The sequence below is a fragment of the Hyla sarda genome, chromosome 11 (genome assembly GCF_029499605.1).
Source record: "Hyla sarda isolate aHylSar1 chromosome 11, aHylSar1.hap1, whole genome shotgun sequence".
NCBI classification, from domain to species: Eukaryota; Metazoa; Chordata; class Amphibia; order Anura; family Hylidae; genus Hyla; species Hyla sarda.
The window spans coordinates 12,543,736-12,687,914 of NC_079199.1; the positions used below are offsets into that span (position 1 = coordinate 12,543,736).

At 43.9% G+C, this 144,179-nt stretch overlaps 5 protein-coding genes, 1 long non-coding RNA gene and 2 other non-coding genes across 20 annotated transcripts in view; 4 read left to right on the forward strand and 4 right to left on the reverse strand.

Annotated features, from left to right (window-relative positions):
* ANKRD9 (ankyrin repeat domain 9) overlaps window positions 1-26,375 on the forward strand; it is a 111,781-nt gene extending 85,406 nt beyond the window's left edge. The window contains exons 1-2 of one of the 6 annotated variants that reach the window (XM_056545389.1): window positions 15,204-15,227; window positions 23,787-26,375. In XM_056545389.1, the coding sequence (XP_056401364.1) occupies window positions 23,833-24,720 (888 nt within the window). In that variant the 5' untranslated portion in view covers window positions 15,204-15,227; window positions 23,787-23,832 and the 3' untranslated portion in view covers window positions 24,721-26,375. Of the gene's footprint in view, window positions 1-15,203; window positions 15,228-17,363; window positions 18,202-18,238; window positions 18,516-20,538; window positions 20,665-23,253; window positions 23,334-23,786 lie in introns of those variants that run through there. The other 5 variants (XM_056545386.1, XM_056545384.1, XM_056545385.1 and 2 more) reach the window with 5 other exon arrangements.
* Window positions 1-36,217, reverse strand: part of LOC130295092 (uncharacterized) — a 68,452-nt gene extending 32,235 nt beyond the window's left edge. Inside the window, exons 1-2 of the long non-coding RNA XR_008848696.1 lie at window positions 36,096-36,217; window positions 26,654-26,712 (exon numbers count right to left, since the gene is read on the reverse strand). This is a non-coding gene — a long non-coding RNA (uncharacterized LOC130295092). The remainder of the gene's footprint in view (window positions 1-26,653; window positions 26,713-36,095) is intronic.
* Window positions 36,218-39,612: 3,395 nt separating this feature from the next.
* TECPR2 (tectonin beta-propeller repeat containing 2) lies at window positions 39,613-97,194 on the reverse strand. Of its 3 annotated transcripts, none has more exons than XM_056545477.1 (20): window positions 97,058-97,194; window positions 86,795-87,077; window positions 83,027-83,155; window positions 80,811-80,942; window positions 80,566-80,723; window positions 78,343-78,655; window positions 75,325-75,454; window positions 73,383-73,790; window positions 71,419-72,239; window positions 69,214-69,397; window positions 68,815-68,988; window positions 67,711-67,891; window positions 65,827-65,968; window positions 65,349-65,589; window positions 62,966-63,055; window positions 60,216-60,449; window positions 52,409-52,557; window positions 47,584-47,725; window positions 43,252-43,401; window positions 39,613-41,361 (listed from the first exon to the last, which is right to left on the reverse strand). In XM_056545477.1, the coding sequence occupies exons 2-20, from the start codon at window positions 87,026-87,028 to the stop codon at window positions 41,213-41,215; spliced, it is 4,161 nt and encodes a 1,386-aa protein (XP_056401452.1). In that variant the 5' UTR covers window positions 87,029-87,077; window positions 97,058-97,194; the 3' UTR covers window positions 39,613-41,212. The 3 variants fall into 3 exon arrangements, with proteins under 3 accessions (XP_056401452.1, XP_056401453.1, XP_056401454.1); XM_056545478.1 differs by lacking the exon at window positions 97,058-97,194 and adding an exon at window positions 90,829-91,169; XM_056545479.1 differs by lacking the exon at window positions 97,058-97,194 and adding an exon at window positions 88,766-88,972.
* A 4-nt stretch (window positions 97,195-97,198) lies between these two features.
* On the forward strand, window positions 97,199-104,589 carry CINP (cyclin dependent kinase 2 interacting protein). Of its 2 annotated transcripts, none has more exons than XM_056545481.1 (5): window positions 97,199-97,279; window positions 99,173-99,335; window positions 101,136-101,250; window positions 101,351-101,480; window positions 104,252-104,589. In XM_056545481.1, the coding sequence occupies exons 1-5, from the start codon at window positions 97,273-97,275 to the stop codon at window positions 104,452-104,454; spliced, it is 618 nt and encodes a 205-aa protein (XP_056401456.1). In that variant the 5' UTR covers window positions 97,199-97,272; the 3' UTR covers window positions 104,455-104,589. The 2 variants fall into 2 exon arrangements, with proteins under 2 accessions (XP_056401456.1, XP_056401457.1); XM_056545482.1 differs by lacking the exon at window positions 104,252-104,589 and adding an exon at window positions 103,185-103,296.
* Window positions 104,590-109,342: 4,753 nt separating this feature from the next.
* Window positions 109,343-123,778, reverse strand: ZNF839 (zinc finger protein 839). The gene is made up of 8 exons (XM_056545391.1): window positions 121,993-123,778; window positions 119,686-120,402; window positions 116,796-117,002; window positions 114,553-114,645; window positions 114,154-114,297; window positions 112,589-112,684; window positions 112,382-112,508; window positions 109,343-110,408 (listed from the first exon to the last, which is right to left on the reverse strand). The coding sequence occupies exons 1-8, from the start codon at window positions 123,385-123,387 to the stop codon at window positions 109,780-109,782; spliced, it is 3,408 nt and encodes a 1,135-aa protein (XP_056401366.1). The 5' UTR covers window positions 123,388-123,778; the 3' UTR covers window positions 109,343-109,779.
* Window positions 123,768-123,841, reverse strand: TRNAI-AAU (transfer RNA isoleucine (anticodon AAU)). The gene has a single exon. It is a non-coding gene; the product is annotated as a tRNA-Ile (tRNA).
* Window positions 123,842-128,154: 4,313 nt separating this feature from the next.
* On the forward strand, window positions 128,155-128,227 carry TRNAK-CUU (transfer RNA lysine (anticodon CUU)). The gene has a single exon. It is a non-coding gene; the product is annotated as a tRNA-Lys (tRNA).
* Window positions 128,228-135,939: 7,712 nt separating this feature from the next.
* The window catches only part of MOK (MOK protein kinase), a 38,704-nt gene continuing 30,464 nt past the window's right edge, over window positions 135,940-144,179 (forward strand). For all 5 annotated transcript variants that reach the window (XM_056545394.1, XM_056545392.1, XM_056545393.1 and 2 more), the window contains exons 1-2: window positions 135,940-136,188; window positions 137,196-137,310. In XM_056545394.1, the coding sequence (XP_056401369.1) occupies window positions 136,182-136,188; window positions 137,196-137,310 (122 nt within the window). In that variant the 5' untranslated portion in view covers window positions 135,940-136,181. The remainder of the gene's footprint in view (window positions 136,189-137,195; window positions 137,311-144,179) is intronic.

The window sequence follows — 144,179 nt, forward strand, 5'->3', positions numbered from 1 at the left end:
GCTCAGCCTACAGTACAACACATGATAGGATTAGATACATTAAAAGACATTATCACACATGATAAGTGAAGATACATTGGCTCGGAAAACAGTACCACGTATGACAATCTTAGATACATTGCTTAGTATCTATATGACATAGGCTTAGATACACCAGCTCAGCGGTCAATGTCACTCGTCATAGTATTACAACCAAAGGATAAGTTGGCCAGCACTATTGATCCAAACTATTGTAAAAACCTGGCTTGCAGGTGCAGGCTGCTGGGCTAAATATACAGCAACAGGAGAATACAGCAGCACACTGCTAGCACAAAGATATAGATGAACATGAGTATATAGATAAAACATGAGTATATAGATAGAACATGAAAAGCTATACAGCTGTAATGCAATAAATGAAGATATGAAACTATGAAAATATGAGGTACTTAGCTTGCAAATTTGGCGCCAAATAGCGTGGACCGTCCCACCACGGTAAAGTGACCTCATTCTGGGACGGACCCTACACTGTGTATATGCCTTTGTGTGAACAGTACAACATGCATTGCAAGGTCTGAAACATCCAAGGCACCTTATATACACCTAATAGAGGTGGGTGGGGTGCAGGAACCAACATGGAGGTAGCCACTCCCCCGTATGTGTAATACAACCAAAGGATAAATTGGCCAGCACTATTGATCCAAACTATTGTAAAAGCCTGGCTTGCAGGTGCAGGCTGCTGGGCTAAATTTACATCAACAGGAGAATACAGCAGCACACTGCTAGCACAAAGATATAGATGAAACATGAGTATATAGATACAACATGAGTATATAGATAGAACATGAACGTGAACTATGAACGTCATAGTATTAGATACAGTCGATCACATTGGCAGAGGGTATCACTCGTGTTGTGTATAGATAAATGTCTGTATCAGACATATAGGGAGAGATTTATCAAAACCTGTGCAGTTGCCCATAGCAACCAATCAGATTGCTTCTTTCATTTTAAAAATGAAAGCAGAAATCTGATTGGTTGCTCTGGGCAACTGCCCCACTCTTCCTCTATACAGGTTTTGATAAATCTCCCCCATAGGCAGAAAGTAAAACTACAACTCCCAGCATGCCCGGACAGCCAAAGGCTACTACCCAGCTCTCCTAGGCTCCTGAATGGCCTATCAGACCAGACCCTGATTTTGTAGTGCAGTGTTTACCAGCCAGCATGCCTCCAGCTGTTGCAAAACTACAACTCCCAGCATGCCCGGACAGCCAAAGGCTACTACCCAGCTCTCCTAGGCTCCTGAATGGCCTATCAGACCAGACCCTGATTTTGTAGTGCAGTGTTTACCAGCCAGCATGCCTCCAGCTGTTGCAAAACTACAACTCCCAGCATGCCCGGACAGCCAAAGGCTACTACCCAGCTCTCCTAGGCTCCTGAATGGCCTAGCAGACCAGACCCTGATTTTGAAGTGCAGTGTTTACCAGCCAGCATGCCTCCAGCTGTTGCAAAACTACAACTCCCAGCATGCCCGGACAGCCTTCGGCTGTCCGGGCATGCTGGAAGTTGTAGTTTTTCAACAGCCGGAGGCACACTGGTTGGGAAACGCTGTCCTAGACCCTCAGATGTTCATGGCTGATCCAATGTACCAGTCCGATACCAGTACTCCCAGTTAGCTTAGCCTTTGATACTGTATAAAATGAGTTATTAGCTTTTCTATGGTTTTATTCTCCCATAATATACACATATCCCATCCACTGAATGAGGAGCCGGCGTCTTGTCTTCATCTCCTTCTCCCGCACAATGTAGGACACTGGGTCTCCCTTAAGGCACAGCTGCCAAATGTGATAAGGCTTCCTGCGGTGGTGTCTGCGGCGGAGACATGGGGCCGAGGTGTCAGGTCCCATTAATTCCTGAGCTCCTCATGTGTAAGATGTCTCCGGTCCCACTGCACGTACCCTGGGCCCCGGCCAGCCTGGCATCATTACCGGGCATCTGCAGACGCCGCCACATAAATAATCCGTACAGGGCGTAATGATGTGCGCAGTCTACACCTCAGACATGGCACATAACAACATCCAGAAAACCGCTCTATGATATCTCACATAAAGGTACAGGCCCAAAGCCTGAGGCTGCACTACTGACAGATTCTACACGTTGCTGCTCTCTAGGAAAAGTATGGTTGTATACGAACTATATGGCATTGTGGGGACACTGGGATGGTTTATATAACGCTGTATGGCACCATATGTGGGAGCTGTTATGGGTGTATATTTAGCGTTACAGGTTTAGGAATAAAATAAGGGGGGACCCCCTTGCGGGGACAAACCCTTACTAGAACCCTCCCTATAAAATTTGTAACTTTATTAAACTTAATTAAGATATATGACCCCAAACTTGTTAAAATTTGCAGTGGTATGGGGATAATTTTTTGTACTAAAGTGTAAGTGAGCTCACACACTAGGAGGGGGTGTTAGACAGGACTGCAGTGTCTTATTCAATTGCGTACTGTAGCCTCGCAACCCTTGACAAAGCTGATTTGTCAGCGAAACGTCGGGGAGGCCTACGGTCTAAAGTTTTAGTTGGCGTGGTTATAGGGGATTAATACAAATAGAGGTGTGAGGGACAGCGGTGTTTTAGCGGACACTGGAATTACCAGTGGTCCGCAGTACGCAATTGAATAAGACACTGCAGTCCTGTCTAACACCCCCTCCTAGTGTGTGAGCTCACTTACACTTTAGTACTAAAAATTATCCCCATACCACTGCAAATTTTAACAAGTTTGGGGTCATATATTTTAATTAAGTTTAATAAAGTTACAAATTTTATAGGGAGGGTTCTAGTAAGGGTTTGTCCCCGCAAGGGGGTCCCCCCTTAAAGGTTGTTTATTGACAATTTTGCCCTGAATATTCTCAGGGACACATTTTTCATTGGCTAGGAATAAAATAACACTCAGTAAAAACCATTTATGTTACCCCAGATCCGACCCCCCTAAATCCTAAAGCCCCAGACCAGAACCCTAGAAATTAAAAACCCCCAGACCAAAACCGTATTTATCAGACCAGATTAAAACACTCCCTGACCAAACCCCCTAGTGGTTCTTAACCTTGTTGGAGGTGCTGAACCCCACCAGTTTCATATGCGGATTCACCGAACCCCTCTTAATTGGACAAATAAAATTATGTTTTTTTCAAATTCAAAACATAGGAGGTATATATTTAAGTATATATTTATACATAGGAACATATTACACAAAATGAACAAAACCATTAAGATCAAAGAACAAAACCATGAAAACAGGATTTTCACACAAAAACATAATGAATATTTACTGCAAATCAGTGACTTCTGCTGTTGTCTTTCAGAGACCAGTTCAGAAATGCGCGGCTTTACCTTGGCGAGTGCCGCTCTCATGTCATTTTCGCAACAAAGTCTGTTCCTTTTCTTTGTTTTTATGTCCAGCTTCCTGGAAAAGGATTCCTCGCAAAGATTTGTTGTAACAAACGGTATGAAAATCTCCAGAGCTTTCTTAGCAATAATAGGGGACGTTACCATTTGTTGACACCAAAACGTTAGGCGCAGGCAGTGTTCACCCACACGTTAGGCCCTAATGCAGGGGTCCTCAAACTTTTTAAACAGGGGGCCAGTTCACAGTCCCTCAGACCATTGGAGGGTCGGACGCCAGTTTAAAAAAAAAAAAAAAAAAAATGTGAACAAATTCCTATGCACACTTTAAGAACCCCTTTAAGAACGCAGAACAGCTCCCCCCACATTAGGTAGGCAGCACAGTTCCCCCCACATTAGGTAGGCAACACAGTTCCCCCCATATTAGGTTGGCAGCACAGTCCCCCCCACATTAGGTTGGCAGTATAGATCCCACACATTAGGTTGTAGTTCCCCCACATTAGGTTGACAGTATAGTTCCCCCACATTAGGTGCAGTATAGTTCCCCCACATTAGGTTGGCAGTATAGTTCCCCCACATTAGGTTGGCAGTATAGTTCCCCCACATTAAGCTGGCAGTATAGTTCCCCCACATTAAGCTGGCAGTATAGTTCCCCCACATTAGGTGCAATATAGTCCCCCCACATTAGGTGCAATATAGTCCCCCACATTAGGTGCAATATAGTCCCCCACATTAAGCTGGCAGTATGTTCCCCCACATTAGGTTGGCAGTATGTTCCCCCACATTAGGTGCAGTATAGTTCCCCCACATTAGGTTGGCAGTATAGTTCCCCCACATTAGGTTGGCAGTATAGTTCCCCCACATTAAGCTGGCAGTATAGTTCCCCCACATTAAGCTGGCAGTATAGTTCCCCCACATTAGGTGCAATATAGTCCCCCCACATTAGGTGCAATATAGTCCCCCACATTAGGTGCAATATAGTCCCCCACATTAAGCTGGCAGTATGTTCCCCCACATTAGGTTGGCAGTATAGTTCCCCCACATTAGGCCGGCAGTATGTTACCCCACACTAGGTGCAATATAGTCCCCCCACATTAGGTGCAATATAGTCCCCCACATTAAGCTGGCAGTATGTTCCCCCACATTAGGTTGGCAGTATGTTCCCCCACATTAGGTGCAGTATAGTTCCCCCACATTAGGTTGGCAGTATAGTTCCCCCACATTAGGTTGGCAGTATAGTTCCCCCACATTAAGCTGGCAGTATAGTTCCCCCACATTAAGCTGGCAGTATAGTTCCCCCACATTAGGTGCAATATAGTCCCCCCACATTAGGTGCAATATAGTGCCCCACATTAGGTGCAATATAGTCCCCCACATTAAGCTGGCAGTATGTTCCCCCACATTAGATCGACAGTATGTTCCCCCACATTAGGTGCAATATAGTCCCCCACATTAGGCTGGCAGTATGTTCCCCCACATTAGGTTGGCAGTATAGTCCCCCACATTAGGCCGGCAGTATGTTCCCCCACATTAGGTGCAATATAGTCCCCCACATTAAGTTGGCAGTATAGTCCCCCACATTACGTTGGCAGTATAGTCCCCCACATTACGTTGGCAGTATAGTTCCCCCCACATTTGGTGCAGTATGTTCCCCCACAGACATACAGCCTCCAGCCATTCAGTGTTCCGATCACCGCTCCTCGGGTCCGGCCATAGCAGGACGCGCCCCTGGTAAACACTTACCAACTGCCAGCGCGCGTCCTTCTTGCTTCTTCTCCGCGCTCCGTTGCCATGGGCGCACGCATGGGACGTGACGTCCCTGTGTGCGCTAGTTCCCAGCGATCCCCGCATTTTTTAAGTAAACGCGGGGCCGCAGGGACTTAACAGAGGCATCCCTGTGTTCCGAAAGCATCTTTCAGAACACAGGCATGTCCCGAGGCAAAAACACCAGGCGGGCCTCCCCGCCGAACCCCGGAGACTGCCTCACCGAACCCCGGTTCAGAACCACTGCCCTAGATAATAGAATCCCCAGATCAGGCTCCTTAGATTACCCCCAAACCAGACTCCCTACATTATAAGACCCCCAGACCCCCTAGATTATAAACCCCTTCATAACTAGACCCCCTAGATTGTAACACCCCCAGACCAGACCCCCTACATTTTAACAAAGACTAGACCCCCTAGATAAAATACCCAGATCAGACTCCCTAGATTATAACAACCCCAGACCAAACCCCCTAGACAGGTGAAGACTGACACCCACTGACAAGCAGGGCTCTGTACACTGAGGACAAGTGGGGTTCTGTACACTGAGGACAAGTGGGGTTCTGTACACTGAGGACAAGTGGGGTTCTGTACACTGAGGACAAGCCGGGCTCTGTACACTGAGGACAAGTGGGGTTCTGTACACTGAGGACAAGTGGGGTTCTGTACACTGAGGACAAGCGGGGTTCTGTACACTGAGGACAAGCGGGGCTCTGTACACTGAGGACAAGCGGGGCTCTGTACACTGAGGACAAGCGGGGCTCTGTACACTGAGGACAAGCGGGGCTCTGTACGCTGAGGACAAGCGGGGCTCTGTACACTGAGGACAAGCGGGGCTCTGTACACTGAGGACAAGCGGGAGTCTGGACACCATGGACAAGCGGGGCTCTGTACACTGAGGACAAGCGGGGCTCTGTACACTGAAGACAAGCGGGGATCTGTACACCGAGGACAAGCGGGACTCTGGACACTGAGGACAAGCGGGGCTCTGTACACTGAGGACAAGCGGGGCTCTGTACACCGAGGACAAGCGGGGCTCTGTACACCGAGGACAAGCGGGGCTCTGTACACCGAGGACAAGCGGGGCTCTGTACACTGAGGACAAGCGGGGCTCTGTACACTGAGGACAAGCGGGGCTCTGTACACTGAGGACAAGCAGGGCAGGAGGACTGGTCTTCGGCGGCAGCAGTGAACTCGGGCACTGCCGTGCTTAGAAGTGAAGTTCATGTGACCTAAGCACCTCTCTCTGACAGCGGAATAACTGTAACAGCTCCAGTCCCGTGGCGGGCCTGGCTATTTAAAAAAAAAATTCCATTTTTTAGATTTTATATGAGATTTTATATACAATGTCCCAATGGACCGGCTGGTCAGTCCACCCCTGCCCCCAGATTTTATTACTCCTAAATCAGGCTCCTTAGATTATGCCCCCCCCCCCCCCAAACCAGACCTCCTATATTACAAAACCCCTAAAAATATAAAACCCCTTGACCAGATTATAAAATCTCCAGAGAAGACTCCCTAGAATATAACACTCCCAGACCCCCTATATTATTAGCCCCCCCCCCCCCAGACCTCCTATATTATAAGACCCCCAGAACAGGTCCCCTAGACTATAATACCTCCAGACCAGACCCCCTCCCTAGATTATAAAAACTCCTAAAACCCTATATTAAAAATCCCAAAGACCAGACCTCTAAATTATCAGATCAGACCCCTATATAATCACACCCCTCAGATCAGACCCCTATATGACAACACCCCTCACATACATTCATCCAACCCCTAGATTATCAAACACCAAAATAAATTCATACTCCATTATATACCCCATATCAGACCCTTGGATTATTCGACTCCTCAGACTAAATTCCTAAAATATCAGACCCAAGACCAGATCCTTAAATTCATTCTGACCTTAGACCAGAACCTCAAGTTATCAGACCCCTCTATCTGTGTATGGTATTTATGTGGGCACAGTGGTCCAATGGGCAATGCCACAATTCTGGGTATATCCTTAGAGGATACAGTTACACACAATATAGTAAACAGTGAAGCTTGTTCACCCCCCGGTTACTACTGCTGGGCGGACACATTCACCAGTATAAATGGGGAGAGGAGTAGAAGGTAATGTTCACCCTATGGCCAGAGGCGAGCACTAGGAGGGGGGGGGGCAAACATGCATTTGCTATGGGGCCCTAATTTTTTTAAATCTCGCTTGCAAATTTTGGAACAAGAAAAATGATCTTGATCATAAAATATTTTGTAGAACCAAGAGCCAATAACGCCTTTTTGGCAAGAAGTAATTCGTACATGCCAAAAGTAAGGCGCATGCCATTTTTTTCTTGTTGGGAAATGAAAGATGAAACCTGACTAAGGGTTCTGGACTTCACCGCTGTCGTCTGGGCAACTGTGATGTATTCTGTATAATTCTAAAGGTAAAAAACAAAAAAATCGGAGACAAAAAAGTAATTTCTAATAAAGGTGTCATATGTGATTTCTCCATGGGGTGGCAGTAGAGCGCTGTGCAGGACACCGGGGACTGTAAACTATGAAGGTTCTGGTAAGTTGGTGACCAACTTAGCAAAATCATTTACATGGGACTGCAGAACAAGTTCCAAATCATAATGGATGTGCTCCTTAAAGTGATTTCAGTAGTCCGGGTGTCTTGTAACGTTGATGCATTACAGCAGCGGTCTTCAAACTGTGGCCCTCCAGATGTTGCAAAACTACAACTCCCAGCATGCCCGGACAGCCAATGGCTGTCTGGGCATGCTGGGAATTGTAGTTTTGCAACATCTGGAGGGCCACAGTTTGAAGACCCCCCCCAAGCGCCTTAAAACACTGAACTATCCTCCTTTTTGTGCCAACTTGGGATCTCTGTCTGTGATACCCAGTCCAACTTGGCTCCAGCCTCCACTCACCTTTAAAGGGGTACTCCGGTGGAAAACTTTTATTTTTTTAAATCAACTGGTGCCAGAAAGTTAAACAGATTAGTAAATTACTTCTATTAAAAATTCTTAGTCCTTCCAGTACCTATTGGCTGCTGTATACTACAGAGGAAATTCTGCTGACACCTCTGTCCATTTTGGGAACTGTCCAGAGCAGCATATGTTTGCTATGGGGATTTTCTTCTGCTCTGGACAGTTCCTAAAATGGACAGAGGTGTCAGTAGAGAGCACTGTGGTCGTGACAGAAAAGAAATCCCAAATAGAAAATAAATTGTTCTGTAGTATACAGCTGCTAACAAGTACTGAAAGGATTATAAAATTTTATAATTTTGAAATAATTTTAATATCTGTTTAACTTTCTGGTACCAGTTGATTTAAAATAAATAAAGTTTTTCACAGGAGTACCTACCTGCCTTTCACCGCTCACTACATGATGGCTCAGTCAGATATATAACTCATCTCTGACATCATATAGTGAGCGGTTAAAGGCAGGTAGAAAATAGCAACTAGTCCATTTATAAGTCACACACTTTACCTTTTTTGCCTCTTGATTGGCTGAGGCCTCTTAGATTTATTACAGAAATAGCGCAGCAGCACAGAGTATTTCTGGAGGGAACTGTAGTGAGGCAGACTGTCTGAAATACTCTGTGCTGCTGGGAAGCCTACTCCATCTTCTATCTGCCTTTTACCGCCCCCTACATGATGGTACAGTCAGAGATATAAGTTATATTTCACATATAACTAAGTCAGACTGTTCCATCATGTAGGGGGCGGTGAAAGGCAGGTAGAAGATACATACAACTATACAATTCATAAGCCACCCACCTGGCCAGGCCAGTCTGTTTATGTGTCCATGCAGATGCCAACTGAGAAAGCTGGCAGAGAGATCAGGGCACTTCTTCAGCAGGGCTCTGTACACCGAGGACAAGCGGGGCTCTGTACACCGAGGACAGGCAGGGCTCTGTACACCGAGGACAGGCAGGGATCTGTACACCGAGGACAGGCGGGGCTCTGTACACCGAGGAAAGGCGGGGATCTGTACACCGAGGACAAGCGGGGCTCTGTACACCAACGACAAGCGGGGCTCTGTACACGGAGGACAAGCGGGGCTCTGTACACCGAGGACAGGCAGGGATCTGTACACCGAGGACAGGCAGGGATCTGTACACCGAGGACAAGCGGGGCTCTGTACACCGACAACAAGCGGGGCTCTGTACACCGACGACAAGCGGGGCTCTGTACACCGAGGACAGGCGGGGATCTGTACACCGAGGACAGGCGGGGCTCTGTACACCGACGACAAGCGGGGCTCTGTACACCGACGACAGGCGGGGCTCTGTACTCGGAGGACAGGCGGGGCTCTGTACACGGAGGACAGGCGGGGCTCTGTACATCGAGGACAGGCAGGGCTCTGTACACCGAGGACAAGCAGGGCTCTGTACACCGAGGACAGGCAGGGCTCTGTACACCGAGGACAAGCAGGGCTCTGTACACAGTGTACAGAGTTCCGCTTATCCTCAGTGTACAGAGCCCTGCTTGTCCTCAGTGTACAGAGCCCCGCTTGTCCACGGAGGACAAGCGGGGCTCCGTACACTGAGGACAAGCGGGGCCCTGTACACTGAGGACAAGCAGGGCTCTGTACACTGAGGACAAGCGGGGCTCTGTACACTGAGGACAAGCGGGGCCCTGTACACTGAGGACAAGCGGGACCCTGTACACTGAGGACAAGCGGGACCCTGTACACTGAGGACAAGCAGGGCTCCATACACTGAGGACAAGCAGGGCTCTGTACACTGAGGAAAAGCGGGGTTCCGTCCGCCCCTGTCCCCAGCATGCCCTGACATCCTGTGGATCTCCAGCTGCTGCAAAACTACAACTCCTGACATGACCTTAAAAGCCTGCGGATCGTCAGCTATTGCAAAACTACAATGCCCAGTGTATCCTGACAACTTTTGGGATTCCTGGCTGTTGCAGAACTACAATTCCCAGCATGCCCTGACATCCTGTGGATCTACAGCTGCTGCAAAACTACAACTCCTAGCATGCCCTGACAGCCTGGGGATCTTTGGCTAATGCAAAACTACAATGCCTAGTGTGCCCTAAAACCTTGCGTTTGTCAGCTGTTGCAGAACTACTACTCCCAGCATGCCCTGACAGCCTGGACTGCTTCGCCTGCAATGTCTTCTTACCCTCCTTTTCCTCCCTTGCAGATTTGTATTTTTACACAGTACTTAATGTTTACAAACCAATGTGCCTCCAGCTGTTGCAAAAACTACAACTCCAAGCATGCCCGGACAGCCAAAGGCTGTACGGGCATGCTGGAAGTTGTAGTTTTGCAACAGCTGGAGGCACCAGGTTAGGAAACACTTCACTTACCAGTGTCCAAGCTTGCAACAGTTTAAAACGTTTATGATTTACTACTTGCTAACAATCCCAATTTTCCTTGGGCATTTCTTGAATTCTGGGGGAACCTTAGGGGTGGGTTTATGCAAAGTGGGCATTTTTTGGATTTGTTCCTTGGGGGTGTTCCCAGGCAGTTCTGGGGTGGGACTTAAATATCCAGATTTTTGCCTTTAAATACCGTAGTTGTGTTTTTTAATGTATTACAAACTTGCTAGATTTTACAGTCATGGCTGTAAATGTTGACACCCCTGAAATTTTTCAAGAAAATTTTATATTTCTAACAGAAAAGGATTGCAGTAACACATGATTTGCTATTCACATGTTTATTCCCTTTGTGTGAATTGGAACTAAACCAAAAAACAGAGGGAAAAAAGCAAATTGGACATAATGTCACCAAACTCCAAAAATGGGCTGGACAAAATTATTGGCACCCTTTCAAAATTGTGGAAAAATAAGATTGTTTCAAGCATGTGATGCTCCTTTATACTCACCTGGGGCAAGTAACAGGTGTGGGTAATATAAAAATCACACCTGAAAGCAAATAAAAAGGAGAGAAGTTCACTTAGTCTTTGCATCGTGTTTCTGTGTGTGCCACACTAAGCATGGACAACAGAAAGAGGAGAAGAGAACTGTCTGAGGACTTGAGAACCAAAATTGTGGAAAAATATCGACAATCTCGAGATCTTGGTCTTCCAGCAGGACAATGACCCCAAACATTACATCAAAAAGCCCCCAGAAATGGATGGCAACAAAGCGCTGGAGAGTTCTGAAGTGTCAGCAATGAGTCCCGATCTAAATCCCATTGATCACCTGTGGAGAGATCTTAAAATTACTGTTGGGAAAAGGCGCCTTCCAATAAGAGAGACCTGGAGCAGTTTGTAAAGGAAGAGTGGTCCAACATTCCGGCTGAGAGGTGTAAGAAGCTTATTGATGGTTATAGGAAGACACTGATTTCAGTTATTTTTTCCAAAGGGTGTGCGACCAAATATGAAGTTAAGGGGCCAATAATTTTGTCCAGACCATTTTTGGAGTTTGGTGACATTATGTCCAATTTGTTTGTTTTTTTCCCTCCCTTTTTTGGTTTAGTTCCAATCAGGGCTCAAGTCCTGCAGGAACTCATGGGAACGGAGTTCCTGCACTTTTCCCCCAGCAGGAATGCAGTTCCTATTAGGAGGAGTCCTGCAGGACCAGCCCTTAAAGGGTACTCTGCCCCTATACATCTTATCCCCGATCCAAAGGATAGGGGATAAGATGTCTGATTGCAGGGGTCCCGCCACTGGGGACCCCTGTGATCTTGGCTGCGGCACCCCAGACATCCGGTGCACAGAGCAAACTTCGCTCAGTGCCGAATGACTGGCGAAAGGGGGCAGAGGCTCCTGACGTCACAGCCATGCCCCCTCAATGCAAGTCTATGGGAGGGCGGCATGACGGCCATCACGCCCCCTACCATAGACTTGCATTGAGGGGCCATGGCCGTGGCGTCGCGAGCCTTCGGCGCGTCACCCAACACTCTAAGCAAACGCCGGGTGCAGCAGGGAGAACGCGGGGGTCCCCAGCGGCGGGACCCCCATGATCAGACATCTTATCTCCTATCCTTTGAATAGGGGATAAGATGTCTAGGGGCGGAGTACCCCTTTAAGTGAAAATCTTGGGTGAGTTCCCACACTTTTTTTTCCCAGGACTTGACCCCTGGTTCCAATCCACACAAAGGGAATAAACATGTGTATAGCAAAACATGTGTTACTGCAATCCTTTTCTGTGAGAAATACTTCATTTTGTAGAAAAATTTCAGGGGGGACAACATTTACGACCATGACTGTATATGATTAGACATAGGTTTGTGACTGCTCCCACTGGATGTAGTAAATTACCTATTAGAATGGTGAAATCATCAGTAAGGCGACCAATCAGGAATTGGACTGGACTAATAGTAGACATATATATGATTAGTAATTCTACCTTCCCTTTAACCCGGCTTAGGACATGAGATGAAAACGGTCAGGAAATGAATAGGACTTCGAATTATAGACTTATATAATTAGACATAGACCTATGACTGCTCCTACTGGATACAGTAATTGACCAATCAGAGATGGAAACAATCAGCAAGTCGACCAATCAGGAATTGGACTGGACTAATAGTAGACATATATATGATTAGTAATTCTACCTTCCCTTTAACCCGGCTTTGGACATGAGATGGAAACAGTCAGGAAATGAATAGGACATCGAATTATAGACTTATATAATTAGACATAGACCTATGACTGCTCCTACTGGATACAGTAACTGACCAATCAGAGATGGAAACAATCAACAAGTCGACCAATCAGGAATTGGACTGGGCTAGTTATAGACAAATATGATTAGACACAGGCCTTTGACTGCTTCATCTGGATGCAATAAATGACCAACTAAAGATGGAAACCATCAGCAAGTCGACCAATCAGGAATCGGACTGGTCATAGACATATATGATTAGACATAGGAATGTGGATGGAATAAATAACCAACTACCGGAAAAGAAAATCCAACATGGCCGAGAACCAGAAGATCCAGTCGCCATCGTACGTTTCAGTTGACCCCGTCTACCGGTGACTGTTTAGGGAGAGTTCACACCCAGACACTGATAATAAATACACCTGTCAGCAAGCAAACTCCAATGACCTTTGTGCCAAGTCACGAGGCTGAGAAGCCGGCCAAGACTCCTGCAGCGCCGCTTATCTCCGTATAATGTTATCTTACTGCAGGTGAGACATTGACCCAGATCTCGGGACTGTATTAGGTTTCCTGGGTCTGACGCAATCACATGACTTAAAGGGGTATTCCGGTGGAAAATATATATTTTTTAAATCAACTGGTGCCAAAAAGTTAAACAGATTTGTAAATTACTCCAATTAAAAAATCTTAATCCTTCCAGTATTTATTAGCTGCTGAATACTAAATTCTTTTTTTTTTTTTGAACACAGAGCTCTCTGCTGACATCACGAGCACAGTGCTCTCTGCTGACATCTCTGTCCATTTTAGGAACTGTCCAAAACAGCATATGTTTGCTATGGGGATTTCCTTACAGAGATGTCAGCAGAGAGCACTGTGCTCGTGATGTCAGCAGAGAGCTCTGTGTTTCAAACGGAAAAGAATTTCCACTGTAGTATTCAGCAGCTAATAAGTACAGGAAGGATTACGATTTTTCAATAGAAGTGATTTACAAATCTGTTTAACTTTCTGGCACCAGTTGATAATAATAATTTAAAAAAAGTTTTTCACCGGAGTACCCCACCCCTATATAAACTGACACAATATGCTCACCAAATGCTCAAGATCTGTGCTTGCTGTCAATGAATGTGAGCAATTGTCCGGACTGCAGAACATAGGACGGAATCTACAGCATCTTTAGGATGTCTGCCTCTTGACAGTGAATAGAAACAGTGACCTACGTCCAGAAGATGAAGAACTAAAGCAGCGGACTTCAAACTGTGGCCCTCCAGATGTTGCGAAACTGCAACTCCCAGCATGCCCGGACAGCCAACGGCTGTCCGGGCATGCTGGGAAGTGTAGTTTTGCAACATCTGGAGGGCCACAGTTTGAAGACCACTGAAGTAAAGTATATTCATTCTACTGACAGATTTTCTAGTTTGATGTAAGAAAAGAATAATTGTTCCATAATAAAGGTTCTGCAACTTTCTATTATACTTTCTGTTACAATCCCTTATTTTCAATACCTCTGCTTGCTCTCAGAGAATAGAATCCTGGAATCAGGAATCCTTCTTTACATTAAAGGGGTACTCATGTGGAAAATGTTTTTGTTTTGTTTTTTAAATCAAATGGTGCCAGAAAGTTAAACAGATTTGTAAATTACTTCTATGTAAAAATCTTAACCTTTCCAGTACTTATCAACTGCTGTATGCTCCACAGGAAGTTCTTTTCTTTTTTCAATTTCCTTTCTGTCTGACCACAGTGCTCTCTGCTGACACCTCTGTCCATCTTAGGAACTGTCCAGAGTAGGAGCAAATCCATAGCAAACCTCTCCTGCTCTGGACAGTTCCTGACATGGACAGAGGTGTCAGCAGAGAGCACTGTGGTCAGGCAGAAAGGAAATTCAAAAACAAAAGAACTTCCTGTGGAGCATACAGCAGCTGATAAGTACTGGAAGGGTTAAGATTTTTACATAGAAGTAATTTACAAATCTGTTTAACTTTCTGGCACCAGTTGATTAAAAAAGAAAATGTTTTCCATGGGAGTACCCCTTTAAACAATGGTTAAGGCTGGGCTTCCCCTTGAAGTTCTACTTTTGCCCAGTGGAGGGAGCAATAAGGACCGTTTTATATATTCGTCCAGATAATCTCTACAATGAATAGTATCCCAAAAAGTGCAAATGTAGCCATTAGATGGCGATCAGAGGTCAAGTTAGGTTGGGGTCAGAAAATGAAGAGTCATTGAAGGGACATAAATGCCTCCGGGGCAGTACCCAGCCGAGGAATGTCAGGGAGTTGTCAGGGTAATAGCTTGGCTTGTGGCATATAACCTGTCATTACATAGAGGATGGCATTACACAACACACAGCAATCTGTTTGTCCTTCTAGAACAATAGCAGGGATGGTGTGTACACCGCCACCACCTGTGTGTCAGTCACAAAACATCTCCGCACATGTCTCCAGGCGACAACATCCAGAGGTGACACGTGGGACACATGACGCGTCCGGAGAGAAGGAGTCAAGTTTGTTGACGGTGATAATTGTTATTATATTCTTGTATATAGAAGCAGTATTATAGTAGTTATATTCTTGTATATAGGAGCAGTATTATAGTAGTTATATTCTTGTATATAGGAGCAGTATTATAGTAGTTATATTCTTGTCTATAGGAGCAGTATTATAGTAGTTATATTCTTGTATATAGGAGCAGTATTATAGTAGTAATATTCTTGTATATAGGGGCAGTATTATAGTAGTTATATTCTTGTATATAGCAGTATTATAGTAGTTATATTCTTGTATATAGGAGGCAGTATTATAGTAGTTATATTCTTGTATATAGGGGACAGTATTATAGTAGTTATATTCTTGTATATAGGAGCAGTATTATAGTAGTTATATTCTTGTATATATGAGCAGTATTATAGTAGTTATATTCTTGTATATAGGAGACAGTATTATAGTAGTTATATTCTTGTATATAGGGGACAGTATTATAGTAGTTATATTCTTGTATATAGGAGCAGTATTATAGTAGTTATATTCTTGTATATATGAGCAGTATTATAGTAGTTATATTCTTGTATATAGGAACAGTATTATAGTAGTTATATTCTTGTATATAGGAGCAGTATTATAGTAGTTATATTCTTGTATATAGGAGCAGTATTATAGTAGTTATATTCTTGTATATAGGAGCAGTATTATAGTAGTTATATTCTTGTATATAGGAGCAGTATTATAGTAGTTATATTCTTGTATATAGGAGTAGTATTATAGTAGTTATATTCTTGTATATAGGAGCAGTATTATAGTAGTTATATTCTTGTATATAGGGGCAGTATTTTAGTAGTTATATTCTTGTACATAGGAGCAGTATTATAGTAGCTATATTCTTGTATATAGGAGCAGTATTATAGTAGTTATATTCTTGTATATAAGAGCAGTATTATAGTAGTTATATTCTTGTATATAGGAGCAGTATTATAGTAGTTATATTCTTGTATATAGGAGGCAGTATTATAGTAGTTATATTCTTGTATATAGGAGCAGTATTATAGTAGTTATATTCTTGTATATAGGAGCAGTATTATAGTAGTTATATTCTTGTACATAGGAGCAGTATTATAGTAGTTATATTCTTGTACATAGGAGCAGTATTATAGTAGTTATATTCTTGTATATAGGAGCAGTATTATAGTAGTTATATTCTTGTATATAGGAGGCAGTATTATAGTAGTTATATTCTTGTATATAGGAGCAGTATTATAGTAGTTATATTCTTGCACATAGGAGGCAGTATTATACTAGTTATATTCTTGTATATAGGGGGCAGTATTATAGTATTATATTCTTGTATATAGGAGCAGTATTATAGTAGTTATATTCTTGTATATAGGAGCAGTATTATAGTAGTTATATTCTTGTACATAGGAGGCAGTATTATAGTAGTTATATTCTTGTATATAGGGGGCAGTATTATAGTAGTTATATTATTGTATATAGGGGCAGTATTATAGTAGTTATATTCTTGTATATAGGAGCAGTATTATAGTAGTTATATTCTTGTATATAGGAGCAGTATTATAGTAGTTATATTCTTGTATATAGGAGCAGTATTATAGTAGTTATATTCTTGTATATAGGAGCAGTATTATAGTAGTTATATTCTTGTATATAGGAGCAGTATTATAGTAGTTATATTCTTGTATATAGGAGCAGTATTATTGTAGTTATATTCTTGTATATAGGAGGGCATGGTCTGTGTGTATACATATATTGTGTAGTGCAAACTATGTAAGTAAATGATAGATCCCTTTGATTGTCCTTTGTGGACATTACTGACACCATCATGATCAGGGATGTCCTATATATTCACCATCCAGTTGTATTGTATCCTCCCCTCTGGCAGGTGATGAATAATGATGAGTAATAATAATAATAATAATAACAAGGAGGATCCGCAGACACTTCTTATTATCTTCACCCTCCTCGGACAGTTGTATGTGACGTCATCCGGCAGGGCCCCTCCTCCCTCACGTCACTAGGATACACAACATTATCTATCGCTCAAGCACAGAAAACTTTCTTGGAGACTTTTCAAACTCTGACGTCACATTTCCGGGGGGAGGGGCTGAGCGCGGCCAATGGAAACGGAGCCGCCTGACCCTGCAGCCAATCAGCGCGGAGCGGACAGTTCCCCGGTGCTGACGACCTTCAGGACTGTGGAATAAAAATGCCCGGAGGAGACAACAAGTGTTTGCTGGAGAGGGGCCCCGAGAGGCGGACGGGAGAGCCCGGGAGCGGCCCTGCAGAGCCATAGAGCAGAACTGCAGAGCAATAGATATAGTGCAGAGATAGAGATCAGAACTGCAGAGCAATAGATATAGTGCAGAGATAGAGATCAGAACTGCAGAGCAATAGATATAGTGCAGAGATAGAGAGCAGAACTGCAGAGCAATAGATAGAGCAGAGCTATACAGTAACACAAAGCAGAGCAAAACATATAGAGCAGAACTGCAGAGCAATACATACACACAGTGCAGAGCCATACAGTCCATTCAGTGACACAGTGCAGAGCCATTCAGTGACACAGTGCAGAGCCACAGTCCATTCAGTGACACAGTGCAGAGCCATACAGTCCATTCAGTGACACAGTGCAGAGCCATACAGTCCATTCAGTGACACAGTGCAGAGCCATTCAGTGACACAGTGCAGAGCCACAGTCCATTCAGTGACACAGTGCAGAGCCATTCAGTGACACAGTGCAGAGCCATTCAGTGACACAGTGCAGAGCCATACAGTCCATTCAGTGACACAGTGCAGAGCCATTCAGTGACACAGTGCAGAGCCATACAGTCCATTCAGTGACACAGTGCAGAGCCATTCAGTGACACAGTGCAGAGCTCTAGCTCCCAGGTGCTGGCGCAGCCATAGACCAGCTGCAGAACCACAAGTCAGAGATCTGCAATGACGGCGCAAGGATCCTGAGGTGAGAGCAAGGAGAGGTGAGTACAGAGCCGCCCGGTGTGTACAGCGCCCCGCTCACCTACCTCCCCTCCATTATTGATGGTCAGTAAGTGATATCCTGGCAGCAGTGTGTGTGTGTCTGGCATCTCCCAGTGAGTTATGACTGCAGGGGTGGCGGTGTCTGTGCAGCTTCTTCCCTCCAGCATAAATCTGCTGCTAAATATAATGTGTGTAAAGTGCTGCAGCCGCCCCCTCCCCCCATGTGATGAGGTTAGAGGCGCCCACTCCTTACACTGCACTGTGCATGCTGAGCTGGAGGACCTACAGATGGCCATACATGAATGCTCACTCTGTGTGTGCATGCACTGACCTGTAGAGATTATCGCAGGTGTCCAGTGTATAGTATGGAGGTCCCTTGTATTCTCTATATATATGATGGATGATATATAAGTGATGGGATGCTTCCTCCCTCTGTAGTGTCCTGGTCTCTAATGTATATATTGGTGCAGTGATCCTCATATATTACAATAAGGACTAATCCTATAGGGTATATGCTTGTGTAGTGTAAGTGTATTCACTCCCCCTATACTGTATATACTAATGTACGGACCCCCAAAGTGTATAAACTAATGTCCTGGTCTCTAATGTATAGATTGGTGCAGTGATCCTCATATATTACAATAAGGACTAATCCTATAGGGTATATGCTTGTGTAGTGTTAGTGTATTCACTCCCCCTATACTGTATATACTAATGTACGGACCCCCAATGTGTATAGACTAGTGTCCTGGTCTCTAATGTATAGATTGGTGCAGTGATCCTCATATATTACAATAAGGACTAATCCTATAGGGTATATGCTTGTGTAGTGTTAGTGTATTCACTCCCCCTATACTGTATATACTAATGTACGGACCCCCAATGTGTATAAACTAATGTCCTGGTCTCTAATGTATAGATTGGTGCAGTGATCCTCATATATTACAATAAGGACTAATCCTATAGGGTATATGCTTGTGTAGTGTTAGTGTATTCACTCCCCCTATACTGTATATACTAATGTACGGACCCCCAATGTGTATAGACTAGTGTCCTGGTCTCTAATGTATAGATTGGTGCAGTGATCCTCATATATTACAATAAGGACTAATCCTATAGGGTATATGCTTGTGTAGTGTTAGTGTATTCACTCCCCCTCTACTGTATATACTAATGTACGGACCCCCAAAGTGTATAGACTAGTGTCCTGGTCTCTAATGTATAGATTGGTGCAGTGATCCTCATATATTACAATAAGGACTAATCCTATAGGGTATATGCTTGTGTAGTGTTAGTGTATTCACTCCCCCTATACTGTATATACTAATGTACGGACCCCCAATGTGTATAGACTAGTGTCCTGGTCTCTAATGTATAGATTGGTGCAGTGATCCTCATATATTACAATAAGGACTAATCCTATAGGGTATATGCTTGTGTAGTGTTAGTGTATTCACTCCCCCTATACTGTATATACTAATGTACGGACCCCCAAAGTGTATAGACTAGTGTCCTGGTCTCTAATGTATAGATTGGTGCAGTGATCCTCATATATTACAATAAGGACTAATCCTATAGGGTATATGCTTGTGTAGTGTAAGTGTATTCACTCCCCCTATACTGTATATACTAATGTACGGACCCCCAAAGTGTATAGACTAGTGTCCTGGTCTCTAATGTATAGATTGGTGCAGTGATCCTCATATATTACAATAAGGACTAATCCTATAGGGTATATGCTTGTGTAGTGTTAGTGTATTCACTCCCCCTATACTGTATATACTAATGTACGGACCCCCAAAGTGTATAAACTAGTGTCCTGGTCTCTAATGTATAGATTGGTGCAGTGATCCTCATATATTACAATAAGGACTAATCCTATAGGGTATATGCTTGTGTAGTGTTAGTGTATTCACTCCCCCTCTACTGTATATACTAATGTACGGACCCCCAAAGTGTATAGACTAGTGTCCTGGTCTCTAATGTATAGATTGGTGCAGTGATCCTCATATATTACAATAAGGACTAATCCTATAGGGTATATGCTTGTGTAGTGTAAGTGTATTCACTCCCCCTATACTGTATATACTAATGTACGGACCCCCAAAGTGTATAAACTAATGTCCTGGTCTCTAATGTATAGATTGGTGCAGTGATCCCCAATCAGGGTGCCTCCAGCTGTTACAAAACTACAACTTCCAGACACTGGGGGAGATTTATCAAAACCTGTCCAGAGGAAAAGCTGCTGAGTTGCCCATAGCAACCAATCAGATCACTGCTTTCATTTCTGAAAAGGCCTCAAAAATGAAAGCAGCGATCTGATTGGTTGCCATGGGCAACTGGTCAACTTTTCCTCTGGATGATTTTGATAAATCTCCTCCATTGTCTTTAGTTTGTGACTAATTTCAGTGTATTGTTACCCCTATGGTGTTTATACTGGTGTAATGTACTATAATGCATAGGTTGGTGCAGTATAATATATAGCCCATACTGTATATATACTAAGGGGATCATTCTATCAATATATACAGTATGGGGGGGATCATTCTATCAATATATACAGTATGGGGGGGATCATTCTATCTGTATATACAGTATGGGGGGGATCATTCTATCTGTATATACAGTATGGGGGGATCATTCTATCTGTATATACAGTATGGGAGGATCATTCTATCTGTATATACAGTATGGGAGGATCATTCTATCTGTATATACAGTATGGGAGGATCATTCTATCTGAATATACAGTATAGGGGGATCATTCTATCAGTATATACAGTATGGGGGGATCATTCTATCTGTATATACAGTAGGGGGATCATTCTATCTGTATATACAGTATGGGGGGATCATTCTATCAGTATATACAGTATGGGGATCATTCTATCAGTATATACAGTATGGGGATCAATCAGTATATACAGTAGGGGGATCATTCTATCTGTATATACAGTATGGGGATCAATCAGTATACAGTATACAGTATGGGGATCATTCTATCTGTATATACAGTATGGGGATCATTCATTCAGTATATACAGTATGGGGATCATTCTATCAGTATATACAGTATGGGGATCAATCAGTATATACAGTAGGGGGATCATTCTATCTGTATATACAGTATGGGGGGATCATTCTATCAGTATATACAGTATGGGGATCATTCTATCAGTATATACAGTATGGGGATCAATCAGTATATACAGTAGGGGGATCATTCTATCTGTATATACAGTATGGGGATCAATCAGTATACAGTATACAGTATGGGGATCATTCTATCTGTATATACAGTATGGGGATCATTCATTCAGTATATACACTATAGGATCATTCAGTCAGTATATACACCATAGGATCATTCTATTAGTATATACACTATGGGGATCATTCAGTCAATATATACACTATAGGATCATTCTATTAGTATATACACTATGGGGATCATTCTATCAGTATATACAGTATGGGGATCATTCATTCAGTATATACACTATAGGATCATTCTATTAGTATATACACTATGGGGATCATTCAGTCAGTATATACACTATAGGATCATTCTATTAGTATATATACTATGGGGATCATTCATTCAGTATATACACTATAGGATCATTCAGTCAGTATATACACCATAGGATCATTCTATTAGTATATACACTATGGGGATCATTCAGTCAATATATACACTATAGGATCATTCTATTAGTATATACACTATGGGGATCATTCTATCAGTATATACAGTATGGGGATCATTCATTCAGTATATACACTATAGGATCATTCTATTAGTATATATACTATGGGGATCATTCAGTCAGTATATACACTATAGGATCATTCTATTAGTATATATACTATGGGGATCATTCATTCAGTATATACACTATAGGATCATTCTATTAGTATATATACTATGGGGATCATTCATTCAGTATATACACTATAGGATCATTCTATTAGTATATATACTATGGGGATCATTCATTCAGTATATACACTATAGGATCATTCTATTAGTATATATACTATGGGGATCATTCATTCAGTATATACACTATAGGATCATTCTATTAGTATATATACTATGGGGATCATTCATTCAGTATATACACTATAGGATCATTCTATTAGTATATATACTATGGGGATCATTCATTCAGTATATACACTATAGGATCATTCTATTAGTATATACACTATGGGGATCATTCTATTAGTATATACACTATGGGGATCATTCTATTAGTATATACACTATGGGGATCAGTCAGTCAGTATATACACTATAGGATCATTCTATTAGTATATACACTATGGGGATCATTCACTCAGTATATACACTATAGGATCATTCTATTAGTATATACACTATAGGATCATTCACTCAGTATATACACTATAGGATCATTCTATTAGTATATACACTATGGGGATCATTCAGTCAGTATATACACTATAGGATCATTCTATTAGTATATACACTATGGGGATCATTCTAATAGAATGGTCCCCACAGTGTATATATTGATAGAATGTTCCCCATAGTATATATAACAGTGTTTCCCAACCAGGGTGCCTCCAGATGTTGCAAAACTACAACTCCCAGCATTCTTCTACAACCCCCATCGTGCCCTAGGATCATGGGAGTTGTAGCCCCAGGTTGGAGAACACTACTAGAGTAATAAACCCCTTTATTACAAGGAATGATGGGAGTTGTAGGTTTACCACAGCCGGAGAGCCACAGTTTTGAGGAACATTGCTAAGAAACCCACTAGTATTATTGATGTATTGACCCCCCCCCCCCCCCCTATACTGTATATACTAATGTATGACCCCCCATAGTATATATACTTGTGTAATAATCTCCTCCCGTGCAAATATCGGTGCAATAATCCCATAGGGGGAGATTTATCAAAACCTGTCCAAAGGAAAAGTTGTCCAGTTGCCCATAGCAACCAATCAGATCGCTTCTTTCATTTTTCACAGGCCTCTTTAAAAATGAAAGTAACGATCTGATTGGTTGCTATGGGCAACTGCACCACTCTGTGCGCAGGTTTTGATAAATCTCCCCCATAGTGTATACTCCAGGGTAACGATCCTCGCAGTGATTTTTATGGTTGGTATAATGGTGTAATTACATCCATAGTGTTAATGCTAGTGCAGTGTTTCCCAGCCTGTTGTCCGGGCATGCTGGGAGCTGTAGTTTTGCAACAGCTGGAGACACCCTAGTTAGGAAACACTGTGCTAGTGTAACGATTCCTTGTAATGTGTGTGTGTATATATATATATATATATATTGATGCACTAGTTTCCCACTAGTGTGTTTCTCAACCAGGGCACCTCCAGGTGTTGCAAAACTACAACTCTCAGCATGCCCGGACAGCCAAAGGCTGTCCGGGCATGCTGGGAGTTGTAGTTTTGCAACAGCTGGAGGCGCCCTGGTTGGTCCTGTATGATTTGAACAGGTACCACAGTAGTACATGATCACAGTGTGTATGGGGTGAGGTTATAGCGCCCCCTCACTGTCCTGGATAAACGTTTACCTGCCTACTTTTTTTTCCCATTTTAGAGGTACAGCTGGTACAAAGGGAGACTCTGGACCTGCTAATGCCAAGATGCCTGGCACGACTCAATGGGAACCCCGCTCGCCGGAGTACCAGTCTCAGAAGCAATGCAACAAGACCTCATTTGCCTTCTACCAGGCGGTGCGGGACCTGTACCCAGTGTGGGTCCTGGAGGACATGCGGCTCATGGACGTGTTGCACTGGGAGGAAGGGGGCATAGTCAGCTCGTACACACCCTCCGAGGCCCTGCTTTACGCCCTGGTACACGATCACCTGCCTTACGCCCGCTACCTGCTCACACACTTCCCCAACGACGCCCTGGCCGTGCCAAGCAAGAGCTTCGGCTGCTGCCAGTCGGGAGCTCCTCACCTCAGCATGGCGGTGCGCTACAACCGGCTGCAGATCCTGCAGGAGATCCTGCGCACCCTCCGGACATTGCCTTCCAAAAGCCGGACTGCCTACGTCAACCAGCGGGGGTGCCAGCGGGTGGAGGGCGGCAAGACCCCTCTGCACCTCGCTTGTGAACTGCAGCGGGTCGAATGTCTCACTTTGTTGCTGGGGCACGGAGCCTGCCCGTACGTTAAGGACTGCGAAGGCAAAACCCCTCTAGACCTCCTGCTGCAACTAATCCGGGACAGTCCGCAGGATATGCGCCTTAAGAGGCAGTGCCTGGACACTGTGCTCCTGTACATGCCGGGAGGGGTGCCCTTCTGCACCAGGCAGCGGCTCCGGGAGGAGGAGGGCACACCCTGGCAGGAGTTGCTGGGGCAGGACTTATACAGATGGCTAGCTGGCACCACTCCCTGTACCCTGTTTACTATGTCTATGCAGACGCTGCTCAGAGCCCTCCCTGCTGACAGGTTCCCGGAGGCCCTAGAGGAGATTTCCCTCCCGGACTTCTTAAGACCCCTCGCCTTACAGAAGCAATTCCTGAAATAGAACCATGTATACTTAGGAGGGGGGTGGGTATCCCAGCTCCCCCTGCGTGTAGCTTGCATGTCCCATGCCTATAGAGCAGTGTTTCCCAACCAGGGTGCCTCCAGCTGTTGCAAAAGCACAACTCCCAGCATGCTGGGACTTGTAGTTTTGCAACAGCTGCAGGCACCCTGGTTGGGAAACACTGCTCTATAGGGAGACATACACTTTACAAACAACTTCTCCCATGTTCATTGCCGTCAGCTCACAGTGACTTATGACTTAACAGATGCCCGGCTTAGCACTGGGGCGGTATTATATCTTAAAGAGGATATCTAGGAATAGAAAAAAAAAACTAAGCTACTTTCTTACAAAAACAGCACCACACCTCTCCTCAGGTTGGGTGTGGTATTGCAACTTGGCGCCATTCATTTCAATGGAACAGAGCTGCAATACCACATGCAACCTGAGAACAGGGGTGGCGCTGTTTTTGAAGGAGAGAAGCTCTGACCACATTTCCACATCTGTAGGTGCCTCCTGCTCTAAGCCTAACATTGATTAAACTACGGGGCAGCAATGGGATCAATTGTCTATGACAGTGTTTCCCAACCTGGGTGCCTCCAGCTGTTGCAAAACTACAACTCCCAGCAAGCACTGACAGGCTTAAGGCATGCTGGGAGTTGTAGTTTTGCAACAACTGGAGGCAGTCTGGTGTGGAAACACTGGTCTGATATCCATGTCCTGTGTCTCAGAGTTTCACCCCCATGCTTTATACTGCAGCTCTGCTTGTTCTGTCAGGCTGCTGTATATTCATTTAAAGGGATATTTCAGTCTTATGGCATAGCACTAGTGATGCAAATTTGGTTGTGCATAAAACAGAAGGGTCGGTTTCACAGTAGCGGAATATGTATGTATTTTCATGGCTGCGTTACGGGCGCAAGGTCATCCATCCTGCGGTCAGGACGAGATTGCGGCTGTAAAATGGCGCAAAAAAAAAAAATGCATCTATATTACGGTTAATGTGAGTCCATATATATCCAGGATTACAAAAAAATAAATAAAAATAGCTGATTCTTCCCAAAAAACAGCGCCACCCCTGTCCTCAGGTTGTGTATGGTATTACAACTCGGTTCCATTCACTTCAATAGGAACTAAGCTGCAATACCACACACGACCTGAGGACAGGGGGTGGTGCTTTTTCTGGAAGAAATCAGCTCTGTTTTAACCTCTTTAAAAGGGTGTTCTTTTAGTTAGCATTTTATGTTGCTCCCAACCCTCACGGATTTTTATATAGCTTTTTTCGACAGTCCAAAAATTCTGAATATTTCGTAGAATAAAAGATATTTTATTGCACAATTTTACCTTTGAGGAGACGCATAACCCCCATACATCAGAATGTAGTCCTCACGAGGACTTGTAGCTTTTTTTTTCAATATATGATTGTTGCATCATTTGCACTTCAGTGTTTTTTTTTTGTTTTTTTTTAAACCCTTTTATTATTATAGTTTTATGTTCATTTTATACAATATCAAGGACTAAGCTAACTGGGAGTACTGGTATTGGACTGGTACATTGGATTTGGTGGACAGGGATGGCGCCCCTATAACCTTGACGGACCCCTCCCAGCCATGCACATCTCAGGGTCTAGGACAGTGTTTCCCAACCAGTGTGCCTCCAGCTGTTGCAAAACTACAACTCCCAGCATGCCCGGACAGCCTTCGGCTGTCCGGGCATGCTGGGAGTTGTAGTTTTGCAACAGCTGGAGGCACACTAGTTGGGAAACACTGGCCTAGGACATATAAGCTTGCACTCTTTCCTGGTGGTGCATTTTCTGTAGGACGTGGAGATGCATCGTACTGAAAAGCACTTTACAAAACTATATATATATATATATATATATATATATATATATATATATATATATATATATATATATATATAGTGTCTGGAGACTGACCTGTTTACCTCAGAAGTATTTGGGTACTGTACTTTAATTTATTGGTTGTCTTCATTTTGCTGAAAAATAAAAATAAGAGACCTTCATGTGGCGTTATTACTTGGGGGTAACATACTCAGCATTGCACTGGGGTTTATCTAGTTGCTTAAAGGGGTCTTCTGGTAAATAGTATTTAAATAAAACTATCACCCCAAGATATGTAACTAAATAATATGGTGATATTTTACTGGCTTTAGCATGTTTTTATGTGCTTCATCCTGACAGCAAGTTGTGTAGTCCCCTCATTGTCAGTTTGGTGTTGTCTCAGCAGCTCCCAGTTTCCTCCCTCTCTCCTGACAGACAACACTACAGTAACAATGAGAGGACTACACAACTTCCTGTCAGGAGAGAGGGAGGAGCTGGGGAGATACTGAGACAACACCACACTGACAATGAGTGGACTACACAGCTTCCTGTCAGGAGAGAGGGAGGAGTCGGGGAGCTGCTGAGACAACGCCACACTGATCATGAGAAGCCTACATGACTTTGTAAGGAGAGAGGGAGAAGCTGCTGAGACAACACCACACTAACAATGATCAGATTATACAACTTCCTTTCGGAAAAAGAGGGAGAAGCTGGGGTGTTGCTTAGACAACACCACAGTAACAATGAGAAGACTACACAACTTCCTAAGCAACACCCCAGCTTCTCCCTCTTTTTCCGACAGGAAGTTGTATAATCTGATCATTGTTAGTGTGGTGTTGTCTAAGCAGCTTCTCCCTGTCTACTGACAAAGTTGTGTAGTCTTCTCATGGTCAGTGTGGTGTTGTCTCAGCAGCTCCCGACTCCTCCCCCTCTCCTGACAGAAAGCTGTGTAGTTCACTCATTGTCAATGTGGTGTTGTCTCAGTATCTCCTCAGCTCCTTCCTCTCTCCTGACAGGAAGTTATGTAGTCCTCTCATTGTCAGTGTGGTGTTGTCTGCAGCTCCCTAGCTCCTCCTCCTCTCCTAACAGGATGTTGTGTAGTCCTCTCTTTTCAGTGTGGTATTGTCTGCAGCTCCTCAGCTCTTCCCCCTCTCATGTCAGGAAGTTGTATAGTCCTAACATTGTCAGTGTGGCGTTGTCTCTGAATTCCCCCCCCCCCCCCCTCTCCTGAGACAACGCATCATCCTCAGAAGGCATGGCTTGTCTCTAAGCTGGAGCTCTGGCCCTTGAGTGATGTCATCCCCCCTGACCAGCCCCTACAGCTACATCACCATCTTTCTGTCATACGGACATTTACAAATATATCTGTATTGGGACATTTAAGAAAAATGAGGGGTGGTTACAGCATACTGCTTTGTGCTGAGCAATGCCACAGGCAGAGGAGCAGACGGAGTGACAAGCAGGTGCTGCAACCTCACTGTGCAATAGTCTAGAAGGGTGAAGGACTGGCAGGAGTTCTGTGGGAGAGGAGTAGACAAGGTGAGCGCTGTAATAAAGATCTGAGGGAAAGCAATGCATTATGGGAAATGTAGTACTTAGCAACCACAGACACACAACACAGATTTTGGTGGTTTTAGACCTGGGGCAGACAGGTAAACAATGCTATATGGTTCTGCAGCGTTTTAATGTTTTTTACCTGACGTCTGAGAATCCCATTATATAGCAATCCATGAGAGAGTGATATGAGCAAATAAACACAAGAATATGGGGGCTCAACCCCTATATCAGAGAACATATCAGGGTGCAGAGCAGTCTATCCCAATAACAAAAAAAAAGGATATACTAAAGTGTAATGCAAACCTATCAGTGACAACAACATTCTGTATGAAATATTAGACTTTATTAGCAAATAATATACAAATATACATAGATACAAAACAGACACAATACAATGAAAACAATTAAAACTGCTCTAACCAGAACAGCCTCCTACGGAAACATGAGGGGGGGGGGGGGGTGTTACCAACCTCAAGAGGGCCCGTGTACGTAAATGATGGCGGGCGCATGTACAGAAATGATGGCGGGCGCATGTACATAAATTATGGCGGGCGCGTGTACGTAAATGATGGCGGGCGCGTGTACATAAATGATGGCGGGCGCGTGTACATAAATGATGGCGGGCGCATGTACATAAATGATGGTGGGCGCATGTACATAAATGATGGCGGGCCCATGTACATAAATGATGGCGGGCGCATATACATAAATGATGGCGGGCGCATGTACATAAATGATGGCGGGCGCATATACATAAATGATGGCGGGCCCGTGTACATAAATGATGGCAGGCGCATATACATAAAATGATGGCAGGCGCATTTACGTAAATGATGGCGGGCGCATGTATGTAAATGATGGCGGCCGCATATACATAAATGATGGCGGGCGCATATACATAAAATGATGGCAGGCGCATTTACGTAAATGATGGCGGGCGCATGTATGTAAATGATGGCGGCCGCATATACATAAATGATGGCGGGCGCATGTACATAAATGATGGCGGGTGCATGTACATAAATGATGGCGGGCCCATGTACATAAATGATGGCGGGCCCATGTACATAAATGATGGGTGGTGCATGTACATAAATGAATGCGGGCGCATGTATATAAATGATGGCGGGCCCATGTACATAAATGATGGCGGGCGCGTGTACATAAATGATGGCGGGCGCATATACATAAATGATGGCGGGCACATGTACATAAATGATGGCGGGCCCATGTACATAAATGATGGTGGGCGCATGTACATAAATGATGGCGGGCGCGTGTACATAAATGATGGCGGGCGCGTGTACATAAATGATGGCGGGCGCATGTACATAAATGATGGCGGGCGCATGTACATAAATGATGGTGGGCGCATGTACATAAATGATGGCGGGCCCATGTACATAAATGATGGCGGGCGCATATACATAAATGATGGCGGGCGCATGTACATAAATGATGGCGGGCGCATATACATAAATGATGGCGGGCCCGTGTACATAAATGATGGCAAGCGCATATACATAAAATGATGGCAGGCGCATTTACGTAAATGATGGCGGCCGCATATACGTAAATGATGGCGGGCGCATGTACATAAATGATGGCGGGTGCATGTACATAAATGATGGCGGGCCCATGTACATAAATGATGGCGGGCCCATGTACATAAATGATGGCGGGCCCATGTACATAAATGATGGGTGGTGCATGTACATAAATGAATGCGGGCGCATGTATATAAATGATGGCGGGCCCATGTACATAAATGATGGCGGGCGCGTGTACATAAATGATGGCGGGCGCATATACATAAATGATGGCGGGCTCATGTACATAAATGATGGCGGGCCCATGTACATAAATGATGGTGGGCGCATGTACATAAATGATGGCGGGCGCATGTACATAAATGATGGCGGGCGCATGTACATAAATGATGGCGGGCCAATGTACATAAATGATGGCGGGCCCATGTACATAAATGATGGTGGGCGCATGTACATAAATGATGGCGGGCGCATGTACATAAATGATGGCGGGCGCATGTACATAAATGATGGCGGGCCAATGTACATAAATGATGGCGGGCCCATGTACATAAATGATGGTGGGCGCATGTACATAAATGATGGCGGGCGCATGTACATAAATGATGGCGGGCGCATGTACATAAATGATGGCGGGCGCATGTACATAAATGATGGCGGGCCAATGTACATAAATGATGGCGGGCGCATGTACATAAATGATGGCGGGCGCATGTACATAAATGATGGCGGGCCAATGTACATAAATGATGGCGGGCCAATGTACATAAATGATGGCGGGCCCATGTACATAAATGATGGCGGGCGCATGTACATAAATGATGGCGGGCGCATATACATAAATGATGGTGGGCGCATGTACATAAATGATGGCGGGCCCATGTACATAAATGATGGCGGGCGCATGTACATAAATGATGGCGGGCGCATGTACATAAATGATGGCGGGCGCATGTACATAAATGATGGTGGGCGCATGTACATAAATGATGGCGGGCGCATGTACATAAATGATGGCGGGCCAATGTACATAAATGATGGCGGGCCCATGTACATAAATGATGGCGGGCGCATGTACATAAATGATGGCGGGCGCATATACATAAATGATGGTGGGCGCATGTACATAAATGATGGCGGGCCCATGTACATAAATGATGGCGGGCGCATGTACATAAATGATGGCGGGCGCATGTACATAAATGATGGCGGGCGCATGTACATAAATGATGGCGGGCGCATGTACATAAATGATGGTGGGCGCATGTATATGAATAATAGAGGACACTGCTCAGTCAGTCCAAAATCTCCAAATTTACAGTATAGCATCAAACAGTAATGTTGCCTACACAGGCCGCCCTACAGAGCATAAGTATAATAATAAATATAAAAGTAGAACATGCAACCCAACAATACCAGACGGTGGGGGGGGGGGGGATTAGACAGGTGCAGGTATGAACAGGTGACAACATGCAGACCCCCCCCCCCCCCTCCCGCAGGGCACCACATGTTCAGTCGCTGTTTTGCAACTTCCTCAGGGATTTTTACATAACATGTGTCTAAATGTAGGGGGATTAGTGTATGCTCATGGTTGGAGGGGGGGGATCCAACTACCCCCCCCATCTCCAGAACGGGGTCCCAGCTGGGCTTTGGCCCCCACCTTCTGAGACGTGGGAGTTGTAGTTTAGCAATAGCTGGAGGCACCTTGATGGGGAAACCCCGCTCCAATGAGTATTTCACGTCTTCTGCTTATCTCCAGAACACACTGAGACGACACCTCTCCTGCGTCACAAAACACAACAAGGCATAACTTTTACTACTATCTGCCATTGATTATCACTTTCCCGCTAAAACCTCATTCTGGATGATTTTGTTTTTCTTCTTCACATAGAACAACAACATAATAACAGTCCAGAACACTAATACTTAGATACAATGTATCACCTCAGAATGTATCCTCTTTATTTTGTTTGCTGAACCTTTATTTTTGTAATACTCCACTTTTCTCATTGAAATCACAGCAGTCAGTCTGACTGATCAGCGGCATCAAGGGGAAATCATTTTTTTAATGAACCTGGAGACAAGCAGAAGGTGGCACAGAGGTTGTGGAATGGTTGACAGAGAACTACGGAGCATGCTAATCTTTTTTTTTTTTTTTTTTTGGGAGGGAGGGGGAGAGATAGTGACCCATCTATTCATGTGATGTGGGAAATGGAGAAAAGTGAAAGATTATAGATAGTTACATAGGAAGATTTTTATCCCAACAGCAAAGAGTATTTCAGGTCATGCGTATCCCTCTCTTGTGGGGGCAGCGACCTGTTTATTCCTGATATTTGTGAGGACAGGGATAGAGTCATGTGAAGAGGAGAATGGAGACAAATGGTTGCTGGGCCAGGTCCAATGAATTCAAGGAAAAGTCAGGTTTACAGCTTCCATAAAAACAGTAAATTTATTTCATTCCATTAAAAAAAGTGCAAAAAACATAGTAGTGTCCCCATAAAAGCCGAATGAAACGCCGACGCGTTCCGGTTTATTGATAAAGCTTAATCATCGCTATGATACAAGGTTTATTAATAAACCGAAACGCGTCAGTAGTGTCCCCATAAAAGCCGAATGAAACGCCGACACGTTCCGGTTTATTGGTTAACCTTAATCATCGCTATGATTAAGGTTTATTAATAAACCGAAACGCGTCTGGGTTTCTTTTGGCTTTTATGGGGACACTACTATATTTTTGCACTTTTTGTGGAATGAAATAAATTTACTGTTTTTATGGAAGCTGGAAACCTGACTTTTTTCTTTAATTCAGGAAAGGACCTTGATTGGAACCGATTCGCTCACATGATCGTTTTATTGAGGACAAGAGGTTTGTCATGTCAGGAGAGGAAGAGAGACAAGTGAGAGAACGCAGACTGTGTGGTGTCCCCAGCAGCACAGAGTATTTCAGTGTTTTCCAACCCGGGTGCCTCCAGCTGTTGCAAAACTACAACTCCCAGCATGCCCGGACAGCCGTGCATGCTGGGAGTTGTAGTTTTGCAACAGCTGGAAGCACCATGGTTAGGAAACACTGGGTTATGTGCATGCTGATCTAGTGGGAGCGGTGACCTGTCCATTCCAGATGTTAGTAAGGACAGGGATAGCGTCTTGGGGACAAGTAAGAGGTCACCCACAGTTAGATAACGGAACTGGTGTTCCCGGCAGCACAGAGTATTTCAGGAGTGGAGCATGTTAGTCTTGTGGGGGTACTGACCTGTCCACTGGTAAGATGATGTCAGTAAGGACAAGGATGCTGCCATGTAAAGAGGGGAATGGAGTCTAGTCACAATATGAGTGGTGTCCCCAGCAGAACAGCGTATGTTAGCTCATGCGCAGGCTATCCTTGGGGTGGGCAGTGACTTGTTCATGCGCAGGCTATCCTTGTGGTGGGCTGTGACTTGTTCATGCGCAGGCTATCCTTGTGGTGGACAGTGAATTGTTCATGCGCAGGCTATCCTTGTGGTGGGCAGTGACTTGTTCATGCGCAGGCTATCCTTGTGGTGGGCAGTGACTTGTTCATGCGCAGGCTATCCTTGTGGTGGGCAGTGACTTGTTCATGCGCAGGCTATCCTTGTGGTGGGCAGTGACTTGTTCATGCGCAGGCTATCCTTGTGGTGGGCAGTGACTTGTTCATGCGCAGGCTATCCTTGTGGTGGGCAGTGACTTGTTCATGCGCAGGCTATCCTTGTGGTGGGCAGTGACTTGTTCATGCGCAGGCTATCCTTGTGGCGGGCAGTGACTTGTTCATGCGCAGGCTATCCTTGTGGTGGGCAGTGACTTGTTCATGCGCAGGCTATCCTTGTGGTGAGCAGTGACTTGTTCATGTGCAGGCTATCCTTGTGGTTAGCAGTGACTTGTTCATGCGCAGGCTATCCTTGTGGTGGGCAGTGACTTGTTCATGCGCAGGCTAACCTTGTGGTGGGCAGTGACTTGTTCATGCGCAGGCTATCCTTGTGGTGAGCAGTGACTTGTTCATGCGCAGGCTATCCTTGTGGTGGACAGTGAATTGTTCATGCGCAGGCTATCCTTGTGGTGGGCAGTGACTTGTTCATGTGCAGGCTATCCTTGTGGTGGGCAGTGACTTGTTCATGCGCAGGCTAACCTTGTGGTGGGCAGTGACTTGTTCATGCGCAGGCTATCCTTGTGGTGGACAGTGACTTGTTCATGCGCAGGCTTTCCTTGTGGTGGGCAGTGACTTGTTCATGCGCAGGCTATCCTTGTGGTGGGCAGTGACTTGTTCATGCGCAGGCTATCCTTGTGGTGGGCAGTGACTTGCTCATGCGCAGGCTATCCTTGTGGTGGGCAGTGACTTGTTCACGTGCAGGCTATCCTTGTGGTGGGCAGTGACTTGTTCATGCGCAGGCTTTCCTTGTGGTGAGCAGTGACTTGTTCATGCTCAGGCTATCCTTGTGGTGGGCAGTGACTTGTTCATGCGCAGGTTACCCTTGTGGTGGGCAGTGACTTGTTCATGCGCAGGCTATCCTTGTGGTGGGCAGTGACTTGTTCATGCGCAGGCTATCCTTGTGGTGGGCAGTGACTTGTTCATGCGCAGGCTATCCTTGTGGTGGGCAGTGACTTGTTCATGCGCAGGCTATCCTTGTGGTGGGCAGTTACTTCTTCATGTGCAGGCTATCCTTGTGGTGGGCAGTGACTTGTTCACTCACGTGATAACGTCAGTAAGGACAAGGATAGCGTCATGTATAGAGTGAAAGGTCGCGCAGAGGTTGTGGAAGGGTTTCCAGCAGCACAGAGTACTTCAGGGGCGGAGCATGCTAGTCTTGTGGGGTACTGACCTGTCCATTGATTGGATAATGTCAGTAAGGACAAGGATAGTGTCACGTAGAGAGAGAACTGGAGGCAAGTGGAAGGTCGCACAGAGGTTGTGGAAGGGTTTACCAGCAGGATGTGCACACAGACTCAAAATGGGGCTTGAGCCCCTGCCCTTTTAATGCACCTGCCCTATGATGCCTTCACTGATTAGGACCTCAGTGAAGTAATGGGGTCTCATTCAGCTGACATGACTGCTGGAGGTCTCTTATCTCAGGAATTGTGTTGAATTAACATATGTAAGGTTTTTACAAACTTTATTTTTTATTTTTTTTATACTGAGAAGAGCACCCCCCCCCCCCCCCCCCAAAAAATGTCTGTGCACTTCCCTGGCACAAAGTATTTTGGGAGCAGATCTTGTTTTTTTTTTTGAAGAGTGACCCAACCACTCACATTATAATGTTAGTGAGGAAAAGAGTTTGTGTCACGTTAAGGGAAGACTGAGATGCAGCGAGAGGTCACAGACAGAATGACATAGTAGAAGTGTGACCTCTGCAGCACAGATTATTTCAGGAATGGACCATTCCAATCTTTTTGGGAGGCAGTGACCTGCGCATTCATGTGATAATAGTCAGGACAATGACAGTGTGAGGTCAAGAGCATAATGGAGAGGTCACAGACGGGCTAGCATAGCAGGAGGAACTGTGTCCAGCAGCACAGAGGACTTCAGGAGTATACCAATCCTCTGGAAAAGTAGGGGGTGGGCTGTGACCCATCCACTCATGATGATATTAGAGAGATGTCCTGATGACAACATAGCACGGAAGGGGAATGGAGACTTCATGAAGAATGAAAGGATCATATACGTAGTGTGTTATAATGGCTACGCACGAGACACACCCTGCTTCACTACCGGGCTAAAAGAAACATATTTATATGAATAGCGGTGTGGACGCGTCACGCTGGGGAAGCTGCTGCAGACAGATAAGGTTTGGGGTGAAATGTGGAAGGAGATGGAGAAGAAGTAAACAAGAGAGTCAAGAAACATTCACCGATAAAACCATATGGCCTATATTGCACAGTCCAGAAGGGGGCGCTCTACAGGGAACAATCTACAGGGGAGCAGTCTCCAAACTGCGGACCGCCAACTGTTGCAAAACTACAACTCCCAGCATGCCCGGACAGCCAACGGCTGTCCGGGCGTGCTGGGAGTTGTAGTTTTGCAACAACTGGAGGTCCACAGTTTGAAGATCAGTGCTGCAACCATGAAAAATAAACAAATAAATGTATATTACGGTATATTCATTATTGATTTATAAATAAATAAATCATAAAACATATATAACATTATAAATATATATATATTTTTTTTTTTATATATATGTCATATATTTCTAATTATAAAAAAATAAATAATATATATATACATATACATCTACTTATAAAAAATTATATATATATATTTTTTATTTGTTTTTTTTTGTTTATTTATTTATATTTATTTATATTGTGCAAAGTTTTTTTTTTTTTCTTTTTTTTAAAGGGGCAGTGATAAAATCTAATCTATTGCATCACGCCTACAGCGTTCAGCACATTCCACTAAAGGTAACATCTTAGCCGGATCTCACCTGGTCCGGTTTCTTCCATCTACATTCAGATTGTTGCACTTAAAGTTTACAGCCAAAACCTGGACAGGAAACCCCAAAGGAGCGACAGATCCAGACATCACACATGGACAGGATGAAGCAGGACGCAGCCGTCCGGAGACGCTTTATGTTGTAGAGTCAGGTGACCTGCAGGAAGACCTCCACAGCCCGAACACTACTGCACTTCCATGTACATGAAGAATATACAGAGCTAATTTTAAAAGGAACGATCTAAGATTATATAAAAAAAAATCATATCTGCTTTCTTCCAGAAAGATCGCCTCTCTCGTCTTCTGGTTGGGTGCGGTATTGCAGCTCAGTTCCATTGAAGTGAATGGGAAATAAAAAGAAGAGCGCTCCATAGCGTAAAACCACTTTTGGGTAAGCTATTATAATAGCTAGAAACTCTTACCCCCGGTGGTTGTGACCTCTCACACACACAAAAACGGTAAGCGTGGAGAGGTAATGGCGCCCGGTCAGTAGCCTTCCCAGTCACAGAGACAGTGGGAAAAAGTCGACTTACAAACAGCAGGGAATTCAAAATGGCGCCGACCAGGATCAAAAACATGGAGTAAAAAAGCAGCAAGTTTATTCAGGATTTCCAATAATGCAACGCGTTTCACCGCGCAAGCGCGGTGAAACGCGTTGCATTATTGGAAATCCTGAATAAACTTGCTGCTTTTTACTCCATGTTTTTGATCCTGGTCGGCGCCGTTTTGAATTCCCTGCTGTTCGGAAGTCGACTTTTTACCATTGAAGTGAATGGAGCCATGTTGTAATACCCTATGCAACCTGAGGACAGGTGAGGCGCCATTTTTGGAAGAAAGCAGACATGTTTTTCTAATCCTGGATAACCCTATTAAAGCGGTTACAAACAGGATTAGGAAAACGGAGCTTATTTCTTCCAAAAACAGCGCCATCCCGGTTCTCAGGTTGTGTGTGCTATTGCAGCTTAGAACCATTTAATTGAATGGAGAGAGGTTGTAATACCGCACACAACCTGGGGAAGGGGTGGTGCTGTTTCTGGAAGAAAACAGCTCTTTTTTTCTAATCCTGAATAACCCCTTTAAAAGGGGTATTCCAGGAAAAAAACTTTAAATTTATTTATCAACTGGCTCCAGAAAGTTAAACAGATTTGTAAATGACTTCTATTACAAAATCTTAATCCTTTCAGTACTTATGAGCTTCTGAAGTTAAGGTTGTTCTTTTCTGTCTGAGTGCTCTCTGATGACACGTGTCTCGGGAACCGCCCAGTTTAGAAGAGGTTTGCTATGGGGATTTGCTTCTAAACTGGGCGTTTCCCGAGACAGGTGTCATCAGAGAGGATTTAGACAGAAAAGAACAACCTTAACTTCAGAAGCTCATAAGTACTGAAAGGATTAAGATTTTTTAATAGAAGTAATTTACAAATCTGTTTAACTTTCTGGAGCCAGTTGATTTATTTATATTATATATATATATATATAAAAGTTTTTTCCTGGATAACCCCTTTAGGTGCACATACACGTTAAAAAAAAAAAAAAAAAAAATGACGATTTCATTAGTTCTGGCAACTACAGTATGTGTGTTTAGTGGTGTCCTGGGGTCTGTTTATTTTACTGTTGTCTCTGACCTCTCCCATCATTCTATGCGGCAAGAGAAAATATGTCACAAGTCACATGGTCTCCAGGGGGCGTGGCTATGCTGCAGGATGGAAGGTTTGTACTGAAGTAATTCTATCTGCCCACTCACTGCAGCATAGCCGCGCCCCCTGTAGACCATGTGACTTATGACATATTATGGTCTCTGGCCACGTGGAATACTGCGAAAGGTCAGAGACCACAGTAATATAAATAGACTGCCACTCCTGCACTTCCGGGTGCGGGTACGGTGCATAAAATGTGACAAAGTTGTGCAGAGGTAAAAGAAGCAAAATACAAAGTATGGACTTAAAGGGGTACTCTGCCCCTAGACATCTTACCATCTATCCCAAGGATAGGGGGAATAAGATGTCTGATCAAGGGGGTCCCGCCGCTGGGGACCTCTGCGATCTCTCTGCTGCACTCGGCGTTCGTTTAGAGCGTCGGGTGCAGCGCCGGAGGCTCATGACGTCACGGCCACACCCACTAATGACGTCACGGCCACGCCCTTTCAATGCAAGTCTATGGGAGGAGGCATGACATCACAAGTGGGGCGTAACTGTGATGTCACGAGCCTCCGCCCCGCATAGACAGTCATCCGGCACGGAGCGATGTTCGCTCCGTGCACCGGATGTCTGGGGTGCCACAGCTGAGATCGCGGGGGTCCCCAGCAGTGGGACCCCCCGCAATCAGACATCTTATCCCCTTATCCTTTGGATAGGGGATAAGATGTTAAGGGGAGGAGTACCCCTTTAAATGCTGGAGAAAAGAAAATCCAGGAATACCCCTTTAATAAGGGCGAGGGGCTTTGTGAGACAACCCCTGCAAGCTCCGCAGTAAAATCTGCATTTGTTACTGCAATGAATGTGACCTGCAACATACAGGGCCTAAAGAAAATCTGCATCATGTGGTGTAATCGATCTGAAGGAGGCGCGACCCGCTCTGCGCGCCGGAGCAGAAATAAGACCGACACACAGAATATTTTTACTGTTTTATTTAACCAACAATAATAAAGGACTTGTTAAAGGGAGTCATATAAATGAGTAAAGCCGGACACCTAGTGAATAATAAATTAGCACAATCTCTTTCCACTAGAACCCCACAGTTATATAGAAGTAACAAGATACACTGCAGAATAAAAAAAACAAAAAAGAAACAAAAAACTAAACAAAAAAAAATAAAAATTCTATTTGAGGTCACAGTAACAAAATGCATACTGCTCATAAAGCCCGGTGAGTTACGTGCAGATACATTCATTCATACAGGGGAGGCATTAACCCTTCCTACACCCATGGATGTGCAAAAAAAAATTAAGCATTCAATTCCTGTGGTTGTACGTAACCTGTTAAAAGGTCTAACAACATAAACGTCACTGCCTTAAAGGGGTACTCCTCCCCTAGACATCTTATCCCCTATCCAAAGGATAGGGGATGAGATGTCTGATCGTGGGAGTCCAGCAGCTGAATTTTGGGGCGGATGCTCATGACGTCACGGCCACGCCCACTCAATGCAAGTCTATGTGAGGGGGCGTGAACACCGGGTGCAGCAGGGAGATCGCAGGGGTCCCCAGCAGTGAGACCCAGACGATCAGACATCTTATCCCCTATCCTTTGGATAGGGGATAAGATATCTAGGGGCGGAGTACCCCTTTAAGGGATACTCCTCCCCCCCCCCATATTACGGATTGGGACACCAGGACTTCCACGGTTAACCATTGTGGCAAAGTTCACAGGTTTATGTTCACACAGCATCGGGATTTCTGCCGTGTGAACAGAGCAGCAGAATCCTATTGAAATCAACGAGACTCTGCTGCTGTGGAATGTCCGTGCGGAATTCCGCACGGACATTCCACAGCAGCAGAGTCTCATTGATTTCAATAGGATTCTGCTGCTCTGTTCACACGGCAGAAATCCTGATTCTGGCGTCCGCTAAAACATTAAACTTGTTTCCTCAAGGAAATGCATTGCCATCTATGAGACAGCACATTTTCGAGTGGTCCTCAAGTGGCAGAACATGGCAGCGTTTCGCTATCTGTGGAAAACCGTATGCGAACCGTATGCGGTTCTTTAAACATTGTTGTCTATGAGAATCGTACACAGAATTTCAGAATACGGTTGCACACGGTTTTTCTAATCCGTTTTTGGAGTTGACGCATGCGCAGATTGGAATTTCAATAGAAAAATAATAACTTTATTAAATTGCTGGAAAACTAATTCCAACAAAATAGCAAAACCGTTGGCAAAAACTGATGCAAACGGATAGAACCGTACAGGGAAAAAACGTATATGTTTTAATTTGGAGTCATACGGTTGTATACGGTTTTTGCCATACGTTTTTTAGCGGAAAACCGTATACGGTAACCGTATTTGAAAAACGTGGTGTGAACCCAGCCTAACAGGGGGGCAAGATGTTGGACGACCACAAATATGATATCCCATAACATCAAAATGGTGGGAAATACTCCCTTAGGATGTATTCACACATACACCATCTAGGGCATGATTTGAAGCTGCAGATTTTGCGCCGCAGATTCCAATGACCACAGCATCAAATCTACAGCTTCAAATCCTGCACATATTTTATACTGTACATGTGAATACACCCTTTAAAGGCTACTCCTGTTGAATTTATATAAAAAAATAAAAATATTCAAATCAACTGGTGCCAGAAAATTAAACAGATTTGGAAACTTCCATTGTGTCAGGAACTGTCCAGAGCAGGAGAGGTTTGCTATGGGGACAGTTCCTGACATGGACAGAGGTGTCAGCAGAGAGCACTGTTGTCAGACTGGAAAGAACTGCACAACTTCCTCTGGAGGATACAGCAGCTGATAAGTACTGGAAGGATTAAGATTTTTAAATAGAAGTATTTTACAAAACTGTATAACTTTCTGGCAACAGTTGATTTGAAAACATTTTTTTTCTCACCAGAGTACCCCTTTCAGATGCAGACAAAATGTCGCAACAAATTTCAAGTGTAGTCTCTATAAGACTCAAGATCAGCTACACAAGACCCCAAGCATCTGATTGCAGGGAACCTATGTCCTTATGGCAGCGTTTCCCAACCAGGGTGCCTCCAGCTGTTGCAAAACAACAACTCACAGAATGCCCAGACAGCCAAAGTCGGTAGTTCTGCAACAGCTGGAGGCACACTAGCTGCGAAACACTGTCTTATGGATACCAAACTCTCTCCCAGCACAAATAATATGTAAAAATACAGCAGTAGGAAGTGGTTAATATCACAGCTGATATGCGGAGCGGTTCAGTGTATACATATATATATATATCCTACAACTCGTCATTCTGTAACACAGTAAAATGTGGAAATGCTCCGGACCAGGCAAAGTGCTTTGTGTATCACGCTGAGTGTTAATAAGGACAACACGGGTTTTTTGTTTTTTTGTTTTTTCATTTTTAGCAGCAATAAGAACTATTATGACGAAAGATTAGCAGCCGTTTCTAGAGCAGCAGCAGCCCCCGCTCAGATTACCTCCCATTCGTCTTCGAAGTCCGACTGCGCCAGGATGTGGTCGGACTTTGGAATGTTGGGGTGGTGGCTGTAGGTCTTGGTGAGACGCTGGAGGAGGCACCCATCGCTGCTCACGCCCCACAGCTCGTCCTGGGGCGTCACTGAAAAAAAAAGAAATGAGGTATTAGCCAGTGTTTCACAATCAGGGTGCCTCCAGCTGTTTCAAAAACCACAACTTCCAACATGCCCGGACTTGCTGGGAGTTGTAGTTTTGAAACAGCTGGAGACACCTTGGTCGGGAAACATTGCATTAGAATGAGTAGGAAGACAGGATGCAATTAGCTCCCCCTAGTGGTGGCAGCAGGCAGGTTAATTTGTATCTCGTGACTCTATTCATACGCAGGGGATTTGGGGCTCTGTTTCAGAAAAAATGGTGCAGAATTTGGATCCAAAAATGGCCGTGGTTGTTTAAAAGTTTAAGGTATACTTAAAAGGGGTGTTCCCAAATTATTTAGGGGTTGCATATTGCACAGATATGGAACCCCCGTTGATCCTGAGATTGAAGGGGATACAGTGCTACACCAATGCAGTGTCCTCTTAACTATTTGTCACATTAGAACAGATTTTCCCAGTCAAGGTGCCTCCAGCTGTTGCAAAAGTACAACTCCCAGCATGCAGGGAGTTGTAGTTTTGCCATAGCTGGAGGCACCCTGGTTGGGAAACACTGGTGTAGTAGGATGGATGCAGTGAATGAGAACATTATTTGCATTCAGAAGATCTAACAATAGTGTAGTACAGTGTTTCCCAACTGGGGAACCTCCAGCTGTTTCAAAACTATAACTCCCAGCATGGGGGGAGTTGTAGTTTTTGCAATCACTCAAAGGCACACAGTTGGGGATACACTGGTGTAGTAGGATGCATGAATTGTGATTGGTGCAAATTTAACTAAATCCCTAACTAGTTAGATTTCCCATTAAAAATTTAAAGGGGTATTCCAGGATTTATTTATTTTTTAATCAACTGGCTCCAGAAAGTTGAACAGATTTGTAAATTACTTCTATTAAAAAAATCTTAATCCTTTCAATAATTATCAGCTGCTGAAGTTGAGTTGTTCTTTTCTGTCTGGCAACAGTGCTCTCTGCTGACATCTCTGCTTGTCTCGGGAACTGCACAGAGTAGAAGAGGTTTGCTATGGGGATTTGCTTCTACTCTGGACAGTTCCCGAGACAGGTGTCATCAGAGAGTACTTAGACAGAAAAGAACAACTCAACTTCAGCAGCTCATAAGTACTTAAAGGACTTATATTTTTAAATAGAAGTAATTTTCAAATCTGTTTAACTTTCTGGAGCCAGTTGATGTTAAAACATTTTTTTTTTCCTGGATAACCCCTTTAAGACAGCGAGTCCCAACCAGAGTGCCTCCAGCTTTTGCAAAACTACAACTCCCAGCATGCCCGGACAGCCAACGGCTGTCCGGGCATGCTGGGAGTTGTAGTTTTGCAACAGCTGGAGGCACACTGATTGGAAAACCCTGTTCTAATGTATAAACTGTATGCAGTAAGGTCCAAGGCTTGGCTGTCAGCAGCTACCTTATGTTTCACGTCTGTCTCTATGCAGGAGATTTGAAGAATTGTATCAGAAAAAAAAAAACAATGTTTTATCTGCTTTACAGCTATATTGAAAGGAGGTGTCCAGTCCTTTTACATCAGGCATTGTCAAAACCCTACATTTGTGTGTTCGTCAGCTGATGGTCGGCCCTACTGCACAGGTAATAGGGCCCTTATTCCATGACATCACATATCAGCAGTACTAACGCCCACCTTGTTTCTCCACCCCTCCCCCTGGTGTTCTCCTTTTGTCCTGCGGGTCACCTTTGTTTTCTCCCTTGGATACACAATATCTCAGGTAGAATATTGAGAAACCAGTTTTGTCTGAATGATAAGATAAACTTGGCGAGATACAGGATTGTATGCAGTAGAAAGCTGCATAGTGACATGCACGCTCCTCCTACCCTTCAGTGCATGCACCATACTGACTTTGTCGTGATTTTACCTGTTAGCCAAGACATATTTCCCGGGATTTTCTTCCAGTAGTCACCGGCCGCGTTCTTTTCTGTGATTCCGTACCGTCTAGCTATATCCCCATTCGGGCACAGGGCCCAGACGGTTCTGGCACTCACTGCCAGCTGACATGCCTGCAAACCTGGGGAGACAGAGGATGATGATGATGATGATAGCTTAAAGGGGTTATCCAGGAAAAAACATAGATATTTATATATCTCAACTGGCTCCAGAAAGTTAAACAGATTTGTAAATTACTTCTATTAAAAAAAAAAATCTTAATCCTTTCAGTATTTATGAGCTGCTGAAGTTGAGTTGTTCTTTTCTGTCTAAGTGCTCTCTGATGACACGTGTCTCTGGAACTGTCCAGGGTAGAAGCAAATCCCCATAGCAAACCTCTTCTTCTCTGTGCAGTTCCCGAGACAAGCAGAGATGTCAGCAGAGAGCACTGTGGCCAGACAGAAAAGAACAACTCAACTTCAGCAGCTGATAATTATTGGAAGGATTAAGATTTTTCAATAGAAGTAATTAAAAAATCTGTTTAACTTTCTGGAGCCAGTTGAATAACCCTTTAAAGAGCAATTGTCCCATCGGAATATATACCTGTCTGCACTTATTAAATTATACCAGTCATTTCACAGAAAAACATTAATGCTTCTATATATGTTACTCACTAGGTCATGCAGAATATTTACATGTCTTTTTTAGGTATCATGCTTTTGTATTTGGCTCACAAATCCTTCCATTTTGCTGCTCACTCATTCTGCCATCCACTGCTTAGGAAGGGGCATGTCCGTGGCAACCACAGGGCCCGCCCTCACTCACCATGCATTTGCTTCCTCCCTGAGTCTGCTGTGCTGGGTCTTATTATCCAATCACTGCAGGCTGCTCTGTAACCCCCTCCTCTCTGTTTTCATGCTGCAGTCTGATAGGACAGGAGTGAGCACAGAGGAGTGCTAGTCCCGCCCTCACTTCCTGGACTTTGTCCCAACAGAAGCACAGGCATGGACAAAGATAATCCTGTCCAGCTGCAGCATTATGTTCTGGATGGTATGGTGACCCCTAGTGGTCTTTTTTTTTTTATAAGCCATGATTTATATATAAAGGAGATAAAATATTTTTATGAAGTATATTAGAATGATATGTTAGAATGTTTTGCCAAGATGTACAACATTGACAAGTTTTTGACAGTGCCCATTTTAAAGTTTCCATGTGTAATGCAGCCATTATAATACTTTTCATTATAGCGACGCTATAAGAATTCAGCTCCAAAGAAACCCTTCATTTTTGTTGCCTTCCATCTGTCAGCTCTTAGGTTCTCAAAGAGAACGGAGCAGCACAAGACTGTTTTTAGTCTGTAACCTTAGGGGCACATAGCTTTGCAGAAGAGCTGTATACACCAAACACCACAAGATATTATTTATCCAGGATTATTTGCACTGACAACAGACCTGGTTAGTCAGCTCATAGTCAGTCTGTCTCACCCAGGAACATTAGGACTTCTCGCATATGCAGAGGGTTACATAGGCAAATCAAGAAAGATCGTGGAGCGTTCCAGGATATCCCATGAACATCTCTTTTATTTCATATCCAAGTAAAAGCACAGTAGTTCAAAAAAATAAATAAAAAATTTAGATAAATTAGATAAAAAGTAAAATGGCTTGAAGAGTTTCAGGAGGGGTTACCCTTTACTCATAAGCACTAATAAATTCTATTCAAATCACCTAAAATAGAGTTCAGCGCCGGAGGCTCACGACATCATGAAAAGTGAGTGACCGTGACTTCACGAGCCTCCACCCCACATTGACAGTCATCTGGCACAGTGCAAAGTTCGCTCCGTGCACTGGATGTCTGGGGTGCCGCAGCGGGACCCCCACGATCAGACATCTTATCCCCTATTTGACTATATTACAGGGGCTGTAAAGTTAGTGTAGTTCATAATATGGTGTCTGTACCTCTGTTTCATGGAGGTCTCGCAATTCTTATGTGATTTTGCCCCAATGTTTATTTTTATCAGCATACAAAATGAGTTGTCTCAGGTTTTCCCAGGTGACAGTGTGGCCCAAGACATTACATCACTAGTCAGGTGTTCAGAAGAGCCTGTCTGCTTCAATGGGTGGAGTGATCGCTGGGTGGGTGGAAGATCATTCTGCAAGGAATTGAAGTTTTGCAACAGCTGGAGGCACCCTGCTCAGAAAACACTGGTCTATTGCATGAAAGAATCACAGGTGTGTTTCAATGTGTGGGGTGGCTGATGTGTGGGAGGGAGAAAAGTGACCTCACACTTATAAAGAAGGAATCATGTGACTTGTAGTTTGAGGGAACGAACTCCAACAGGATATAGCCAGTTCACAAAAAGATATCCTCAGCATTATGGTAATCTCACAACACAGCCATTTAGCCCCAAGACAAGCGCAGATCCTTCCTAAGCATGTCCATTCCTGTCTGGTAGGTAGGTAGGTACTAAATTCACATTAAAGGTGAATAGATCCTTTAATTCTGTTTATCCAAGATAAACTGCAGCAATTATAATGTTGCCATGTTGGACATGCTGAGACATGGAGATAAGAAAGAATAAGGATCACAAAATCAACAGTGAAAGGTCCCCCCATAAAACAACTTTATTGCAATGGAAAAAAGTTAGAAGAAAAAGAATGGAATGCTTCACATCAGAAACATCAGAGGTCACTCACCTGCACTCCAGCATAAGGTACAGAAGGAATACATGAGTTTATATAGGGGCAGTTAAAGGCTATGCATGTAAAAGCAAACATGCGAGGAAAAAAAAAAATTCTACTTGGTTTTAATTAAAAAAAAAGTAACATTTTATTTCTGCAGCTTGTATGTATGATAATCCACTGCAAACTGCTTTAATCCATTCAGTATCAATCCCATCATCCTGTCTTCTTGTAATTATTAAACTATAGCAAGTCTCATTCAATTCAGATGAACATTCAGGAGAAGACAGGAAGGAGCTGGAGCGATGTTCCGTAACCGATGAGCCTCCAGCCGTTGGCTGTCGGGGCATCCTGGAAGTTGTAGTTTTGCAACAGCTGGAGTCACACTGGTTTGGAAACACTGGGCTGGAGACTGATCTGACAGGGAGTACGTCCGATGGGATTGCGTCTGAAAGCCACTGAGCATCTTGCAATGGATTATAATACATACAAGCTGCAGAAGAAAAATAGTCAAAATATATTTAAAATCTACCATCTCTGACATACTTTTTGCTTGTTATTTTATCCTGCATATTATTGAATAATGATTATTCCTTCTCTCTTTTATGCTCTACATTGTATAGTTTCTTTGTGTCATTGTTTTTCTTTGCAAAACATTAATAAAAATGTACTACTTATACTTTCCTGATAATGTTAAGAAAAAGATGTTTACATAGTAAATTTTTTTATATATATTTTTTTTTAAACCAATTATAGGAATGTTTTTCCCCCCACACATTACAAGCAATGAAAATAAAAAAAATGCAGCCCATAGGCTTTAAATAGGCACTGTGTCGTTTAAAAAAAACGGTCAATAGTACAGATAAATGTAAGAAATGTTGTAATATATCTTATAAGACAAAAAAAATGCTTCTTTCTTCTGTTACTAAGCTTCTTCCCCCTCCTGCTGCTAACTCACCCACTCTGAATATCGGCTCAGCTGTGTCATGTGTCTTCAAGACAAGCAATACAAGTCTATGAAGGGGGTGGGGGGAGGATGGAACACCGCCCACCAGCTCTGGTAGAACTGCAAATTATAGATGAAGCCTGCAGAGCAGAAATGTGCTGACAAATACCAGATAGAAGTTATATAATGGCAAGAAATAGTGCTGCTCCTCGTGTACACACACAGGGCGGTGCATCCTGAAATAACAGGTACACTTTAACTGCTCTTATATAAAGTTATTTATTTTTGCTTACTTTTGCAATGTATGTAAGTGACCTCTGCCTTCTTTTTTATGTGTGAAGTTCAGGTTTTTATCTTTATTTTATTACAATAAAGTAGTTTTTATGGGCAACATTGGTGAGCTTTTTCCCGTAGGTGATATTTGCTTTTCGTCTATCGGCTTCACAGTTTAGTAGCTACATAGGGCTCCCTCTTTATAGGTTGACCGGGGCCCCTATTAGACGTCAACTTGCTGTAAACAAGCCCCAATTTCTATACCAAGTATAGTGCTCAGTCGCAGACCAACCAGGCTGCCGATAGCTGTTGCAAAACTACAACTCCCAACATGCCCGGACAGCCAAAGGCTGTCCGGGCATGCTGGGAGTTGTAGTTTTGCAAACTGACCACTGTGGGTTAAATAGCAGTGCAGCTCTGTCCTTACCAGGTACATGTTCCCAGTCTACACCGACAGGCATCTCCTCGGTGATGCCGATCCTTACGTACACATTGCACCGGTTATCCAGCGTCCACAGCATATTGTCGTTCGGACTGGAGTAAACGTTGATCAGGTTGATCCCCACGGGCTGCAAAAACAAAGCCGGACAGTACACTGTAAATACACAGACGCATGTGGTTATGACAAACGGTTTCTGCTTTCTGTCAGTGAATGGAATCCTAACCTAGTCCTACTCAGCACAGCTGCTGTTGTATCAATGTAGTCAATCGTCTGCAGCACAATTCTCTCTGCGTTGGACTAAAGGTTCATAATAAATATACACACACAATATATATATATACACATATTATATTTATATATATATATATATATATATATATATATATATATATATATACATACATACATATATACACACACACATATACATATACACACACATACATATACACACACATACATATACACACACAGGGCTTAAGTCCTACAGGACCAGCCATTAATATATTTAGAAACACATTTATATATATTTATTTATAAATAATTATATATATATATATATATATAATATATATTCTATATATATATGGGTATGCACACATTCCCAACAAACATTTAATAGCCGTCTCCCGATTACCACATACACATGCACACTCAGCTCAGCCGAGCATGCATATGTTTTGAATGGAAAGAGGGCAGAAAGCTACTGCCAGTCTCCTGGATCAGATTGGTTACTTGAAATCAAAGATGCCTGATCCTTCTATCCACCTCCTCTGCCTCAACATATGCAATCGGGGGAAGAATCCATGGGCCCCTTTACACAAAAGATGGTCAGCCAAACCAAACAAACATATATTAAAACATAGCCGATTTTTTTTTTTTTTTTTATAAATGCACCACATTTGTATGCGGGTTGTGTGTGATATAGCAGCTTAGTTCCACTGAAGTGAATGAGGCCAAGTTGTAATACCACACACAACCTGCCGCCAGGTGTGGCGCTGTTTTAGAAAAAAACAGCTCTGTTTCTCTGTTACTAAATAATGCAATGCTCGCTAAACTGTGGCCCTCCAGATGTTGTAAAACTACAACTCTCAGCATGTTCACACAGCCAAAGGTTCAAGTTTTACAACATCTGGAGGGCAGGGGCACAGTTTGGAGACCACCGATCGAATGTATATGGCCAGCTTTTAAAGGGGTACTCTGGTGGAAAACTTTTTTATTTTTTTTTTTTAAATCAACTGGTGCCAGAAAGTTAAACAGATTTATAAATGACTTCAATTAAAAAAATCTTAATCCTTCCAGTACTTATTAGCTGCTGAATACTACAGAGGAAATTATTTTCTTTTTGGAACACAGAGCTCTCTGCTGACATCTCTGTCCATTTTAAGAACTGTCCAGAGAAGGTGAAAATCCCCATAGAAAACATATGCTGCTCTGGACAGTTCCTAAAATGGACAGATATGTCAGCAGAGAGCACTGTGCTTGTGACATCAGCAGAGAGCTCTGTGTTCCAAAAAGAAAATTAATTTCCTCTGTAGTATTCAGTAGCTGATAAGTACTGAAAGGATTAAGATTTTTTAATAGAAATAATTTACAAATCTGTTTAACTTTCTGGCACCAGTTAATAAATAAATAAATAAATAAATAAAAATAAAAAATAAAGTTTTCCACTGGAGTACCCCTTTAACTCCTCTAGGGTTTACCTAGGAATAGAAAAGCAGAGATAATTTCTTCCATAAACAGCACCACACCTGTCCTCAGGCTGTGTGTGGTATCACAACTTGGCTCCATTTACTTCAATGGAACGGAGCTGCAATTCCCCACAGAACCTGTGGACAGGTGTGGCGTAGTTTTTAGAAGAAATTAGCTTTGTTTTTCCAATTCTGGATAACCCTTTCAATACCACATGCACACTCGTCCAAACTGAGGATGCATGTGTACTGTAGCGGGTGTCAGCATGCACTGTTTACACCAAAACAAGCATGCATGTGTATGCTGGTAAATATTTACTGACAGCAAGCAAAGATCTTGAAAACAAAGATCAATTGTATTTATTTTGTTACATACGGTAGCTGTCGACTGGAATAAGCGGAGGATACCCAGAAGCGGCTCCGGGCTTTTCCTGCTAACACCATTTGAGGTTAGGGTTATATTTAGCCGCCATCACTGGGAGCCGCGCTGTTTATACACAGTTCTCCAGATCTCTGCATAACATCAGGTACGATCTAGAGGTCATGTGGAAACTATGCTGGCAGCTGAGCGCGGATTCTCCGAATATTTCAATGGATTTACAACCATTGTGAGGCGACCGTTTTGTCTCTGTGTCGCAAATTATATTTCTTCCTCATCCGTTTATTGCAAAGTGATTATAAGCCATCCGGATTGCAACGAGCGGGAAATACATAGATCAGTGGTCTCGAACTGTGGCCCTCCAGATGTTGCAAAAACTTCAACTCCCAGCATGCCCGGACAGCCAACGGCTGTCCGGACATGCTGGGAGTTGAAGTTTTGCAAAATCTGGAGGGCCACAGTTTGAGACCACTGATTTAGATCAGTGGTCTCCAAATTGTGGACCTCCCAGATGTTGCCACTGGCTGTCCGGGCATGCTGGGAGTTGTAGTTTTGCAACATCTGGAGGACCACAGTCTGAGACCAATGACATAGGTTGCTATTGGCTCTCCGGGCATGCTGGGAGTTGTAGTTTTGCAACATCTGGAGGACCACAGTTTGAGACCAATGATCTATGTTGCTGTTGGCTCTCCAGGCATGCTGGGAGTTGTAGTTTTGCAACATCTGGAGGGCCACAGTTTGAGACCACTGATTTAGATCAGTGGTCTCCAAACTGTGGACCTCCAAGATGTTGCTGTTGGCTCTCCGGGCATGCTGGGAGTTGTAGTTTTGCAACATCTGGAGGGCCACAGTTTGAGACCAATGACCTATGTTGCTGTTGGCTCTCGGGGCATGCTGGGAGTTGTAGTTTTGCAACATCTGGAGGACCACAGTTTGAGTCCACTGCCTTAGATCAGTGGTCTCCAAACTGTGGACCTCCCAGATGTTGTTGTTGGCTGTCCAGGCATGCTGGGAGTTGTAGTTTTGCAACATCTGGAGGGCCACAGTCAGAGACCAATGACATAGGTCAAAGGTCTGGGTCTATAAATAAATAAACTATAAAAGCTAAATCATTGTATAATGAACAGTTCTGCAACTTAAACACTTTGTTTACTAAGACCTCTGCTTCCTGTCAGTAAATGGCTGCATCAGGTCAGAATACTTGTGGATTTACTGTGTAGGGACAGTTAGTGGTATATCAAAGGAAATAATCTGTGCCTGATGTAACACAAACATGCACACTGGGGGAATTCTTAAAGATTACCTGTCATGATCTTGTTCCCAGATCACTGCCCCCATCATGATAAACCTCCCCCCGCCTTTATTTGTATTATTTTTTAGTTTTATACCTTGATATTGCTCTGTATTTTCTGCTCAGTCAGATTTACTATAAGGAGTGCAGTAGCAAAAATTAGTTTTAATGAGGGTGCCCATTTAACCCCCTTAACACATTGGACGTGAATGTACTTAAAGGGGGTACTCCGGTGGAAAACCAACTGGTGCCAGGAAGTTAAACAGATTTGTAAATTACTTCTATTAAAAAATCTTAATCCTTCCAGTACTTATCAGCTGCTATTTGCTCCACAGGAAGTTCTTTCCTTTTTGAATTTCCTTTCTGTCACGACCACAGTGCTCTCTGCTGACACCTCTGTCCATGTCAGGAACGGTCCAGAGCAGGAACAATTCCCCATAGCAAATCTCTCCTGCTCTGGACAGTTCCTGACATGGACAAAGGTGTCAGCAGAGAGAACTGTGGTCAGACAGAAAGGAAATTCAAAAAGAAAAGAACTTCCTCTGTAGTATACAGCAGCTGATAAGTACTGTAAGGATTAAGATTTTTATATAGAAGTCATTTAAAAATATGTTTAACTTTCTGGTACCAGTTGATTTAAAAAAAAAAAAAAAAAAGTTTTCCAGTGGAGTACCCCTTTAAAATCCCCATTTCTCCCATTTTTCTAACAAAAAATATACAAAATACTAGGGATCGACCGATTATCGGTTTGGCCGATAATCACGATTTTGGGCATTATCGGTATCGGCAATTACCTTGCCGATAATACGATAATGCCCCTCCCCCGCACCCGTTATCGGCCCTAACCTCCACAGATTATTGGTATCGGCCCTAAAAAAAAAACGATAATCGGTCGATCCCTACAAAATACATTTGATATTTGGTATCACTTTGGGCAGAAATATCCAAACTAATGAAACATAATGTTCATGATCCCGTATGGTGAATGGCGTAAACTTAAAAAAAAAAATAATGAATGCCAGAGGTGCTGATAATCGGTCAAATCATATACAAGGACAAAATGAATAAAACATGATCAAAATGTCCAATTTAAACAAAAATGGTACAGACGGGGAAAAAAGAGCCCTCATATACAGTCCCATATAAGAAAAATAAAAAAAAGTTAGACCGTCAGAATAGAGAAATTTTAACCATACTTAATTTGTAAAAAAAAAAAAAAAAAAAAAAGATAAAAAAATTATAATAAGAGAAAAACATGTAAACATGAGTATTTTTTTTTTATTAGTATCGACCCTCAGAAACAGCGCCACACTTGTACGCAGGTTGTGTGTGGTATGGCAGCTCAGCCCTGGTCACTCCAATGCGGCTGAGCTGCCATATAAGAAATCAGCCAAGTTCAATATTCAGCCATCTAGTAGATTGGACTAACAAAGAAGACCCTTCTGTTACCTGTATCGGGGGCTCAATCATGATCCACGCAGGCAGCATCATACTTGGATTGAGCGGCTGAGTCCCCACCCGGAAGTATATGACTCCGTTGGTGTCACACGCCCAGATGTGCTGGTTGCCGCAGGACAGACTGCAAAGCTTGACCGGACCTAGAAGAATACGAGAGATGTGTGAGCAATGCCCAGTGACATAGTTGCAGTATAATGCTGATTTTTCTCTTTATATTCACTATTAGCTGCACTATTTTTCCCAACCAGGGCACCTCTGGCTGTTGCAAAACTACAACTCCCAGCATGTGCAAAACTACAACTCCCAGCATGTGCAAAACTACAACTCCCAGCATGTGAAAAAAAAAACCATTTCCATAATTGGTTTTAGTTACAATTTCAATGCAATTTTAAATTTTACTTCTGCAGCTTGTATGTATTATAATCCATTGCAAGCTGCTCGATACCATTCAGTTCCAATCCCATCAGATCAGTTTTCAGCCCAGTGTTTCCCAACCAGTGTGACTCCAGCTGTTACAAAACTTCCACTCCCAGCTGTTGCAAAACTACAACTCCCAGCATGCCTGGACAGCCGTTGGCTGTCCAGGCATACTGAGAGTTGCAGTTTTGCAACAGCTGGAGCCACACTGGTTTCAAAATACTGTGTTCTAGGATTTTTACAAATAGATCCAAAGTAACAGAGGACCAGCTGTGCTCAGCGCTCTATAATCCCTTCCCGGAACCTTGATCTCGGGGTCAGAAGCTGCGTTATCTGTTTACATGGGGTATTATCCATACACATCAACATCAGCCATGGTCCAAGAGGTCAGCGCTGTGTTAAAGGGGGTTAGACATAGACATACCTCATTCTACCCTATAGGACCCAATAATAAATACATTTTTGGCCTATGCCATTTGTTAAACCGCACCCAAAATTTCTAAAAGATGCAGATTATAGACAGTAAGCAGAGCCAGCAGGGGGCAAAGCCTGCCTCTGCAGGAGATCTAGTGTATTGGTGCACGTAGACACGTGGGAATAAAATGGAATTATTCTTAAAGGGGTACTCCGCTGCCCCGCTTGGAGCGGGAGTCGTGACATCACGGCCACGACACTCGTGCTGTCACACCATGCCCCCCGATGCAAGTCTATTGGAGGGGGCTTGACGCTCTCGTGTATGTCTTGTGCTTCCCTGTTTAAGCTGACGTGGCAGTTATGGTGTTTTTAACCATACTGATTCCAATTTCAGAACAGAAATGATTTCCTAATGCTGCCTACAGGAAGGGTGTGGAGCCTCATCACTGCACCTGGTCAACTAAATAGACTGCTGGATTAAACTCATAAGTGGATTGGGGTTGGTTCACATTATGGGCAGTTTTGATGCGTTTTCTTAATCTAATTGCGTTTCTTAGATAAATATTGCAATGAGGCAAAAGTGATTTGACCTATAACAACAATTGAGTTTTTTTTGAAGATCGGGAGCCTTTAGGCTGTGATCACTAGTTACATTTTTACTGGATGTTTTCTCGCACTATTACTGAATTGTGGCAGTTTTTGCTGAAATTTGAGAAAATTGTTGTAAAATTTTTTTCCTGTGCGGAACAATAGCTGAAACTAATGTGTGTGTGTGTGTGTGTGTGTGTGTATATGTATTATATATATATATATATATATATATATATATAAACCAGATACAGGCGCAGCACTCCAACAAAATAAGTGATTTAATATCTCATGTCAGCATTACAACGTTTCAGCTCCTCCTGGAGCCTTTTTCAAGCATGTATATATATATATATACACATATATACACACATACACACACACACACGTATTTTTATTTATTTATATATATATATATATATATATATATATATATATATACACACATACACACACATATACATACACACACAAATTATTTTAGTCCAATAAAAAAGGTATTACAAGATACTGCAACATTTTTTGATTATATATATATATATATATATATATATATATATATATATATATGTGTGTGTGTGTGTGTGTGTGTGTGTGTGTGTGTGTGTGTGTGTGTAAGTAAATAAATCTCATAAACATAGCAGCAGCAGTATACAGATAGAACTGGGAGGGGAGGTGTATAACTACTATATATTTGGATCCTATAGAGATAACAGCAGCAGTATACAGATAGAGCTGGAGGGGTATAACCACTATGTATTCTGTATGTATAGATATTGGCGACCTCCCCCCGACTTTATTACCCCAATTCTTCAATAGAAATTTTTTGAGTCACACAATGAAAGAATCACATGACTTGTAATAAGAAAAACGGCAAAAAAAAACGCCTATACCTGTACGCACTGTTTTTTTTTTTTGGGGGGGGGGGGGGGGGCGAAAACTTGAACATCTTGGAAGTGGAAAAAGAGAGGGCAGTTGTGTCTCTTCATAGTCTTATAGGGGGAGATTTATCAAAACCTGTACAGAGGAAAAGTTGCTGAGTTGCCCCTAGCAACCAATCAGATCGCTTCTTTCATTTTTACAAAGGCCTCTGAAAAGTGAAAGAAGCGATCTGATTGGCTGCTATGGGCAACTCAGCAACTTTTCCTCTGGACGGGTTTTGATAAATCTCCCCTATAGTCCACACTCACTTGTTTGTTCCTACAACTCCACAGAGCAGTGTTTTCCAACCAGTGTGCCTCCAGCTGTTTCGAAATTACAACTCCCAGCATGCCCGGACAGCCAGGGTACAGTTAGTGCAGTGTTTCCCAACCAGGGTGCCTCCAGCTATTGTGAAACTACAAAGGCTGTCCAGACATGCTGGGAGTTGGAGTTTTGCAACAGCTGGAGGCACAATGGTTGGGAAACACTGCCTTAGCGAGTGTATTGGAATCTGGATATCCTGGTAGGTGTGTGCGCGCCACCCACAAACATCTAATCGCCATTGTGCTGAGGGAAAAAATAAATAATAAAGTTATTTACTCATGACATAAATAAGAAAATGGAAATCTCCATGGCAACAACTCAAAATATTTGCTACGATTGTCTTTAAAAAAAAAAACGTTCCGTGGTTTCCAAGCAACGCAAATGAGCCTGTTACGGTAACCGAGGCTTGCGGGAAGCACACAATGTGTCTCAATATCAATACATTAGAAATGGTGGTAACCTACAGGGACCGCACCCCAGACATTCTTCACAGGGACCGGCTGTGTAGGCAACAGGGAGAAAGGAGAAGCGCTGGAGGCAGAACTGAACAAAACACGGATCGGATCATTCTAGGACAGTGTTTCCCAACCAGCTTGTCTTCTAAATGTTGCAAAACTACAACTCCCAGCATGCCCGGACAGCCGAAGGCTGTCCGGGCATGCTGGGAGTTGAAGTTTTGCAACATCTGGTGGTCATAGTTTGGAGACCAATAATCTAGATGTTACAAACTACAATTCCAAGCATGTCCAGGCAGACTTCACCAGTCTGGGCATGCTGGGAGTTGTAGTTTTGCAACATCTGATGGTCACAGTTTACAACATCTAGAACATTGGTTTTTAAACTACAATTCCAAGCATGTCCAGGCAGACTTCGGCTGTCTGGGCTTGCTGGGAGTTGTAGTTTTGCAACATCTGGTGGTTACAGCTTGCAGACCAATGTTCTAGATGTTACAAACTACAATTCCCAGCATGTTCGGACAGACTTCAGCTGTCTGGGCATGTTGGGAGTTGTAGTTTTGCAACATCTGGTGGTCACAGTTTAAAACATCTAGAACATTAGTTTTCAAACTATAATTCAAAGCATGCCCAGACAGACTTTGGCTGTCTGTGCATGCTGGGATTTGTAGTTTTGAAACATCTGGTGGTCACATTTTTGAAAACCAATGTTCCAGATGTTGCAAAACTACAATTCCCAGCATTCCAGGACAGCCTTTGGCTGTCTGGGCATACTGGGAGTTGTAGTTTGGTCTCCAAACTCTGATCACCAGATGTTGCAAAACTACTACACCCAGCATGCCCAGACAGCCGAAGTCTGTCCGGGCATGCTGGGAATTTTAGTTTGCAATGTCTAGAACATTGGTCTCCAAACTGTGACCACCAGATGTTGCAACTGTTCTAGATGTTGTAAACTACAATTCCCAGCATGCCCGGACCTGCTACAACAGCTGGAGGCACCCTGGTTGGGAAACCCTGTTCTTCGAAGTCTGTGAGGGCTCATTGACAGGGACTGGTGCAAGACGCGGCGGGAAAATGGACCCTGCGAGTCAGAAAATAGCTCCTACTGCGTGTCCGGGCCATGATACTCCGTAACTACACTCCTGGTATGCGGCGAGATCCTGTTACCCCACAACAGACCTGTTTAGATACACAGCATCTGCTGTAGAGTAACAGGGACTTGGCCTATCCACTGCCTGCAAAATGTGTTACTGGTCTACGGCCAAATGCGAAATCTGAGCGCAGAAAAAATGGCGCGACTTTCTACTCTCTTGCGCATATAAGCAAGTGTAAAGAATCACTCCTGGATTTTGTTTTATTTTTTCATTTTGCTTATATAGTGCAGAATAGGCTCCTATTAAAGAACAATGTAGAGGCTCTTGTGTATGTCTTGTGCTTACCTGTTTTAGCAGATGTGGCATATACGGTGTTTTCAGCCATACTGATTCCTATTTCAGAACAGAATATGCTGCCTTCATTTCCCATGAATCCTCTGGCTTTGTAGAGGAAGGGTGTGGAGTCTCATCACTGCACCTGCTCATCTAAATAGACTGCTGGAGTTGCAGTTCAACCAGGTGAATTGATTAGACTCATAAGGGTTGGGGGTCAGTTCACATCGTGGGCAGTTTTGATGCGTTTTCTTAATCAAATTGCATTTTTTAGATAAATATTGCAATGAGGCAAAAGTGATTTGACCTATAATAACAATTGAGGTGTTTTATAAAGATCTGAAGCCTTTAGGCTGTGATCAATTGTTACATTTTTACTAGATGTTTTCACACACTATTACTGAATTGTGGCTGTTTTTGCTGGGATTTGAGAAAATTGTAGTAAAAAATGACATGTTTTTCCTGTGCGGAACAATAGCTGAAACTAATGTGTGTGTGTGTATATATATATATATATATATATATATATATATATATATAAATAAAATCTCATAAACATAGCAGCAGTAGTATACAGATAAAGCTGGAGGGGAGGTTTATAATTATATATACTGATCCCATAGATATAACAGCAGCAATATACAGATAGAGCTGAAGTCCTGATCCCATAGAGATACCAGCAGCAGTATACAGATAAAGCTGGAGGAGAGGTGTATAACTATTATATAAAACGATGATCCCATAGAGATAGTAGCAGCAGTATACAGATAGAGCTGATGGGGAAGTGTATAACTCCTGATCCCATAAAGATAGCAGCAGCAGTGTACAGATAGAGCTGGAGGAGAGGTGTATAACTATTATATATAACGATGATCCCATAGAGATAGTAGCAGCAATATACAGATAGAGCTGATGGGGAAGTGTATAACTCCTGATCCCATAAAGATAGCAGCAGCAGTGTACAGATAGAGCTGGAGGGGAGGTGTACAACTACTATATATATCCTGATCCCATAGAGATAGCAGCAGCAGTGTACAGATAGAGCTGGAGGGGAGGTGTATAACTACTATATATTATGATCCCATAAAGAAATTAAGGTGCAGCTATATATGTGTGTGTACGTAAAAAAATAAAAGAAAAATCATTGAAGAAAATTTGTAAAATTACTAGGTTTCCCTGATTTGTGCATATTCCTAGTTTAAAAGAATAAAAAACATAACAAACCAGCAAAATAAAAACAACAACAACATATGGGGAAGAGAAACCATTAAGCCCTCGCAGACAACATTCCCATGTGTCACATTCAGCTGCAGAGTCGTTGCAATGTACGGGGGCCTCAGCTATGCGTGACTTGTCAGAGATATAAGCTGTCACATGAGTCTCCAGCTGGCAAAATATGTCGCGCGGACGTCACCGTCCCACCGGGTGGCGATTGAATATCACTTACAAAGCTGCGAGTCTGTCCTGTGCCCCCCCCCCCCCCCTCCCCGGAGAGAGCTGGTACATTCTGTGACACGCGCTCCGCCAATACAAAGCCGCTCCCGTCCGAGACACCTATCTATGGCTTTCAGGAGTGACAACCTGTTACCACGACGACGACATTGAAACCTGCCGCGCTGGCGGAGAAAACGGAGCAGGCACTCTAAGTATAGATGTTCTGATACTGATCGTATAACCTTACAGAAATGTCACCTGATGGCGAATACTGGGTTTACGGAGGGCGAAAAACTTAGTTGGTACATTTGCCGAAGTTGCGGATTCGCAAACTCTGTAATAAAAACAGGAGTAGGTGCCTCCAAGTTAATTTCAGGCTGTGTTCACGCGGTGAAATTTCCGGAAGGAATCCGAAGTTTCATTGTAGCAGAGTCCCATTGTGTCCAGTGGGACTCTCCTGCACACAAGGGAATTTCTGCTGCGAAAATTCAGATTCCGGCCCCTGGCATGTCGACTCTTGTCAAACCTATATTACTGTGTTTCCCAACCAGGGTGCCTCCAGCTGTTGCAAAACTACAACTCCCAGCATGCCCGGACAGCCGAAGGCTGTCCGGGCATGCTGGGAGATGTAGTTTTGCAACAGCTGGAGGCACCCTGGTTGGGAAAGACTGCCCTAACCATTTAAGTGAATGGGTAGGAAAATACGCAGCAACAAATATGCAGCCAAATACGCAGCTGAAGGCTGTCCGGGCATGCTGTGTGTTGTAGTTTTGCAACAGCTGTAGGCACCCTGGTTGGGAAACACTGTAATAGAGGTTTGTCCAATGTCTCCTACTGCGAATCTGCTCTAAGTACGGGTGTAAAAAGATCTGATGATTTGGACAATTCAGCAGGAGATCTCCTGTAATGGTGAACTTACTGGTAGTCACCCAGCTTTTCCAGAAACAACAAATATGGATCACATATGTTACAGGGATTTTTTTTTATATATTTTAGGTACAAATATATATTATTTAATGGGGTACTTTGCACCCAGACATCTTATCCCCTATCCATCTGATAGCACCCGCCGTTGGATGCTTGTGACGTCAAAGCCCCGCCCACTCGTGTCACGCCACGCCCCCTTATTGCAAGTCACGGAGCGTCACGCATTGCATCGAGAGGGAGGGTGTGACGTAACGAGGGGGAGAGCATGGCCGTGAGGTCACGAGTCTCCGGCGCAAAGTTTGCTCTATGCACCGGATGACTAGGGCACCGCAGCAGAGATCATGGGGGGGGGGGGGGCAGCGGCGAAACCCCTGCCATCAGACATCTTATCCCCTATCCTTTGGAAAGGGGATTAGATGTCTAGGGGCGGGGTACCCCTTTATATCATATATTTGTCCTTGAAGGGAACCTGTCACCTGCCTTATGCTGTCCAAACCACGGGCAGCATGCAACAGGTGCAGGGACTGGGAGGGGGGGGGGGGGATGTACTGATGAGGGGTTTAGGGGCAGTAGTTGGACCCTCTGCACAACGCGTTTCAGGTAATGTGTCTTCAAAGGTCCGAAACGCGTTGTGTTTTTGGTGTTTTACTATCACTCTTCAGCAAGCACTCCAAGCATTGTCTATGGAGGCACCAGTGATGCCGAAGTGATGTACACTGGTATGTGCCGACACTCCACTCCATGCAGCGGAGAGAGCCAGGGCCCAGTTCGTAAGCTTGCAGAGGGTCTTAGTTATAGGACTTTCCCTACATTAGACACTTATCTCTATCCTGTTTATAGGGGATACATTTTTAAGGGCTGGAATTACCCATTTATTAGCACAGGGCTTACCTAGCTGAGACAGATCCAGTTTGGTCCAATGCATTCCGGTTGGGCACGTCTTGGACAGGGTTCGGATAAGTACCCCACCCTGCTGGTCTAGGGCCCATACAGCATCTGCACAAGCTGAGACATGGATTAACTCTGTGTCTGGGGGGAGCTGGACGGTTGACGGTCTATAAGGAGTTGTCAGGTCACTCAAGCTGAACAGGTCTTTCCTGCTTTGGGACATCCATAGGACATTTCCTGCAAATATGACAACACCAACATGAATGATAGAACGACAAGAGTGCATTTTCAGGTTCTGCAAATTCAACAGGCCTCAAAGGGGTATTGCTATATTGTAAATCAATGACATAAGGCTGGATTAAAGGGGTACTCCGGTGGAAAAAATTTTATTTTTTTTTTTTTTTTTTAAATCATCTGGTGCCAGAAAGTTAAACAGATTTGTAAATTACTTCTATTAAAAAAAAATATTAATCCTTCCAGTACTTAATAGCTGCAAAATTCTACAAAGGAAATTATTTTCTTTTTGGAACACAGAGCTCTCCGCTGACATCATGAGCACAGTGCTCTCTGCTGACATCTCTGTCCATTTAGAAACTGTCCAGAGCAATGGGGATTTTGCTATGGGGATTTTCTCCTACTCTGGACAGTTCTTAAAATGGACAGAGATGTCAGCAGAGAGCTCTGTGTTCCAAAAAGAAAAAATAATTTCCTCTGTAGTATTCAGCAGCTAATAAGTACTGAAAGGATTAAGATTTTTTTTTTTTTATATTTAAAGTAATTTACAAATCTGTTTAACTTTCTGGCACCAGTTGATTTAAAAATAATAGAGTATCCCTTTAAGCCATTATTTTATGATTGGACCCCCACCACTGATATAGCACAGCTTCAAGCGCAACTGTCACCAGTGTTTTACTCCACCCCCCCCCCCCCCCGAACTGCCCACGTGAGCTTGCTGTTGTGAACACATGTAATGCAGCCATACCTTTGGCTGCGCTTTTGGCTGCTTTATCCATGCGAAAATCATGTTTGAATGACGGGCAGCAACAGTCGGATAGGCGTGGCTGGGCTTCGCAATGGCCCTCCTGCCGCCACGATTACCCTCCCTACGTCACCGCTTGGACCGCTGCCAGAGAGATAGAGGTGTCAGCACACACGCCCCAGACGTCCTGGACGCGCTCGGCCCGGCTTGACTTACCAGAGCAAACGCTTGCTCCCTCCGCGAGTGCTGGCTCCTGCCGGATGAAACCTCCGTGCGCCTGCGCTAGCTCCCTGCCTCTGGCGCACATACGGTAGGTATCAGCCGGTCCGACTGTTGCTGACCGGCATCCAAACATGATTTTCTCAAAGCAGCCAGAAGCCCAGTCAAAAGGTATGGCTGCATTACAAGTGTTCACAACAGTAAGCTCATGTGGGTTAGTCTGGGGGGTAAAACACTGTTGCGCTTTCACTTTTAGCATTTACACTAGGTGCAGAAATGCTGCAGATTTTCCACACTGTAAAAAAAATAAAAAATAAAATCAGCATTTTCCCAGGTAATTCAGCAGCAAATTCACAATAAAAGATAAAGATTTTGTTGCAGATCTGCAGTTGCAGGTATATAGTGCGAATTACGTAAATTAGAAAAAAAAATTCATCACAAACTGAAATGGCGACCAACCCACACCCCCCCTTGTCTTTTTGTTTGTCTGCTATATTGTTTCCGTCTCTGTTCTATTTCCCTCCCGGTACCCTCTGAGTGTTTTGAAGTTAGATCGTATTCTAGTGAACTAACCGATTTGTATTGTTTACTTGCTTTTCGATTCATGGTAAATGCTGGACTCAAGTATAAAGGTCACACATGCTGTATTTTGCTGTGCATTTCCATAACCCAGTGTTTCCCAACCAGGGTGCCTCCAGCTGTTGCAAAACTACAACTCCCAGCATGCCCGGACAGCCTTCGGCTGTCCGGGCTTGCTGGGAGATGTAGTTTTGCAACAGCTGGAGGCACCCTGGTTGGGAAACACTGCCCTAACCATTTAAGTCAATGGGTAGGAAAATACGCAATAAAATACGTCCGGTTTGACCCTACCCTAAAAAGTTCTGCCTGTAGAAATATATGACCCTGAACCGCTCAGAAGATCTTTCCAAGGCGCCTGGACCTGGACATTTACTCTACTTGTGTTTAACCTTTTAGGATCATGTTCTCTTCTCATATTTCAATTGTGCTGTATGTTTTGTTTGGTAGGAAATATTAATAAAATCCTTTGAAATGAAAATTTGCATCAATAAAACGTCACAGTGAATCTGCAAGAAATCTGCACTGCAGGTGCCAAGGGAAAAGCCCATGTTCACACGTCGGAATTTCCGTGCCGGATGGTTCTGGCGCGGAAATTCCAATTTCCGTGTTCACACAAAGAATGAACATGTGTGCAGGGTCCATGGTCCATGGTATATCCATTTATGGGACTGCGCATTCCTGTGCGGTCCTAGCGTCAGCAGATTATGCCGGCGCCTGCACTCACCGTAATATCCGCAAGGAGATTCTCCATGCGGACATTCCGGAGTGTTAACATAGCCTAACATTTCTTAAAATCTCATCCACGTTGTTGCTATTGTAATGTGCTATGCAAGGGGAAAAAACGTTAAGATTCTCAAGTTCAGGGAGGGTTCCCAGAGGTCAGAGGAATAAAATTGTAATCAATCATATTAATTGTTTATTATCAAACTTATTCAGCCATACAGGGCTACTCCAATTCATTACTACTACTACATACCTTCTCCACTTGGGGAAGCAGAGGAGAAAACATTTATCCATTTTGTGGTGGACGCCGTACCTCGTGGTACTATCTGAAGCCAATAGGTGCCTGAAAGTGTATAGAATACATAATAAATGGCATTATTATATTAGATTACTGGATATTTACATTTACTATTAAAGCGTTTAAATAAATAAAAAATAAAAAATAATACATTTTATAATAATAATATATATATATATATATATATATATATATATATATATATATATATATATATTTGTAAATATAAGTAAATAATAATAATAATAGATCTGCTCAAAATCTTAAATTTTTCCATAGGCAGGGCTGCAATAGGGCTAATTTTTGCGCCAGGGTTTGTAGCCTTTACCATTTTGTAGTAGATGGAACTTTTTGATCACTTTATAAAGTGAAATCAGCAATTCTGGAGTTTAATATATTTTTTTTTATGTTATATTTTAAGATTTTGGACATTTTCCCATACAGCGATACCAAATATATTTTTCTTTCGTTTACATTTATCTTATTGGAAAAATAGTAAACGAGCAATTAGAATTTTTATTAGGGGATGTACTTTTTTCTATATTTTTTTAAATAACTTTTTAAGTCCCTGTAGGGGACTTTTATAAGCAACCATTTTTGCTTATACTGATCAATGTTTTGCTTTAGCATAGCATTGGTCAGTTAGATTGTGCTTAGGCAGGCTGTACTAACAGAATTAATATGGAAGTAACGGAGGTCTAGTAAAGGCCCCCCAGCTGCCGTAGTAACTGGTCAGCACTAGGGATCGACCGATTATCGGTTTGGCCGATATTATCGGCCAATATTCAAGATTTTGGACATTATCGGTATTGGCAATTACCAATCCGATAATGCTCCGCCCCCCCGCATCGCACCACGCTGCACTGCTACGCACCCCACACCGCCCCGGCCGCTGCCCCATTGCCTCCCCCATCCCCGGTTTTACAATTACCTGTTCCCAGGGCTCGGGGTCCACGCTATTTCTGGCTCCTGCGCGTCCTGTGTTACACTGTGCGCTGCACAGCACAATGATGAGTGACGTCCTCAACGCGACGTCACCGTCATTGCGCACAATGACAGCTCAGGAGGACAGCGCCGGAGTCAGAAGTAGAGCGGACCCCGGGAACAGGTAATTATAAAACCGGGAATGGGGGAGGCATTTGGGCAGCGGCGGCGGTCTCTGGCCGGGGCGGGGGGGGGGGGGGGGATGGGGTGGTCGCTGTGGTGCGGTGTGCTGGGTGGTGTCGCCGGGGGGGATAAATAGCCGTTAACTTATACCGGAATATCGGTATAAGTTATCAGCTATCGGCCCTAACCTCCACAGAATATCGGTATCAGCCCTAAAAAAACTATATCGGTCGATCCCTAGTCAGCACGCCACAATCGCTTTGCAGGGGTGCCGATCAGGCCCCGGTTATTAAGCCTTTTAAATGTTGCATTCAGAGGTTAAAGGGCTATTCTGGAGATTATTTTTTCTAACTAATTATGCTCAGGCTGCTGATAAATAGTCCCTGCTGCACTGCGGTTCCTTGTGTCTGGCCAAGTAAGTAAATCCTTCTGCCAACACAAATGCAGGGACTGACACTGCTAAAATGGCAAAGGAGGTAAGTAGCCTCTTTTGGTCTTTTTATCAGAGCTCCATTCAGAGAAGCATAGACTCGGCGACTCGGGTGCAATTGATCCGAATTCTCAACTTCTTTATTATAAAAGGTACCCAGGATAAAACATACAGGTGTAAAGACATATCGGGAAGAGACAACAGGAGGTTATGAAGTCATGGAATCCGACAGCCGTTTGATGCCCATAATGCACTTTCATCGGACCACCGAGCATTATGTGCACGAAACGGCTGTCATGGAATCGGACAGCCGTTTCGTGCCCATAATGCACTTCGTCGGACCGGTGGTCCGACGAAGTGCATTATGGGCCCGAAACGGCTGTCTGATTCCATGACTCCATAACCTCCTGTTGTCTCTCCCCGATATGTCTTTACATCTGTATGTTTTATCCTGAGTACCTTTTTAATAAAAAAGTTGAGAATTTGGATCGATTGCACCCGAGTCGCCGAGTCTTGGCTTCTCTGAATGGAGGTTTGATTGCAGACTCTTTCCTACTTCCGGACGCTAAGCACCAGGTGAAGATCCAAGCCAGGACTGTGGTCACATGGCACCTATACAAGAGCGATCGCTCCGTTGGATATGTGAATACAGGGCAGTGCTCAGCTATTATTTATTTTCCTCCAGTAGGTTATTTATCAGAGCACATTTGGTTAGAAGAAAAACCAAACAAACAATCTACAGAATAACCTTTTAATAACCATCCCACTGCACAATGGTACATTCCGGGCAGCGACACTCACCTATAAGGTTCCCCTTTGCTACATGGAACTCATTCTTGCCCGAGGTGATCCACACGCCGCTGGTGTTGACCCCCAGTAAGCTGGGCTGGCACTGGGGCTGCTGGGACCAGAATGTCATGCGGAGCTTGTCAGCCACTTTCTCTACAGGCGCTTGGGCTACTGTGGCCACTGTCTGCGTGGCCTGGATGAGGGTTTGGAACAAGGTGTAATGATCGAAGACAACGTAGTCTGTGATACTGACCTGTAATATACAAAAGGACTGTTCATGAACAGATAAAAATGGATATATATATATATATATATATATATATATATATATATATATATATATATATCTCTCTATCTATCTATCTATCTATCTATCTATCTATCTATACATATACACACGCACATACACACACACACACACACACACACAGTATAATATATCAGAATAATTTCTTTATATCATGGAAATTAGAAAAGGTAAAGTGCCTACTTGCCACCAATGGTCATCTTCTCCTTGAGGCTTTTTGGAGGAGACTCCGGTCCTGAACCACAAGTTGCCATTGGCGTCCAAACTCCAGATGGTGTCCTGATCCCCCAATGTGACGCAGACTGGTTCCAGAGCTTGTCTCTCACTGCAATTGAAAAAAAAAAAATCTTTAAATAAAGGAGTTAGAAAAAAAAAATGGCTGCCTTCTTCCAAAAACAGTGCTACATCTGTGTACAGATTTATGTGGCCATATTAGCGTCAATGGTTTTGTGCTGCAATAGCCTGCACCAAGACTGTGTACATTTCCAAAAACAGCGCCACAACTGCCAACAGGTTGTGAGTGGTATTGCAGCTCAGTTCAGTTTGAGGTAAATGGAGCTAAGCTTCTGTAACACACACAACCTGTAGATAGGGGTGGCACTGTTTTTGGAAGAAAGCAGCCATGTTCTTCTAATCTTTGTACAACCTCTTTAAAATATTACTATACTTTAAAAAGAGTACTCCGGAGAAATCAACTGGTGCCAGAAAGTTATACAGATTTGTAAATTACTTCTATATAAAAATCTTAATCCTTCCAGTACTTATCAGAGCAGGAAAGGATAACTCTGGGAATTTTCTACTGCTCTGGACAGTTCCTGACACAGACAGAGGTGGCAGCAGGGAGCACTGAGTTCAGAATGGAGAAAAACTAGTATACAGCAGCTGATAAGATTTACCAAAGTTCCCGTTTAAGCCTGGCAGTACTTATCTCTTATCCACAGGATAGGGGATAAGAATGTCTGTACTGGAGTTTCCCTTTAAGACTTTTTAAATAGAAATAATTTACAAATCTGTATACCATATATACTCGAGGATAAGTCGACCCAAATATAAGCAGAGGCCCCTAATTTTACCCCAAAAACCCAGGAAAAGTTATTGACTCGACTATAAGCCTAGGGTGGGAAATATATCATCCCCCCCATGTAATCATCCAGACCCCCGTCATCATCCCCCCCCCCCCCTTCATCATCACCGCCTGTCAATCCCTTAATCAGTGGTCTTCAACCTGCGGACCTCCAGATGTTGCAAAACTACAACTCCCAGCATGCTGGACAGCCGATGGCTGTCCAGGCATGCTGGGAGTTGTAGTTTTGAAACCTCTGGAGGTCCGCAGATTGAAGACCACTGCGGCCTTCGTCATCATCCCCCCCCCTTCATCATCACCGCCTGTCAATCCCTTCATCAGCGGTCTTCAACCTGCAGACCTCCAGATGTTGCATAACTACAACTCCCAGCATGCCTGGACAGCCATCGGCAGTCCAGCATGCTGGGAGTTGTAGTTTTGCAATATCTGGAGGTCCGCAGGTTGAAGACCACTGATGAAGGGATTGACAGGTGGAGAGTTCACTCGAGTATAAGCCGAGGGGGTCGTTTTCAGCACGAAAAATCGTGCTGAAAAACTCGGCTTATACTCGAGTATATACGGTAATAAATTATTATTATTAATTATTATTATTTTTATCTCCAGAGTACCCATTTAAAGAAAAAAAAAAAACTAAACCATAGCTGGTTTCTTTCAAAAACAGCGCTACTCTTGACCTCAGTTTGTAAGTAGTATTGCAGCCTGGTTCTATTGAAGTAAATGGAGCCTAGTTGTAATACCACACATAACCTGTGGATGGTGGTGGTGCTGTTTTTTGAAAAAAAATAAAAATAAAAAAAAAGCAGCAACGGTCTTTCTAATCCTGTTTAACCCCTTTAACACGCAATCTGAAACATGAATGGAGCAGGTCACACTTTGTCCTTATCAGCTGCAGAAATACTGAATATATTACAGCAGATAACACCAATGACCACCTATGTATATCCGGTGATCTGGGTAAGTGTGTAGTGTGCAGAACGCATTACCTGATGAGGTCACACTGCCAGACTTCACCCTCCGGAGAGAAGCTGCTCACTCCTTCCCTGTACAAGAGGCCTCTCTGCTCGGTGAGGGCCCACACCACGTTATTCCTGGTTGTGATCTGGGATAGCGGGCACGGGCAGTCCACTTTAATGGCTCTGGCACAGGGGCGATCCACACTAAGGCCTGGCATAAATGGACAGTATCACGTTATAGCAGTGTTTTCCAACCGGGGTGCCTCCAGCTGCTGCAAAACTACAACTCCCAGCATGCCCGGACAGCCAACGGCTGTCCGGGCATGCTGGGAGTTGTAGTTTTGCAGCAGCTGGAGGAACCCTGGTTGGGAAACCCTGTAATATAGGCTTGACAAGAATCAACATGCCCGGAATTGGAATTTTCTCAGCAGAAATTCCGTCATGTGCACAGTGCAGCAGAATCCCATTGAAAACAATGGGACTCTGCTATAATGGCTGTCCGGAAGAGAAGACTTGGTTCCGTTGGAAGGCTCGAACGGAGAGGTAAAAACGGGTTTTGCTAAGGGTTCACACCCCTACGGTAGGTTAAAACCGCGGACATCGATAGTAAAATGGCTTTAATTGACATATAGACGACGCGTTTCGAGAGCGCAGCTCTTTATCAAGTCATGTGACTTGATAAAGAGAGCTGCGCTCTCGAAACGCGTCGTCTATATGTAATTAAAGCCGTTTTATTATTTTGCTATTGATGTCCGCGGTTTTAACCTACCGTAGCGGTGTGCGCCCTTTAGGAAATCCCGTTTTTTACCTCTTCGTTCGAGCCTTCCAACGGAACCAAGTCTTCTCTCCAAACTCAGTGCATCTACGGAACCGGGTCCTGGCTGCCACGCAACTACTACTGTTTATGCGCAAAAAGGTGTTGACCTTCTGAGACCAACACGTCCAGATACGTGGGCATTATACACAGTGGAAACTGTTATTGTGTTGCCCTTGGTAACGGCACAAGGATAGCGCCACCACCGTCTGTTTATTTCTTTCCATATAAACCCATAATGGCTGACCGGGCATGTTGAGAGTTGTAGTTTTGCAACAGCTGCAAGCAGAATGCATTTCACGTATATAAGACCTTAATACCTGTCTGTAAGTACAAGTCTCCATTGGTTCTGATAATCCAGGCAGTGTCGTCGCTCAGGGCTACAAAGGACGCCTGAGGAAGAGCTTCGTACCAATGTCTCTTCCCTTTAATCGTCACTTTCCCGCAGGCGAAGGCCTTGTCCGTTTTCTGCTCAATCTTCCACAGGAGGTTTCCTAGACAGGGAAATCATTGCACAATGTTATCCCTCCTGGTATCTGCCGACACAGAGAAACCTAATCCCCCCCCCCGCCCACAGATGAGCGTGGGATCGGTTTCCTGATAATTGGTATTTATTAGGCAATTGCTTATTATGCAATTGATACAGTGAAGAACAGCCCCTAGGATTACATCGTGATGCGATGACCGTGGAGAATGACACAGGGGATATCCTGACAAACCTGAAGGAGAGACTGCCACCTGCTGGACGCCATCCTCGAATTTCTGCCACCGCAGGCCGGCCCCGGGCACGGAGCTGCAGTACAGGGAGCCCTTGTAGTCCAGACACCAGACATACTTCTCAGACACCACAAGGCTTAGGATGCCATTGGCAGGTCCCGAATACACCATCCAACTCTCTGCAAGCTAAAAGGGGATACAAAATAGGCTATACATGACTTCAAAAATACAAGAGGACGGCTTTAACATAGATTAAGGAAGTATTTCCCAACCAGGGGGCCTCCAGCTGTTGCTAAACTCCCATCATGCCCAAACAAGCCAAAGACTGCACCCTCATGGTCGGTGGAGGTCCCAGCGGTCAGACCCCAGTATTTATTTAATTTGTCACCTATACTGTACAAAAGGTGAAAATTTTATGGTTTAACCCTTTAAAAGGGGTTATCCACGAAAAAACTTTTTTTTTATATATATATATCAACTGGCTCCAGAAAGTTTAACAGATTTGTAAATTACTTCTATTAAAAAATCTTTATCCTTTCAATACTTAAGAGCTTCTGAAGTTAAGGTTGTTCTATTCTGTCTAAGTGCTCTCTGATGACATGTGTCTCAGGAACCGCCCAGTTTAGAAGAGGTTTGCTATGGGGATTTGCTTCTAAACTGGGCGGTTCCCGAGACACGTCATCAGAGAGCCCTTAGACAGAAAAGAACAACCTTAACTTCAGAAGCTCATAAGTACTGAAAGGATTAAAGTCATTTACAAATCTGTTTAACTTTCCGGAGCCAGTTGATTTTTTTTTATTTATATATATATATATATATATATATATATATATATATATATATATATATAAAAATGTTTTTTCCTGGATAACCCCATTAAGGAAGTATTTCCCAACCAGGGTGCCTCCAGCTGTTGCAAAACTACAACTCCCAGCATGCCTAACCTCATGGTCGGTGAAGGTCCCAGCAGTCAGACCCCAGTATTTATTCAATTTGTCACCTATAGTGTAAAAAAGGTGAAAAAATTATGGTTTAACCCTTTAAGTCAACTACCTGCATGCCCAGACCAGCCTTTGGCTGTCCGGTCATGCTGGGAGTTGTAGTATTGCAACAGCTGGAGGCATTCCTGGTTGGGAAACACTGATTCAGACTGACTGTCTTTTCTCCATCTGTTGCTGGTAATGCCGCGCACATCCCGCCGCCTCTCACCTGCACTCGCTCCGTTCTTGCTGACGTCCCTCGCCCGTCCCCGGTGAATAGTTTGCCGCCTCCTGATATCTATATATTAATTTCTGCTTTCTTTTATTCTATTAGCTATAACTAGATTCTTGCTGGACAAGTAGTATATTTTTGGGGTAAATATTTTGTACCATTTACCAAGTGAAACTACAATGGGGGAGATTTATCTAGACCTGTGGGAAGGAAAAGTTGACCAGTTGCCCATAGCAACCAATCAGATTGCTTCTTTCATTTTTAAAGAGGCCTGTGAAAAAATGAAAGCAGCGATCCGATTGGTTGCTATGATATGCCATAAACGTCCGCTAGGTGTGAATGCCACGTGTAGGGCCCTCACTTAGCCAGAGAATGTGGGACCGGTGACCCTTCTCAGCATGCAGTGTTATGAGTTCTTATGGGGGGGGGGGGAAACGCACCTATCAGGTATTAATTCATAGCCTATAGATATCATAAGATAAATCTGTGCAACAAAGTTAAAGGGGTACTCTGCTGCTTAGCGTTTGGAACAAACTGTTACGAACGCTGGAGCCGGGAACTCGTGACGTCATAGCCCCGCCCCCTTGTGGCGTCACACCCCGCCCCTCAATGCAAGTCTATGGGAGGGGGCGTCACAGCCGTCACGCCCCCTCCCATATACTTGCATTGAGGGGCGTGACATCATGAGGTGGCAGGGCTATGACATCACTCCCGTACTCTCAGCGCCGGCTCCATTGTTCAGAACAGTTTGTTCCAAACGCTGAGCAGCGGATTACCCCTTTTAAAAGAAATTAGAACAGGACAAATTTCTTCCAAAAACAGCGCCACCTGCCTTCAGGTCGTGTGTGGTATGGAGCAAAGTTGTAATACCGCACACAACATGAGGACAGGGGTGGCAGTGTTTTTTTGGAAGAGATTGGCTTTTTTCTATTCCTGGATAACCCCCATTAACCTTTTTAAAAGACTAGGATCTCCGATGACTGATCCAGCAATACCTGTTCTGATTTTAGTAAAGTGCTTTCTTCTTGCATGGAGCGTGACAGTTCTTGGGATACGGCCATTTCTGCCACACTGACGTCAGAGGACGAGTGGGGTATCCTGTGACCATAGATATCCTCATCGTCACTGGACGCCACGGAACGGTCGTGCTCACTGCGCTCAGGTCTGACATTTTTAATGGCTTCCACAGAGTCTTTTGGCAAGGAGTTCGCATTCAGACAGAAGCTATCCCCAATAGAACTTGAGGGTACGTAGCACTGGACATCTGTCACGTCTCGCTGCTCCTCATAGATTTCATCCTTGGTACTGTGCAAGGATTTAGTCTCTACTGAGTCATTGTGTGATCCCACCACTATCTCCACACTTTGTGGTCCGGAGCCTGTGACATCTTGTATTTCCTCTAGGTGATCTTGCTTGGTGGTCTCGTTGTGTTCCTCCTCCCGATGCTGCTCTGTGAAGTGATTTACAGCCGCTGTGTGAGTATCGGATGAAGTGACTGACGCAGTCTCGGATGTCGCACCTTCACTGGTCTTGGCGCTTCCATCGGAGTCTTTGTCTTCTTCCCCGGGTAAGGAACGGCTCTCACAATCCACATCTGGAAAGGGAGATTCAGAAGAGGGGACGGCACTGAAGACCCCGGAAGTGTTTTCATCGCCCTGATACTTCCCGCTGACCAGGCTCTCCTGAGAGCTTAAATGCTCTGCACTGCCACAGGTTAACCCCGTCATGGTGGAGGTAAAGTAAGAGGTTAAGGAGAGGGGACTGTCCACGCTCGGTGTGCTCTCAAGAGATCCGACACGACTCCTGGAACCGTTTTCTATAGTGCAAGGGAACAAAATGGTAGAAAACAAAAAACATTAAAAAATAAAAAACTTGTTGAACAATGAGTGGTAGTAAAAATAGAAAAGGCTGTTACACGCATGGGAGTGAATGGCTGATCAAGAGGTGTGTCAAGAGTCGGACCACCCATGACACTCTAGTAAAGGTTAGCTATCCCAGTGTTTTAACTATCCCAGTGCATTCTGGGAGTTGTAGTTTTGCAACAGCTAGAGAGGCGCTGTTTGGAAAACACTGACCTATCTGTTAAATAGCAATAAGATGACACATTAAAGGATGCTACATTTAAAGGGAATGTGTCACTTTTATTTTTTTAATAAATACTATTATTATATCAGATAAAGCATTTCATTTATGTATTTAGTTTTAATGTGATTGATTAATAAAGTGTGTACTGGGGGCTGCCATTACTGTAGCCTCTTTGTGGTGTGTCACTTAACACCTACACAGTTGCTTTATGGCAGGCACAGGGCATAAGAAAGTTAAGACTGAGAGTGTCTCATAGAAAAGCATTGACTGCTTACTGCACATGTGCATAGCACAGCCTAGGTGAAATGAAAGGGGGAGCCAGCACCATTTTCTTGAAGTTCCTGAGGAGCAGTGACCTATCAAGAGACATCTAGTCTGTTCTTTACCACTCTTCAGACACCAACAAAATGATGACAGTGGAATTGAAAAAACTACAAAATCCCCTCCCCCCTCTCCTTTTGCACATAAACAGAGAAGGAAGGTAGACAGGTGAGGTCAAATTTGCAGCAGCCAGACAAGTTGCTTGCTTTCACCAGATTACTCATGTTAGCTCCCTCTGCTGGTCAACAGTGGGAGATATGACAAGTAATATAATTTTTTTTATATTTTGTGACAAGTAAAATCTTTTTTTTAAATATTTCCAAAAATATAACAAAAACCAAAAAATGATTGAACCTCTAAAAAAATATATTTTTTTTAATTAATCACATTTGGTGACACATTTCCTTTAACTCTCCACATGGACTACTTTATTACAGCACTGTAATTGTTTGTGAACGAGGAAGGTTGCATTTCAGCGGTGCCAGATGTATCCGACAAACATTTCCCCCCCATTCCTCATCGCAGTTGATCCTGGATACGAACACGCAGTTACCTTGCCGTTTCTTTTTCTTCTTCTTCACTTTTATGGGCTTCACAACCAGTTCCTGGTCGAAGTCCTCGTTGCTGATGATACTGAATCTCTGTGAGGAGGGGCGCTGCTCCCGGGCCGTGTTATCAGACGAGTCCTGATCGGCGTCGTTCACACTATACCCGCTGTCTGTAGAGAAGCGACCGCGCTCTGGAAACTCCACAGAGAGAGAACTGCTCCGGGCTTTCTGTTCCGGCACTTGCTCCTGATCCCCTTCCTCCAGCTCCAGGGGACACAGCTGGATCCGCTCAGTCTTCACTTTCTGGCCAGGAGGGAGCGGGTCGTCTTCATTTTTGGATATTGAGCTATTTTGTGGCTTATTCGCCAGGGAGGCGTGTTTGGCTGGGACCCGAAAAGGGCTATGTAGTACGTCTGTAACAAAGATATCAAAACAGCAAATCTAATGAGTACTGGCTAATGGCCTGTATAGGAAAAAGAGAAAGAAAATTGATAAAATGATTATTTAATAAATAAAAATTATTAAATAAACTGGGTTTGACAAATCCCAGGTGCCAGGTCGCCATGGCTGTTGTGGAGCCTAGGTTTTTTTCAGCCCTTTCCAATAGCGGTTGTCCATCTTTTTAAAAAAAAAAAAAAAAAAAAAAAATTTTTACTTCCCTGCCCCTCCGTTCCCACACCGATCCCCTATTTTTCCTCTGGTCAGTGCTCCAGTGTTAAAGGAGCAGAAGGTATCAGGTGAACACCACAGCAAATCGGCAGCCTTGGCAGTCACACTCCATATTGAGGAGTACAGAGCGTGACCGGGGAGGCTGCAGCGGTCATGTGACATCTGCTGTTCATGTAACATCGGAGCAACAACTTGTGGAAAAGATAAGGGGACACTAATGACTGTGACACACAGGGGAGATGAGGGGACAGTAATGATTTATTCACATGACTTCATGTTACATGACATATGGCATCCTGGCTTTTAACTTTTTTTTGCTGCCTCCCAGAATCATTCAAATGTGTCAATCTCAAAATTAAAATATATTCTTAAAGGGGTTATGCTAACATTTAAAGGAGTACTCCACTGGAAAAAATTTTTTTTAATCAATTGGTGTCAGAAAGTTAAAAAGATTTGTAAAGGACTTCTATTAAAAAATCTCAATCCTTCCAGTACTTATCAGTTGCTATATGCTCCACAGGAAGTTCTTTTCTTTTTGAATTTCCTTTCTGTCTGACCACAGTGCTCTCTGCTGACACCTCTGTCCATTTTAGGAACTGTTCAGAGTAGGATATGTTTGCTATGGGGATTTGCTCCTACTCTGGACAGTTCCTAAAATGGACAGAGGTGTCAGCAGAGAGCACTGTGGTCAGACAGAAAGGAAATTAAATAAGAAAATAAATTCATGTGGAGCATACAGCAGCTGATAAGTACTGGAAGAATTAAGATTTTTTAAAAGAAGTAATTTACAAATCTGTTCAACTTTCTGGCACCAGTTGATTTTAAAAAAATTATGTTTTCTAGTGGAGTACCCCTTTAATCTTATCACTTATCCACAGGTTACGTTATAAATATCTTCTCGGTGCAAGTCTGACTGTTCTCGTGACTGATTGGGGTCACTTGTCCGTGAAATAAGTGGAGCAGTGGAATACATGCTTGGTTGCATTTGACTGTCTGGACATAATGAGAGTTGTAGTTTTGCAACAGCTGGAGGAACACTGGTTTGGGAACACTGGTCTAAAAAAAAAAACAGTGGGGTCTCAGAAATATGCCATTGTATGCAACTTAGCTCTTCCTCTCAAGATATACTGAGAGGGCTCAGATCCCAGTATATTCCAATCACTGACAACAAGCAGAGATACTAGAAACAGCGATATACTAAGACAAAGTGTTTCATTAAACAATTCGTAAATCTGCAACCCCACTAACAAAGCCGAGGATGCGATATTCTGCACTTGCCGGATATGGCTCCTTCTGGTCTGTCCGAGATTCTAATGATTTCCCGGTCGCCTTTTAGGAAAAATATTTCATTGTTGATGCAGGAGACGGACACAATATCCCCGGGACATTCGAGACCTCCAATCACAGCCTGGAAAGAAAAACCATGAAGCAACAACTTCTTACAGGATTTAATATTTTTTTTGCTTATATAGTGCAGCATAGGCTATTATTAGAGTATAATGTAGAGGTTCTTGTGTATGCCTTGTGCTTTCCTGTTTTAGCAGATATGGCAGGCATTGGTTTACAGCCATACTGATTCCAATTCCATCACTGAAATTATTTCCTACTGCTGCCTACATTTCCCATGAATCCCCTGGCTTTGCAGAGTGAGGGGATTGAATTGTACCACGGTGTGTTTGGTTATCTAGCGCTAGAAGCTGGACCTACACTAGTCATGAAGTCATGGAATATTCTAGTTTTATGCCACAACTTTATCACAGTGTTTCCCAACCAGGGTGCCTCCAGCTGTTGTAAAACTACAACTCCCAGCATGCCCGGACAGCCTTCGGCTGTCCGGGCATGCTGGGAGTTGTAGTTTTCCAAAAGCTGGTGACACCCTGGTTGGGAAACACTGCTTTATCAGATGGGGATTCAAGCAAATTTCCATGGGGGGAAAAAAAAAAAAAACTATGCTCATATGGAGGTAAATATACAGTCATGGCCATAAATGTTGGCACCCCTGAAATTTCTCACAGAAAAGGATTTCAGTAACACAGGTTTTGCTATACACATGTTTATTCTCTTTGTGTGTATTGGAACTAAACCAAAAAGCAAAGGGCGTTAAAAAAGCAAATTGGACATAATGTCACCAAACTCCAAAAATGGACTGGACAAAATTATTGGCACCCTTTACTTAATATTTGGGTGCACACCCTTTGGAAAAAATAACTGAAATCAGTGGCTTCCTATAACCATCAATAAGCTTCTTACACCTCTCAGACGGAATGTTGGACTCTTCCTTTACAAACTGCTCCAGGTCTCTTATTGGAAGGCGCCTTTTCCCAACAGCTATTTTAAGATCTCTCCACAGTTGATCAATGGGATTTAGATCTGGACTCATTGCTGACACTTCAGGACTCTCCAGCGCTTTGTTGCCATCCATTTCTGGGGGCTTTTTGACGGATGTTTGGGGTCATTGTCCTGCTGGAAGACCCAAGATCTCAGACACAAACCCAGCTTTCTGACACTGGGCTGTACAGTGCGACCCACAATCCATTGGTAATCCTCAGATTTCATGATGTCTTGTACACATTCAAGGCCCCCAGTGCCAGAGGCAGCAAAACAACCCAAAACATCACTGACCTCCCCCATATATCACTGTAGGTACTGTGTTCTTTTCTTTGTAGGCCTCATTCTGTTCGGTAAACAGTAGAATGATGGGCTTTACCAAAAAGCTCTATCTTGGTCTCATCTGTCCACAAGATGTTTCCCCAGAAGGATTTTGGTTACTCAAGTTCATTTTGGCAAAATGTAGTCTTGCTTTTTTATGTCTGTGTCAGCAGTGGGGTCCTCCTGGGTCTCCTCCATAGTGGGGTCCTCCTGGGTCTCCTCCATAGTGGGGTCCTCCTGGGTCTCCTCCATAGTGGGGTCCTCCTGGGTCTCCTCCATAGTGGGGTCCTCCTGGGTCTCCTCCATAGTGGGGTCCTCCTGGGTCTCCTCCATAGTGGCTTCCTCCTGGGTCTCCTCCATAGTGGCTTCCTCCTGGGTCTCCTCCATAGTGGCTTCCTCCTGGGTCTCCTCCATAGTGGCTTCCTCCTGGGTCTCCTCCATAGTGGGGTCCTCCTGGGTCTCCTCCATAGTGGGGTCCTCCTGGGTCTCCTCCATAGTGGGGTCCTCCTGGGTCTCCTCCATAGTGGGGTCCTCCTGGGTCTCCTCCATAGTGGGGTCCTCCTGGGTCTCCTCCATAGTGGGGTCCTCCTGGGTCTCCTCCATAGTGGCTTCCTCCTGGGTCTCCTCCATAGTGGGGTCCTCCCGGGTCTCCTCCATAGTGGGGTCCTCCCGGGTCTCCTCCATAGTGGGGTCCTCCTGGGTCTCCTCCATAGTGGGGTCCTCCTGGGTCTCCTCCATAGTGGGGTCCTCCTCTGTCTCCTCCATAGTGGGGTCCTCCTGGGTCTCCTCCATAGTGGGGTCCTCCTGGATCTCCTCCATAGCGTTTCATTTTATTTAAATGTCGATGGATAGTCCGTGCTGACACTGATGCTCCCTGAGCCTGCAGGACAGCTTGAATATCTTTGGAACTTGTTTGGGGCTGCTTATCCACCATCCGGACTATCCTGCGTTGACACATTTCATCAATTTTCCTCTTCAGTCCACACCCAGGGAGATTATCTACAGCGCCATGGGTTGCAAACTTCTTGATAATGTTGCGCACTGTGGACAAAGACAAATTTAGATCTCTGGAGATGGACTTGTAACCTTGAGATTGTTGATATTTTCCCACAATTTTGGTTCTCAAGTCCTCAGACAGTTCTCTTCTTCTCTTTCTGTTGTCCATGCTTAGTGTGACACACAGACACACAATGCAAAGACTAAGTGAACTTCTCTCCTTTTTATCTGCTTTCAGGTGTGATTTTTATATTGCCCACCCCTGTTACTTGCCCCAGGTGAGTTTAAAGGAGCATCACATGCTTGGAACAATCTTATTTATCCACAATTTTGAAACGGTGCCAATAACGGTGCCAAACTGTGTTTTTTCCAGCCTATTTTTGGAGTTTGGTGACATTATGTCCAATTTGCTTTTTTTTCTCCCTATTTTTGTTTAGTTCCAATACACACAAAGGGAATAAACATGTGTATAGAAAAATATGTGTTACTGCAATCCTTTTCTGTGAGAAATATTTCATTTTCTTGAAAAATTTCAGGGGTGCCAACATTTACGGCCATGACTGTACTGTATCGTGCTTTTTCCAATGAGCAGTTAGATAGGAACCCAATATCAGCCCAGCCAGGTTATGTAGGTCATGTGAGGTCACATACCTGATTGATAGTGTCTACGAGATAGATGCTGTACTCGTCCCAGCTCAGAACCCATCCTTCATGTAGGAAACAGGTCACCAGGCCCAGGTGCCTCTCAGACATCGTATAGGTCGCTTGGTTCGTCGTTTCCAATCGAGGATACAGCTCGAAAGATTCCAGCCCACAAGCCAAGACGTCCTTGAGAATGAAAGTCGACTGGACGGATCCGTGGGCATCTGCCTTCCAGAGGCGCAGTCCGGGCCGGGCCGCGAACAACGTAAGGTCACTTTGCTTGCAGAGGCTAGGGATAAAGCAGGCTCCGTATTTGCCATTGCTGAAAGACCAAGAGGACATTACAGGTGAACTGTAGTTTTAAACTTCAATTCGCAATAAAGAATGTAATGGTAAAACTTCTAAAATCAGTGTTTCCCAACCAGGGTGCCTCCAGCTGTTGCAAAACTACAATTCCCAGCATACCCTTGGACAGCACTCAGTTCATATCATGTGCGTTTTTTTATTCAAAGTGCATATTTTAGAGAAATATTACAACGAGGAGAAAGTGATTTGACCTATAATGACAATTGAGGTATTTTAAAGGGGTATTCCGGTGCTTAGACATCTTATCCCCTATCCAAAGAATAGGGGATAAGATGCCTGATCGCGGGAGTCCCGCCGCTGGGGACCCCCGTGATCTTGCACGCGGCACCCCGTTTATAATCAGTCCCCAGAGCGTGTTCGCTCTGGGTCTGATTACCGGCGACCACAGGGCCGGCGGCGTGTGACGTCACACCTCCGCCCCCGTGTGACATCACGCTCCGCCCCTCAATGCAAGCCTATGGGAGGGGGCGTGAAAGCAATCACATCCCCTCCCATAGGCTTGCATTGAGGGGCGGAGCGTGACATCACATGGGGCGGAGGAGTGACGTCACACGCCATCGGCCCTGTGGTCGCCGGTAATAGGGGATAAGATGTCTAAGCACTGGAGTACCCCTTTAAGATCTGAAGTCTTCAGTTCTTATTGCATTTTGGCTGCTTCTACTGTGATTTAACAAAACCGTGGTAAAAATTACAAATTTTTACTGTGATTTTCACAATTGCTGAAAAGTAGTATTTTTGTTGTTGCTCCGTTTTAGAGAAAACCATGGCATACACAGAAAAAACACAGCATGAAACGCAATGTGTGTTTGTATATGGGGAGGTATATAACTAATATATATCATGATCCCATAGAGACAGCAGCAATATATGGATAGAGCTGGAGGGGAGGTGTATAACAACTATATAACTCATACATATAGCAGCAGCATACACAGTTATAAGCTCTATCTGTATACTGCTGTTATCTCTATGGGATCAGGATATCTAGTAGTTATACACCTCCCCTCCAGACCTATCTGTATACTGCTGCTGCTATCTCTATAGGATAATGATATATAATAGTTATACTCCTTCCCTTCCCAGCTCTATCTCTATGGGATCAGGATATATAAAAGTTATACACCTGCCTCCAGCTCTATCTGTATACTGCTGCTGCTATATCTATGGGATCTGGTTATATAGTAGTTATACACCTCCTAACCAACTCTGTTATATATCCTGATCCAATAGAGAATAGCAGCAGTATACAGATAGAGCTGGGAAGGGAGGGATCTGAGAGCTAGCAGCAGGGATCTGGTATGTAGTGATGTCATCCTATAGTTCACAGAAAGTCAGAACCTAAAATTGACATCCTGTTATGACACATTAAAGGGGTACTCCGGTGGAATTTTTTTATTTTTTTTTTATCAAATGGTGCCAGAAAGTGAAGCAGATTTGTAAATTACTTCTATTTAAAAATCTTAATCCTCGCAGTACTTATCAGCTGCTATATGCTCCATAGGAAGTTCTTTTCTTTTTGAATTTCCTTTCAATCTGAGCACTGTGGTCAGACAGAAAGGAAATTCAAAAAGATAAGAACTTCCTGTGGAACATACATCAGTTGATAAGTACTGAAAGGATTAAGATTTTTAAATAGAAGTAATTTAGAATTCCGTTTAACTTTCAGGCACCAGTTGATTTGAAAAAAAATAAAAATAAAGTACCCCTTTAATGTGTATGGGGCCTGGGTTCAGGCAGACGGATTTACACATGCTCAATACTTTTATATTTGGAGAGATATGCTGTAGCCAGTTGTACCCCGGCCATTTAGACATTACTAATACGCCCTAGTAATACATCATCAATATATGGTAAATGCAAACTTACGATTTTCTAGGCTGATTTCCAACTTGCTTGACCGACTTCTCTTCGGTGTAGAAGAGCAGACACCTCTGAGTGGTCGATACCAGCAGAATCTTGTGGCTGTAATCCAGCTGGACGATAGAGGACAATTCCTCCAGAATAAGGCAGGGGTTACATGTACCCTAAATGAAGACGCAGGAGGAGTCAGTGCTGTGAACAACACGCACAGAATATGGAGGGGGATGATCAATATGAAGAGCGGTATTCACCTTATCAAAATCCAAATCGGACTGGATAATTTTTCCTCTTTCGTCGCCAGAAAATAATTTCATTCCATTGGGGCTCCAGGCCAGGGACGTAATACTGCTCTTGTGATTGCCCACCACGTCGAACCTCCGTAACTGCAACAAGAAGGAAAATAAAAGGCGTACTCCGGTGGCAAACTATTTTTTTTTTTTTAATCAACTGGTGGCAAAAAGTTAAACAGATTCGTAAATTACTTCTATTAAAAAATCTTAATCCTTTCAGTACTTATTAGCTGCTGAATACACTAGAGGAAATTGTTTTCTTTTTGGAACACAGAGCTCTCTGCTGACATCATGAGCACAGTGCTCTCTGCTGACACCTCTGTCCATTTTAGGAACTGTCCAGAGCAGCATATGTTTTCTATGGGGATTTTCTCCTACTAAGTTTCCCCCCAGAGTACCCCTTTAATGTTGATAGGAGAAAAGCCTTCAGTCCAAGCCAGTGTTTCCCAACAGCCTCTCTAGACTCTCGACTCTCTAGACCAGTGTTTTCATACCAGGTTGCCTCCAGCTGTTGCAAAATTACAACTCCCAGCATCCGCAGACAGCTGTCGGCTGTCCGGGGATACTGGGAGTTGTAGTTTTGCAACAGCTGGACACACCCTGGTATGGAAACACTGGTCTAGACCTTCCAGTGCTTAATGTGTCAGAACAGGATGTCAGTTTTGGGTTCTGACTTTCTGTGATCTACAAGATGACATCACTACATACCAGATCCCTGCTGCTAGCTCTCAGATCCCTCCCTTCCCAGCTCTATCTGTATACTGCTGCTATTCTCTATGGGATCAGGATATATAACAGAGTTGGAAAGGTGGTGTATAACTACTATATAACCTGATCCCATAAATATAGCTGCAGCAGTATACAGACAGAGCTGGAGTCAGGTGTATAACTTTTATATATCCTGATCCCATAGAGATAGCAGCAGTATACAGATCGACCTAGGAAGGGAAGGAGTATAACTATTATATATCATTATCCTATAGAGATAGCAGAAGCCATATACAGATAGAGCTGGAGGAGAGGTGCATAACTACTATATATCCTGATCCCATAGAGATAGCAGCAGTATACAGATAGAGCTGGAGGGGAGGTGTATACCTACAGTATATCCTGATCCCATAGAGATAACAGCAGTATACAGATAGAGCTGGAGGGGAGGTGTAACAGCCAGTGTTTCCCAACAGCCAAAGGCTGTGCGGCATGCTGGGAGTTGTAGTTTTGCCACACCTGGAGGCACCCTGGTTGGGAAGCACTGATCCAAGCAGGTGCGGGCAGGTATGGCCTTGCCGGGAGGGAAGACACTTTTTTTTTTTTTTTTATTATTTAGCAGCCTATGTCCCATTGTGCCAATGTATGTTTGTATGCACCATTGTTTCCCCCAATATAATGCCTGAGAAAGACATATAAAGCTACGCGATTGTTATGCACAATTACCCCCGACAAATACATTTAGTTCTTTCACTGTTCTTGGGTGTGAATGAGAATAAAGAGGTGGTCCAGTGAAAAACAACTTATCCCCTACCCATAGGATAGGGCAGGCATAGGCAACCTTTGGCACTGTATATGTTTTGGACTACATCTCCCATGATACTTTGTCAGCAGTTTGGCTGTAAGAGCATCATGGGAGAAGTAGTTCAAAACATCTGTAGTGCCAAAAGGTTGCCTATGCCTGGGATAGGGGGTAAGTATTTGATCTCCGGGACCCCCGAAGTCTCCCGAACGGGACCCCAGGTCCTATACAGGAGAGAGATTTATGGCTGGGGGGGGGGGGGTCCCCACCGATCAGACACTTATCCCCTATACCAGTGTTATTCAACCTGCAGACCTCCAGATGTTTCAAAACTACAACCCCCAGCATGCCCGGACAGCCGTTGGCTGTCCGAGCATGCTGGGAGTTGTAGTTTTGCAACATCTGGAGGTCCGCAGGTTGGAGACCACTGCCCTATACGGTTTTTCTCCAAAACCCCCCTTTTAAATCTGCAGCCCCATGTGAAGGTGTCCTAAAAGGCCATGCGTTCTTTTTTTTTTTTGTCACAATTTACTGTTCTAATCATCATGGCGATCTGATGCGTGAGACTTCTATGTACACTACCCAATAAACTGACCGGATGCATCACTGTTACTTTTAGATTAGAATATAAGATTGCGCTGGGAATCCCGGTCATGGTTGTACAGACCTGTTTGTTTCTTCCAGGAAGAGGAGAAACCAGCTGGAAAATGGCCACCCTCCCGGAAACGGTGCCCACTGCTACCAGGTCATCAAAGCAGCTCAGAAGCTTAGTGACAGATATAGACTCAGTCTTCCCCTGGAAATGATAGAAAAGAAAGAGCATGAACCATATGTCACATAACCTGGATAAAAGATGAAAATCTATCCCACATTTAGAATAGGTAATACAAAAATGATCAGTGGGGGTCCGACTACTCACAAGAACGGAGGTCCCTTATCTGCAGAGTGATCACCACTCCATTCACATACTATAGGACTAAGAGATTACAGCACTGTACTTACCTTGCACTTTATTCACTCAGAGGACAAGGGACCTCTTTCTGACCCATTTTGGGATCCATATTCTGCACCAAATTTTTCTGAAGTAGAGCTCCCTGCATAAGAACAGAGTTAAAGGGGTACTCCGGTGGAAAACATTATTATTATTTTATTTTTTAATCAACTGATGCCAGAAAGTTAAACAGATTTGTAAATGACTTCTATTAAAAAATATTTACCCTTCCAGTACTTTTTAGCAGCTGTATGCTACAGAGGAAATTCTTTTTTCTTTTTGAATTTCTTTTTTGTCTTGTCCACAGTGCTCTCTGCTGACACCTGATGCCCATATCAGTAACAGTCCAGAGCAGGAGAAAATCCCCATAGAAAACCTATGCTGCTCTGGACAGTTCCTGACACGGACAGAGGTGTCAACAGAGAGCACTGTGGACAAGACAAAAAATAAATTCAAAAAGTAAAGAATTTCCTCGGTAGCATACAGCTGCTAAAGAGTACTGGAAGGGTAAATATTTTTTAATAGAAGTCATTTACAAATTTGCTTAACTTTCTGGCACCAGTTGATTTAAAAAAATAAAATAATAATAATAATAATAATAATAATAATAATAATAATAATAATAGTTTTCCACCGGAGTACCCCTTTAAGATATACAAAGTTGCCTGCCTGCCGCCACCACTAGGTGGAGCTAACTGCATCATACTGAATCTAACGCAATGTTTCCCACCAAGTGTGTCTCCAGCTGTTTCAAAACTACAACTCCCAGCCTTTGGCTTTCTGGGCATGCTGAGATTTGTATTTTGGCAACAGATGGATACACACTGGTTAGGAAACATTGCATTAGAATCAGTAGGATGCAGTTAGCTCCACCTAGTGGTGGCAGCAGGCAGGTGACTTTGTATCTCTTCACTCTGTTCATACACAGGGGATTTGGAGCACGGTTTCAGAAAAATTTGGCGCAGAATTTGGATCCGAAAATGGACACTGTTCCGGAAAAGTAAAAAGGTTTATTTTGCAGGTGTTGCAAATTATATGATTTGTGGAACCCCCCACTGATCCTGAGAATAAAGGGGATGCAGTACTACACCAATGTTCATTTGATTGTACATACACAGCATCTTAGCAAGGGTGCCTCCAGCTGTTGCAAAACTACAACTCCCAGCATGCCCGGACAGCCTTTAGTTGTCCGGGCATGCTAGGAGTTGTAGTTTTGCAACAGCTGGATGCCCCCTGGTTAAGGATATACTGATCTATGCAGATGAGTTGGACTGAGCAGCCGGCCTGGAAGTGAAGAGCTTGCCGCACATTTCAAAGACCTTTAAAAAGGGGTACACCGGTGGAATTTTTATTTATTTATTTATTTATTTTTATTAATTAACTGGTGGCAGAAAGTTAAACAGATTTGTAAATTACTTATATTAAAAAATCTTAATCCTTCCAGTACTTTTTAGCAGCTGTTTGATACAGAGGAAAATCTTTATTTTTTGAATTTTTTTTTTGTGTTGTCCACAGTGCTCTCTGCTGACACCTGATGGCCGTATCAGGAACTGTCCAGAGCAGGAGAAATCCCCATTGAATACCAATACTGCTCTGGACAGTTCCTGACACAGACAGAGGTGTCAGCAGAGAGCACTGTGGACAACACAAAAAAAGAAATTCAAAAAGTAAAGAATTTCCTCTGTAGCATACAGCTGCTAAAAAGTACTAAAAGGATTAAGATTTTTTAATAGAAGTCATTTACAAATCTGTTTAACTTTCTGGCACCAGTTGATAAAAATACATAAATAAAAAAATAAAAGTTTTCCACCGGAGTACCCCTTTAACTCTCGATTGCAGTGGATCTCAGAACAGAGACTCAATGCAATCTAAACGTTTGACAAGTCTGGATGCTGCGAGGACAGAGTTTTATTTTCTGGCTTCATTTGATCATGCGCCAATCTGTAAGTGGAGGGAGACGTTTCACTTCCTTCTAATCCTCTATAGACGAAAGCTGTAACGTACGCGGCTAATGGTAAGATCTAAGTGCTTTCTTTTAATAACGCAGCGAGTCAACCAGGTCTGCAAGAGCCGAGATATCACAGAAGTGTTGGACGGGACTGGGAGTGTAAAATAAAATGTAAAAACAAACAAGACTAATATTTTCCGAGCGATTCCCTTGTGTTACTTCTCCATCGGACGCTCCCTTGAGATTACAAAGCAAATACTATTAGACTACAGCATTAGATTGTGTGTGTGTGTGTGTGTGATGAAAGGGGTACTCCGGTGGAAAACTTTATTTATTTATTTATTTATTATCAACTGGTGCCAGAAAGTTAAACAGATTTGTAAATTACTTCTATTAAAAAAATCTTAATCCTTTCAGTACTTATTAGCTGCTGAATACTACAGGGGAAATTCTTTTCTTTTTGGAACACAGAGCTCTCTGCTGACATCATGACTAGAGATGAGCGAACTTACAGTAAATTCGATTCGTCACGAACTTCTCGGCTCGGCAGTTGATGACTTATCCTGCATAAATGAGTTCAGCTTTCAGGTGCTCCCGTGGGCTGGAAAAGGTGGACACAGTCCTAGGAGACTCTTTCCTAGGACTGTATCCATCTTTTCCAGCTCACCGGAGCACCTGAAAGCTGAACTAATTTATGCAGGATAAGTCATCAACTGCCGAGCCGAGATGTTTGTGACGAATCAAATTTACTGTAAGTTCGCTCATCTATAATCATGACCACAGTGCTCTCTGCTGACATCTCTGTCCATTTTAAGAACTGTCCAGAGTAGGAGAAAATCCCCATAGCAAACATATGCTGCTCTGGACAGTTCCTAAAATGGACAGAGATGTCAGCAGAGAGCACTGTGGTCATGATATCAGCAGAGAGCTCTGCGTTCCAATAAGAATATCATTTCCTCTGTAGCATTCAGCAGCTAATAAGTACTGGAAGGATACAATACAGAAATGTAGGTGCACTACTGTGGTAGATGTATACAATGACATTGGCTAATCCCTCAACACTGATGTTAAAATTGAGACATTCGCCAGTGTATCCTTATATGAAGGACATACCAGAGCCCGCACACCAACGCCAAGGTTTCTCAAAATGGCGCGGGACCTAACGCTAATCCTACCTGTGCGTGATAAGCAAAACAGGGGCCAGTGGGCAATTACGGCAGCATTCGGTCGACTCACCGAATTAATACTGGAATGATTAAGATTTTTTAATAGAAGTAATTTACAAATCTGTTTAACTTTCTGGCACCAGTTGATTTAAAAAAAAAAAAAAAAAAAAAAAAAAAAAAAAAAAAAAGGGGGTTCCACCGGAGTACCCCTTTAATTATGTAAACCCCAGCATGAGGCTCCCCAGGACTGTCAGGGCATGCTGAGAGTTGTAGTCTGGCAAGAAAACCACAGGATGGGGAAACACAGCTTTATAGACGCATACTACTTACCTCTAAGTTATACTTCTTCATCTGGTTGGTGTGTCGGCAGTACAGATATAACATCCCGATGCTGCTGCCGATAGCAATGTAGTCGCCATTGACATCGATAGCTGTAAGATAGACGATGAGAGATCGGAAACCCTTCTGTATTTTCGCCGGGATGGCATTGAGGATGGAGTACAGGGGGCAGAACTCCTTAAACGTTACACTTCCCGGAAGAGCGGCCATGGCTTTCGGTCTCATGGGTGGAAGGGTGGAGGTGAATCAATCCATTGTCACTGTAGGGAGGGACCTGAAAACCAAAGGAAAAGTGAAATTAATAAATTGTTTAATAAGACGACAAATCTTAAAAACAGTTTTCATGCTCATAGTCACCCCCTTTATCAGCGTTTCCCATCCAGGGTGCCTCCAGCTGTTGCAAAACTTCAACTCACAGCATGCCCGGACAGCCGAAGGCTGTCCGGGCATGCTGGGAGTTGTAGTTTTGCAACAGCTGGAAGCACACTGCTTGTGTATATACAAATGAGTTAAGGGGGGGACAGCATTGGTGTAGCACCGCATCCCCTATATTCTTAGGATCAATGGGGGCTCCATAGATCATATCATATGAAACCCCTTTAAAATAAATCTTTTCCACCTTTTTTTCAACAAACATGTCCATTTTTTTAATCTAAATTCTGTGCCAAATTCTTCTTCTTCAACAGAGCTCCAAATCCCCTGCATATGAATCCGGAACCGTGTCCATTTTCGGATCCAAATTCTGCGCCAATTTTTTCTGAAACCGTGCTCCAAATCCCCTGCATATGAATAAAGTGAACAGATGCAAAGTCGCCTGCCAGCTGCCACCACTAGGTGGAGCTAACTGCATCCTACTGATTCTAATGCAAAGTTTCTCAACCAGGGTGCCTTCAGCTGTTGCAAAACTACAAATCTAAGTATCCCCAGACAGCCGAAGTCTGGGAGTTGTAGTTTTGCAACAGCTGGAGGCACCCTGGTTGGGAAACACTGAGAAGGAGTCTGGTTTGATGGTAAGTAATATATAATATCGCATTTCAACTGTAGTGGCTGTAGCAGAGTATACGAGCTGCCAATGGCGACTTCTACCGGCAAAACCAGTAAGTGTCAACTGGGTCAGGACCTGCAGCGCTTCTTAGGTCTCTTCTATGACATCCTCTGTAACACTCCTTTACTGCAGTTGTTGAACCCGACTTGAATGCAAGGTTTTAATGTTGCACTTTCATATCCTATTTTTCACATTTTCGCCCTCGCACCTCTCTATTTGAGAAATCCCCAGAGTATTTTTTTTTTTTTTTTCTTACTGGGGATTTTTTATTCATTTTTAAGTCAGAAAGAAAAATTCCACTGACCAGATAGATTGTTTCCAGTTCCTTATTTATTTATTTATTTTTTTTAATATATATTTTTTATTAGTTTTCAATGAAAAAGTAACAACAAACACTTCAAACCAAACAACCCCAAGAGGAGCACCCACTTCCCCACCCGTACCAAATTACATAATGGTCAATGAAACAGGATTGCAAGAATAAGCATTAGGAATAATTTGTCTTCCAAAGATCAAAAGACATTATAATAAGGCGGGTAAGTGGTATCCCCTCTGAGAACAACCAACACCATTAACACCACAACTAGAGATGAGCGAACCTACAGTAAATTCGATTCGTCACAAACTTCTCGGCTCGGCAGTTGATGACTTTTCCTGCATAAATTAGTTCAGCTTTCCGGTGCTCCGGTGGGCTGGAAAAGGTGGATACAGTCCTAGAAGACTCTTTCCTAGGAATGTATCCACCTTTTCCAGCCCACCGGAGCACCGGAAAGCTGAACTAATTTATGCAGGATAAGTCATCAACTGCCGAGCCGAGAAGTTTGTGACGAATCGAATTTACTGTAAGTTCGCTCATCTCTAACCACAACCATAGACACAACCGATCACACACACCAGAACACATCCTAGGAGCTCACCATCCATCCCATTAATTACACCGGGAGGCCTCACGAATCGGAGGATCTGTAGAGACATCGATCATCATCCACGGCACCCACAGCTTATCGAATTTCTTGGGACATCTACGTCTCACGTACAGGGCATGATAGAGGGGAACATATTTACCAGGGCAATCCATCTGGATATAGGAGGGGTAGACCCGGCCTCCCAGGACATCACTATAACTTTACGTGCACATAAAAGGAGAAAACTAATCAATATTCGCCTATAAGAGGTCGGCACTAAACCATTAAAGGAGTAGTCCAGTGGTGACTCAGTGGTTTACAACTTATCCCCTATCTTAAGGATAGGGGATAAGTTGCAGATCGCGGGGGTCCGACCCCTGGGGCCCCCCGCGATCTCCTGTACGGAGCCCAGACAGCCCGCGGGAAGGGGGCGTGTCGACCTCCGCACGAAGCGGCGGCCGACACGCCCCCTCAATACAACTCAATGGCAGAACCGAAGCGCTGCCTTCGGCAATCTCCGGCTCTGCCATTGAGATGTATTGAGGGGGCGTGTCGGCCGCCGCCTCGTGCGGGGGTCGACACCCGCTATCTCGGCGGAGAGCCGGGGCCCCGTACAGAGAGATCGCGGGGGGCCCCAGCGGTCGGACCCCCCGCGATCTCAAACTTATCCCCTATCCTTAGGATAGGGGATAAGTTTTTCACCACTGGACTACCCCTTTAATAACTCCCAGCAAGCAAACGTCCAGTGTTAAAACAAATGGAAACTCCAGATGATCAGACAGGAATTGTGACACCTCTCTCCAAAAAGGGTATAACACAAGAACAATACCACACCGCATGCAAAAAAGTGCCTCTCTCTCTCTCTCTCCCACACCTGAAACCAACACCCGACCCCGAGACCCCCATACGTTGTAGTCTAATGGGGGTATAATATAAGGGGAGAACAAACCTAGACTGAATGAACATGTCTCAGGCACTAACCACCATAGAATATGTCTTAGGGTGCGTTCCCACAGGGCGTATACGCAGCGTATTTCACGCTGCGCAAAATTTAGGGCAGCGGGAAATATGCTGCGTATTCCTTGCTCACTATACACACAGGGCTTTCCGGCAGCAGCCTTATGCGTGTAGTGAGTTTTGGAGGCGGAGCCGCGCGTCACAGTCACGCCGGTACACGGCCCCGCCCCCAAAACTCACTGCACACACAGGCCTGCTGCCGGAAAGCCTTGTGTGTATAGTGAGCGAGGAATATTCCCCGCTGCTGCCGTACATTTTGCGCAGCGTGAAATACGCTGCGTATATGCCCTGTGGGAACTCACCATTAAAGGGGTATTCCAGGATTTTTTTTTTATTTGACTATGCTGCAGGGGCTGTAAAGTTAGTGTAGTTCATAATATAGTGTCTGTACCTGTGTGTGATGGTTTTCTCACAATTCTTCTGTGATTTTCACTCCAATTTTTATTTTTAACAGCATACAAAATGACTGTTGTCTCGGATTTTTCCCATGTTGCAATGCGGCCGAGACCTGACATCACTAGTCAGCTGATGACAGGGAGCCTGTCTGCTTCAATGGGTGGAGCGATCGCTTGGTGGGAGAGAGATCAATCTGCAACTAATGCAACAGCTGTAGGCACCCTGATTGAAAACCACAGGTCTTTTGATGGATGCAGCAAATTTATGTTTCAATGGGTGCGAGGGAGGAAAATGGAATTGTGGGATTTGTAGTCAAAAAAAAGAAAAGTCAAACAGGAAATACTAGTTCACAAAAAGCTAGGCGCAGTGTTATGGTAATCTCACAGCATAGCCATTTATCCCCAAGACAAGCGCAGATCCTTCCTTAGCATGTCCATTACTGTCTGACAGGTACGTACTAAAATCACCTTGTGGTGGAGAACCCCTTTAAGTCATTTAGTTTACATTAAAATCTGCAGCTTCAAATACTGTACGTGTGAATGCACACATAATATTGCGATTTTGAACCGGGTCACTTAAGCAAAACCATCGATCTTTCCTTCCTCAGGGAAATCCGCAAAGTAGATGGTCATCTGCAGCAAACCTGACCCATGTGCACTTACCCAAATATATGACACAGCTGTAGAAGTCGAAAAAAAATATTCAATGCTGCACAATTGGTTTTCCGTTGACATCAAAAACGGAGAAGAATATACATGAAGGCCGTGCGCCAAATTTCATCCGGGTAAAGCGGTGCAGCCCTGTGCCCCTTGGTTTCTGTTTGTCGCTCTTCTGTATAGACTTACTAAAAAAAAAAACTTTCTTTCAAATTCGTATTCCGGACACCCCAATGACAGAAGTTTGTCAAAACTATAGATATCCTTTAGAGTAGCGACTAAATCCTGAGCCCAACACAATGAAGGACTGTACTAAAAACTAATCATGGGGGGGGAGAGGGAGAGCCCAGTCATGGATTGTATAGGAAACCATTCATTACACCACAAAATTGCATGGCCCCGTGAGACAATGGACAGAACCCACGAAGCGTCGCACAGCTGCCGGCAACAAAGCGCTTATTCTCCTGTAGATTACAGAGCCGAGGCCATGACATGGAAACAAAATATATACAATGAATGGACATTCAACAATGCAGCAGCTTTTTTTTTTTCTCTTTTCTACATTTTTGTAACTGGTACACATGACTGACCAATCCGAGAAAGGAATGAGCAGAGCTGCAGTATAAAGGATGAGGGGGAAACAACAATATCATAAATAATAATAAAATTTGGCCTCTATATATATGTTTGTATGAGAAAAAAAAAAAAAATATATATATATATTTATATTATTATTATTATAATTTTTTTTTATTTTTTATAAACCTTGAAAAAATTTATACAGAATTTTAAAACTGCAACCAGCCACCATTTTTCATAGTGTTTTTAGGTCTCGGAGTAGCCCCATAATTATCTGTTATATAACTATAGTCATACCACCCTGACCTCACATATACTCTTAAATTACATCTGTATCTTTGCAGGCAACGGCAGGCGCTACATAGACAATAACAATATACAAATATATTAATTCCCCCAGTCACTAAACCAGTGTTTCCCAACAGTGTGCCACCCGCTGTTGCAAAACTACAACTCCCAGCATGCCCGGACAGCCGAAGGCTGTCCGAGCATGCTGGGAGTTGTAGTTTTTGCAACAGCGGGAGGCACACTGTTGGGAAACACTGCACTATGTAGTCAATAAATAGCAAGTAGAGGTTCTGCACAGTAAATGGTTCCTAATATCCAGATGTGCGAGACCCACCAGACGACTTCTATTACCCACCAGACGACTTCTATTACTCAGGGCGCCGAGTCCTGCGGCATCTCCAGTATAATACGGATTACCCACTGCGCCATCTATAAATCTATCACTTACTGAGAGTCCATTATACTAATGAAAACCTCCTAGCCTTGATATAGAAGGCCAGAGAGGAGAAAACTGGATAGTACACTGTACAGTGACTATATATATATATATATATATATATATATATATATATATATATATATATATATAATTACACTGTATTACCATGGATACCCTTGCACATAGCATGTTAGTCTTTACAATACAAATCCTAGCATGCTTCAACAGCTCTAATTCTGTGATCTCCAGTCTATGGTTCTCCAGCTGTTGCAAAACTACAACTCCCAGAATGGCTCAAGGGCCCTAACCATGTGATCTCCAACCTGTTGCTTTCCATCTATTGCAAAACTACAACTCCAAGCTGGACTGAACAGCCGTAATCCTGCGGTCCCTGACTTGTGGCTCTCCATCTGTTGCAAGAGTGTAACTCCCATCATGCCCCAAATGCCAGAACGCTGTAATTCCCAAGATGTGGTTCTCCAGCTGTTGCCACACTATAACTCTGAGCATGCACGGACGGCCCACCCTGTGGACAATCGCTGCTGTACAGATGGATCTTCACCATGGTGGGCAACAAGAGGACGCCATAATCGCACCGGACATTACTTTGTCTCTATATGAATGGAAGCGAACACTGGTGGAGAAAAGACCACAAAACATGTGCAAAGTGTATATATATATATGTATATATCCACAGGAAGGGATGGCAGCACACAATACATTTCAAATCCACGTGAAGTTTATTTCATCCTCAGCACAATACAAAGGTGCGATGTTTCAACGATCTCAACGTCTTTCTCAAGCATCAATGTGAGATTGTTGAAACGTCGCACCTTTGTATTGTCCTGAGGATGAAAAACTTCACGTGGATTTGACATTTTTTGTGAGCTGCCATCCTTTCCTGGGGATGTTACGAACATTGGGATCTCTGACAAAGACCCAGAGGATGGCGTGCACCGATTAACCTTTTCTATGACTGTGGATGTGCTGTTCGTATCTATTGTCTATGTCTATAGAGATATATATATATATAAAAAAAAAAAAATATATATATATATATATATATATATATATATTCTCCTCATATTATCTATATACACATATAGTGCACCATATTTCCTTTATACCTATGCATACATATATAGTGCCCCATATTCTCCATATACCCATGTAAACATGTATACACTTTACGCTTCCGCTTCCGTGTATATACCTGTATACACAGCTGTCAGCCCCCTATCCCCTATATACCTGTATACACAGCTGTCAGCCCTATATACCTGTATACACAGCTGTCAGCCCCCTATCCTCTATATACCTGTATACACAGCTGTCAGCCCCCTATCCCCTGTATACACAGCTGTCAGACCCCTTACCCCTATATACCTGTAAACACAGCTGTCAGCCCCCTATCCTCTATATACCTGTATACACAGCTGTCAGCCCTATATACCTGTAAACACAGCTGTCAGCCCCCTATCCCCTATATACCTGTATACACAGCTGTCAGCCCTATATACCTGTATACACAGCTGTCAGCCCCCTATCCTCTATATACCTGTATACACAGCTGTCAGCCCCCTATCCCCTGTATACACAGCTGTCAGACCCCTTACCCCTATATACCTGTAAACACAGCTGTCAGCCCCCTATCCTCTATATACCTGTATACACAGCTGTCAGCCCTATATACCTGTAAACACAGCTGTCAGCCCCCTATCCCCTATATACCTGTATACACAGCTGTCAGCCCTATATACCTGTATACACAGCTGTCAGCCCTATATACCTGTATACACAGCTGTAAGCCCCCTATCCCCTATATACCGGTATACACAGCTGTCAGCCCCCTATCCTCTATATACCGGTATACACAGCTGTCAGCCCCCTATCCTCTATATACCTGTATACACAGCTGTCAGCCCCCTATCCCCTGTATACACAGCTGTCAGACCCCTTACCCCTATATACCTGTATACACAGCTGTCAGCCCCCTATCCCCTATATCCCTGTATACACAGCTGTCAGCCCCCTATATACACAGCCGTCAGCCCCCTATCCCCTATATACCTGTATACACAGCTGTCAGACCCCTATCCCCTATATACCTGTATACACAGCCGTCAGCCCCCTATCCCCTATATACCTGTATACACAGCTGTCAGACCCCTATATACCTGTATACACAGCTGTCAGCCCCCTATCCCCTATATACCTGTATACACAGCTGTCAGCCCCCTATCCTCTATATACCTGTATACACAGCTATCAGCCCCCTATATAGTTGTATACACAGCCGTCAGCCCCCTATCCTCCATATACAGACACTATATACCTGTATACACAGCTGTCAGCCCCCTATATACCTGTATACACAGCTGTCAGCCCCCTATATACCTGTATACACAGCTGTCAGCCCCCTATATACCTGTATACACAGCTGTCAGCCCCCTATATACCTGTATACACAGCTGTCAGCCCCCTATCTCTATATACAGACACTATATACCTGTATACACAGCTGTCAGCCTCCTATCTCTATATACAGACACTATATACCTGTATACACAGTTGTTAGCCCCGTATCCTCTATATACAGACACGATATACCTGTATACACAGTTGTCAGACCCCTATCTCTATATACAGACACTATATACCTGTATACACAGTTGTCAGCCCCGTATCCTCTATATAGACACTATATACCTGTATACACAGCTGTATCCTCCTATCTCTATATACAGACACTATATAGCTGTATACACAGCTGTCAGCCTCCTATCTCTATATACAGACACTATATACCTGTATACACAGCTGTCAGCCTCCTATCTCTATATACAGACACTATATACCTGTATACACAGTTGTCAGACCCCTATCTCTATATACCTGTATACACAGTTGTCAGCCTCCTATCTCTATATACAGACACTATATACCTGTATACACAGATGTCAGACCCCTATCTCTATATACAGACACTATATACCTGTATACACAGTTGTCAGCCGCATATCCTCTATATACAGACACTATATACCTGTATACACAGCTGTCAGCCTCCTATCTCTATATACAGACACTATATACCTGTATACACAGCTGTCAGCCTCCTATCTCTATATACAGACACTATATACCTGTATACACAGCTGTCAGCCTCCTATCTCTATATACAGACACTATATACCTGTATACACAGCTGTCAGCCTCCTATCTCTATATACAGACACTATATACCTGTATACACAGCTGTCAGCCTCCTATCTCTATATACAGACACTATATACCTGTATACACAGCTGTCAGCCTCCTATCTCTATATACAGACACTATATACCTGTATACACAGCTGTCAGCCTCCTATCTCTATATACAGACACTATATACCTGTATACACAGCTGTCAGCCTCCTATCTCTATATACAGACACTATATACCTGTATACACAGCTGTCAGCCTCCTATCTCTATATACAGACACTATATACCTGTATACACAGCTGTCAGCCTCCTATCTCTATATACAGACACTATATACCTGTATACACAGCTGTCAGCCTCCTATCTCTATATACAGACACTATATACCTGTATACACAGTTGTCAGCCGCATATCCTCTATATCCAGACACTATATACCTGTATACACAGTTGTCAGACCCCTATCTCTAAATACAGACACTATATACCTGTATACACAGCTGTCAGCCTCCTATCTCTATATACAGACACTATATACCTGTATACACAGCTTTCAGCCTCCTATCTCTATATACAGACACTATATACCTGTATACACAGCTTTCAGCCTCCTATCTCTATATACAGACACTATATACCTGTATACACAGTTGTTAGCCCCGTATCCTCTATATACAGACACTATATACCTGTATACACAGTTGTCAGCCCCGTATCCTCTATATACAGACACTATATACCTGTATACACAGTTGTCAGCCCCGTATCCTCTATATACAGACACTATATACCTGTATACACAGTTGTTAGCCCCTTACCCTCTATATACAGACACTATATACCTGTATACACAGTTGTCAGCCCCTTACCCTCTATATAGAGACACTATATACCTGTATACACAGCTGTCAGCCTCCTATCTCTATATACAGACACTATATACCTGTATACACAGTTGTCAGCCCCTATCTCTATATACAGACACTATATACCTGTATACACAGTTGTTAGCCCCGTATCCTCTATATACAGACACTATATACCTGTATACACAGTTGTTAGCCCCTTACCCTCTATATACAGACACTATATACCTGTATACACAGCTGTCAGCCCCTTACCCTCTATATAGAGACACTATATACCTGTATACACAGTTGTCAGCCCCTTACCCTCTATATACAGACACTATATATCTGTATACACAGTTGTTATCCCCTTACCCTCTATATACAGACACTATATACATGTATACACAGTTGTCAGCCCCTTACCCTCTATATAGAGACACTATATACCTGTATACACAGTTGTCAGCCCCTTACCCTCTATATAGAGACACTATATACCTGTATACACAGCTGTCAGCCTCCTATCTCTATATACAGACACTATATACCTGTATACACAGTTGTCAGCCTCCTATCTCTATATACAGACACTATATACCTGTATACACAGCTGTCAGCCTCCTATCTCTATATACAGACACTATATACCTGTATACACAGCTGTCAGGCTCCTATCTCTATATACAGACACTATATACCTGTATACACAGCTGTCAGCCTCCTATCTCTATATACAGACACTATATACCTGTATACACAGCTGTCAGCCTCCTATCTCTATATACAAACACTATATACCTGTATACACAGTTGTCAGCCTCCTATCTCTATATACAAACACTATATACACAGTTGTCAGCCCCTCTCACCTGCTCCCGGTGTCCCCTCCCCGGCTCCTCTGCCGCCCCTGACGCAGCTACAATACAGCCCACTGCCAGACAATCAAAACACCGAATCCGGCCGACCAATCAGAGAGTTCTCCTCCATGACGTCATGCCATTTCCGCTTCTAAACCGGAAGACGGAAGGGAATGAGTCTCCGGAGGATCACGTGGTGTCGCTGACTTCTGAAATGCTGGGGAGGGATGGAGAGTGAGTGATTTCAGGACTCGCTGGCGCTTGTAGTTGTTCTACCATTTAAAAGGCTCAATAGGAATCATTGGCAGTGCATGCTGGTTGTTGTAGTTCTCCTGACAGTCTAGCGGCAGCACAAGGGGATCTCTAGCTTTTTTTTTTCCCTGCTGTTCTACAACTTCAGCTCCAAGCACATCCCCATAGCCTAATCTGTGACAGCCCAACACGTGGGTCCTCAGCTGTTCCAGAACCACAGTTCTCATCATTTAACCTGTGGCTCTTCAGTTGTTGCAAAACTACAACTCCCAGCATGCCCTTCCCAACCTTCACGTCTCCAGCTTTGCTGCAACTACAACTCCCAGCATGCCCTTCCCGCCTCCAGCTTTCCACAACTACTACTCCTAGCCTTCCCTTCCCAACCTTCACATCTCCAGATTTTTCACAATTACAACTCCCAGCATGTCCTTCCCAACCTTCATGCCTCCAGCTTTTCCACAACTACAACTCCCAGCATGCCCTTCCCGCCTCCAGCTTTCCACAGCTACTACTCCTAGCCTTCACTTCCCAACCTTCACGTCTCCAGCTTTGCTGCAACTACAACTCCCAGCATGCCCTTCCCAACCTTCACGTCTCCAACTTTTCTGCAACTACAACTCCCAGCATGCCCTTCCCAACCTTCACGCCTCCAGATTTTCCACAACTACAACTCCCAGCATGCCCTTCCCAACCTTCACATCTCCAGATTTTCCACAACTACAACTCCCAGCATGCCCTTCCCAGCCTTCATGCCTACAGCTTTTCCACAACTCCCAGCATGCCCTTCCCAACCTTCATGCCTACAGCTTTTCCACAACTCCCAGCATGCCCTTCCCAACCTTCATGCCTACAGCTTTTCTACAACTCCCAGCATGCCCTTCACGCCTCCAGCTTTTCCACAACTACAACTCCCAGCATGCCCTTCCCAACCTTCATGCCTACAGCTTTTCCACAACTCCCAGCATGCCCTTCCCAACCTTCACGCCTCCAGCTTTTCTACAACTACAACTCCCAGCATGCCCTTCATTACAGCTGGAGAGCCACAAGTGGGAGATCACAGAAAAAGTGCTGTCGGGCATGCTGGGAATTGTAGTTTTGCAACAGCTGGAGATCCAGACTTGAAATTTAGCAATTTTCTGGTATATTTCTTAGAGGAAAGGCTTGCATGCAGTACACACCTCAGTAACACTGTGCAGGTAGGAGTCTTAGAAGTCCTGATATGGACACAAAAAATGCAGTCGTATTAAAAGGTTTGGACAGAATTAGCAAAATATGGCTTATTTTCTCCTGAAACAGCACTACACCTAGTCTGCAGGTTGTATGTGGTATTGCAGCTCAGACAATCACTACAATCCTTGTTGAACTGCAATACCGGACACCACCTGTGGACAGGGGTGGCGCTGTTTCTGGATTAATGCGGCATTGTTTTTTATTTTTTTAACCCTAGACAGTCTCTCTGAAGTAAAGTTGACTTGTGATGTGAAACAGAATTTCTGTATGGACAAGAAGTTGTCTGGACCCGATAATATTCAGAGATCATTACAATATGGATTTAGCTACAGATAGATAGCGCCCATGATTTTTTACAAGAATGTCACGCGCCACCAGATGGCGCTGTGCAGCAGAAGGATAGAATTTATTACAATTGTCTCCAAACTGCTGGCCTCCAGCTGTTGCAAAACTACAATTCGCAGCATGCCCGGACAGCCGTTGGCTGTCCGGGCATGCTGGGAGTTGTAGTTTTGCAACAGCTGGAGGTCCACAGTTTGGAGACCACTGGTATAATTATTAGGACAGATCTGATTGAGTTCTAATAGACATGAAAATAAACGTAAATCAGAGGGTTTTTACGTTTACTGTTTATTTTGCATTCAGATAAATCCGCTATAACCCCTAATAAGTCAGCGCTGACGGGCAGCGTGCGGAAGATCAAAGACAACGCTGCGGACTGGCACAACCTGACGCTGAGGTGGGAGAGCTGCAATGACACCGCGTTCAGCGCCGCCAGCAGGATCGTCAACCTTAAAATCAGCACCCTGTAAGTATTGTGTAAAGGGGTACTCCAGTGGAATTTTTTTTTTTTTTTTAAATCAACTGGTGCCAGAAAGTTAAACAGATTTCTCAATGACTTCTATTTAAAAATATTAATCCTTCCGGTACTTATCAGCTGCTGTATGCTACAGAGGAAGTTCTTTTCTTTTTTTAATTTCTTTCCAGTCTGACCACAGTGCTCACTGCTGACACCTCTGTCCGTGTCAAGAACTGTCCAGAGCAGGAGCAAATCCCCATAGCAATCTTCCTCTGTTCTGGACAGTTCCTGAAATGGGCAGAGGTGTCAGCAGAGAGCACACATCTTCCATTGTAGTATAAAGCAGCTAATAAGTACTGGAAAGATTAAGATTTTTAAATAGCAATTTACAAATCTGTTTAACTTTCTTGCACCAGTTGACTTGAAAAAAATTTTTTCCAACTGGAGTACCCCTTTAAGGATGAAAACAGACATAACATCGTTGAAATTTAAAAAAACACGTTATCCCAGGATGGTGTTTTTGTGGCCAAAACCACTGCGGCCAGATGAAAGGTCAGACTCGCATAGCAGTTTTTTTTTTTGTTTTTTTAAAAATATTATTTGCATTTTTTTCACCCTTAAATGATGATGATGTTAGTAGAGATGAGCGAATTTACAGTAAATTCGACTCGTCACGAACTTCTCTGCTCGGCAGTTGATGACTTTTCCTGCATAAATTAGTTCAGCTTTCAGGTGCTCCGGTGGGCTGGAAAAGGTGGATACAGTCCTTGGAGACTCTTTCCTAGGACTGTATCCATCTTTTCCAGCCCACCGGAGCACCTGAAAGCCGAACTAATTTATGCAGGATAAGTCATCAACTGCCGAGCCGAGAAGTTCGTGATGAATCGAATTTACTGTAAGTTCGCTCATCTCTAGTTGTTAGGCTCAGTGGCAGTCTTTCCAAATCGCAGCAAGCTCTTGATATTGCATTTTTTCTTCTTCTACTAAGGATTGGTTTACACTGAGGAATTTTCAGCCGGAAAAAGTCTTGCCGGAGATCCGAAGATGTTTTCCTGGTGAATTGCGCCAAAAGAATGCCCGAGATCATTGTTTTAGCAGTGAAAATTCCGTGTACACTGTGCAGCGTAATTCTATTGACAGCATTGGGATTCTGCTGCATCGGTATTTTTCAGTAATTTCTGAGCAAACTAGGAAATTCCATAGTGTGAACCAAGCCTAATTGAGTCGGCCTTCAGCTGTCTGGGCATGCTGGGAGTTGTAGTTTGGGAACAGCTGGAGGGAGAATGGGTGGGAAACACTGCTATAACGTATACAGCGCTTTAAATTCAGTGGAATAAAATCTTTCAATCATTGCAGACATTGTACAGTACAGCTGTTTCACACCATGTTTTTGCAGTACAGTTCCCTTATCAGGTTTTGGATAAACTGATTCCTCAAAACCTGACTAAACTGTATCAAAATGTGTGTACAAATTTTAATCCGTATACGGTTTCCATTGACTCCCATGTTAAAAAAAAAAAAAAAAAATTTTTAAATATACGTTTCAATACGTTTTTTCACCTGGACCAAAAAACATGGTAGGCTATGGTTTTGGGTATGGGGGGGAACGGAGACAACCTGATGCATCGTTTGGCATACGGTTTTCAATGGAGAGTCAATGCATCCGGTTTTCAATACGGTTCCGTACGGTTTTCAAATTGAAAACATATATGGGAACTGTGTTGCAAAAACGTGGTATGAACCCGGCTTTAGTCGGTTTGACCCACGTCGCCCCCTAATGGTTTTGAGGGTTTTTTTTTCCTTCCTTAGATCACATGAGAAGATCTTACTAGATGATGCAGCGTCTGCTCCGGAGAACACAGCAAAGGATAAAGAAGAACTGGAAAGACTGTGCTCAGAGTTACTGGACCTGCTGGAGAAAATGGTCGGTCACTTCCCGCGATGCTTTTGTTTCCATTTGGTTTTGCAGACTGTAGAAAAAGGTTTTATCGTTTTTTCCTTTATATTTTTTTTATCACATGAAGCAAAAAATTCAGCTGAAAATGGAGAAGTTGACGTCCACATTTAAAGGCGTTTGTGATCTGGAAGCTTATCAGTGCAGCCATGAAAATTCCAAGCCCGTACTTTTCCATACATGGCCTACAGCGCTATTTTGTGAGTATTGTGTATTTAAAGGGGTACTCCGGGGAACTAAACCCATAGCCCATCCTTTCCCTCTCGTCAATCTATTTGTCTAAATATAATTCATTGGCTATGTAGAACAGTTTCCTCTCTTCGGTTGACACTTACATGCATGAAGTGAGGGAATGAAATCATCCAGCAATCCCACTCAATCAAAATCCCTCTCTAAAAGCAGCCCCCACCCTCCTGAGAGACAGACCATGTGGTTTCTGCCCTGAAGAGTCATGCGCTCTTTAGTGCTGAGAACTGGGAGGTGTGTGCAGCTTTAGTCAATCAGACACTGATCCTCTTTTTTTGATGCTCAGAGCAGGAGGGTGGGGGCTGCTTTTAGAGTGAGCTAGCCGGCTGCAGAGCTGCAATGTTTGCTGGGAAATGTAGGGAAGGATGGCAAAGAATATCAAGGACCTAGAGACAACAACAGGAGCCATGCATATCAGGCAAGATGGTTTAGGGGAACATTTCCAGGTAGTGTGAATATATATATATTTCCCTGGAGTACCCCTTTAAAGGCTTGTAGCATTGCAGGGAATTTACAAGTTCGAGTTTTTCTTTTTATCATTTCTTGCCATTTTTAATTTTTCCATCTTCTTGAGCCATACAAGGGCATTACAAGACGTACATTTGGCACATGTTGCATTCTCTAGGTCAGTGGTCTCCAACCTGCGGACCTCCAGATGTTGCAAAACTACAATTCCCAGCATGCCCGGACAGCCAACGGCTGTCCGGTCATGCTGGGAGTTGTAGTTTTGCAACATCTGGAGGTCCGCAGGTTGGAGACCACTGCTCTAGGTTTTCAGTTTGCACCAAAGTTATGTAATTTTGAGTTATTTTTGTGTTGCGCTTGAAGTGGGGATGGTTACATATAAGCGGAATCTATTATTTGCACAAATGTGCTACAGTGACAGTCTGGCATAGGAATGTGTATCGGCCTTTCACGTTTTTTGGGGGTTTTTTTTCTCGCTATTGTGAGGCAACTTACCAGGAACCGCCCCAATGACTGATGGTTCATGCAGCATGAAAGTGGGGACAAGATCTCTCTATTGATACAAATATATACACGCATATTTTTCTGCAAATTTTCTTCAGCGGATTTAACTATCCATAGAAGTGACACAGAGAACAAGATCAGGGGACACTAATGACTGACACAGGACAAGATGAGGGTGACACGAATAGCTGACACATGGGGAGGGTGAGGGGACACTAATGAATGTGACACAGTAGGAGATGAGGGGACACTAATAATGACTGATCATATGAATTAAAGTTATGTGGGGCATCCTGGCTCCTAAGGCTATGTTCACACGGATAGATGTCTGTGCATAGTTCTGATGGAATATTTCACTGCAGCAGAGTCCCATTGATTTCAATAGGATTTTACTGCACTGTGGACATTTTCTACCGCAGAAATCTTTATTCTGGCATCCACAGAAAAATGTCTATTTAGTTTGGAAATGTATTGCTTTCTATGAGACGGCTGTCGCAGCGCCAGCCAGATTATTCTCATCTGCAGAATGTCAGCACATTATTTTCTGCTCAGATGTTCTGCACATTTTATGCCATGTGAACATGGCCCAACTGTGTGTGTGTGTGTGTGTGTGTATATATATGTGTACACCCCCCCCCTTGCACACACCTCCCAGTTCTCAGCATAACATTTACTACTCATCACAGCAGGCAGAAATCACATGGTCTGTGTCTCTCAGGAGGGTGGAGGCTGCTTTCAGAGAGGGATTTTGACAGAGGCAGAGTGGATGGCTGGATGAGGTCATTCCCTCACTTCATGCATGTAAGTGACCACCAAAGAGGGGGAAACTGTTCTATATAGCTAATGAATAAGACAATTAAATAGGTTGATGAGAGGGAAAGGATGTGTTCACATATACAGATTTGTTGTGGATTCTGACATCCCTGTTTAGGTCAAAATCCACAGCGAATCTGCATGTGTGTGAACATACCCTAAAGCACTATTCCAATGCCCACCCTTTACGATTTTTGTGAGCCCCCTATGATTATCAGAACAAAGGTACTGCAGTGCCAGTCGAGCACTGCTACTTTCACGTATCTACCTACACAGCGATGCTAATGGCCACACAGTGTACTGAAAACTACAACATACCCCATCCACCAGGGAGCGCTGCACTGCAGGGTTTAAGATGAAAGGCTTATGAACTGTGGCCAAATGTATATTCAGAGTCACTTGCAACCCTGATACAGAACTCCTCAAGCTTTTCTTACTATACAATAGCTTTGACCAGTTTTTCACAACCAGTGTGCCTCCAGCTGTTGCAAAACTACAACTCCCAGCATGCCCGGACAGCCTTCGGCTGTCCGGGTATGATGGAGGTTGTAGTTTTGCAACAGCTGGAGGCACATTGGTTGCGAAAAACTGGTTTAAAAAAAGTTTAATTGAATAAAATTGAAGCTGTATTAGGCTGCATTTACACGGATGTCTAGACCTGTCCCGTTCTTCTCCCGTCAAAAATATAAATTGACTTTAAAAAAAAAACGCACAATAAAGAATGCGAACGGATGTTATCCGTTTCGATCCGTAATTGCTCAGTTAATATACCCAAAAACATTTGTTCTGAGCACGTTCAGAAGTAAAAACGGATCAAAAAAATCGTGAACATCGGCCGATAATCGGACGATCCCTAGTCCTTACAATAATGTGATTTGTCTTGCGCTAATGCAGTTACCCATCTCTGAAACAAGACTGATATATAGATTTGCTATTTTTGCAGACAAGACCTCCTTAAAGATGTCGGAAATGTATAAAAACGAAATCTCCCTCAAGAAGACGATTGTTGGAGAAATAGCCCACACCTCGGACCAGGACTTGTTATTGGTCTATCTGTCCTGCTGGTTATATCAGCCGTACATCGATAATAGTATTAAAGTCTTACTAGAGGGCATGCTGCTGGAGACTGGGCACCGGCCCCTATGACTGAAGGTTCACACATGGACCCGAATTGCTTAAAGGGGTACTACCGTGGAAAACAATTTTTTTAAATCAACTGGTGCCAGAAAGTTAAACAGATTTGTAAATCACTTATATTAAAAAATCTTAATCCTTCCAGTACTTTTTAGGGGCTGTATACTATCCGGTGAGCTGGAAAAGGTGGATACAGTCCTAGGAAAGAGTCTCCTAGGTCTGTATCCACCTTTTCCAGCCCAAGGGAGCACCTGAAAGCTGAACTAATTTACGCAGGAAAAGTCATCAACTGCCGAGTCGAGAAGTTTGTGACTAATCGAATTTACTGTAAGATCCCTCATCTCTATAACAATGGAGACAGATCTGTATTTGTACATTAATAGCCCTGTAATGTACAGTGTAGGAATTGTATGGGCTCAGTAGCTGAATCTGTTTCCTCAGCTGTAATGTTTGACTCCTTAGGGTAGTGGTCTTCAACCTGGGGACCTCCAGATGTTGCAAAACTACAACTCCCAGCATGCCCTGTCCGGGCATGCTGGGAGTTGTAGTTTTGCAACATCTGGAGGGCCGCAGGTTGAAGACCACTGCCTTAGGGTATGTACACGCTGAGTAATGAACGGAATCTCCGCTTGCAGAATTTCGGGGTTGTAGGACCCCTCTGCCCTTGACGGTAATGCAGTGCTCGTAGACTTCCGCGCAATGAATTAACATGTTTTTTGTTTGCGCGGATCAATTTCAGAGGTGGAATTGTCTGCCGCTGAAACTCCGCAGTTTGAATGTGTCTGTGGAAAACCCATTCACACAGCGGAATTCTGACGCACGATTCCACCTGCGGAATTGCACACCAATTCCTCAGTGTAAACAAAGCAACCACAGGACCTAAGGGGCTGTGTAACTGATTATAGGGGGCTAAGAAGGAAGCAGAAAAATAAAGTTATGAATCTTTGAAGGTGGGGGTGAAAAAAAATCATTAGGAAATAGAAAAACTTTGGCCATTATCCTCTATCGTTAGGATATGGGATGATCACGGCGGTCCAACCACTGAACAGCTCCGGAGAACCCCTTTAAAATGTTTTCTTGCCAATACACTGGAGCAATACAAATAGTTACAAAAGTTTAGAGACCCTTTAAGGGTGTATTTGCATGTACAATATGATGCACAGGATTTTTAAGCTGCAGAGTCCAATGTAAAACGAAATGACTGAACACCGATTCAAATCCTGTGCATCAAATATACGCATGATTCTGTGTGCGCGATTACAACCTTAAAAAAAGAATCTGGCCTCATCTCTTCACCCAATGCATCAGGCTATGTTCACACTACTGAATATATCTGCCTGGATCTCGGGTGAATATTCCGAGTGCAACGGCAGAAATCCAACAACCTCCCCCCCACCACCACTGACGGCACCACAGTCTGCGCAGATTTCAATTTCCGCAGCAGAAATTCTGCAGCATGCACCAGGATCCTCATTAAAGACAATGAGAGAGAATGCTGCACTGGAAGTTCTGAGTGAAATGTCTCAGCTCAGAAATTCCATAGTGTGAACGCGCCCTCAATGCTCAGCAAACCACGGATGTCATAATAGAAGAATCTCAAGTCCCTGTAGAAGAGTGCATGCACTGGTGTCAGCGCTGTGTTAACTCTTAAAGGAAAACGTTCAGCTTGCTCCCCCTGCACTAACAAGCAATACTGGCTGGTAGTGTGGGGGACGCTGATCAGTTTGATGCCGGCCGTGCCTGGATCTGTCTCGCCACCGTTCGGCCGAAATCTTTGTTTTTCTGTATATGCTAATTAGATGCTAACTGGCATAGACTGTTACTGGCACTCTGACGTCAGTGCCGCCCAGCTCCTCAATACTCCTCTCCTCCTGCCGCCTCTCTCCGCTCTGTAATGAAGAGGGAGCGGAGGAATATTGATGAGCTGGGTGTCGGACGGACGTTAGAGTGCCAGTTACCCCCCCTGTGCCAGTTAGCACCTAATTAGCATATACAGAAAACAAAAGATTTCGGCGGGACGGATCCGGGCACGGTAAGCATCAAACTGATCAGCATCCCCCGCACTACCAGCGAGTACCTCTGTTTAGTGCGGGGAGAGCAAGCTGATCCTTTAAGACTAAATTAAAAGCTAAACAGATGTATTTTCCCTGGCATTATGCAAACAGAAAAAAAAAAATAATTTCTCATAAGCTGCCGCCATGTATATAGGGGACTGAATAGCAATGTCACGTTGTACGGAGGACACAGACTAACTTTACATAAAGCTTTTATTATGAACTTATGGTGCATTTCTGACAAACATCACAAGCTAGTATAACCTGATCCTTAAAGGGAATCTGTACAACTCTGTTAGGACAAGGAGACACGTGGTACCATTCATACATAACATAGAAAAATGCTTCTATTTTCTGGTGGCAATTGCTAAAGGGGTACTCCGCTGCTAGACATCATCTCGCCTACCTAAAGGATAAGGGATAAAATGTCTGCGGGGGTCCCACTGCTGGGGCCCCCATGATCTCCTGCAGCACCCGGTCATGACACAACCACGATCCTCATCATGCCAACCCCCTACATTCATGTCTATAGACATCACGATCATGGCCTCCGCCTCAGAGCATTATGAACAAAATGTTCAGAACGCTGGAGTCCCGGAGGACACCTTTAAAGAGGTGTTACCAACCCCAGATGTGTTGAGGGCTGAAATACCTCCTCGCTTTTCCTACCATTCCTGCTTGATTAACAGTCAGCTGGAAGTCGAGCCCTGTTTCCAAATATCATTTCTTGGCTGTGAATACAAGTTGTGCGCAGGTGTGAGATTGGGAAACAGGGCTCGGCTTCCAGCTGACTGCCAATCAAGCAGGGACAGTGATGGAAATAGAGCGAGTAGGTGTACCAGTCCTCAGCACTTTAGGGGCTTGGGAACACCTTTTTGACTGAGAAAAATAAAAGCATTTTTCTATGTTAAGGGTGCGTTCACATGAAGAGTAATTCACGCCAAAAAATTTACGGGCGGAATTTTTTTTTTTTTTTCCGAAATTGCGCGCGGACATGGGGGAGAAAGAAGTGAAGGGTTTTTCAGCAATTTCCGTGCAAATTGCCCGCAAATTGCGATGTCGGGCGGAATTTTTTTTTTTACCATTGACGTCAATTGATTTCTGCTAGTGGATTCCGCTTGAAGAATGGACATGCTCTTTCTTCATGCGGAATGGAATTCAGCGCCGGAAATTTGCTAGCAGAATTTCTGATGTGTGAACAGGACAGCAGAAAACACATTAAAGGGGTACTCCGGTGAAAACCTTTTTTCTTTTAAATACACTGGTGGCAGAAAGTTAAACATATTTGTAAATTACTTCTATTAAAAAATCTTAATCCTTCCAGTACTTATTAGCTGCTGAATACTACAGAGGAAATTATTTTCTTTTTGGAATGCTCTCTGATGACATCACGAGCACAGTTCTCTCTGCTGACATTATTATAATAATAACGCTTTATTTATTGTTGTCCTTAGTGGGATTTGAACCCAAGTCCCCAACACTGCAATGCAGCAGTGCTAACAAATGAGCCACCATGCTGCCCTTAGCATACATCTGCTATGCACGGTTGCTAAAATGGACAGAGATGTCAGCAGAGAGCACTGTGCTCGTGATGTCATCAGTGTTCAAAAAAGAAAGGAATTTCCGCTGTAGCATTCAGCAGCTAATAAGTACTGGAAGGATTAAGATTTTTTTAATAGAAGTAATTTACAAATATGTTTAACTTTCTGCCACCAGTTGATTTAAAAGAAAAAAGGTTTTCACCGGAGTACCCCTTTAAAGTCAATGGGCAGAAGAGATGTGAATTAGTTTCTAGCAGAGAATTCAAGAGGAATTACTCGAGTAAATTCCTCTTGAATTACTCCGTGTGAACGCACCCTAAGGAAGCACAGACAGATATGGAAGGCGGCATGTGTCTTCTTGTCTGAACAGCATCAGCAGTCTGAAACGTGAACTGCAGTCTACTGATTCCCTTTTAAAAGGAGGTATGGTATTCCTGTTTTATAGTTATAATGGTTTGCTAGGATATACCATCACTTAAAGGGGTTAGCAGGAAAAAAAAACGTATATATATATAAATCTCAACTAGGGATGAGCGAACTTACAGTAAATTCGATTCGTCACGAACTTCTCGGCTCCGCAGTTGATTACTTATCCTGCATAATTAGTTCAGCTTTCAGGTGCTCCCGTGGGCTGGAAAAGGTGGATACATTCCTAGGAGACTCTTTCCTAGGACTGTATCCACCTTTTCCAGCCCACCGGAGCACCTGAAAGCTTGATAATTTACGCAGGAAAAGTCATCAACTGCCGAGCCGAGAAGTTCGTGGCGAATCAAATTTACTGTAAGTTCGCTCATCTCTAATCTCAACTGGCTCCAGAAAGTTAAAACAGATTTGTAAATTACTTCTATTAAAAAAAAATCTTAATCCTTTCAGTTCTTATGAGCTGCTGAAGTTGAGTTGTTCTTTTCTGTCTAAGTGCTCTCTGATGACACCTGTCCAGAGAAGAAGCAAATCCCCATAGCAAACCTTTTCTACTCTGTGCAGTTTCCGAGACAAGCAGAGATGTCGGCAGAGGGCAATGTTGCCAGACAGAAAACAACAACTCAACTTCAGTAGCTGATAACTACTGGAAGGATTAAGATTTTCTGGAGCCAGTAAAAAAATAAAAATAAAAAGTTTCCCTGACTAAGAGATTATATTGATACTGTTACCCAACCAGAGTGCCTCCAGCTGTTGCAAAACTACAACCCCCAGCATGCCCGGACAGCCGAAGGCTGTCCGGCCATGCTGGGAGTTGTAGTTTTGCAACAGCTGGAGACACATTATTTGGAAAACACTGGGGGTTGTAGTCTTGCAACAGCTGGAGGCACCCTGGTTAGGAAACACTGAATTAAGAGCTGCATAGATTGTTTGCTGTGGCCCCTTCACAGTATTTCCCAGCCAATAGGGCCCCACCACTATGCAGGGGGAACTACAGCACCGCTCTATCCAAGCTAAAATGGCTGATTTCCCCACCTTTGGATATCAAGTTACCCCTTCTCCGGTCTCAATCTGTCGTCCGGTGCGATTACGGAAGAACGGATACAGTCACAGGACAATAGTGCAAAGGCAAAACCTGCTCTTCAAGAAAATTGCTGCTTAATACAAAATAAAAAAAAACTCTTATATAAACAATTTACAAATAAGTTAATTTAGAAGAATATATATAGGACTTTTCCTATGTTTATTTTATATATTATATAAAAAAAACAAAAAGCACCTGTATAGAAACCAGAACTGTATTCACCTCAGTGTGAGATGAATTAGATTTGGCTCATTTCCACCAGTCCCACCTCCGTGTCCATGTGGGCGTCAGCCAGAGTCTCCGCACAGTCATATATCACAACCGCCTCGTCCGTCATGGCGCCCTCCTCCGAGCTGTGAACGAACACCAGGTCCTGTCCGTGGTGAAAGTCAAAAGCCTGCGTGCACTGGTCACTGGCAATGATTTCTCGGGAAACGAAGGTGTCGACACCTTGGAAGCCTTCGCTGCATGTCTTATCTGAAAGAGTGGGAGGAGCCTCAGAAGGGAGGGTGGAGTCAGCGGCACAAGGCTGTGGACATGGAGGCTGACCAGCATGGTTTCCCGGTAAAACCTCCTCTGAATCTGTGTCCCCCTGCACGACCCGAGTCTGAATTGCGTCACCTGACCTTTCTTCTGGAAGTTCGCTGGAAATCTGCGCGCAATTACTCGCTCCGATTAGGGCCGGGGAGGTTTCCATGAGGCTTTCTTCACACGGGGCAGACTCTAGATGGGCGCCAGTATGTAGGTTCTCTGCCTCTTCCTCTAGTACATTCGGGTGCGAGATTTCGAGGACTTGTTCAGTACAATTAATTGTATCATTAGAACTTGTGTCGTTTTTACAGGGCCAATCAGCCGCGGAGGCAGGATCTGCGCATTATAAATACGGGGTTAAAATGTACATTCTTCATACTGAAATTGTAGTATAGTAACTGCTTGTGAGAACATCTCTGGTCAGTACTTACAACTATACAGGCATTGTCACTAGAATAATGTCGCCTCCCACCGTAAACAACAATATACCTACTATAATACTGCTCCTATATACAACAATATACCTACTATAATACTGCTCCTATATACAAGAATATAACTACTATAATACTGCTCCTATATACAAGAATATAACTACTATAATACTGCCTCCTATATACAAGAATATAACTACTATATTACTGCCTCCTATATACAAGAATATAACTACTATAATACTGCTCCTATATACAAGAATATAACTACTATAATACTGCTCCTATATACAAGAATATAACTACTATAATACTGCCTCCTATATACAAGAATATAAACTACTATAATACTGCTCCTATATACAAGAATATAACTACTATAATACTGCTCCTATATACAAGAATATAACTACTATAATACTGCTCCTATATACAAGAATATAACTACTATAATACTGCCCCTATATACAAGAATATAACTACTATAATACTGCCTCCTATATACAAGAATATAACTACTATAATACTGCTCCTATATACAAGGCTATAACTACTATAATACTGCCTCCTATATACAAGAATATAACTACTATAATACTGCTCCTATATACAAGGATATAAATACTATAATACTGCCTCCTATATACAAGAATATAACTACTATAATACTGCCTCCTATATACAAGAATATAACTACTATAATACTGCTCCTATATACAAGAATATAACTACTATAATACTGCTCCTATGTACAAGAATATAACTACTATAATACTGCTCCTATATACAAGAATATAACTACTATAATACTGCTCCTATATACAAGAATATAACTACTATAATACTGCTTCTATATACAAGAATATAACTACTATAATACTGCTTCTATATACAAGAATATAACTACTATAATACTGCACCTATATACAAGAATATAACTACTATAATACTGCTCCTATATACAAGAATATAACTACTCTAATACTGCTCCTATATACAAGAATATAACTACTCTAATACTGCTCCTATATACAAGAATATAACTACTCTAATACTGCTCCTATATACAAGAATATAACTACTATAATACTGCTCCTATATACAAGAATATAACTACTCTAATACTGCTCCTATATACAAGAATATAACTACTCTAATACTGCTCCTATATACAAGAATATAACTACTCTAATACTGCTCCTATATACAAGAATATAACTACTCTAATACTGCTCCTATATACAAGAATATAACTACTCTAATACTGCTCCTATATACAAGAATATAACTACTCTAATACTGCTCCTATATACAAGAATATAACTACTCTAATACTGCTCCTATATACAAGAATATAACTACTATAATACTGTTCCTATATACAAGAATATAACTACTATAATACTGCTCCTATATATACAAGAATATAACTACTATAATACTGCTCCTATATATACAAGAATATAACTACTATAATACTGCTCCTATATACAAGAATATAACTACTATAATACTGCTCCTATATACAAGAATATAACTACTATAATACTCCTCCTATATACAAGAATATAACTACTATAATACTGCTCCTATATACAAGAATATAACTACTATAATACTGCTCCTATATACAAGAATATAACTACTATAATACTGCTCCTATATACAAGAATATAACTACTATAATACTGCCTCCTATATACAAGAATATAACTACTATATTACTGCCTCCTATATACAAGAATATAACTACTATAATACTGCTCCTATATACAAGAATATAACTACTATAATACTGCTCCTATATACAAGAATATACTATAATACTGCCCCCTATGTATCAGCACAAGCCATACATGATTAAGCCCATCTCACCTGTCCTTTGTTCCTCTTCCTTGAGGTCTGGAGCGCCCCCTGTGGTGACATCTTTGGTCGGGCTCAAGCTTTCCTGATCATCTACTTTTAGTCGTTTTGCTGGTGGCGTCAGCTCCTCTCCTGAACACTAACACAGTGGACATTGATACGACCGGTCAGTAATCGTCAGTCATAACCAGGACAGTAGGTGAAGCAGCGGCCTCTTACCTTATCTGCAGACTGTATTTTCTCTTCTTTTATAGAAGATATATCCGGGGAAAATACATGTATCCTTTCTGCTGAAATGCCCAGGGATGCTGCCACCTGGAGGACATCAAGCAGAATAACACTGTTAGAGGATCTGTATGTTCTCGCTTTACAGTGCTCATAGGAAAGTCATTGTAAAGCAGTTTTTCCCAACCAGGGTGTCTACAGCTGTTGCAAAACTACAACTCCCAGCATGCCCAGACAGTCTTTGGCTTCGTACTTTGGCAACAGCTAGAGGCCCACTGGTTGAAAAACACTGTGGTATAACCTTCAGCTTATGCTAAACTACAACTACAACCCGTTGGCTGTCTGGGAAAGCTAGGAGTTGTATTTTTGCAACAGCTGGAGGCACACTGGTTGGGAAACACTGTGGTATAACCTAGTGCTGGGCGGTATGGCCTAAAATTAATATCACTGTATTTTTTTTTTTATTATCACGGTATCACGGTATTACCGCCTGTCAACTCCCCCCCCCCTGTGCCCACTAGCAGTGTAAAATGTGCCCCCCGCGAGCGCAATAGCTACTATCACCGCTAGTGGGGTCCCTGTGCCCACTAGCGGTGTCACAAGAATGCCGAGCGCGGCTCTGTTCCCGGTCCCTGTCACCTCTCAGGGTATGGGAACAGATTTAATAGCCTCGCGCGCAGCTAACGTAGTACTGTGCATGCGCAGTACTACGCAAATAGCGTAGGGCTAATGCTAGGCTCCTAGCGCTGCCTACGTTAGCCCTACGCTATTTGCATAGTCTTGCACCTGCGCAGTACTACGTTAGCCGCGCGCGAGGCTGTCGCTGATCGCGCTCGCAGGGGGCACATTTGACACCGCTAGTGGGCACAGGGACCCCGCTAGCGATGGTGGTAGAGATCGCGCTCGCGGGAGGCATTCTTGTGACACCGCTAGTGGGCACATGGATCCCGCTAGCGGTGGGGATTGATCGTGCTCGCGGGGACACTGGCTGATAGGCGCAGCGGGGGGACACAGTAAATGGATTAGCTTCTGTGGCCCGATTCCGCTCTCGGAATCAGGCCAGAGAAGCACACCGGAACAAGAGAGGGCGCCGCGCTGGGCTCTACAATTCATCCGGAGGGAGGGGCCCGACTGGTATAGCGGTATGGGCAAAAATCCCCCCCCAAAAAAAAAAAAAAACGCTATCCAGTTCATACCGCCCAGCACTAGTATAACCTACAACTTATGCAAAACTACAACTCCATGCATGCTAGGAGTTGTAGTTTTGCAACAGCTGGAGGCACACTGGTTGGGAAACACTGTGGTATAACCTACAACTTAAGCAAAACTACAACTCCCAGCAAGCCTGGACAGCCGTTGGCTATCCGGGCATGCTGGGAGTTGTAGTTTTGTAACAGCTGGAGGCACCCTGGTTGGGAAACACTGTGGTATAACCTACAACTTATGCAAAACTACAACTCCCAGCGTGCCCGGACAGCCGTTGGCTGTCCGGGCATGCTGGGAGTTGTAGTTTTGAATCAGCTTGAGGCACACTGGTTGGGTAAGTAACACTGACTCACCTTACAATCGGCTACTTCTAGAGTCTTTCCCGCTCCGCCATTACTCAAATACTCCTGCGCCAAGATTCGGACCCTGTTATGCAGATTCTCCAGTTCCTTATACAGGTGCGGAAACAAAGGTGCGTCTGGGTGGTCTTGTTTGACCTATAAAACACATTGGGGGAGGAATCTGATAACTTTAACTGAACTGAAGAGGAAAGTGCAAGCGCAACTAACAATGGCCGAGCGAGAAAGTGAAACGTAAAAGTAATGGCAAAAACAATACAAACAAAGATGTGCTCTAGAGCAGCGTTTTCCAGCTGCTGCAAAACTACAACTCCCATCATGCCTCGCCACCCTATTTTGTTTTTAACTTTCCCCTTTACACTGGGCCATGCCAAAAAACTGTTGACAACCTACCTTCACAACCAAGAAGTCATAGACTGAAAGCCGCGCAGATAAACATGGCGCAACATGTTCCTTTATATCTGCATCCTCACATTGCTGAATAAGCTGCAAAATGGGAGGAACAAAGAGAACATGAAGATAAAATGCAGGAATAAGTAATGTTATGTATAAACAGTGACCTCACCAGCAGAATAGTGAGTGCAGCTCTGGAGGATACAGGATATAACTCAGGATCAGTACAGGGTAAGTAATGTAATGTATGTACACAGTGACCTCACCAGCAGAATAGTGAGTGGAGCTCTGGAGTATAATACAGGATATAACTCAGGATCAGTACAGGATAAGTAACGTAATGTATGTACATAGTGATCTCACCAGCAGAATAGTGAGTGCAGCTCTGGAGTATAATACAGGATATAACTCAGGATCAGTACAGGATAAGTAATGTAATGTATGTACACAGTGACCTCACCAGCAGAATAGTGAGTACAGCTCTGGGGTATAATACAGGATATAACTCAGGATCAGTACAGGATAAGTAATGTAATGTATGTACACAGTGACCTCACCAGCAGAATAGTGAGTACAGCTCTGGGGTATAATACAGGATATAACTCAGGATCAGTACAGGATAAGTAATGTAATGTATGTACACAGTGACCTCACCAGCAGAATAGGGAGTACAGCTCTGGGGTATAATACAGGATATAACTCAGGATCAGTACAGGATAAGTAATGTAATGTATGTACACAGTGACCTCACCAGCAGAATAGTGAGTACAGCTCTGGAGTATAATACAGGATATAACTCAGGATCAGTACAGGATAAGTAATGTAATGTATGTACACAGTGACCCCACCAGCAGAATAGTGAGTACAGCTCTGGAGTATAATACAGGATATAACTCAGGATCAGTACAGGATAAGTAATGTAATGTATGTACACAGTGACCTCACCAGCAGAATAGTGAGTACAGCTCTGGGGTATAATACAGGATATAACTGAGGATCAGTACAGGATAAGTAATGTAATGTATGTACACAGTGACCTCACCAGCAGAATAGTGAATACAGCTCTGGGGTATAATACAGGATATAACTCAGGATCAGTACAGGATAAGTAATGTAATGTATGTACACAGTGACCTCACCAGCAGAATAGTGAGTACAGCTCTGGAGTATAATACAGGATATAACTCAGGATCAGTACAGGATAAGTAATGTAATGTAATGTACATAGTGACCTCACCAGCAGAATAGTGAGTACAGCTCTGGAGTATAATACAGGATATAACTCAGGATCAGTACAGGATAAGTAATGTAATGTATGTACACAGTGACCTCACCAGCAGAATAGTGAGTACAGCTCTGGAGTATAATACATGATATAACTCAGGATCAGTACAGGATAAAACGACCAAAATGTAGGTTTGTTAGGGTTATTTGCCAATCTTATATAGAAAAAGAAATTCCAGCAATAAATTATTGAAAAAAAAGGGGGAAGTGCCTAAAACATAGCTATTTATTGGTATATGTTAAAATCCACCACAAATATAAGGAAGTGTATCCTATCCAGGGGTTAAAAAATACTAAAATATGATATTAGTATAGGGGATTTACCCACATAGTAATCAGCATTATATTCACAATATGATCACTATCTGCAGAATAACCAACATGGCCCACTTCGGCAACTAGAAATTATGTATAGTTATACTATCCACACATCATATACTATCAAATCACAAAGGTACAGGTAAGTCACCTGACACTTCTCCCACCTTTTTGTCCCTAGGTGTAATTAAATGCACACTGGGACGTCCTCAGGGGAACTATGTGCACAAAAACACAGTATGATATAGTGTTGGTCCGCCGATGATGGACCCTACATTGTGCTTCCAGCTGTGCCTGTTCGTAGTGGCAATCCAACGCTACGAGCAGACACACAGCCGAGTGCAGCCTGATGTGTGAATACACTACGCATGCGTGCAACAACTCGCAGATCGTTGTGCGTCTGCTCATAGCAGCGGATTGTCATTCACTACTCGCAGGCACAGCTGAAGGCACACTATGGGGACCATCAATGGCGGATCCGCAACGTAAAATGCGCTGCCAATCCGCTCCGTATGACCCTACCCTACAAGGGACTTTGCAGCAAGTGGCCTGTACATCTTACTTTTTGGCTTCATTATTTGTAATGATAATTTACCTTTACCTTAATTACATGGAGAAAAACACAAACAGAATGTACTCACTTCTTTTGCTGTCAGTGCATTCTGTTCAGAGGGTGCCTTGGCCAACACTTTACGTGGGTATCCAAATCTCCTGCCAGTCACCTGCTGCCGCCCCTGACATGTGGGTGATGCAAACTCCAGACCATCTTTTGCCAGGTTTGGAAGACTGGAGTTGTCGGGGTTCAGGGGGTCCTCTAACAGCCTTTTCCTGGGTCTAGGGGTCGGTTTCTGAAACACAAAACAAAAGAAAGCAGTGTTAAAGGGGTACTCTGCCCCTAGATATCTTATCCCCTATCCAAAAGATAGGGGATAACATGTCTGATCACAGGGGTGCCACTGCTGGGGACCCCGCGATCTCTCTGCTACACTACACTTGTTTAGAGCGTTAGGTGCAGCACCAAAGGCTCGTGACGTCACTGCCACACCCCGCCCTTGACTTCACGGCCACACCCCCTCAATGCAAGTCTATGGGAGGGGGTGTGATGGCCGTCATTTCCCCTCCCATAGACTTGCATTGAGGGGGAGTGGCCGTGACGTCACGAGCCACCGCCCTGCATCGCATCGCCAGTCATCCGGCACGGAGCGACGTTTGCACCATGCACCGGATGTCTGGGGTGCCGCCTCCGAGATCGCAGAGGTCTCAAGCGGCAGGACCCACACGATCAGACATCTTATCCCCTAACCTTTGAATAGGTAATTAGATGTCTAGGGGCAGAGTACCCCTTTAAATATCAATGTAAGAACATAAGAGTCTGTCCGTCTATACAAGGGGACGACCAATCCAAAGCCAAACAGCGTCACTTTACAGCAGTTTCTCTTTGGCTGGCGTGTTACACAAGGCACCTGCTCAGCAAACAATAATAATCCGTAATATGGCACACGCATATTGAGGTCGACGGCCCATGCGTTGGCAAACTACACCGAGCTGCCATGGGCGGGCGAGTCCTACGTATCAATCACCAGGTGTGCCATCAGCGGAGAGAGGCGTTACAGCCATGGGAAATGGTGGACCCCGATCTCTCTGACATTTAGGGACTAGGGATCAACCGATACAGATTTTTTAGGGCCGATACCGATAATCTGTGACCTTTCAGGCCAATAGCCCAATAGCCGATAACTTATACCAAGGTAATTGCCGATACCGTCCAAAATCGTGAATATCGGCCAAACTGATGATCAGTCGATCCCTATTAGGGACACTACAAAACATGTTTTTTTTATTGGAACAAAGCCACCAAATATATATACCAGTGTTTCCCAACCAGGGTGCCTCCAGCTGTTGCAAAACTACAACTCCCAGCATGCCCGGACAGCCAAAGGCTGTCCGGGCATGCTGGGGGTTGTAGTTTTGAAACAGCTGGAGGCACCCTGGTTGGGAAACACTGGTATAATACGGCTGTCTGGGCATTCTGGGAATTTTAGTTTTGCAACAGCTGGAGGCACCCTGGTTGGGAAACACTGGTATATACAGTGACAGATTTACTTTAACCCCTTAACGATAATGAGCGTGTATTTACATCGATTGCTGGCTCCCATTATACGAAGCGTGCTTCATACGCGGTGGGTCCCGGTTGGTATCAGCAACCAGGACCAGCGGCTAATGCCGGACATCGACAATTGGGCTGATGTCTGGCATTAACCCTTTAGATCAACTTTGAAAAAACGGGATTTCTAAAATGGGATGAAACTAATCCAGGCGGCGTCCCCATCAGCAGAGAGGACGGTGGGAGGTCTCTTATCGCGCTCCTTGCTGTCCGATCGGCGCTCCAAGGCTCCAGTCAGCCATGGCAGGCTAGAGCAATGGAGCGCCGATAACACTGACATGGCATAGCATTGATCAGTATATGCAATGCAATGATTGCATGTAATAGTCCCCTATGGGAACTTCTTGCAGGTGAGCTCATGGTGTAGCCTGGGGGAATCTAACACTGGAATCAAATGGAGCAACTTCCATAGACGAGAGGGATATAGAATAAGACCGCTCTCTCATTGGAATTTGCTGCGTTGAAATAGCGGAAGTGATTTGAGATGCCTGAATCTCAGCTGGAAGGTGCAATAGCAAAATCCCTCTGACCGGAACGGATGTCACTATAATGGTTGTCATAATTGTATTTTTTATTTACTTTATTTCTGGCATATGAAGTGACTAAAAATCATATCACTCTGCGGCTTCATTAAGGTTATATTTTTTATTTTAAATAGGTTTACGTTTACATTAAAGGAGAACTCCGGAATATAAAAATTGTGGCCCATACTGCCGGCAGTAAAAAAATAAAGATGTACATACCTTCCTCCGCTCCCCCGGGGCCTCCGGTAACCGTCTCCGGCGCGATCCACTTCCTGGTTGCCGGACGAGTCATACTGCGCTCAGCCAATCACCAGCCGCAGCGAAGTCAGACTCGGCCGGCGATAGGCTGAGCGGCAGTGTGAGAACGCTTCAGGACACAAAATTCTTCACTACACCGGCACCTGCGGCCAGGGCCAAAAACATCACACTGCTGAGTCGGACTTCACTGCGGCTGGTGATTGGCTGAGTGCAGTAACCGGAGCGGGTTACCGGAGGCCCCGAGGGAGCGGAGGAAGGTATGTACATCTTTATTTTTTTACTGCCGGCACTATGGGGGACAATTTTTATGTTCTGGAGTTCTCCTTTAATTAATTGAAAAATGGGGGTGATTCAAACTTTTATTAGGAGAGGGGCTTATATATATAAAAAAACTTTTTTTTTTTTATATATATATATATATATATATATATATATATATATATATATATATATATATATATATAAAAAGCTAAAAAAATAAAAACCAACACCCCTTTTTACAATAAAAAAAATAAAATAATACGACATAGAAAAAAAGTATCGGTACTCGTACTTAAAAACAAAATGGTATCATGACATCCCTACCTTTGGCACACTGGGCACCACATGCCCAACACCAGACTCTCCGTTTTTCTTGTCATCAGAAACAAACGGAGGCTCCATCTGCCCGTGACTGGGGTACAGTCTGTAGTGGCGGGATAACCCTCCTTTCCCCATATATGACTTCTCACACGTCTGACACTGAAACAGCGAGTTCTTCACAGTGTACAGCGGCAGGTCACATGGCGCTTTCTCCTTCACGCCCTTTTCTTCCTCTTCCGAGCTCTGCTCCGAGAAATCTTCTGAATCCGAAGTGCTGCCTTGAATCATGTCGCCCACTTTTAGGAATTTGTAATCTTTTGCTTTGTGTTTCGGAGGTCGGGATATCCGCCCGGAGCGGGTCTTAACCTTTATGGCCTTTTTGCGTTTGTGACCCTTTTTCTGTCCATGGTCGGAGGTTACATGAGCACCGTTCTGGGGGTGAGCAACGTAGGATCTGTTATTATTTGGGTCTGGAGTCCCGGGGTTCCTCGCGGACAGCTGAGCCTGCCGAACAAAGATCTGGACGGGCGAATCCAGGGAAGACGAGTTCACCACCAGCGGCGGACGCGATTCGCTTAAAGACTTGATCTGCACGACCTGCGCACCCAGAAGACTGGGACTGGCGTTCTTCAAGTGCACCGTACTGAGGTTCAGCACCACCGGCTCCGCACTTTTCTTGGTCTGGAGGCTCGGGACTTGGATGTGGATGGATTTCAGCTCCTGCAAAACATTGGGAAGAGATTAAACTTTTATCAGGACCTTCAATACCTAATTCTCAGGTAATAAGGCTGCAAAGAGTTAAAAAAAAATAAACTTCTCTCCTTATTATAATTCCTTAAAATTTATAGCAAAATAAGGCAATATCCACAGACATGTAAAGACGCAGGGGGAAAGCACCTCACAAAAAAACGAACCTGTTTCGATTAGAGATGAGCGAACTTACAGTAAATTCGATTCGTCACAAACTTCTCGGCTCGGTAGTTGATGACTTTTCCTGCATAAATTAGTTCAACTTTCAGGTGCTCCGGTGGACTGGAAAAGGTGGATACAGTCCTAGGAGACTCTTTCCTAGGACTGTATCCATCTTTTCCAGCCCACCGGAACACCTAAAAGCTGAATTTATGCAGGATAAGTCATCAACTGCCGAGCCGAGAAGTTCGTGACGAATCGAATTTACTGTAAGTTCGCTCATCTCTAGTTTCGATCTATTGATTTTTACTCATAGCTATGAGTGGCACTGTGGTCAGACAAAGGAAATTCAAAAAGAAATGAACTTCCTGTGGACAGCTGATAAGTACTGGAAGGATTAAGATTTTTAATAGAAGTAATTTACAAATCTGTTTAATTTCCTGGCACCAGTTGATTTAGAAAAAAAAATGTTTTCCAGTGGAGTACCCCTTTAAAGGAGATATTTTATCTGCCTTGATACAATGTCAAAGAAGTACTCCTGGATGAGAAAATGTATCCTCTAGCCTAAGGATAGGGGATAAGTTTTAGATCGTGGGGGGGGGGGGGGGTTTGTCCGACCGCTGCGGCGCCCTGGGATCTCCCACACGTGCCATCTGCTCTTTGCCGAAATAGCGCATTTCGACCACCGCATGATGCGGCGCCCAACACACCCCCTCAATACATTTCTATGGCAGAGGCAGAGACTGCCGAATAATGCGTTCCAGCTCTCCCATAAATAATGTATTGAGGAGGTGAGTCGGCTGCCGCGTCATGCGGTGACGGACACGCCCCCTGGCCGCCAGGGCCCTGTACGGGAGATCGTGGGGGGGGGGGGGGCACCCAGCGGTCAGACCCCCCACAATCTGAAACTTATCCCCTATACGTTTTCTTATCTCAGAGAACTTCTTCAACTTTGTATCAGGGCAGATAAAATGTAACTGTCAGCAGAATCCATTGTAGCAAACCCACAGCTGTGAGAACTATAAGGTTTGTAAAGGGCTCGAGGCCTCGATCTACATGAAAACGTTTCTAGTCAGTGACAGCAAGCCGAGATCTTGAAAATCATTCACTGAATAACACCATTGTTTCCCAAACAGGGTATCTCCAGCTGTGAAAACAGCTGGAGGCACACCGATTTGGGAAACACTTCTTAAACTTCTTCAGGTGGAAGCCACCACCACATGGGCCCTTTCACTCCAAGACAGTTTATAGCTCAGGGGCCCCCAACCTGTGGCCCTTCAGCTACTGCAATACTACAACCCATAAAGTAGGAATGCCGTTTTGTTAGTGCATGCTGGGAGTTGTAGTTTTGCAATAACTGGAGGTGTGGAAGTGCGATACCTCATATACTCTATGAATTACCTTATGGGTGAGGACTCTGGGCAGTGACTCCGCCTCTCTCAGGGTCACTTGGTGGGCGACCGACTTCAGCTGCTGCGCCGCATCTTTCAGCATGGTGACCCCAGCAGTATATGCAGGCAGTCTGGAGGAAACAGCTGGCAATGACTGGTTGTGTACAGTGCCCTCAGGGCTTGCAGTCTCTTGGGTCCGGCGGGCAGTCTCCTTGGTGAGGTTTAAGGCAGTTACCATGTCCTCCTCCACCGGATCATCCTCCTGGCCTCCATTTTGGACAGATTCTTCTATTTGGCCTCCATTTACAAGGCTCATTTCAGACTCAACAACCTCCAGCATGTGGTCTTCGGTGACCAGGTTCACCCCAGGGTGCTCTCCCGATAGCAGGATCAACCCGGGGTGGACGGCCTCCTCCACCCTAGTTACCAGGTTCACTGCAGCCTCCATTCCTTGGCCTTCACTGTCCTCAGCCACATCCCCAGGGCCTCCAGTCACCTGATGGGCAGCTTCATCCACATAACCTCCAGTCACCTGATGGGCAGCCTCATCCACATAACCTCCAGTCACCTGATGGGCAGCCTCCACTCCATGGCCTCCAGTCACCAGCTGGGCAACCTCATCCACATGGCCTCCAGTCACCATGTGGGCAGCCTCCACTCCTCCACTCACCAGGTGGGCAGCTTCCACTTCTGCAGTCACCAGGTGGGCAGCCTCCATTCCCTGGCCTCCAGTCACCTGATGGGCAGCCTCCACTTCATTCACCATGTGGGCAGCCTCCATTCCATGTCCTCCGCTCACCAGGTGGGCAGCCTCCACTCCTCCGCTCACCAGGTGGGCAGCCTCCACTCCTCCGCTCACCAGGTGGGCAGCCTCCACTCCTCCGCTCACCAGGTGGGCAGCCTCCACTCCTCCGCTCACCAGGTGGGCAGCCTCCACTCCTCCGCTCACCAGGTGGGCAGCCTCCACTCCTCCGCTCACCAGGTGGGCAGCCTCCACTCCTCCGCTCACCAGGTGGGCAGCCTCCACTCCTCCGCTCACCAGGTGGGCAGCCTCCACTCCTCCGCTCACCAGGTGGGCAGCCTCCACTCCTCCGCTCACCAGGTGGGCAGCCTCCACTCCTCCGCTCACCAGGTGGCCTCCAGTCTGCACCTCCCCCAGGCGGCCCCCGGGCACCAGGCTCCCGTCAGGCTGCACATAGTAGACGGTGTCGGTCGGGGAGATGCTCTGTAGAAGCTCCGGGCTCAGCTCCTGCACCGGCCTCAGCAGCTCTCCGCCTTCCCCCTGCAGCACGACCACCTGGCTGGGATCACCGTCCTCCCCGACCATCACTTGTACGTACTCTTCTATCGGTTCCATAGCGCCCACTACCGCCGCCATGTTGCCCGGGCAGCCCAGTGCCGCCATCTTTTTTTTTTTTTTTTTCCCCGGTTGCTGTGACGACGCTCCGGTCACCTCTAGGCCGGTTTTCTCCGATCAGTGTAGTCACCGTGTGGCCGCAGCTCCAGATGGAGAGCCAGTCACGTGTCTCTGTGACAGAACCTCCCTACGGATCGCGGAAGGTCAAAAGTAAAGAGGGGCGGTATGAATCGGCGCAGTACGGAAGCCGACAGGAGGCATAAACCCCAGGGCGGGTTTTCTATTCATTCCTATCCGATAGGTTATCATGTTGGCCACTTTAAGTATGAGGCTGAATGTAAGAAATGAAAAAGAAGGACAGTGGTTAGCGAAAGAATAAATAGAAAATAACAAATAAAGTATTTATTATATATCATAAAAAATGTTACTGGCCCGTACGGGGATCGAACCCGCGACCTTGGCGTTATTAGCACCACGCTCTAACCAACTGAGCTAACCGGCCAGATGGTTATGGAGTAGACATAGCTGCATCTGGAGTTTCACTTTCTGTTCTTAGTTTAACCCCTTCATGACACAGCAATTTTTTTCTTTTTTGGGCACTTTTTTTTTTTTTGCTTCTCACATTTTAATTTTTCCACTGACAAAGTTGCATTAGGGCTTACATAGTTACATAGTTAGTACGGTCGAAAAAAGACATATGTCCATCAAGTTCAACCAGGGAATTAAGGGGTAGGGGTGTGGCGCGATATTGGGGAAGGGATGGGATTTTATATTTTTTCATATTTTTTCATGTTATTTTGTTCCAGGAATGTATCTAATCCTGTTTTAAAGCTGTTAATTTTTCCTGCTGTGACCAGTTCCTGAGGTAGACTGTTCCATAAGTTCACAGTTCTCATGGTAAAGAAGGCGTGTCGCCCCTTTTTTTGTGGGAAAAGTTGTACTTTTCATTGGCGCACTTTATTTTATAATATAATGTGTCACGGAGCCAGAAGAAGAAATCTATGTAAGTCAAAAATGAAAAAAAAAATATATTTAATTGCGCAATTTTGTGGGACAATATTTTTTTTCGGAGTTCACAATACCATAAGGGTACGTTCACACTACAGAATTCCATATTCCGCCGCTGAAACTGTTCCGCGCAAAGAAAGAACATGTTCATTCTTTACACGGATTCTGCAAGAACTGCATAGTCGTCAATGGTGACGGCTCAGTGCCCCGCAGCCCTAGCGCCAAAGTATTTTCGCCGGCGGCCACAAGACTTAATCTCCGCTCTTGCTGAATTCAGCGAGCGGAGATTCCGCAGCATGAACGCACCCTAAATCAGACATGCTATCTTTATTCTATGGATCAGTACGATCCCACCGATACCAAACTTAGTTAATTTTTGTTTCGTTTAAGGAAATAGAAAAAATAAATAGAAAACATAAAAAAGATAAAAAATACCGTATTTTTCGCCGTATAAGATGCACTTTTTCTTCCCCAAAACTGGGAGGAAAAAGTCGGTGCGTCTTATACGGCGAATACACACCTATTGCGGCGGTCCCTGCGGCCATCAACGGCCGGGACTCGTGGCTAATACAGGACATCACCGATCGCGGTGGTGCCCTGTATTAACCCTTCAGACCCGGTGCCCTGTATTAACCCTTCAAAGCTGACCGCCGCGTCTGAAGCGAAAATAACACTAACCAGGCTGTTCAGTCGGGCTGTTCGGGACCGCCACGTTGAAATCGCGGCGTCCCGAACAGCTTACAGGACACCGGGAGGGACCTTACCTGCCTCCTCGGTGTCTTCTCCGTTCAGGGATCCCCTGTATGGCCGGCGCTCTCCTTCCTCGTCATCACGTCGTCGCGTACGTGCGTCGGCGTGCGTAACGACGTGATGGCGGCGACGGAGAGCAAGGATACCCGGCCGGCAGCAGAGACGTTCCGGAGCGACGGGGACACGGCGACAGCGATGGAGCGACATCCAGGGCAGCGGTGACGGGTCCGGAGCGGCGGGGACACGTGAGTATTACCTCCTATGCAGTGGTCTTCAATCTGCGGACCTCCAGATGTTGCAAAACTACAACTCCCAGCATGCCCGGACAGCCAACGGCTGTCCGGGCATGCTGGGAGTTGTAGTTTTGCAACATCTGGAGGTCCGCAGGTTGAAGACCACTATTGGGTTCAAAATCTTTATTTTTTTAGATTTTGCACCTATAAATTGGGTGCGTCTTATACGCCGGTGCGTCCTATAGGACGAAAAATATGGTAGTTAATTGCCAGCCTTAAATGGGCACTGTCATCATCTTTTTTTTTTATATGTTGTAGTACCTATGTACTACAACTTATACTTCTATTATTATTTTTTTTTGGTGTAAATTATTTAAATTTACTGTTGAAAATCTGGCCACTAGGGGTCTCCCTTCTAGTGGCCGGCTGCATTCTGCTGTGACGTCACAGCTTAATTCGGACTGATTCCGTCCGGGCTTCAGTCCGAATTCAGTCAGCCTGCGCTCGCTTCCTGCCTGTCAATCAGACAGGTGGGGGGAGAGTTGTGAACGCCGGGGCTGCGCGCATTGGCTCCCTTGCCTCATACACCGGCCCCGCCTCCTGGCGTATATGCGCGTCAATGCGCACTAAAACTCATTGCTGCGCTGCTGCTGCCTCAGTACGCTTATGTCCTGTACTTGGTGGGTATGTCTGATCTGCGGTCTTATAGGGAGCTGTTTTGGGGAGTTGTGTTGGGGGGGGGGGGGTGGCGGCCATAACAAAGATAGATTGTTTTCAACACAGGGTGCCTCCAGTTGTTTCACCACTACAATTCCCAGCATGCCCTGACAGCCAATAGATGTCAGGGCAAGCTGGGAGTTGTTGTTGTGAAACAGCTGGAGGTACACTTTTAAGAAAACAATCTTTGGCTGTCCAGGCATGCTGGGTGTTGTAGTTTTGCAACAGCTGGAGGCACCCTGCTGGAGAAACACTGCTCTATATGGTAAACAACTCCAACTCCCAGAACTCCAAGAGTTTTACTAAATGTGAATAAGCCCCTTTCCCCAAAAAATAAGTTACCCATTTTTACCATTTATCGCAGAGTGCAGAAATGTCCGAACCAGTAAAATGAAATGTCCTGTGTGGTAACCGGTTTAAACATAAAAAAAATACTAATACCCAAAATTGTAGATTTTTGGTCACATCCCATCCCCAAAAAATTACCAAAAAAGTCACATATACGCAAAAGTGGTACTGTTAAATACACTGCTCAAAAAAATAAAAGGGAACACTAAGATAACACATCCTAGATCTGAATGAATGAACTAATCGTATGAAATACTTTCGTCTTTACATAGTTGAATGCGCTGACAACAAAATCACACAAAAATTATCAATGGAAATCAAATGTATCAACCCATGGAGGTCTGGATATGGAGTCACCCTCAAAATCACAGTGGAAAACCGCATTACAGGCTGATCCAACTTTATGTAATGTCCTTAATACAAGTCCCAATGAGGCTCAGTAGTGTGTGTGGCCTCCACGTGCCCGTATGACCTCCCTACAACGCCTGGGCATGCTCCTGATGAGGAGGAGGATGGTCTCCTGAGGGATGTCCTCCCAGACCTGGACTAAAGCATCCGCCAACTCCTGGACAGTCTGTGGTGGATGGAGCGAGACGTCCCAGATGTGCTCAATCGGATTCAGGGGAACGGGCGGCCAGTCCATAGCATCAATGCCTTCCTCTTGTAGGAACTGCTGACACACTCCAGACACATGAGGTCTAGCATTGTCTTGTATTAGGAGGAACCCAGGGCCAACTGCACCAGCATATGGTCTCACAAGGGGTCTGAGGATCTCATCTCGGTACCTAATGGCAGTCAGGCTACCTCTGGCAAGCACATGGGGAGCTGTGCGGCCCCCAAAGAAATGCCACCCCACACCATTACTGACCCACCGCCAAACCAGTCATGCAGGAGGATGTTGCAGGCAGCAGAACATTCTCCACAGCGTCTCCAGACTCTGTCACATCTGTCACATGTGCTCAGTGTGAACCTGCTTTCATCTGTGAAGAGCACAGGGCACCAGTGACGAATTTGCCAATCTTGGTGTTCTCTGGCAAATGCCAAACGTCCTGCAGGGTGTTGGGCTGTAAGCACAACCCCCACCTGTGGACGTCGGGCCCTCATACCACCCTCATGGAGTCTGTTTCTGACCGTTTGAGTGGACACATGCACATTTGTGTCCTGCTGGAGGTCATTTTGCATCTGAAATTCTGTGTACGGTTCTCATAGACAACAATGTTAAAAGAACCGCATACGTTTCGCATACGGTTTTCCAACCGGAGGCAAAAACGTGGTCGACAGCGTTTTTGCCTATTTTTTGCCGATTTTTCAACCCTAGGCAAAAACGCTGTCGACCACGCTTTTGCCTACGGTTGAAAAATCGGCAAAACCGTGTCCGAGGCAAAACGGATGCAACCGTACACAACATTTGGAATACGGTTTACAATGCATTCTCTATGCATACGGTTTCGGAAACGGTTGTATACGTTTTTTTGCGAAAAACCGTATACGGTTACCGTATTTGAAAAACGTGGTGTGAACCCAGCCTTACACAGTTTTGACTGTCCACAGTGATTTCTTATTAATCTGCTGTGCAGTGAAAAAGGTGCAAAAAAAGGCGCACACAACTTTTCTTGTGCCTTTTTACCGCAAAAAAAACTTGTTCAAACCACTAAATAAATCCCTCCCCATTGACTATAAAACGTGTACACCACAGGCAATAATGATACCGTCCCACATGTATGTACTAAACACAATCATGTTTCCTTCTCCAACACCAGCCCGGCTAGCTCAGTCGGTAGAGCATGAGACTCTTAATCTCAGGGTCGTGGGTTCGAGCCCCACGTTGGGCGAAATGTTTTCTTCTTTTATACAAGTTGTTGCTTTAATTTTCTGTACATTTTACCCATCATCAGTCCAAAATACAAAATAATACTTACATTAAAAATAAAACAACCTGTAATCTCTATAAACCACAACCAACAATGTCATTCAGAATGCAGGGTGAACAAACAGGGTTCTTCATCTACTTCTCATTATTTGAAGGGACCATTTTTGCCACCTAGTGGCCAGTCTTGAATTACCACAGTATTTAGCTACCATAAAGGGGTGGTCCAGTATAAACCAACTTATCCCCTACAGCAGTGGTACTCAACTGGTGGACCGCAGTCCAAATCCGGACCGCTGCCGCCCGTCACCCGGACCGCCTGCCGGATCTCCCCTCATTCATTTGTATTGGTATCTTTAAGACACCGATACAAATGAATAGGTGCAGCCGAAGCATGGGAAGTCCGTGCCCGGCCGCGCTTCTCCTGTGATGCAGGCGGAGCGATTAGGGCTGCCTGCATTATCTGCTCTGGCCAGGCCTGACAAGAAGAGGCCGGAGCAGCACGGGACCTGGGACGGGGAGACAAGCTCTGAGGTAAAAATTCCCCCACGTGTGACTCTCCAGTTGTTGTAGAACTACAGCTCCCATCATAACCTTCTGTCTGTGCATGATGGGAGTTGTAGTTTCCAACAGCTAGAGAATCACAGTGTCAAGGTTCATGTGGGGGCACAGTGGCATCCTTATTTCTGGGGGCACAGTATCATAATTAATTATGGGGCACAGTGGCATCATTTATTCTGAGGGCACAGTGGCATCATTAATTCTGGGGGCACAGGGCATCCTTAATTCTGGGGGCACAGTATCATAATTAATTCTGGGGGCACAGGGCATCCTTAATTCTGGGGGCACAGTATCATAATTAATTCTGAGGGCACAGGGCATCCTTAATTCTGGGGGCACAGTATCATAATTAATTCTGGGGCACAGCGGCATCCTTAATTCTGGGGGCACAGTTTAATAATTAATTCTGGGGCACAGTGGCATCCTTAATTCTGGGGGCACAGTATCATAATTAATTCTGGGGGCACAGTATCATAATTAATTCTGAGGGCACAGGGCATCCTTAATTCTGGGGGCACAGTATCATAATTAATTCTGGGGCACAGCGGCATCCTTAATTCTGGGCGCACAGTTTAATAATTAATTCTGGGGCACAGTGGCATCATTAATTCTGGGAGCACAGTGGCATCATAAATTCTGGGGGCACAGTGGCATTATTCATTGTGGGGGCATGTGGCAGTAATATTGCAGGGGAATAGCGTGTGGCAGTAATATACCAGGGGCCCAGTGTGTGGCCATATTATATTCAGGGGGTACAGTGTGTGGCAGAATTATTTTCAGGGGCACAGTTGTTGACAGTAATATACCAGGGGCCCAGTGTGTGGCAGTATTATATTCAGGGTACAGTGAGTGGCAATATTATATTCAGAGGGTACAGTGTGTGGCAGTATTATATTCAGGGGAACAGTGTGTGGCAGTATTATATTCAGGGGTACAGTGTGTGGCAGTATTATATTCAGAGGGTAAAGTGTGTGGCAGTATTATATTCAGAGGGTACAGTGTGTGGCAGTATTATATTCAGGGGTTCAGTGTGTGGCAGTATTATATTCAGGGGTACAGTGTGTGGCAGTATTATATTCAGAGGGTACAGTGTGTGGCAGTATTATATTCAGGGGTTCAGTGTGTGGCAGTATTATATTCAGGGGTACAGTGTGTGGCAGTATTATATTCAGGGGTACAGTGTGTGACAGTATTATATTCAGGGGTACAGTGTGTGACAGTATTATATTCAGGGGTACAGTGTGTGGCAGTATTATATTCAGAGGGTACAGTGTGTGGCAGTATTATATTCAGGGGAACAGTGTGTGGCAGTATTATATTCAGGGGTACAGTGTGTGGCAGTATTATATTCAGGGGTACAGTGTGTGGCAGTATTATATTCAGAGGGTACAGTGTGTGGCAGTATTATATTCAGAGGGTACAGTGTGTGGCAGTATTATATTCAGGGGTTCAGTGTGTGGCAGTATTATATTCAGGGGTACAGTGTGTGGCAGTATTATATTCAGAGGGTACAGTGTGTGGCAGTATTATATTCAGGGGTTCAGTGTGTGGCAGTATTATATTCAGGGGTACAGTGTGTGGCAGTATTATATTCAGGGGTACAGTGTGTGACAGTATTATATTCAGAGGTGCAGTGTGTGGCAGTATTATATTCAGGGGTACAGTGTGTGGCAGTATTATATTCAGAGGGTACAGTGTGTGGCAGTATTATATTCAGAGGGTACAGTGTGTGGCAGTATTATATTCAGGGGCCCAGTGTGTGGCAGTATTATATTCAGAGGGTACAGTGTGTGGCAGTATTATATTCAGAGGGTACAGTGTGTGGCAGTATTATATTCAGGGGTTCAGTGTGTGGCAGTATTATATTCAGGGGTACAGTGTGTGGCAGTATTATATTCAGGGGTACAGTGTGTGACAGTATTATATTCAGAGGTGCAGTGTGTGGCAGTATTATATTCAGGGGTACAGTGTGTGGCAGTATTATATTCAGAGGGTACAGTGTGTGGCAGTATTATATTCAGAGGGTACAGTGTGTGGCAGTATTATATTCAGGGGCCCAGTGTGTGGCAGTATTATATTCAGGGGTACAGTGTGTGGCAGTATTATATTCAGAGGGTACAGTGTGTGGCAGTATTATATTCAGAGGTGCAGTGTGTGGCAGTATTATATTCAGAGGTGCAGTGTGTGGCAGTATTATATTCAGAGGGTACAGTGTGTGGCAGTATTATATTCAGAGGGTACAGTGTGTGGCAGTATTATATTCAGAGGTGCAGTGTGTGGCAGTATTATATTCAGAGGTGCAGTGTGTGGCAGTATTATATTCAGAGGTGCAGTGTGTGGCAGTATTCAGGTCGTACATCCTCCACACTTCAGTCGCTTGTTTGCTATGGCACTGAGGCCGCTAGGTGTGAACCAGGCCTTAGCGTTCAGCTTGGACCTTTACCAGATGGCAGACCTGAATAAGCGGACCCTCACTAAAAATAGTTGAGTACCCCTGCCCTACAGTATAGGGCAGTGTTTTGCAAACAATGTGTCTCCAGCTGTGTCAAAACTACAACTCGCAACATGCCCAGACAGCCAAAAGGGGAATAAGTATCTGATTGCAGGAGATCCGACCACAGGCTCCTACCTAAAAGGGGAAACTACCTACTGGGGGAGGGGTCCTGTCTACCTACTGGATCACCTACCTATTGGGGTAAGTTCACACGGTGGAATGTTTGTGCGGAATTCCACAGGAATATTCCTCTGCAGCAGAGTCCCATTGATTTCAATGGGATTCTGGTGCACTGTTCACACGGTGGAATTTCCGCGCCAGAAACATCCCGATTCCGGCATCTGCAGAAATATAAACTTGGCTATTCTTTTTGCGGATTTAGCTCGGAAAAGCATTGCCGTCTATGAGACACCACATTTCCGTGCGGTCTTTGCGCCCGCCAAATTATTAGAATGTCCGCACGTTTTCCGTGTGTACAATCCACACATTTTACGCTGTGTGAACATTGCCTATAGGAGACGGACCTACCACTTCCCCCAAACCATTTACCTATGGATGTTACTGTATGGGACCCAAGGAGACAGTATTATTATTTGGGACAGTGCTGGAAATGGTGGAGCGCATGATTTATTCTTATTTACGTAGAGGTACTTTGGGTTTTTAGAAACTACTAGCATTAAAGGGGTTATCCAGGAAAAAAAACGTATTTTTATACATCAACTGGCTCCAGAAAGTTAAACAGATTTGTAAATTACTTATATTAAAAAAATCTTAATCCTTTCAATAATTATGAGCTGATGAAGTTGAGTTGTTCTTTTCTAAGTGCTCTCTGATGACACCTGTCTCGGGAACTGTCCAGAGCAGAAGAAAATCCCCATAGCAAACCTCTTCTACTCTGTGCAGTTCCTGAGACAGACAGAGATGTCAGCAGAGAGCACTGTTGTCAGACAGAAAAGAACAACTCAACTTCAGCAGCTGATAATTATTAGAAGGATTAAGATTTTTTTAATAGAAGTCATTTACTTTCTGGAGCCAGTTGATATATATATAAAAAAAAGTTTTTTTCCCTGGAATACCCCTTTAACCCTTTAATGAGGCAGCTTGTTTTGGCCTTAGGACAATTTTCATTATTGCATGCTGTTTTTTTTACCCACCGTTTTCTATTTATGGGGCCAAATGATTTGCACAGTGACACCTTTCATTTTACTATAAAAAGTACAGCGTAATGGGAAAAAATATTTGTGGGGGGAAATGAATTAAAAACTGCAACTCTACTATACAGTCCTATGTAAATAACATCACTCCCTCTACTATACAGTCCCATGTAAATAACATCACTCCCTCTACTACACAGTCCCATGTAAATAACATCACTCCCTCTACTATACAGTCCCATGTAAATAACATCACTCCCTCTACTATACAGTCCCATGTAAATAACATCACTCCCTCTACTATACAGTCCCATGTAAATAACATCACTCCCTCTACTATACAGTCCCATGTAAATAACATCACTACCTCCTCTATGCAGTCCCATGTAAATAACATCACTCCCTCTACTACACAGTCCCATGTAAATAACATCACTCCCTCTACTATAAAGTCCAGTCCCATGTAAATAACATCACTCCCTCTACTATACAGTCCCATGTAAATAACATCACTCCCTCTACTATACAGTCCTATGTAAATAACATCACTCCCCCTACTAAACAGTCCCATGTAAATAACATCACTCCCTCTACTATACAGTCCTATGTAAATAACATCACTCCCTCTACTATACAGTCCCATGTAGATAACATCACTCCCCCTACTAAACAGTCCCATGTAAATAACATCACTCCCTCTACTATACAGTCCTATGTAAATAACATCACTCCCCCTACTAAACAGTCCCATGTAGATAACATCACTCCCCCTACTATACAGTCCCATGTAAATAACATCACTCCCTCCTCTATACAGTCCCATGTAAATAACATCACTCCATCTACTATACAGTCCTATGTAAATAACATCACTCCCTCTACTATACAGTCCCATGTAAATAACATCACGCCCTTCTCTATACAGTCCCATGTAAATAACATCACTCCCTCTACTATACAGTCCTATGTAAATAACATCACTCCATCTACTACACAGTCCCATGTAAATAACATCACTCCCTCTACTATACAGTCCCATGTAAATAACATCACTCCCTCTACTATACAGTCCCATGTAAATAACATCACTCCCTCTACTATACAGTCCCATGTAAATAACATCACTACCTCCTCTATGCAGTCCCATGTAAATAACATCACTCCCTCTACTACACAGTCCCATGTAAATAACATCACTCCCTCTACTATAAAGTCCAGTCCCATGTAAATAACATCACTCCCTCTACTATACAGTCCCATGTAAATAACATCACTCCCTCTACTATACAGTCCTATGTAAATAACATCACTCCCCCTACTAAACAGTCCCATGTAAATAACATCACTCCCTCTACTATACAGTCCTATGTAAATAACATCACTCCCTCTACTATACAGTCCCATGTAGATAACATCACTCCCCCTACTAAACAGTCCCATGTAAATAACATCACTCCCTCTACTATACAGTCCTATGTAAATAACATCACTCCCCCTACTAAACAGTCCCATGTAGATAACATCACTCCCCCTACTATACAGTCCCATGTAAATAACATCACTCCCTCCTCTATACAGTCCCATGTAAATAACATCACTCCATCTACTATACAGTCCTATGTAAATAACATCACTCCCTCTACTATACAGTCCCATGTAAATAACATCACTCCCCCTACTAAACAGTCCCATGTAAATAACATCACTCCCTCTACTATACAGTCCCATGTAAATAACATCACTCCCTCTACTATACAGTCCTATGTAAATAACATCACTCCCTCTACTATACAGTCCTATGTAAATAACATCACTCCCCCTACTAAACAGTCCCATGTAAATAACATCACTCCCTCTACTATACAGTCCTATGTAAATAACATCACTCCCTCTACTATACAGTCCCATGTAGATAACATCACTCCCCCTACTAAACAGTCCCATGTAAATAACATCACTCCCTCTACTATACAGTCCTATGTAAATAACATCACTCCCCCTACTAAACAGTCCCATGTAGATAACATCACTCCCCCTACTATACAGTCCCATGTAAATAACATCACTCCCTCCTCTATACAGTCCCATGTAAATAACATCACTCCATCTACTATACAGTCCTATGTAAATAACATCACTCCCTCTACTATACAGTCCCATGTAAATAACATCACGCCCTTCTCTATACAGTCCCATGTAAATAACATCACTCCCTCTACTATACAGTCCTATGTAAATAACATCACTCCATCTACTACACAGTCCCATGTAAATAACATCACTCCCTCTACTATACAGTCCCATGTAAATAACATCACTCCCTCTACTATACAGTCCCATGTAAATAACATCACTCCCTCTACTATACAGTCCCATGTAAATAACATCACTACCTCCTCTATGCAGTCCCATGTAAATAACATCACTCCCTCTACTACACAGTCCCATGTAAATAACATCACTCCCTCTACTATAAAGTCCAGTCCCATGTAAATAACATCACTCCCTCTACTATACAGTCCCATGTAAATAACATCACTCCCTCTACTATACAGTCCTATGTAAATAACATCACTCCCCCTACTAAACAGTCCCATGTAAATAACATCACTCCCTCTACTATACAGTCCTATGTAAATAACATCACTCCCTCTACTATACAGTCCCATGTAGATAACATCACTCCCCCTACTAAACAGTCCCATGTAAATAACATCACTCCCTCTACTATACAGTCCTATGTAAATAACATCACTCCCCCTACTAAACAGTCCCATGTAGATAACATCACTCCCCCTACTATACAGTCCCATGTAAATAACATCACTCCCTCCTCTATACAGTCCCATGTAAATAACATCACTCCATCTACTATACAGTCCCATGTAAATAACATCACTCCCTCTACTATACAGTCCCATGTAAATAACATCACTCCCTCTACTATACAGTCCCATGTAAATAACATAACTCCCTCCTCTATACAGTCCCATGTAAATAACATCACTACCTCTACTATACAGTCCCATGCAAATAACATCACTCCCTCTACTGTACAGTCCCATGTAAATAACATCACTCCCTCTACTACACAGTCCCATGTAAATAACATCACTCCCTCTACTATACAGTCCCATGTAAATAACATCACTCCCTCTACTATAAAGTCCAGTCCCATGTAAATAACATCACTCCCTCTACTATACAGTCCCATGTAAATAACATCACTCCCTCCTCTATACAGTCCCATGTAAATAACATCACTACCTCTACTATACAGTCCCATGTAAATTACATCACTCCCTCCTCTATACAGTCCCATGTAAATGACATAATTCTCTCCTTCGGTCTCCTCGTCATGCAGTCCTATGTAAATAACGACACATCCCTCCCCTCCCCTCCCCTCCACTACAGTCTCCTCTAAAGCCCGCCCCCTTCCTCCTCCTCGCGTGACGTGCGCATGTCACGTGCCCACCTGACGTCACACGATCCCTAACGACAGTAGCATTTAGCCTTTCCCTTAGTGACAGGCAGAGGCCGCGGTGTCACAGGGTTGCGGTTGCCTAGGAGACGTACAACATGGCGCCCTGACTGCAGTTCCCTGCTCTCCCGGAGTGACTGAATGACCCGGAGAAGACGGGGATGGGGGAGACATAATGCCAGTGCGGGCCCGGTGTGTGACAGCCTCCTCCGTGTGACCGGCGGCCACCATGAACAGTAAGTGTTCTAGTCACATGAAGGAATTAGATATAATAAGATTATTATACAAATATTATAATCTCCAGTCTTATACTATAACATAGGCGTCTATTACAGCGTATCCCCTCGGGTGGTGACGTGTCGTCCCTAAGGCACCCAGTCACGTGACCAATTCGTCCATAGGCGGTGCAAGAACTAGTAGAAGCTGCAGTCACATGACCAGGTCACATGACCAATTCATCCGTCTGTGGCGCAAGACTTTATTACAGTGGTCTTCAACCGTTCAGAACTACGACTCCCGTCATGCAGGGTGTTGTAAGTTTCGCAATGGCTGGAGAGCTGCGAATTAGAGATCGCTGTATTGTTGTCGCAAAACTACAACTCCCAGCATGCCCGGACAGCCGAAGGCTGTCCGGGCATGCTGGGAGTTGTAGTTTTGCGACAGTAGGAGGTCCACAGTTCGGAGACCACAACGAAACTGAAGTCGCAGGACTGGGTCACGTGACATCACTACGGACGTAATTTATAGCGCCAAAAATTCATACAGTTCTTCATTTTGGTAATTTGGAAATAGGTGTTGTGTTTTTCTGTGACTTTGGTCTGATAATCTGGCACCTGCGGTCTAGTCCTCCCCCCCCACCCACCCCAAAAAAAAGTGTGTATTAACATTGGCTTTTTTTTTTCCCCCCCCTGTATTTCGATTCAAGTATTTGGGGTGGGTGCGGGGGCACGGCATTTAAAAGGCCAATATTAAAGACCCATTCGGGAAGATTTATTAAAACGTGTGAAAGACTGCTACTAAGCCTAAATAGTCACAAAAGGCAAAAAAAAAAAAAAAATAAAATAATAAAAAAAATTGTACTTTCCACAACCGCTCATAGTCTTGTAAAGCACATAGGTTGTAGAGCGCTGCTGGAGATAATGTATTAATGAGATTTTTAATTGTTCGTTTGCTTTTCTTTCCTTTTCCATTTTTTTTTTTTTTATTTATTTATTAATTTTATTTATTTATTTTAAATATCCAGGATATAAAACAATCCAGAAAATAGGGGAAGGGACGTTTTCGGAAGTTGTGAAGACCCAAAGTTTAAAAGACGGACAGTACTACGCGTGCAAGAAGATGAAGCAGCTGTATAAGAGGTGCGCATGTCAGGACTGTCCTATAGTAATGTATAATGTACACACTAGGATGGGTTCACGTTTGTTTCTATTCTCCGCTTCATTTGTATTCTCCGCTTCATTTCCCTTTATTTGATCTGTTCAGGCATCAGAAAAAATGTAAATAAACTGATCTCTATTGATTCATTGGGACCGTTTTAGTATCATTTCAGGCCAGTTTGCATCCGTTCTGTTTTTTTTTTTTTTTTTTAATTGACCAAAAAGGGGGGGGGGGGGGGGAAGTGCTTCTATGGTTTCCTTTTTCAAACAAAACAGACAACAAACAGAAATGAAACGTCCATTCAAAATTTTACATTGAAGTCTATGGCGATGGATGCAAATGGTTGAGCGTTCCGTTTGCACCAGTTTGACATCTGTCTTTACTAGTATCCGTTCTGAACAGATTCTAAATTTAGATGTAAACACGGCCTCATCCCGCATCATAGGGATCATCAAATGTTCATTAGAGAACTACAACAAACAAAACCCAAAATAACATTTTCTGCTCTCACTATTAACTGGATAGGTGATACATTTTAGATGGGTGAAGAGCCTAAATGCCGGGACCCTTAGGCTAAGTTTCTGCTTGTTTTTTGGTTTGAAAAAAACGCAAGAAAAAACGCCAGTGCAATTTCCTGCGTCTGGCGTTTTTTCTGGCGTTTTTTCATTTGTGTGGAAATTGCACCTTGGCAGTTTTTTTGGGGTTCCAAAAAAATAAATAAATAAAAAGAAGAGGATGCAGTAGTGATGGAAAAAATTTAATCTAACGAAATTTATATATTTTATAACAAAATTGTAATACATTTTTAATAAAGTGTGTGTTTCACTGTTTTTCCTCTATTTAAAAAAAAAAAAAATTTTTAGGTACCGTAGTACTACTACTCCCAGCATGGAACAGACTGTTCCATGATGGGAGTAGTAGTACCTGTACTAATAGACATATCGCCCGGGGTGTTAGTCCTGACACCCGATGGGATCGTCCATAATATAGCAGAGATGCGGAGCGGCTCTATACAGCGCTCACATCTCTGCTCTATACTCCGGCCAGCAGTGGCGTTGCTAGGGTTGGTGTCACCCGGTGCGGTAGAAAATGGTGTCACCCCCATACCTACCCCCCCCCCCCCCCCTCAGTAAGTTTTCAGCCTGTTGTGACGGACACCACTGTTGTAGCGCATTGTGAGAAATTCCAGTATAACAATCAGATATACCAGTTGCCACAGAATGGGAAAGTGTTAAAGAAGTTTTCACCATTGAAATATACAGCTCCCAGAATTACTTAAAGGGGTACTCCACTGGAAAACATTTACTTTTATATCAACTGGTGCCAGAAAGTTAAACAGATTTTTAAATGACTTCTATTTAAATCTTAATACTTACAGTACTTATAAGCTGGTGTATGCTCCACAGGAAGTTGTGTAGTTCTTTCCAGTCTGACCACAGTGCTATTTGCTGACACCTCTGTCCATGTCAGGAACTGTCCAGAGCAGGATAGGTTTGTTATGGGGATTTGCTCCTACTATGGACAGTTCTTGACATGGACAGAGGTGTCAGCACAGAGCACTGTGGTCAGAAAGAAAATAAATTAAAAAGGAAAATAACTTCCTGTGAATCGCTTATACAGCAGCTAATAAGTACTGGAAGGATTAAGATTTTTAAATAGAAGTAATTTACAAATCTGTTTAACTTTGTAGCACCAGCTGATTAAAAAAATGTTTTCCAGTAGAGTACCCCTGTGAGCAGTGGTGAGGTTATGCTGGGAGCTGTAGTTTCACTGACCTAACTGTAGAACTGACAAGTGACTACAGCTCTGATGTAGAGAGGAGAATGTACAATGGTATCAGTGACTACAGGTGACATCTTCTCTATAGTGAGGAGAATACACAATGATATCTGACTACAGGTGACGTCTTCTCTATAGTGAGGAGAATACACAATGATATCAGTGACTACAGGTGACGTCTTCTCTATAGTGAGGAGAATGTACAATGATATCAGTGACTACAGGTGACGTCTTCTCTATAGTGAGGAGAATACACAATGATATCAGTGACTACAGGTGACATCTTCTCTATAGTGAGGAGAATACACAATGATATCAGTGACTACAGGTGACGTCTTTTCTATAGTGAGGAGAATACACAATGATATCAGTGACTACAGGTGACGTCTTCTCTATAGTGAGGAGAATGTACAATGATATCAGTGACTACAGGTGACGTCTTCTCTATAGTGAGGAGAATGTACAATGATATCAGTGACTACAGGTGACGTCTTCTCTATAGTGAGGAGAATACACAATGATATCAGTGACTACAGGTGACGTCTTCTCTATAGTGAGGAGAATACACAATGATATCAGTGATTACAGGTGACGTCTTCTCTATAGTGAGGAGAATGTACAATGATATCAGTGACTACAGGTGACGTCTTCTCTATAGTCTTTCCTTATCTAATTCAGATGGTACATACCGCCAGGACTTGATCCAGCTAAAACTTCTCTCTGCAGAATGTGACGCCCAGACGTCTCCTCTCTATGTCAGCGCATTCTCATCCTCTATATGAAAACAATTATTATTATAAACCTGCCAGACACTGTATCCTCTAAATAGAATACTACTATACATTATACTCTTTGATTATAAACCTTCCATACACCATACCCACTGAATATAATACTACCACACACTGTACATTCTGAATATAATACCAACACATACTGTACCCTCTGAATATAAATCTGCCACATACTGTACCCCTGAATATAATACCGCCACACACTGTACCCACTGAATATAATACTACCACATACTGTACCCTCTGAATATAATACTACCACAAACTGCGCCCTCTGAATATAAATCTGCCACATACTGTACCCTCTGAATATAAATCTGCCACATACTGTACCCTCTGAATATAAATCCGCCACATACTGTACCCTCTGAATATAAATCTGCCACATACTGTACCCCTGAATATAAATCTGCCACATACTGTACCCCTGAATATAAATCTGCCACATACTGTACCCCTGAATATAAATCTGCCACATACTGTACCCCTGAATATAATACCGCCACATACTGTACCCTCTGAATATAATACTACCACCCACTGCGCCCTCTGAATATAATACTTAGAGATGAGCAAACTACAGTAAATTCAACTCGTCACAAACTTCTCTGCTCGGCAGTTGATGACTTTTCCTGCATAAATTAGTTCAGCTTTCAGGTGCTCCGGTGGGCTGGAAAACGTGGATACAGTCCTAGGAGACTCTTTCCTAGGAATGTATCCACCTTTTCCAGCCCACCGGAGCACCTGAAGGCTGAACTAATTTACGCAGGATAAGTCATCAACTGCCGAGCCGAGAAGTTTGTGACGAATCGAATTTACTGTAAGTTCGCTCATCTCTAATAATACTACCACAAACTGCGCCCTCTGAATATAATACTACAACAAACTGCGCCCTCTGAATATAATACTACCACAAACTGCGCCCTCTGAATATAATACTACCACCCACTGTGCCCTCTGAATATAATACTACCACAAACTGCGCCCTCTGAATATAACGTTGCCATACAGTGCACCCTCTGAATATAATACCAGAACCGCAGTAACACCCCTCAACATCCGTTAGCTGATGCTATTACGACGGGAGGGGGGTATTGGTGGTGTTGCTAGTGGATGATGGGGGTGCTACTACTCGGGGGGTGTTGCTGGTGGATGATGAGGGTGCTACTAGCCATCCTCCCTGGCAGTATCCTCCCCATCATCCATCGGCAGGATCATCCTCCTGGCAGGAGCACCGCCATCATCCACCATCAGGATCTGCTGATGGAGGTGCTGCTGGGGGGGGGGGTTGCTGGTGGATGATGAGGGTGCTACTGCCAGGGGGGGAGCATTAGGTAGGCAGCAGTTCCCCCACATTAGGTAGGTCGCAGTTTCCCCACATTAGGTAGCATCTATTCCCCACATTAGGCAGCATAGATTCCCCACATTTGGTACCAGTTCCCCCACATTAGGTAGGTACCAGTTACCCCACATTAGGTAGCACAGATTCCCCACATTAGGTAGCAATTTCCCCACATTAGGTAGCACAGATTCCCCACATAAGGTAGCATAGACTCCCCACATAAGGTAGCATAGACTCCCCACATAAGGTAGCATAGACTCCCCACACTTGGTAGTAGTTTCCCCACATTAGGCCGCAGGTTCCCTTGCAGGTTCCCCACAATGGGTCAAAGTCTCCCCACAATAGATTGCTGGTTATACCACCCCCCCCCCCCCACACACACACACAAAAAACACATACAACACAGAGAGACACACACACAAACACACACACACACAGTCACACACACACACACACACAGAGTCACACAGTCACACACACACAGAGTCTCATACACACACACAGTCACATACACAAACATAGATAGAGACAGACACACACACTCACCCATCCAGCGCAGCGCTCCTTCTCACCGGGCGCCGTGCGAGTGACGTAACTGACGTCCTCCTGCGCGGCCATGCGGTGTGACGTCAGGCCGGCGCAGACGTGGGAGCGGAGGCCGGGCACAATGCTGGTGAAGGTGAGGGGGGGGGGGTGTGATGATGGACGGGCGCACAGTGCAGGAGAAAGAGGGGGGTTGCTGACGGACGGGCGCACCGCCCACACAGCGCGGGGGGGGGGGGGGTGCTGACGGACGGGAGGCCGGTCGGGCACAGATGGGGGGGGGGGGGCTACGGAGCGTCTTGGTGTCACCCCATTAGGTTGGTGTCACCCGGTGCGGGCCGCACCCCCCGCACCCGGGTCGCAACGCCACTGCCGGCCAGTGATGTGAATATTTTCCGCCCAGAGTGGTGATGGGCCGGATGGTTGCAGCCAATCACAGCTCTCAGAGGAAAATATAAATGAGGGAGTAGCCGGCCGGAGTATAGTGCAGAGATGCGAGCGCAGGAGATAGCCGCTCCATCTCTGCCATAGATAGGACAATCGCATTGGGTGTGTCAAAAGTGATACCCGCTGTGATATGTCCTTACCTGCAGCTACTACTAATCCCAACATGGAGCACACTCTGCTCCATGCTGGGAGCTGTAGTACCTGCATTAATAGACAGATCGCAACAGGTGTCAGAAGTTACTTGCTGCAATCTGTCTATTAATGCAGGTACTACAGCTCCCAGCATGGAGCAGAGTGGGTGGGGTAGTAGTACCTGCAGTTAAGGAAAGATGACAGTGGATGTCACTCCTGACACCCGCTGTGATCCTCCTGTATAATGTATAGATGCGGTGGCCGCTCTTCTATGGTCCCCTGCACTGACGCATATATACACATATTCATATTTCCCACAGAGTTGTGATTGGTTGGAACCTTCTGGCCAATCACAGCTCTGCAGGAAATATGAATAGGTGTATATATACATCAGTGCAAGGGACCATAGAAGAGCGGCCGCCGCATCTATACATTATACAGGGGGATCGCAACGGGTGATCTGTCAATTAGTACAGGTACTACTACTCCCATCATGGAACAGTGTGTTCCATGCTGGGAGTAGTAGTACTGCCTAAAAAAAAATTAAAAAGTTGAAAAACACGCACACACTACATTTTTATTATTGTCGGCTACATTTTTAGATCCCTGTTTTTTAAAATTTATAAAAATTTTGTTATAAAAAAGATACATTTTGTTAGATACAATTTTTTTTCCTTCACTACTGTATCTTTTTTTTTTTTTTTTTTTATGGTACCCTACGAAATGTTATTAAAAAAGGTATCTTTTTTTTCTGATGAGGAATGGGCACGTTGCTTCCAATTAACCCATAAAGCGGTGATTGCCTCTAAATCTCAAGAAACATGCTACAAAATTCTGTCTAGGTGGTACCGAGTGCCCTCGCAATTGCATCGCTGGTATCCCTCTGTTCCCAGCTCGTGTTGGAGATGTGGCAATGCTGAGGGTACGATGTCGCACATATGGTGGGGTTGCCCGGTCCTCATGAGATTCTGGAGGGTGGTTCTTCAGGTGGTGGCTGAGGTCACTGGAGTACAGGTTCCTCATACCCCGGAGGCTATCCTACTTTTTATGTTTCCCATGGCGCTAGCGACATATAAACGGTCCTTAGTGAGACACCTATTGTAGGCTGCCAAATCAGTTATCCCTAGGAGGTGGAAGTCCCCCTGACCCTCCTAGTATTGAAGAATGGATGGCCGAAGTAGCACAAACATGGAGGAATTACTGGCTGTCGTCCCGGAGGATGTTATGAGACCAGGCGCGACTTGGCTCCCCTGGGGTGAATTTTGCTCTTCTGGAAGGTATAGGTCCTTACCATAGGGAGCACCGTTTTTTTTTAATTTTTTTTTAAATTTCGCCTTTGCCTGCCTTTTTCAGTCCCTTACCCGCGTGTTTACTGACAGATTCTTGCTCTTGAATCACATCCCACGCTCTCTGCTGGTGATCGGTTCCGCGGCCTCTGACTATGTGTTTCTTTATTTGTATTTACTTTCTGCTGCGCTGTTTTTCCTTTTTTGTGCTTTTTCACCTTTGCTTTCTCTCTTTCTGTGTTATTGCGTGTGTATGTGCCCTTCTTTTGCTCTTACCCTACTTATACTGGTGTTCGATACATGATGATACTCTGATAATGTAGACTCGTGCATCTAGTGAACAGCTGACCCATTTGTTATTATCTGTATCTGGATTGTTGAGCAGTATGCTGGCTCGCTCTTATATCCTGAATGCGTTTTCTGTTCTTTATATATTTCATGCTATTTGTTTGATGCGCGCTTTTTCCATTGCACTTTTGTGGAACGATTGGTATATTACTGTATTTTGTTGCCCCCCGCAGACTCGG

Bases quoted from the DNA above. Each gene is read 5' to 3' on its own strand.
- TECPR2 (XM_056545477.1), bottom strand. From the start codon at position 87,028: ATGAGACCGAAAGCCATGGCCGCTCTTCCGGGAAGTGTAACGTTTAAG. The intron at 43,402-47,583 runs GTAAGGACAGAG...CTGTCTCCCCAG, and splicing joins AGACTGGGAACATGTACCTG to GTTTGCAGGCATGTCAGCTG. The intron at 41,362-43,251 runs GTAAAATCACGA...TTTTTTTTTCAG, and splicing joins AAATATGTCTTGGCTAACAG to TGACGCCCCAGGACGAGCTG.
- ZNF839 (XM_056545391.1), bottom strand. From the start codon at position 123,387: ATGGCGGCACTGGGCTGCCCGGGCAACATGGCGGCGGTAGTGGGCGCT. The intron at 114,646-116,795 runs GTGAGTACATTC...CCCATTTTGCAG, and splicing joins ATGCACTGACAGCAAAAGAA to CTTATTCAGCAATGTGAGGA. The intron at 112,685-114,153 runs GTGAGTCAGTGT...GATGTCCTCCAG, and splicing joins TAGAAGTAGCCGATTGTAAG to GTGGCAGCATCCCTGGGCAT.
- CINP (XM_056545481.1), top strand. The intron at 99,336-101,135 runs GTAAGTATTGTG...TTCCTTCCTTAG, and splicing joins AACCTTAAAATCAGCACCCT to ATCACATGAGAAGATCTTAC. The intron at 101,481-104,251 runs GTGAGTATTGTG...CTATTTTTGCAG, and splicing joins ATGGCCTACAGCGCTATTTT to ACAAGACCTCCTTAAAGATG.